At 38.7% G+C, this 118,897-nt stretch overlaps 2 protein-coding genes across 2 annotated transcripts; both read left to right on the top strand.

The window, feature by feature from the left end:
- Window positions 1–11,614: 11,614 nt before the first annotated feature.
- On the top strand, window positions 11,615–56,852 carry LOC311221617 (long-chain fatty acid transport protein 6-like; the record flags this gene model as incomplete). Its single annotated transcript, XM_084305706.1, has 10 exons — window positions 11,615–12,128; window positions 21,114–21,320; window positions 23,579–23,737; window positions 24,192–24,316; window positions 40,072–40,266; window positions 49,528–49,618; window positions 51,176–51,374; window positions 52,048–52,145; window positions 54,217–54,347; window positions 56,676–56,852. 10 exons carry the CDS (start codon window positions 11,615–11,617, stop codon window positions 56,850–56,852), a joined length of 1,896 nt encoding a protein of 631 aa, XP_084161832.1.
- Window positions 56,853–76,065: 19,213 nt separating this feature from the next.
- On the top strand, window positions 76,066–96,315 carry ISOC1 (isochorismatase domain containing 1). Its single transcript, XM_084305082.1, has 5 exons — window positions 76,066–76,417; window positions 90,490–90,609; window positions 90,778–90,981; window positions 91,368–91,484; window positions 94,820–96,315. Exons 1-5 carry the CDS (start codon window positions 76,121–76,123, stop codon window positions 94,964–94,966), a joined length of 885 nt encoding a protein of 294 aa, XP_084161208.1. The 5' UTR covers window positions 76,066–76,120; the 3' UTR covers window positions 94,967–96,315.
- Window positions 96,316–118,897: the final 22,582 nt, after the last annotated feature.

Below are 118,897 nucleotides of genomic sequence, written 5' to 3'. Positions count from 1 at the left end.
ATAGTTGTTATAGATTACAGACATAATGATGCTATAATTGCAAATACCCTTATGACAGGTTATACTTATCAAGACTGTACTTATGACAGATTTATGTAGTCGTATATTCATAAAATCACTGGAATTAAATGCATCAAACTGATGCCAGATCATGGTAGTACTGGCTTCAGAGGGTGTAATTAATAAAACTGATCTCAGACTCCCAAGAAGTGGGCCCAGAGAGGAAACAAAAATACTGAACTGAGTTTAAATTCTAAGCTGATCTGTATCACAAGGTTTGGAGTGTTGCAACGTTTTGGAGTTGCCAACCTGATGTGCCAGCAAAGCTTCAGCTGTTTGAAAATAGTAGAAAGAGAAGCATATACAGCACAGAAAGTTCCTCAGAGGGAAAGGCTCCATTTCATCTGGCCTTGTTCATGTTATAGAGATAAAAGAGACCATAGAACACCATCACTTCAAGTTACCAATAGATACTATTGATTTCTGTCTTCTTCATGAGACAGCCAATAGGTGGTAATCACCACCTATTTTCTTATTTCTCAGAAAAAAAAAAAATGTATGGTGGACCAAGGGAAACCAGCTGATGTGATTTTTTTGGACTTCAGCAAGGCTTTTGACACGGTTTCCCAGAGGATCCTACTGGACAAAATGTCCACCATACAGCTAAACAAAAACATCATACGATGGGTGAGCAATTGGCTAACAGGCAGGGCCCAAAGGGTTATGGCAAATGGGGCTGCGTCAGGCTGGCGGGCGGTCACCAGTGGGGTCCCTCAAGGCTCCATTTTAGGGCCGGTACTTTTCGATATTTTTATAAACGATCTGGATGTAGGAATAGAAGGTATTTTGAGCAAGTTTGCTGATGACACCGAACTTGGAGGAGTTGTGGACTCGAATGAGGGTGTAAAGGCCTTGCAGAGGGATCTGGATAGGTTGGAGAGCTGGGCGATCACCAACCGCATGAAGTTCAATAAGAGCAAGTGCCGGGTCCTGCACCTGGGACGGGGAAACCCTGGCTGCACGTACAGACTGGGCGATGAGACGCTGGAGAGCAGCCTAGAAGAGAGGGATCTGGGGGTCGTGGTAGACAGCAAGTTGAATATGAGCCAGCAGTGTGCCCTGGCAGCCAGGAGGGCCAACCGTGTCCTGGGGTGCATCAAGCACGGCATCGCTAGTAGGTCAAGGGAGGTGATTGTCCCGCTCTACTCTGCGCTGGTGCGGCATCAGGAGGGGGTTCTTCACAGAGAGGGTGGTTGCACACTGGAACAGGCTCCCCAGGGAAGTGGTCACTGCACCGAGCCTGTCTGAATTTAAGAAGAGATTGGACTGTGCAACATGGTCTGAACTTTGGGTAGACCTGTGTGGTGTCAAGAGTTGGACTTGATGATCCTTAAGGGTCCCTTCCAACTCAGGATATTCTATGATTCTATGATTAAGTGGTTATGGTACTAGTGTACAACACGGGTTACTAATATTCATTACAGTAGGTCTTTTAAAAAAATTGTCCACTGCATAGACATATCCTTGAAAATTTCTTTTTCAACACCCTGGCATGAAAGTTACATTTTGCAACAATATCATTGATATAGATATAAAAACTTAAATTACATCCAGCTGAAGGGTTTTGTTTTGTTTTGTTTTGGTTTGGTTTTTTTTTTTTTTTTTTTTTTTTTTTTTTTTTTTTTGGCAAGCAAAACACTTCCAGAAACAAAAGCATAGTTATTTGCTTACATAATGCTTTTTTTTTTTTTTTTTTTTGGTAAGTGTCTATACTTGCCTCATTGTTACCACTTTCTTTTTTGCTTTTACTGCCAAGTTAGCATTTGGACATACCTACATATTTACCTCCCTATTCCTGAGATAACCATTTAATAACACAGACACACCCCAATCAGTTAAAAACTGAGAAAATCACCAATTGGTCTGAAATGTTCACATCTTACAACTTAGAAACACCACAAAGAGACACATGCACATACAAAAATATTTTATGTCTATGTAGTAGTGATTATATCAAATAAATACAAAGACATTAATATATCTGATTAAGTCACTTTTTTTGTTTCTCGTTAACTTCACAAGGTGTATCAATCAAGGTGGTTTTATATGACAGATCTAATCTATACTTCTTATGAGAAATTACCTGGAATCATAGAATCAAAAGATCATAGAATGGTTTGGGTTGGAAGGGACCTTAATCACCTAGTTCCACCCAACCAGGCATGGTCAGGAATTAACATAAAGGATTTGTTTTTCTATAAACACTTTTCAGAAAACTGTTAAACACACGTAGCTCCAGGATGGAATCAGAATGGAATCAGAATGTCATGATGGGCAATTGTGTCACTAACTAGCTTTAACAACCCTGGCCAATGTCACCTGGGATCTCCCCTACCACTCAAAGAGCACAAGAGCTCCATTTAAGCTCTAGCCTGGGCAGCCACTCCCATCTGAGCTATGCTGTCTGGTCCTGTGGATGAATCTTGCTTTATCTTTGTTTCTAGTTCTGCTTCTGATCTTTTTCCTGTCTGGACACACTGTATGGATCCTGGAACTCATTCATCCTCATTCCTTATATGGGACTTCTAACAGGCCCTATGTTGAAGTACTTTAGACCATGGTGTGTTCAGGTGCTGCAAGACTGCCCTCTGGTAAGGAAGGGTACCACTGACTGTATTGTGGATGTCCTCTGGACCTGTCTTGTCACCTCCTGTTGAATAGCCTTGCTGTTGCTGCTTGAATGTGTGAAAGGCAATTACAGTAATATTCATCTCAGTCAGATCTTCAGTCATCTCTCAAAGTAGGCTGCCTTGTGAAGGGGGAAAAGTGAATACTAGGGGAAAATGGGGAGCACAAAGAGCATGTCAAACATTGCTTCAAGCAAGCTTGAAATTGTGGTGTGCCAGAAACTCTTATTAGCTGTAAAGAAAAAACACAAGCTCAATACAGACGACTTAATACAAGAACAATTTGCTTCACAATTATGTTTACCAGGATCTAGGTAGAAGATGCTTGAGGAGTGAGTCTTCCACACCACAAAATGATTGTGGTTTAAGGATTCAGAAGAAATGGCCCAAACATGTGTGGAGAAGTGTAAGTACCTGTAACTTTAAGTACCTAAAATTCTTTTCTCCCCTCCCCCACTGAAAGTCGGTTCTTCAGCTTTCAAGGGAGATGTTTCCCCTCTTTATTTCCATATGACAGGAAAAGAGGCTGTGAAAAGAAACCTGGGAGGAAAAAAAAAAAAAAAAAAGTGTATTTCTTTCTATTGAATTTACAGAAGTCAATATTTTAGCACATACTCCAGTTATACCAGATGACAAAGTACTTCTGAAAATGGTGTCACATATAGAAGACACTTTTTAAAAAATGTATGGACACATTCAGAAATGGCAGTACAATTACAGGAAAATACTATTAGCAAGAAGCAGTACTGACAAACACCAAGGAACATTTCCAGTGCAATCAGTAAAGTAAAAAATAATGAAAGCACAAATAAGTGACAGATGTTCTCTGGCATACTATTTAATATTTTGATGGAAACATTAAAGCTCAGAAAACAGAGGCAAGTTGAAAACTATCTTAGACATGCCCAAAGGCACAGAAAGCAAACACCCTGTTCTAATCCTTTGAAGGATGATTCTGACAACACTTTCACCTAGAAATTTCACAGGATAAGAAAAAGACTTAATACTTCCAACTGGTAGCTATTCAAAGCACCCTGATTAGAAATATATATATATATATATATATATACACACACGTAAAATAAACTTTGATCTTCCTAGAAAATACTCACAAAACAGAAGCAAACAGAAGGCAAATACTAGGCATCTGGTTCAGAGAGAACTTCTTAGAGATAGTTTGTCAATCCACATTGCTGCAGTTTTGCTCAAGGCCTTCATATCTCAGATGTGCTCCTTGGTGTTTTGAGACAGGTCAATATGCCAGAAAATTTCCCTGGTGATCACTAGAAACTTTCTGCTGGACTTCTATGTTATACTATTCCAACACAGATAAGATTACGTAGAAGTATGTTTTTATTATTCACCAACTCTTTAAAAAATTTATTGGGATGCTACATTCTGCGTTAGTAGTCTAGAACAGCAATTAGAGGGTAGCCACAAATGAAGGAATGGAATGCCCATAGGTTAGTAAGGTACTTTCAAATCATTCATAATTTCAACCAAGTTAAACTAACAGTCAATAAAGGATTTAAAACAGATGACACTTTATACTGAGATGAGCTCTTTCACTTCTCAGTTCACTTCTTTTCTGGCTTTCTCCTTTTTTTTTTTTTTTTAAGTTTTCTTGTATATCCTGCACCTGACTGTCCATATTCACCACCATAGTCTTCCTAAAGGATTTACATTCATATTCAAATCTTCATCTGCCTTTCATTTAAGATATGCTTTTGATCTTTTTTCTACAAATTATGAGCTATCCTCAACTTAGGTAAGTGACTCTTTGACAGGTCAGCTGCCATTTCCTGTACTTGACTAACAAAGCAGTAGTTTTGTAAGGAGTAAAATCAAAAATGTATTTGCCTGAGGCTATCACAGTAAAATATGAAACTCTTCCATATCAGTAATATATTTCATCTCAAATGCATACACTGGCAACTAAATAAAAATAAAAATAAATTTAAAAAAAAAGTGTGTTTTGCAGATTGCTACCCATTCTTAATGCAGATCACTTCTGGATGACAGTGAGACTGAATCACAGCTCTATCTTTGTAGATACAAAAATAAATAAATAAATAAATAAATTCATTTAAAAAAAAAAATCACTGTTGTGAGCTTATTCAACCAGCACACAATAAAATTATTTCAGGAGTGAGAAAATCTGAATATTTCCATTTGTTTCTATAGAAGACTATAGCTAAATTTTACTGGAACACTAAAAAATTGGCATAATATACAGGAAAATGGGTCCTAGTACAAACACAATTTAATAAATTCTGGCAAAGCTATAGATTTACCCATGGAACTTAATACAAATGTGCAGAAAGCAATAAAGTGCACTATTTTTTATGCTATAGTATACTGACAGTAAGGCTTTCTGTTAATATACTACACCTATCAGAGATGATATTTCATTATTATTCTTGAAAGGCTGACGCAAGTCTGTAGTGTTGAGATCCTATAATGCATGACTCGAGACAAAAAACTTCATGCAATGTAAGTACTTTAATGTTCTCACAGAAATACAATATAAGGAAGCTTCTAAAATATTATAAAAATGACTTATCACTTCCTGGATTTGAGTCCTAATGGACTTGATTTGAGTCCTAAATGCTTTGCAATGATTAAAACCTTCCATAATGTCCTGTCCCTGTCATCGCAACAGCCCTTGTCTTGACCTCCTGCACTACCTCTAGAGTGATTATACCACTCATTCCCAAGTTGCTCACATGACATTATTTGTCAAGAGTTAGTTCTGTGTGGCTGCTTCAGTCCTATGACTTGCTGACTCAGCCATCCATTCCAGATTTGCTTATTGCTGGTTTTGTTTTAGATTTTAGACTTTGCTAGAAATAATGTTCACAGACAGGTTGTGGAAGTAATATTTTCCATATTATATGTTTCTGTAATTTAAAACAGAAAGAGCTTCAATGGTTACTAAGTGGTGGACAATGTAAAAGACAATCTTCAGACTGTAAAGCTGTTTTCTTCTATCTCAATATTTTCTGAATTTTCAGCATTCTCTAAAAAGTTGGAAAGCTAGCTGTTTTTAAGTCATAGACGTTCTTTTCTTCTAGAAACTTCTACTGCTTTCTCTGCTGTAAAATTTGAAACTTTTATTCCACAAGAACTGTCAGAATTTTAAAATTACTTTAATAAAAATTTAAATACATAGCTGACTATTCAAATTTATGCTATTGTTATACTATTGGGGGAAGAATCATATGCATAAAAGAACTTATTTAAAACAATTTAATAAATTAATTAATATTTTTTTAATGAAGTATTTAATTTTCCTGACATTTATAATTCTACTAAGTATACTTATACTAAGACATAGCCCTTAGTAATATTAGCCAGGTTCAGAGTTAATGTGAATCTAGAAGCAGCGCTATATTGTATTACCTGGACGTTATAACGTGTCAAAATGATGACATTGAAACATTATGTTTTTTACATGTGGCAACTTGTGTATATTTTCTTACTGCCTAGAGATGTTACCAGGAATGTTTTAGTTTTATCTAATCACATTTTTCAAAAACGTTTTTTTTCCTGTGTTGCAGCAGAAGTCAATTAAAATCTTTCATTATTGGGTCATACCTAACTCTTGGTTAGGTATGTTTTCTGTTGAAGGGAAACTGAGTACAATAATTATAGTGTACTAAGTTGTTTAGGGCCCAATGGTTTGTCTGTAGTCTGAGATCTATATAACATCAATAGCAAAGAAGACTGCAGCTCATGAAATATAACAAAAGGCTGAATAACAGGTAATTTTCTTGATGGATATTGGGTATTCTTTATCAAAAACATATATCATTACATGTAAAATATAGGAGCATATAAGAGTTCTTTTTTTTTAAAACATAATCTTTTGAATAGTCTTAATTAAGGATTCTTCAAAATATTAATAAACCACTTGAAAGTATGTGCTAAGTTAGCAATTTTGATTTCATATTAATATACTTTTTTTTTTTTTTCTAAGAGCATTATACAGTGCAGAGACATTGTCTGAGTAGTCAGGGATCAGGTTAGAAAAGCCAAAGCTCTTTTAGAATTAAATTTGGCCAGGTACATAAAGGGACACAAGAAATGCTTCTATAGGTGAACTGATGATAAAAGAAAGACTAGGGAAATTGTGTACCCTCTCCAGAAGGAAATGGGAGACCAGGATACGGAGAAGGCTGAGGTATTAAATGAAATTTTTGCCCATGTCTTCACCAGCGAGAACTCTAGCCACACTGGCCAGGGCCCAGAAAGCAAAGGCAAGGACTAGGAGAAGGATGAACTGCCCAGTGTAGAAGATCAGGTTTGAGACCAGCTAAGGAACCTGAAGGTGCACAAGTCATAGATTCATAAAATGACTTGGTTTAGAAGAGACCTTAAAGATAATCTAGTTCCAATCTCCCTGCCACAGGCAGGGATACCACCCACTAAGTCAGGTTGGCCAAGGCCCCATCCAACCTGGCCTTGAATTCCTCCAGGGATGGGGCATTGACAACTTCTCTGGGCAACCTCTTCCAGTACCTCATGGCACCTGATGATATACATCCTCAAGACCTGAGGGACCCAGTGGATGAACTTGCTAAGCCATTGCCCATCATATGTAAGAAGTTGTGACAGTCTGATGAGGTTCTTGATGACTGGAAAAGGGGAAACATAACCACTATTTTTAAAAAGGAAAAAAAGGAAGAGACCTGGAGAATTACAGGCTAGTCCATCTCACCTCTTACCTGGCAAGATCATGGAGCAGATCCTCCTGGAAACTATGCTAAGACATAGAAAATAAAGAGGTGATTGGTGACAGCCAGCATGGCTTCACTGAGGGCAAATTGTGCCTGACAAATTTGGTGGCCACCTAGAATGGGGTTACAGCGTTGGTGGATAGGTGAAGAGCAACTGACATCATCTACCTGGAACGGTGCAAAGCATTTGACATTACCCCCAGGATATCCTTGTCTCTAAATTGGAGACACATGGATTTGACAGATGGACTACTCAGTGGGTAAGGAATTGCCTGGATGGTCGTACTAAAAGAGTTGCAGTCAATGGCTCAATGTCCAGGTGGAGATCAGTAACGAGTGGTGTTCTTCAGGTGTCAGTACTGGGGCCAGTGCTGTTTAACGTCTCTGTTGGTGACATGGGCAGTGGGATTGAGTGCACCCTCAGCAAGTTTGCTGATGACACCAACACTCTGAAGGGAAGGGATATCATCCAGATGGACCTGAACAGGCTTGAGAAGTAGGCCTTTGAGAACCTCATTGAGATTCAACAAGGCCAAGTGCAAAATCCTGCATCTGGGCTGGAGCAATCCCAAGCACAAATACAGCATGGTCAGAGAATGGATTGAGAGCAGCCCTGAGGAGAAAGACCTGGGGATGCTGATTGATGAAAAGCTCAACGTGAGCCAGCAATGTACACCTGAAGCCCAGAAAGCGACCCATATCCTGGTCTGCATGAAAAGCAGTGTGGCCAGCAGGGCAAATGAGGTGATTCTCTCCTCTACTCTTCTCTTGTGAGACCCCACCTGGGACACTGCTTACAGCTCCAAGGCACCCAGCACAATGACAATGAAGGATTAGAATGAGTCCAGATAAAGACCATGAAGATGATCAGAGGGCTAGAGCACCTCTCCTGTGAAGATGGGCTAAGGGAGTTGGGGCTGTTCTGCCTAGAGGAGAGAAAGCTGGGTAGGGTGGGGAAGGACCCTTTGTCAGGGAGTATTCTGATAGGACATGGATTAATGGATTTAAACAAAAATTGAGAGATTTATATTAGTTTTAAGGAAGAAATTCTTCACTCAGAGGGTGGTGAGGCACTGGAACAGGTTTACCAGAGAAGTTGTGAATGCCCCGCCCCTCAAAGTGTTTAAGGCCAAGATGGATGGGGCTTTGAACAACCTGGTCTAGTGGAAGGTGTCTATGCCTATGCCTGGCTAGTTGGGATTAGGTGATCTTTAAAGTCCCTTCCAAACCAAACCATTCTATGATTCTATGATCCCCATGTTTTAAAGCAAGTAATAAAATGTTTTTTTCAAACCACTTTAAGAAATGAGTATGAAGCTGAGCTTTGGGTTTGAATCAAACTGCCAAAATTAAATTTCCATTATTCCTTGTGTTCTTCAGTTTCAAAGACATGAAAAACAAATGAACTGTTAAGATTGGTGGCAGAATGGTACAAAAAATCTACCTTCAAAAGCTTTGATGGAATCAAGTCTTTCCCCTCAGCAAATAAAGTAGAAATCCTTAGATTGCATGATGTGGTACGTATGCCAGGAAGCCTCAAAAATAAATTGATGATCCACTATTTCAGTTATTATTCTTCTATAGCCATTTTTTTTCAAACATTGGGGAACGCAGTGTGCACTGTGATTTAGAGTGATTTATGAGTTTTTGAGTTTACGGAACAGAAATCTGTATCACATCTACTATGGAGGAGAAAATCTTCTTATAGTAACACAGTAATTTGAAGAATTGATTGAAGTATTAAAATATCTCAATGTCTCTTGGGTTATTAGTTCTGTGATTTTTTACTACTTAGTGAACTACCAGGAGAGCAATTGCAGTATGTGACATGCTTCAATGTTGTTGATATCTTCCTTTTGTGAGAGGGCAGGTTTGTCCCTTAATGAGACAATTGTGTTGTGGTTTAATCTGCGTGCAGGCCTACTGGCTTGCCAGAAACAGTGCAAATCAGCAATCTGATTGCCTGGCCACTGCATTCTTCATTATCAGCACAAATCCTGTTAACCCTTTTTCTGCTATTGCTTTCTCGCAAATAAACATTTCCATTCATACGAATGGAAATATGGTCATATATGAGGGGGAGCTGTGGGAACTGGAGAAAAGTTTAGCCTAGAGAAAAAAAGGCTCAGGGGAAACCTTATCATGCTCTACAGTTACCTTAAAGGAGGCTATAGAGGGGTGGGTTTCTTCTCCCAAGCAACAACTGATAGGGCAAGGGGAAATTGCCTCAAGTTGCACCAGGAGATGTTTAGGTTGGATATTAGGAAAAAAATCTTTACTGAAAGGGTTGTGAAGTATTAAAACAAGCTACTCAAAGAAGCAGTTGATTCACCATCCCTGGAGTTTTTCAAAAGATGTGTAGAGCAGTTGCTTAGGGACATGGTTTAGTAGTAAAGTTGGCAGTGCTAGGTTAAAGGTTTGACTTTAGAGGTCTTAGAGGTCTTTTCCAACCTAAATGATTATATAGTTCTTTGATCTGAGAAGCCCACAGAAGCTAGACAAAGCAAATTTTGCAGGAAAAGCTCCATAGTTCTGGGGCATCACTGCTTTATGTCAGTGTGTAGTCATTTTTGTTAGGTCATTGTATAGAATGAACTATGTTAAATAATGACCTTACTTTTTTTCAGCTCCACTGCACCCTCCAGTATCCTCTGACATATAAAAAGATCTTCTTTGTCAAGAGAAGGAAGACATTTCTCATAGACTCGAAAGTGATGTAGCTGGCTGGCTTGGTATCTGAAGAACACAATGGAAAAAAGGGCTACACTGTCTGCTTTTAGTTAAGACATACCATTTTGGGGAGTAACAAGATTTGAATATCAAGTGCTAGTGGGACAGATGTGAAGTACATTCTTGCAGATATCGCAGTAATACTCTGCAGCCCTAGTCAAGAACCAGGACAGTATCCTGGTACATGAGGTAAATAGGTTAGGGGTGTGGAAAACAGCAAGAGGCCAGTTTATTCTGGGATCACAATTGGATGTGGCGTGGGAAAGGAACTCATACTGCAGAAGAGTTCATATTGTGAACCAGTACTTTTGGTCTTATGACTTTAGCAAAGTCAGAATTACTCAAAAGTGCCTGTATACCCTGTAAAAAAAAATTATGTACTTAGTCTACAGTAAGTACTGCTGAATTGCTGTCAGGATGCACTACAGTTCTGTTCAAATTGTTTGTAGCAAGCACAGCTGCAGAAAATATGTTATTCAGAAAACAACGTCAGTTTTTCATGGTTTGTGTGACTACAGGCTCAGTTGCAATAAAACACATGAACATCACATTTTAGGCATTGGAATGGGTTGCTCAGGGAGATGGTGGAGTCATTGTCCTTCGGGGTGTTTAAGGAAAGGTTGGACATGGTGCTTAGGGAATATGGTTTTATGAGTGATATTGGTGGTAGGGGGATGTGTTGACCAGATGATCTTGGAGGTCTTAATGATTCTATGGTTATGTGTCTCAATCCAAGGGCAACCACAATGGAAGCCTGGCTCCATCAACATGTTGACATGCTTGGAATGACAGACTTCAACAGCAGCAGTATCAACATCATGACGAGGTGCCCACAGCTTTTTGCTAGTGTCATTCCTTCGGCACGAATTAAGACCTTTCTGTGGTACACTGACTCTGAACCAACCCTACATTTCCACGTGGACTAAACAGCCCTCGCCCGGCCGCCACCGCCTTGCGCAGGCACCGTCCCCCGGGGCTGCTGCCGCCGGGGGTGGAAAGAGGCGGTGGAGGCAGCAGCTCCCCGCCTTATGCAAGCGGCTCAGGGAGCGGCCGCCCCCGCCTCGCCGGCAGCGCAGCGCGGCCCTGGCAGCCCCGAGCTGGGGGCGGGAGGGCCGGAGGGGGCCGCTCTCTCCCCTGCCCAGCCCTGCCCGCCCTCGCCGCTCCCAGCGGGGCGTGCCGTTCCGCAGGTGCGGGGCTGGTCGCGGCGGGCGGGCGGCGGAGAGAGCGGCCGAGCCGGGGCTGAGGCGGGCGGCTTGTGGCAGCCGGCGGCTGGCCGGGTTCCCCCCGCGCTGCAGTTGCCCGACGGGGGTGTTGTTGCGGGCTGCAGGCGCTCCTGTCTGTAGGAGGAGAGGCAGGGGAAAGCCTCGACCTCTTTGGGGTCTCCTGTCAGGCTCCGCTCCCTGCCAGGCGGCTCCCCGGGTGCCGACTCCGTGCCTCGAGCCGTCTGGCTGTGGGGACATGCGTGTCTGGGACAGCCTTGCTCCATTCCTAATGCTGCCCTCCTGGGTTCCGGGCGTTGCCGCCGGGATTGCCTCCTTGCACCTCATCCAGAAACTCCTCTTCCCCTACTTCTGGGCTGACCTGAGATACTTGCTGAAAGTACTGATGTATGGGCTGAAAGTGGAGATCTACAGGCTGCGGGGGAAGATTGTCACCGTCCTGGACAAGTTTGTGAAGCTGGCTGAGGAGCAGCCCCACAAGCCGTTCCTCATCTACGAAGGGAAGGTGCACACCTACCGGGATGTGGACAGGCGGAGTAACAGGGTAGCCCAGGTCTTCCTTCACTATGGTGCTCTGAAAAAGGGTGACACAGTGGCCTTGCTGATGGGCAATGAGCCCGACTTCATCCATGTGTGGTTTGGACTCGCCAAGCTGGGCTGCGTGGTGGCTTTCCTCAACTTCAATGTCCGCTCCAGATCTCTCCTGCACTGTCTCAGTAGCTGTGAGCCCAAGATACTGATTGTGGGAGCAGGTAGAGTATACAGTTACTTTGCACATCCAAAGCTTTAAATGTCACATCTCCCCTGTATATGTGTCTTCAGCTCCTACACTGAAAACCAAATTTTCAGATGTTCACAGAAAGAAAGAGATCTAGGGCTAGAAGGGACTTCAAGAGAGTATAAAGCTTAAGCCACTTAGCCTGAGTCAAGTATATCCATGTTTGGGGACATTGTTTTAAACTGTTCTTAAAAGTATAGGTTGCTGGAAAGTTTGCAACATCTAAGTGTAGCCTGTCCCAAGCGTTTAATTACTTCAAGAGTTGCCAAATAGGTGTCAGAAAAGGTTAAAATGACCTTAATTAAGAATAATTTCCAATTCTTTTTAAATAGTCAATTTTTATCTTATCCAAGTCATGAACTTTCTTTTTCTGTTCCTTAGTTGTAGTGATCAATTCCTTTATGATCTAGAAGGCCAAAGCTACACATTATACATATTCTGCTGTACCACTATGCACAGAGGTATACTTGTTTTCCAAGAATTAAAATTGGGAGTTTTATAGATGTAGAAGATAGATTTGCAATAAGCAAATTAGTGTTGGCATCAGATTGTAGAAGAAACTGCCGTGTCTGAATAGGTGATAACAATGTTTTATGTAAGTTTCCAACGTACTACATTATTTATTACATGCTTCAAAAGAATTTAAAATCTTTATGTAGATATATTGTGCATTGTATGTTGTAATTGAGCTTCAGTTATATAGATCTATAAACCAGAGCCAGAGATATAAAACGTAAAGTTGTGCTGCTGAGCATCTCAGCTTTTATGATTAATTGCAAATAAAACTACAATTGCGAAAAAAATGACACAGAACCTTGACATTTTGGATGGAGAAAGATATTTCAAAATATGAGTGTTGAACTTCCTCTCTAAAATTATCATTTCAAGTGTAGTATGCCTTATTTCTAGTTCACAGCTTCATTTTCTGTTAAAAAGATTGTGGAGTTTTGTTTGCATCAGTGACACCTAACTGGTGGAATGTCCTTTTGTGTGCTCTGTGCAGCTGCTGCAAAAATATGCTTTAACAATTTTGTTTAATATTTTTCCCTTGCATATTTTTCAGTTCAAATTATGTAATTCCAATTGTTTATGCCATGGCGGTTTAAGAATAGAGTGCTTGTTAATTAAAATGAGCCAATTTAAATATAATCCCAAAGCAAATGATTAAAATGTTTCTGAACTGGCACTTTTTAATTTTGCCTTCTTACTTAATAAAAAAAAATAACTCATTTAACACACCCTCTTTTAATATGTGCTTTTGAATGTGACTGAGGAATCAAATTAAGGCAATTCTTGATCATTGACTGCAGTTGAAGAGAACTTTGGATCAAAATTTGTATCTAGAGGTCATCTTTATTAAAATGAGAGGTTAAATAATGAATGAGAAAAGTATATGCAAATCAGGAACAGGATCCATGTTGCTCCACTCTTAATCTGATATCAGCAGCTTCTAGTTGTAGTGACTATGTTGAACTACAAACTTGTCTTAAGAGTCTGGCCATCTCAGCTCACAGGGGAAAAGCTGTGTGTGAACATGTAGTATCAACAAGCTAGTCTCTGAGTTGGTCTTTTACATGTTGGTGAACCTTATTCACAGATTTCAGTGTGTGCATTAAGATAATCGGTCCCTCAAGTCTACAAGGCATCACAGTATTCTTCAGGATTTGGAGGCTCAATTTGTCCATCTCTGTGACAGAACTGGAAATTCTGTTTCGTCTTTGTTTGTTGGCCTTGTCATATAATAGAGGAGCCTCTCCAAAGGGGTCTGAGTTTTGCAGTTGAAGGCTCATGTGCTCTTTAGTGGCCATGAGGACTAACTCACATCACTTGCAACAAAAGCACAGTATTATACATCTTTATTACACATAACACTTGCCAACAATGTTTATGAAAATTGCAGGGCAGTATTTAACACTGAGGTTACACAGTCAATTAGATATATTACCAGAGGTGTATTAACATCTTTTCATCCAGTGTTTGTGTTTAAAGAGCCTTAACAGTAGGCGTGACCTGAGCTTTCCTTGTGTGCTTTGCACTTTTTGCACTAAATTGGACATTCTTTAGCAAAAAATATACACTAAAAGCATTCAACCAGTGGTCCAATATCTATCATTGTCATAGTTAGAATCATGTTTGGCAAATAAGGATTTATTTATTTATTTATTTAAATTTTATTTTTAGACGTCAATTTATAAAGGTATTCTTTCTGGATAGAGGAAATTCTGATTTTCAGCTGTATGCATGCTTTGCAGACCCCACAGACAAATCTAGGCTTGACTCAGCAACTCCATTAAAACAGTTACAAAGCTATGTTTTCAAGACTTCAGATGACCTTTTATCTAGTTTGTATACTGTAGCGCAGCATAAATCATCTCCTTACAATTTGGTCATTAACTGTCTGTGCTCAGCATGACCGAATTTGCTGTTGAAATTCTTGTCTGTAATGACACATTAAGTCTAGAACATGCATTTAAATCCACTTGAGATTTAATTTCTGTTGAAGGGGACTTCCCACCTTCTGATGATATCTGGAACAGTTCACACAGATCATTGTTTATTGCTAAATCTTCTCTGTTTGGAATATGTTGGTGTCTCTGTGTGCAACAATTGTATGTGAATTCTTTTGTTAGTGCATCCTGTAATTTTTTCAAAAATGTTTTAGGTTTTTTTGAATGTGATACCCCTATCCAAATAGTCCAGGTACTGTTTATGGTTGCATTTTCTTCCATACCTTCCATGCTTCCAAAATCTATCCCATTTTGTGGATTTTGTACTCTTCAGTTGTCTTTTTTGTCTGCATGTTTTTCAGAGGATGTGATTTGGTAGCACAGTTAAATTACTACAGTATTATCTTCCCTTGCAGTCAGGTCTTGTTCAGTTCTGACAATTCTCTGATATTTTGAATACTTTATCTAACTGCAGATTGGGGTATTTTAGTAATACTTAAATTTGGGGATTTGGTTTTGACTTAGGTATTCTACAGCCTCTCTGTAACTGAAACTTTGATTCTTCAGACTCTGATATGTTATTCAAGCTCCAGAATTTCTCCTTTTATTGGTTTCTTGTATGAAATGGTTATCTCTAAAAGGCTGAATTTTTAATAGGATAACATCTTGTAGTTCATTTAGCATAATCTAGTATCTTGGTTCCTTCCTTCTCATTCAAGCATTGGCTGTAAAAGAAAGAGATTTTCTGGTTTGCTAATATTTATACCCTGTTTTCCTTCATTTGCACATGTCTTTGTAGAAATTAATGAGTTTTTGCTTTAACTACTATCACTTTCCTGCTGTGCTCTCAGAGCATTTCAGCTGCTCTGGGATTTTTAGCTCTTACTTTAATTTATTGTGTAACATTCTCAGTATTCCATCCCCAGAAACTCTCTGTCACCACTCCCATTCTGGGGAATGTCTGTTGTAAGAGATTCAAAAGTTGGAGTTTGAAACCGCCTTTTTAATAAAACAGGTAACTAATGTGCAAGCAAATAAGGAATTTGTGAAGGAGAAGGAAGCTGTATGCCTTCTCTCTGTAAGACTGCTAGTATCAGTTTAGCAGGAATCTGACCTGTTTATAAGGTGCTTATCTGTACTACCTTTATTACCAGATTCTGCTGCCCGTATTCCTTAAAAAAAAAAAAAAAAGTGCGATAAACAGAGGAGTTCCAGCACTGATGCTGATCTGCAACTGAAATGAGATTTCTGTTATTATTGCTTAGTACTGTTCTGTGTTATCTTTTAAGGCCCTATGGCCTTTCTAGGGACTATTTCTATTCATTGGAGTCTTACCTGACCAAGAAACTACATTTTACCTTTAGGACAAAAGCTGTATAGAAGTAATACGTTCATAACCTAGTGACCCAGTATAAAGGTACAAATTGAATTTGTTGGTGTGTTTATAGTATGTTATAAACAGAAGAGTTCAGATCTTAGTAGGACATCCCTGATTGCCATCATGACTTCTGATTCAAGGATTCATCTGTGAAAGGATTGCATTACAAAGCTCCAGGAGATTGGTTTACAACAGTCCTGATAGCAAATGCTGTTCAGAGTACATTCAGAGTACATGCTGTATGGATACGCATGGACAGCCTGCTCTAGGTGACTGTGCTTAGGCAAAATTGTGACTGTTTCAGACCAAGATGACCTCCAGCAGTTGTTCCTTTCCAACCTCATCCATTCTGTGATTCTGCCATTCTCACAGCTGTGCAAGGTATAGCATTTTCTTGGCCAGGGTTCTGTACTCTTTAGGCATCATCAGTGCTTTCTGCTGCTGGTGAGCGTAATCTGAACTTTTTGTCATTTGAGCTGAGAACCAGGGTTTATTGCTGACAGGTGTAAAGTTAAGACAATTCCTGGAGAAAGGGATTTAGGAAAATATTCTTGGCGTTTGTGGATTATGATCAGGTGATATATACGAACAGCAGTGTCATCTCTCATATGTTAGTCATCTGGAAAAAAAAAAAAAAAAGGAATAGATTTTGTCAAAACCTTCATCTTTTCTTAAGTTTGGAAGAAATGATTAAAGGTATCTAGACCTAAACATCCACATAAAGGACATCACAGAAGACCTGCAGAACAGATTCTTGACACTGTATCTGTTTGATCACTTGTTTTCTTTCAGTCTGTGTCTCTAAGACAGTGCTTGATGAGAAAGCAGTGCCCACTATGATTCCCAAGCTGGTTTCTGCTGTACTGCCTTTATTGCCTTCAGTGACAGTTCAAGATTCCAGCACTGATGCTGATCTGCAACTGAAATGAGATTTCTGTTATTATTGCTTAGTGAGAATAGACCCTAGGTGTAAGGAGTCATTTAGGGATTGGTAACTAATCGGGTAACTGGTATCAGGTAATACAGGTAACTAATTTTTCTGATGCCAGGCAGAGTGGGAAACAGTTTGAACTTGCCATGGCCTATGGAGCATATCATTCAGGGTGCACATAAGATTTGTTAAGAACCATTTCATATAGCTTACTCTCTGAGTAACTTTTTGTTCAGTACAACTAGATCTCATAACCTCATTTATTCCTTTCATCAATGTAGGACTTGTCTGTTTGCCAATAGGCTGCATTGTTTCTTTGCTAGAAATTAATATAACAAACCCTTTGTGCAACTTGAAGCCTAGGACAGTAGGTTAAAACCAAAACATATTTTACTTGTTTTCTCAAAAGATGTAACTTACGTATTCATGTGAATTTAATGTAACACAGTTTCAAAAACTTTCTTTTAAACAATAAGTTTCTATAAAAGCAAGAGAAAAAAAATGTTTGAAGAAGCATATTAATTTCGACAAAATAATAGATTTTTTTCAGTGGAAGCCAAATAGTTAGCAAATGGGGAATATTCACATATAAAATATGTAAACAGTGCACACAGAACTTCTGACTACATTGCCAAACGTTAGATAAATGTTCATGTGCTCCAAAACAAATAAACCAAAACCTGAGTATAATTTCATAGTTTAAAGAGTCAACAAGTACTTGAGAGAAACCACAAGTTTAAATAGCTAAATTGATTTACTATTATTGCTTTACTATATGGTTGAGTACACATACAAGGTACTTCTAAAAATAATTGAACTGTAGATCCTCCAAGAGGGCTATTTATTCCTGACACATGGACAAGATTATTTGTAAAGACCAATGAGTTCTACACAACAACTGGCACAGAAGTTTTTTGTTCATGGTACAAAACATTAGTTGACTATAATCAGAATTATTCTTTGGGAATATATTAGTAAAACTAAGAGTTATCTTCAAACACCCTATGCTCATGCCTGTTCCAGAAGTAATTTTAAGTTTCTGGCACTTTGAAAACAGCTGTTTTAAATTACTCTTTCTTCTTTGGGAAATGACTTATTGTTCTCTGCTATCTAGCTAGAAACTTCTTTCAAGATAACATATCATTACGAACTGTTCACATATTGTTCTGAGTACTAGATTCCCTAGCACAAAAGAAAAAACTATTGTATAATTCACTCACAGAACAAGTGTTCAATAGCAATTAGAAAAAAAAAAAAAAAAAAAAAAAAAAAGTAAGGCTTTGTACAACAAAAAAAGCTTTAGGTTATATGTGTGTGTGTTTAGAGAAACAGTGAACAGTATGCATGCCTAATTTGAACAGTGATCAAATTTATTTAGCGCAAAAGTGTTTCAATCTACTAAAAGGGAGTTATGTCCTCCTGTCACTCTTGAATCTTAACTGATTATGCATGTACAGTTGAAATCAGTAGTTGCTATTTTCCTTCCTTAAAAGACACAAATGAAAAGAGAAAAAAATGAAACAGAAAAGAGAAATCTTTTTGATAAACTTGCAGTTCATGTTACTCAAACACTTAGAGAAGTGGGTGCACATCTTATCTAGCATTTCTGAATACTAAAGAAGTATGAAGGAATTCACAAATATTTCCGTTGTGCAGTTCTGAACAAAAATGTCTTCTGTAGAGAAAACAATAGCTGGCCAGTATTACACTGGCCATCTTTATCACTTTAAAAAACATGAAAGGCAAAACAATTAAAGGCAACGCAAGGAGTAAATAATCTAGCTCTGGAAAATAAAGAAATTCAGTAATGGCATATTTAGTATCTGCAGTACTTATAAGTTTTTTTTGTTTGTTTTTTTGTTTGTTTGTTTGTTTGTTTTTCAGGCCTTTTGCAAGAGGATAGTTTGTAATTCAACAATATGTAAACTTTCATTTACAAACACTTCAGTTACACAGGAAAATTTTGCTTGACAACTTTTATTGCACATTTTTTCTCAATATTTGTACATCATACTGATTATTTGGTAAGGTCTCTACACAGGACAGCCATCTGAGTCTGGCGGTCTGGCGTATATGATTGCTGTAAGTTGGAGAAACCACGAAATCCTTGGCATTAATAATTCAAAATCCTTAACATCTTTGCTGGCACTGTAGTTAGTGCCAATGCATCAACAAACAGTGGCAGAGGATGTTACATACTTTTACTATTTTTGAGAAGAGAAATTGAACTCCAGCAAATTCAAACACACGTTTCCCTTGCTAGATTCTCAGCCTAACTTGTACCTACACAAACTATATATTTATATTTATATTGTGTATTTACAAGACATTTAAGAGGAAGATAAAAATCACAATTGGAAGCTACTTAGTACATAGTTATTCTGTCACGTTTGGTCTATTAGCACCTGTTTTTCATGAGAAATATTACTGTTATATTTTAATACTTATGACTAGAAAAACATGCCCTAGTTGTACAATGTGACAGCAAAGCAGAATTACTGATGAGTGAACCTGGATTTTTAGTGCATCAGGTTTCCTGCAGTTGACATTACTGTCCCTAACATGACTTTGCATTCACTTTAATTATTCTATTGCTATGTGTAGTAAGTGAAAAGGGACTGTACTCTGGTGATTCAAACAAGAGGCTATCTTTTAGATTTTCTTAATTATTTAGGTAATTTCTTCCTGAAATCATTCTGCAGGGTAAGGAAGTTAGGACACCAAAATTTTTATGTCACACCCTATCAGAATGTTTTCTAAACATTCACAAAATATACAGAACTTGCCCTCTGGCTTCAGGTTTGTAAGACCTACATATAGTCAGGGACAGTAGGCTATTCTCTGTTACGGTAACAGATTAGTATGTCATTCACTAAAACATTTACAGCAGTCTGTCACTAGCAAAAATTTTTTTGAAGGATTAAAAATCTTGCACAGTATATGAGAGTGAGTTCTATTAATGATACCCATATTTAATATTTTCAAAATGAGCTTGGGGTTGACATTGGGAGTTGAAATGCTGGCTCTTTCAGAGCCTCATTATGAGGTTCTGGGTGAGTCATTTCAACTTTTTATGTTTATTCATTTATAAAAAATGAGATAATAACATACATTTATACCCACAGGGATATTTACAAGATTAATTGCTTAGGCTGAGATCCAGCAAAGCACTTAAGTGTAAATGTTTCTTTAAGTATATGAATGATTCTATTGAAAGCAATACGACTATTCTTGAGAATTTTGCTGGATTAGTACTTTAATGCCTGTCCAGTATTCTGTGAAAGTGACAGATTGTAAAAATGCTTAAAAAGATAAATACCAAATGTATTACTTAGGAACTGACCTCTACTTATATAAAAAAAAAATTTTTCCTTTTTGTTTAATCTAGGTCTCTCTGTTTCTTTTCTGTTTAAATGAACAAAATAGATCTTATTTACACTACTGTTGTTATAATTTTATAACCGTGAGTTTGTATTTATATTCAGGTAAAAGCTAATGGAATGAATTCCTTTTAGTGAGTGAATGTTTGGTCATAAGAAAATAAAGTTGTTTGAAAGAGCCACATGATTTTTCAGAAGTGTATGAATAATCCACAGGTCTGTATCACATTTCTATTCACTGAAATTCAGGTGTCCATACACATGATGCAGGTGTACGGACACCTGAATCATGCACAGGTACACATGATACATTTTACTTTTTTTCACATGATACTTTTTTTTTTTCCCCAAATCAGTCACTTCTGTGCTAATGAAAAAATACTGTTTGATGAACAATTGCTGTTGATGGCCTCCAACGAAACATATATGTTTGCCCTGCATCTTTAACAGATTTGTTCATCTTTAATTTGAAGCTTAACAACACTTCATTCTGATTTCAGCAATAACAAAGGGTTACCCAAAATGCAGTGGGAAGCAGGAACTAGTAATCAAGGATCAGTGTTTTGCCTTGAGGACAAGACGACAATTATACCTTGTGGAGTCAGAAAGTAATCAGTACTTTTACCACCTTATATCTAGTTTTCAATGAATATCCATTCCAGCTCATCATTATTTTACTTTATTATTTATTTACATTCATAGGAGTAAATACAATTCCTATTTCTATTATAGAAATAAGAACTTTTGGAGGAAACATACCTTACTTGCATTTAGTTTTGTGAGGATGTGATGTAAGTAACATTATTTTATGTTAATCTTTAAGATTTGCTTGGGACACTAGAAGAAATTATTCCTAATCTCCAGAAGGACATTAGTGTTTGGATAATGACCAAAGACTCGACTTTTCCAAGCGTGCATACACTTTTAGACAAAATGGAGGCTGTTTCTGAAGACCCTGTTCCGGTTAATCGACGCTCTGCCAATAACCTCAAGTCATCTGTTTTATATATATTTACTTCAGGAACAACAGGTACTGGTCTGCTAAAGAGGCAATATTTTCCTAAAGCATTCATCTAGAAACCTGATTTTCTGACACTCTAGTCTGTTTGTTAATCTTTTCATAATTGAATATCATTATTTCATATCCTTTTGGTAGGAAATAAGCACGCTTGTTATAGTTGACTGTTTATATTCAATATTTTATGCACCTTTTTTATTTGTCAGGTTGTACAAATACTGCTAAGGTGTTTATAAAATGTTTTGCTTATTCTATGGGTTTTCAGCAGTAGTAAGTGCTGTTTTGTGATCATATGCCACAGTACAGCTAACGTACCCAGAATTTTAAAAAACAATCTTAAAACTAGCAAATTTACATTTACTTTTTCTTCCTTGAGTTAAGTTCTATGCAGGTCACTGTAGTGACAGAAAATAGGATTAAGTTACTAGCCTTTAAGTTTAGAAGCAGATGGCTGAATTTATTACCAGTCCTCCAGCAGCTAAGAAGCTAAGGATTAAAAAAAAAAAAAAAAAAAAAAAAAAAAAGTGATCAGTGACATGAAAAGCAGTATGATGTTGTTAAGATAAGCAGATTGGCATTCTCCTTCAGCTGAACACTACAGTAGCCACAAGAAGGATTATAATGAAGATTCATGTTATGGTTTGTTTCCTCAATATAAATAATTATTTAATTTATTTGCTTGGGAATTAAAATTAAATTAAAAAAAATTAAATTCTTGGGAAAATTTAGAAACAGAAAGAGATGGTCTAGAATAGTGTGTGTATATATGTACATAAAATATATATTTTTAAAGCTGTTAATATCGTCCAGATGTCAGGTGTGTTGAAAAACTACTAATATAAATGAATGTTTACATATATTACATTTATTTACATTTATATATTTTTTTTTCATACTATGCAATTGGAAGAATAAGACTGACTCAGCTTGAGAAGTGTGGGATAACTAGTTCTAGTCTAAAGTAATTCAGCATTTTCACATTTTTGATAATACCAGAGCATAGTTTCTAGTATAAAATCAATGGTGTATAAACTTATTTGAAATAAAGTATTACCTTGCATGGTCTATAGTCAGCTCTTTGTGTTGAAACCCCCTAGGAAAATATAGGGCAGAAGAAAAAAAAACTCAGGACTCTCCAGCATCACAAAGTTATGGAATAGTTGAGGTTGGAAGTGATCTTTGGAGGTTTGAACCTCCTGCTCCCCCCTGGTCAAGCAGGAACACCCAGAGCAGGATGTCCAGGATCATGTCCAGACAGCTTCTGAAGATCTCCAAGGAGGGAGGCACCAGAGCCGCTCTGATCAATGTATTCCAGTGGAATTCCTTCTTGCTATATGTTCATTGATAACATAGGCTTAATGCATTTTCTCTTCAGTGTTTCTCTTCAGTGTGAGTTTTGGAATTGGTTTGAAGCATAGCTAGAATCTCCAGAGATTACACTTCCAGTTAACAGCTCAAAGTAACAGTGGCTATATTAGAATAGGTGATAAAACTTCCTGATCTTTTATAGCTTTTGAAATTTTAATAGTTCTCACTGTTCATCAGTAGGACTAAATCATTTTGAATGAATGTAAGAACACGTATCAAACAAGAACACATTAAAATACACACTCAAAATAGTAAGTACCAGAGTAGAAGTCCAATGAACTCCTGTGTGAGTCTTCGTGTTCCTGAACAGAAAGTCTCTGCTGAACCTGAAGAATCTCGTACGGAAGAATATAATTTGAATGGACTCTCAACATCTTTTGCTGGATTGTGTTAAATTCTACATAGTCTTCATAGTGTTCTGAAAGACTATCTAGACTTAGATGAACATGTTTTTAGATAAGCATCCACTACTTTGCCTGGTACAGCTCATGTACCTTAGCTCTTAACTACGTTGCAGTCACTTTGGCTTCTGCTTGAAAGATGTTGCTATATGTTAAAAGAAGTACATATGGATAATGAATGTTTTTAACCCTTTTTTGGTTCTGTGTAATTTGATAGTGTGTTAGGTGAGGAGTTTCTTCATGTTTCTTCCTATTTGAATAGATTTACATCAGAATAAATAACTAACACGTGAGATTACAAACTGGCTCTTGCATGTTTATGTGTACAGAAACACACAATACTGTATTAAACATCCAGTTGTCTATTTAACTAAATCATTGTCTGAAAATTTGTCTGTATGGTATTGATTCTGTTATGATTACAGAGACTTTGGAGAAAAAAAAAAAAAAAAGGCTTCTCATGAAGAGAGGCTTTATGCAAATTTTTTGTTTTCATTACAGGTCTTCCAAAGGCAGCAGTCATCAGTCACATGCAAGTTCTTAAAGGAGCTGCTGGACTGTGGGCTTTTGGTGCTACTGCAGAAGACATCATTTATATCACCCTGCCTCTTTATCACAGTGCAGCATCTCTCCTTGGCATCGGTGGATGCATCGAATTAGGCAGGACTCATTTCATTAAATTGTCTTTTTAACAGAGTATTAATTATTATAAAATTGTATTAAAACACATTTAGGCTCACTGCCATTAGGGAAACTGCAAATTAACAAATACGCTTTTCTGAATAGCTTTATGTTTTTGAATTTTGGGGGATGTGGAAGAGTGTTGTAATAGCAAAGGATCTCTTTTACTGACTATCTTTGTGGTATTGGAGAAGAATTATTACAGTTACTTGTGTAAAAGGTGTTCTTACTTTTTTATTTGTGTAAAATGGAACTTAGGGATGTATATTTTGACAATGTATATAGCACAGTGTGTGTACAGACTAAGTATTGTACTCTGGAATAGAATTAAATGTATTTTGGTGAACTTAAAAAGACTGCTAAATACAAATATGGCTAGCTAAGCTGCCACATAGAGAAATGCTTTGTTTCCCATTTTTCTGTTTTCCTAAAGGGGCAACCTGTGTCTTAAGAAAGAAGTTCTCAGCTAGTCAGTTCTGGAATGACTGCAAAAAGTACAATGTGACTGTCATCCAGTACATTGGAGAACTTTGCCGTTACCTTTGCAGCCAACCAGTGGTAAGTAGAACCAAGATGATTGCTATTTATCTGTAAGTTACTTGTATGTGTGTTGTTCTTACTGTGGTTATGTTAAGAGAGAAGTACCGTATTGTACTATACCAAGCCTGCTCCTCTGCCCTTCATCTTATGTGAGGTTTCTCAAGTATTTGGTGGTCTATAGACCCCAAAAAAAAAAGAAAAAAAAGTTTGAATTGTAAAAAACTAAATTGTAAAAAAAATAACTTGCAAAAAATAAAAGTATTAAGAGAAAAGATTCAGATATTAACAAGTGAATCAAAGTGATTTGGTGAAGAAATATTGTTAAAGTTTCACTATCTAATGTCAGAAAGCCTTTATTACTGTTAAATGCCCTTTTAGAATTTTCAAAACTTTGTTTCTTGGAATATAATTATATGAGAGGTCTAAAGCTTTGTAGGTCATGTTTTAACACTGCTTTGACTTGTGGAATTTCCTTATATTTAGACCATATGGAACATATTTTATAATTTTTAAGCAGTTTGGTATGATTAGCAGCTCAAAGGAAAGATACCTTTGTTCCAGTTAGAGAGCTATTCCAGACAACAAAGCAATGTTTGTTAAAATGACATTCCTCCCTGAAACTGTGTAAGCCCTAACTTGAGCATGCTTCTTTTCCCTTGGCAGTCAGTGGTGTGATGTTCTATCTGTTCTATCAAATACTAAGTGTGCTGAACCTGTTATAAAAACCACGTACAGCTGACTCAGATTAATTGAATTAACTCTTGGTCTGGCTTTTTTTTTGTGGTATGTTCCTAGAGCTACCCATTAGTTGAGAGAATCCAAGATATTCAGGTTAAATTAAATGCCTAAAATTTGTTGGAATTAATTCAAAATGTAATATGGAATATATGTAATAGACAGAATGGATCAAGCATATAACCTGTTGCATAGCAAGCCCAATTGACTTTCTGTCAAGTGCTAGTGCTCAGTGTGTCAAAATGAACATGAAACAAGCATTCATAGTCCCATATAAACTAAAATTCATCTTGCTAATGCTGGTAACTGTTGTTCCATTCATTTATATGCTGCAGGTTATCCTGTTGTGTTTTAATAATACACGTTAAATCTTTCATTGATTACCTTACTTGGTAAATCATTTTAATAAATTTTTTTTAAAAGTAAATTATGATCATAAACAGCTTTTATTTTGAATAATTCATAAAATTAATAACTGCTGGAGAGTAACTATATTGTATTAAGCATAAGGAGTAATATCTTTTAATTTAACAAAATGATTAGGAGAGTGCAAAAAAGACAGTGGATTATTTTTTTTTTCCTCCTGAAAATTTTCAGGAGCATATTTAACTAATGTAGAGGCTCATATGTCCTACATCCCTATCCATGAATGTCTCAGCAAAGAAAATATATTTGTATTAAAGAGGACATGGCTGATGTCCCAGTGATCACTAGTGGCTGTGGATGGAGAAAAGTTAAAGACTACAAAGAAAATCAGAACATTTGAAAGGCCCAGCTTTTTTAATAGGATTTTTTTCTTCGTTGTAGGCCAACATAATTTCCCCAAAGATATCCCCTTCTCTTTAACACTTTCCAACTTTTGCTGTGTTTCCAGACTCAGATATTAATTGTTCTTTTTTTCTGTCCTTTAGAAACTGTTCTCCGTAGAGTTGAGTATGGCATTTTGTGTTGTTCATTTTATCTGGTTCAGTGTCTTAGAGCAACAATGATGTACTTCATTTCTAAACAAAGTCTTTCTTTTTTAAATCCTTCCAAAACCATCATAAGGTTGAAGGAGTTCTGCAAATAAAGACAGTTATACCGAACCATCATTAAATAGGTATTCTATTTGTTATGTGAGTACTTTCCAAGAGCTGGCATATCTAAACTCTTTGCTCTGTGAGGCTACTGACTAAAGAGAAATCTAATAGTCCTTCTCAAGAAAAAAAAAAAAATATATATATATATATTATAAAATATAAAAAAATATTTTATATATTTTTATTTTTATATAAAAATATATTTATATTTATATTTTTATATTAAAATATATAAAATATTTTATATATATAAAATGAATGAATTTGATATGTAGCTAGATTGTACTTGAAAAGTAGTAACTATTCCTCAAGTTTGAACTGGAAGAGAAACATGTTCACACATGTAAGTGGAAGGATTCTAAGTAGGTTGTGCAATCCATCATTATTTTTCAAGCTAGTGAAATAATTTGCCAAGTTATCTCTTGTTAAGTTTAATCTGCTTAAAAGTGGTATGTATACTGGCAGCATGAAAAAGGTCTGGCTAATAGAAGTTCTAAACTTCTATGAAGATGCTATGTAGACAGTGTTCTCAAGGTTCAAATACTCTAAAGCCCTTATATTAAAACCATATATTAAAACCATATATTAAAGCATATATTAAAACCATAGCAATATAGCAAGCATATATTAAAACCATAGCAATTCTATTAACTGCTCATTTTTTTCTTTAATTCTAAATTTGAAATAAATGGTGTGTTTCTACAGTTGGAGGCCATAGTTCTCTGATGCTTCTTATTTCATAGATTTTGAAATGAACATTTGTCAAGTCTTTGTGGTAGCATCCAGACTTTTAGGTTAGCTTTCCTGTATGGGTTCTGTCTTGTTTGATCTTTCTGCCTCTCACTCACATCTGCAATTGCTCTTGAAAACTTCTTGCAGTGGAATTCTTCTGAAACCTGTTCTGCATCAAGTTTGTTTTAGTAACTTGTTGACTGGAAAGACCACTCATTAGAAAAAGAATCCTTTTTTTTCCTCTAAGTACAAGCACAAAGGTCATGCACTGTATGATCCTTTTAGCTTTTTCTGGGCTCCTAAAACAGTGAGTAATCCTCATGCCTGCCCACCTCTAAACGTCTGCTCTCTTTTGATTGTAGTGAAAGTACAACAGCCAGTACCAATGGTTACTAGCTATCAGTAGCTAGAAAATGGATCATGCTCTAAAATGGCTACTAAAGGTCTTCAGCAAATTAGTAACTTAGTCTTGCTGGTTGACATTGCTTAAAGTCTCAAGTTAGAGTGCTCTAAAAAATATGAGAAGAAAGGACAGCTCGATGTAGCTCCCTATTTCCTCTTTAGACAAAGGCCTTAGATCCTACTAATCTGTGTATGTATTTTCCCCAGGGGGTTTCAACAAAATTTTTTTCTAATTTGAAGTAAGGATTTACTTACATATAACAAGACATGAAGCTTTTGGAAAGATAGGAGTCGAAATGTACCATCTCTTTCATGCTTTTCAATAAAGGTGTCCTGAATCCTGAAATGGTTTACAAATACAGGTTAGAAATCAGTCACAACCTGTTAGATTTCTAAGAACCTGTTGGAAATCTGTCACAACCTGTCAGACATTATGACATTAATTATTTGATATACAATCCTTTGCATGAACTTGGTAAGCTCTCTATTAAAGCTGGAGTTCACCTCTACTGATATTCAAAGTCTGTTTCACAGTTCAAAAAATCATTGCTTCAAAATCTTCTTAAGTATCAATCCTGTTTTTATCTCCATTTGGTATTGAGCTGGTGTTATCCTTTGGCATCAGTAACATTTCCTTTTTCCTTGGGTTACCTCAAACATGTAAGATTTTGTATATCAGCTTTCAGACTTAATTTTGTTAAGCTGAAGCTAGCCAATCTCTTTACTAGAACCAGTTTGGCCAAGGTTTTCTTTGGATAGGATTAAGCTCTGAAGTGACTTTAGAAAAGATGCTTAAGGATTTATTTTATTAAAACTCTTCTGCATTAGAACAATAGTAATTGAAAAGAAGAAAACAAGGAAGTTCATACTGCTGGCATCAGCAAACAGAGTGAACACATTTCCCCGCTGTTGACTCAGGTGCTGTGGGAAGGGGTATAAGGGCAGGTATGTTGGATAATGTTGCAGGAGGCACGGCCGAAAGCACAACAGACGCCAGTAGATCATGCTCCATTTTATTGCCCGAATAGCCTAACTTTTACAGTGAACTTAACAGGGGCGGACAGTGTTTCACACAAGATTATTGGTCAAAAGCACTCAGACAAACAACTACAAGAAAACAACCCCACCTGCAAGAAAACAACCCCCTTGTGATTAGCAGTCACATAGACCTTGTCCTTGAAGCCAGCTACTGGTAACAATATTTTTCTGAATTCCTCAATTGGGCGATGTGGGAACACTGTCATGGGAACTTCTCATAGTTGCCCTGGTAGCTTGCTTTGCTCAGCTACAGCAAGCCATGGGATTTTTGCTGTTTCAAGAAATCCTTCAACAGGATAACAGTGTGTCCCACCTGGAAACAGGTTTCTTTGAAAGAAGAAAATCTGATTGAGTAAAGTAGAGAAGGAAAAATGAGTCAGCAGGCACAGTTTTGTTCAATTGACGTTCTGTACTATAAATTGTTCTTAGTCTTGTCATTAACACATGGAGTGGACACCCTCCTTCCTACAGCCTTTGCTCAGGTAGTGGTAGAGGGCAATAAGGTCTTCTTTCAGTCCCCTTTTCTACAGAGGAAACATCCCCAATAGGAGTTTCCACTGGAACAAGGGAGTTTACTTAGCTGTTCCTCATATGTCTTGTTTTCTAGTCCTTTAACCAGTTTCATTGCACTTTTCTAAATGCGTTCCAGCAACTCCCTATCCTCTTCTGGTGAGGGCCCCAAAACTGAAATAGTTTTGTTCAGTATGTGAAGTGTGGTCTTACCAGTGCAGTGTACAAGGAAGTAATGACTTCTCTAGTCCTGCTGGTCACACCATTTCTGATGTCCTGATAGTGGAGCCTTGAAATCACATTCATAGTTTTGCAAAGAGAAGCTCATATTCACGGAATACTTCAGAATGAAAAATAAAATAAAATAAAATAAAATAAAATAAAATAAAATAAAATAAAATAAAATAAAATAAAATAAAATAAAATAAAATAAAATAAAATAAAATAAAATAAAATAAAATAAAATAAAATAAAATAAAATAAAATAAAAATCTGTGCATGTTTTAATTCTCTAAACTGACCTTCGGAAAGTTTTGTGTAATTTGTTTTGACATTTGGGCTCCTAGGGCAATCAGTAAAAATACAATGATCTACTTTGTATTTCTGGTTGAAATAGTCACTGACAAAAGTGACTAGTCACTGACAAAAGTGACTTTTTTTTATTGGTATATATATTCTGAGGAAATAAAAGTACAGCTAAAGAAAACATTCCCCACTAGAATCAGTACCATTAGAATCTAATGCTATTAGATCATCAGGAGATTCATTAATGAAAGTGTGGTGAGAGTGAGCTGTACTGCAATAGTAAACAATTGATTCCTGAGCTGGAAAATGTACGCTGTTGCTAAATTTTCCTGTTTCCTTCATATGGTGCATCAGATGTAAAAAAGTAAAATTTTCCTTCACTTTTGTTTTTAAATTTGGCTATATATGTTACTCAAAAAATCTAGATGAAGTTTATAATAAAGTGTTTGTGCAAGGTGAATTGAATGAAGCATATTATCTTGAAAAAATTACTGCATTCATCAATTTAATGGCAATAAGATATTTCTCATTTCATAGTGTCCCTAATAACTACCTGATGCCCCCTTTTTTTTACAGGGCTAATGAGTCAACAGATAACCAGTGAATGTACTGTCATATGCATTCCTGTAAATACATGAATGTAAATCCTGTATGGTCTGTCCATATCTTATATTTAAGAGATTTTTGCAAGTCTCAGGCCCTGATACTGGTTTTAGGTTCATCAATGCCTCAATAAAGGAACACTTCATACCTTCTTTGCTTGAAGTTGCCTTTGCTTCTCTCCACTTAGCTTTTCCTGCTGTGTAAATGGTAAAAGTAAGACAATTAACCTTTTTTCTTGGATGCCTTTAATGAAACTGCTAAATACGTTTTTATACTGCTGCAGTCGCGAGTTCTTCCCACACCTGATTAATATCGTGTTGATGGCCCTTTAAAAGACTTTTTTTTATCAGTGACTTAATCATGCAAATAGTCCACATAGTTTACAAAGAACACTTAAGGAGGAAAGACTGGCAGATGAAGAATCCCAGCTATGTGGTATTTAGTATAATAAGGCAGATCTTGACTTGTCAATTAATTACTATACAAATGAAACAAGCTCACAGAATGGAGGAATAGTGTGTCAAAAACTGATTCATAATGTATGCAAATATTTTATATATGGTTCAAAGATTTTGGCTGAATGCACTGAATAAAAGTCCAGGTGTAAGGTATGAAGTGCTGTCTTATTAATGCTTCAGAAAGGCATTGAAAAAAAATTCACTTCTACCGTTACAAATAGGTAAGTAGAGATTGAATCCCCATTTTGTTTAAAAATCACTCAATAATGAAAGAAAATCACAGTGCAGGAAAATAAATAGTTTTAAAACCCTTGAAAAGGTGTTCTAACATTCTGTTATTCTAATATCATACTACAAATATTGTCTTTGGAATTATCCAGACAGAACTATTAATCACACTCAGAAACAAAAACATAAACAAATTATCAGAGGACACAAATTGTTTGAGCTATCTATGATTGCGAGTCTGGGCAAGGTGCTGAGCCCTTCCTAACTCAGGGATTGTAAGGAAATTTAGGTCTTAGTGGAGGAGGTGTTAACTAGGTACTCCACTTTTGCAGTGTACTAAGAATATGCTTGCAGACAACTACGTTGTACCAGCAGCTGCACAGTAGCAAGCTGACTTGCTGCAGCTTGTTCAGCTGCTAGGGAGAGCAGTTTATCTTCCAGCAAAGCTGTGTACTAAGTGACTCTTTGAAATCCCTCCTAGTCTTATACCTCTAGGTTCTGTAGTGATGGGAAACTAGTTGATGAAATGCTATGTGAATACAGCAGAAATTCAAAACATGACTGTTTGGTGCTGTTGGCTATTGGCATATGTTCCTGCATTTTTAGTTTATTTAGATATTCATATGTATAGAACACTCTGTGCATTGCTTAACTGTGTTTTTAGCACGTGTTGGAATTATCATTCCTTTTCCTTTCCTTCTCTTATTTATTGCATTTTATTTACTGCAGAGGTATTCTGCCATGGTGGCAGTGGATATCTCTGTTCCTGTCAGATTTGGAGCCTGGCAATGAGCTGGACAATAATACAGATGATAAATACTTACAGATCGAATCATGAAAATGGTGTCAATATAGCTAAATCCATTTTATTTACCGTGGCACACTTACCATTGAAAGTTAGTTATATGTAAAGCTAATTAATGTCATATAGTAGTTATACATAACATCTAGATAAAAATGTTAAAATTAGCTCTGTGAATGTATTTGCATTTAAAACTACAGCAAATTACAATGTTTAAAATTTCCCTCATTTATAATCTTCATACTCATTAAATATCTACTGGAAGATAAATTACATATGGTTTTCATTCTTGCAGTTGGAGGACTACCAAAAGGTATGCCAGTTTTAATGCTTTTTCCTCAGAAAGCCCTGCAATACCCTTCAAGTATCCTTGTATCAACAGATTGGTACAACTGTGATGGAGCTACCTCAGTCACAAACACTGCAGTTGCAGCAATGCAGTCTAATAGGAAATTTACCTTAGTTGTGAACGATAAGCAAATTATTATTTTGTCTTTTAAGAAAGCTTTTCTTCTGCAATCAGTTTTTGATGACTTCAGATATTTACTCTATATTTTTGTGAAAGGCCTCAGTGCCTTAAGAGAATACTTCCTAAAGTAAGGCAGTCATACGCTGTGTTGTTGCAAGCACAGTAGAATGCTGACCAGGGCTGGAGGGAACAGCACAAAGCTGAGGAGCACAAAGGAGGGAGGTTCAGCTTGGATACTGGGAAAAGATTCTTCACTGAGAAAAGGTGGTTGGGCACTTGAACAGGCTTTGTAGGTAGGTGGTCATGTCACCAAGTTTGCCAGAGTTCAAGAAGCATTTGGACAATGCTTTCAGATATATGGTCTGATTTTTAGGTAGTTCTTTGTGGTGCCAAGAGTTGGACTCAGTGACCCTTGTGGGTCTCTTCCAAGAACTTGGGGTATTCTATGATTCTATTTTGTGTCTTGCACTGGAGAAACAATGTTGTGCTGTAGTAACTTAAAACAGCCAAAACAACAAGAGGAGCCGAAAGATTTGAACTAACCAACCTTATATATTATGTTATATTTGCCCATTTGAAAAAAAAAAAAAAAAAAAAAAAGTAGTGTAGGTGATTGTTTTCTAGCTCATCCTAATCTGTGTCTTTTCAGCAAACTGTCATCAGTATTTTTATTAACCTGATGTACAAATAAAAGCAAACTCACCTGTTTATTAACTTGGACTCTAGAGAATTAGAATGTTCCCAGACTGATGAATGACCCACTTAATTAGTATGTATATATACACACATATTTGTCTCTTTTGTTCATTTTGGAACAAAGGATCTCTTGTGCTATATTTCATATCTTAGCAGAGGCAGAACATTTGAATAAATCAGTGGTGTCAGTGAGGGGTAACTGCAGTTCAGTTACTGGTACCTTAATTTCAGTTTATCAACGAAACTGTAGAGAAAATATCCCACTTTGAATAGTTTTAAGTTGAGCTGTGTAGAATATTCCAAAGATGGTAAACAATTTTCTGTAAGAAAAAGGCTTTCCTGCTGTAGTACTGAATCACTTTCTTATTAAAATAAATAAATATATATATATATTTATGGTTCCTTGACAGTGTAATGATCTTTGAATATGGAACAGACCTTATTATTTCAGATATGTGAAAATCTACAGAGTTGCTTTGTGATACTGTATCTGAAGTGGAAAAAAAAAAAAAAAAATAAAATCACTCCAAAAATTACATCTATGGGTCATTTTTAGACACTTTATTACAGGTCATGTCCATGGATAATTTCATTGTACTGTGTAACATGACACAATACAATTGTTAATAATGACTTAGAAAGTCAGTGAAGTTTGTGCTTATGTATTTAGAAATGACTTTTGCATCTACAGTAAAGTAGGAAAGGAGAAAGGAAAATAAAATAATTTAGTTGATGTGAAAAACAAATGGTTAGCAACTGAGGGAGGCTTGTGAGTGATGTAGTTTTGGGATGATATAGCAGGATAATGCTTCAGTTTGTAATTGCCAAGAGCTGTCTGCATCTAGTGAAATGTATGCATTCCTTGCTGAATCACTGAAGAAAGACTGAAACTGGATGAAAGATTTTGGCCTGTTCAGGACACTGGTTGGAGGAGTCCCTTGGGAGGCAGTCCTGAAGGGCAAAGGAGTCTAGGAAGGCTGGGCACTCTTCAAGAAGAAAATCTTAAAGGTGAAGGAGCAAGCCATCCCCACATGCTGAAAGATGATCTGGTCCAGAAGAAAACCTGCCTGCCTGAGCAGAGATTTGTGGCTAGGGCTCAGAAAGTAAAATAAATAAATAAATAAAATAAAGTGACCTTTGGAAGAAGGGGCAGGCCATTCAGGAGGACAAAGATGTTGTGAGGCTGTGGAGAGGGAAAATTAGAAGGGCCAAAGCCCAGATGGAGCTCAATCTGGCTACTGCTGTTAAAGACAATAAAACATGATTTTATAAATACATAAACAAGAAAAAGACTAAGGAGAATTTCCATCCTTTATTGGATGTGGGGGGAGACATAGTGACAATAGACACAGTGACAAAAGTTTGCAGACAACACCAAGTTAGGTATGATTGTTGATCTGCTTGAGGGCAGCAGGGCTCTGCAGAGGGATCTGGATAGGCTGGATTTATGGATTAAGGCCAACTGTATGAGATTCTACAAGGCTAGGTGCCAGGTCCTGCACTTGGGGCACAACAACCCCATGCGACACTACAGGCTGGGGAAGAGTGGATGGCAGAAAGGGACCTGGGTGTATTGGTTGACAGCCAGCTGAACATAAGCCAGCAGTTTGCTCAGGCGGCCAAGATGCCAACAGTATCCTGGCTTGTGTCAGAAACAGTGTGGCCAGCAGGACTGGGGAAGAGATTGCCACCCTGTATTTGGTTCTGGTGAGGCCACACCTTGAATGCTGTATTCAGTTTTGGGCATCCCACTACAAGGAGGACATTGAGGTGCTGGAGCATGTCCAAAGAAGGGTAACAAAGTTGGTGAAGGGTCTAGAGAACAAGTCTGATGAGAAGCAGCTGAGGGAAGTGTGTTTATTTAGCCTAGACAAAAGGAGGCTCAGGGGAGACCTTATTGCACTCTACAATTACCTTAAAGGAGGCTGTAGCGAGGTGGGCATTGGTCTGTTCTCCCAGGTGATAAGACTAGAGGAAATGGCCTCAAGTTGCACCAGGGGAGGTTTAGGTTGGATATTAGAAAAAAAAATTCTTCACTGAAATAATTGTGAAGTGTTGGAACAAGCTGCCCAAGGAAGTAGTTGAGTCAACTAGGAGGTATTCAACTAGGAGATATTCAAAAATGTGTAGATGTAGAGCTTGGTGACATAATTTAATGGTGAACTTGGCAGTGCTAGGTTAAAGGTTGAACTTCATGATCATAGAGGTCTTTTCCAACCTATATGATTCTGTGATTCTATGATTCTAATTTATACTGGACTAGAATTGAAAGAGAGAAAGTAGACTGAAAGGGATCAGAAAATAAGGACCTTCAGCTTTCTGTAGTATATGTATATGTGCATGTGTATGTATGTATAGGGAGATTTGCATACATATGCAAAAGTATAAAGATATACATGTAGAGACCTCAACTGCCTGCGTGAGGTGCGTGCAGGTGGATGACCTGGTCCGCATGGTGGCGGAGCTCAAGGAGGAGGTGGACAGGTTGAGGGCCATCAGGGAGTGTGAGCGAGAGATAGACTTGTGGAGTAACTCCCTGCAGGGCCTCAAGGAGAGGTACCGGGGAAGTGGTGGAGTCATCATCCCTGGAAGTCTTTAAAAGACGTTTAGATGTAGAGCTTAGGGATATGGTTTAGTGGGGACTGTTAGTGTTAGGTCAGAGGTTGGACTCGATGATCTTGAGGTCTCTTCCAACCTAGAAATTCTGTGATTCTGTGATTCTGTGACACCCCAAATGGGTGTGGACCCCCTGCCCAGTAGCCGTTGGGCAGAGAGAGGGAATCTGGGAGTTGAGGAGGACTGGAAACAGGTCCCTGCTCGACATCGCAGGTGATGCCCTCCCCCTCCGGTCCCATCTTCCCAGGTGACCTTACACAACAGGTTTGAGGCCCTGGAGCTCGACAGACCAGTAGCTGAGGAAGAGGTAGCAAGTGTTCCCAGGAGGATGCCTAGGGCGAGGAGGTCGACTCCACGCCTCAGGACTGCCTCCATCAAGAAAGACAGGAGGGTTATTGTTGTTGGAGACTCTATTCTTAGGGGAACAGAGGGCCCTATTTGTCGGCCTTACCCTACCCGTAGGGAAGTCTGCTGTCTCCCTGGGACCAGGGTCAGGGACGTTGCCAGGAAGCTTCCCAACCTGGTACGCCCCTCTGACTATTATCCTCTTTTGATAGTCCAGGCGGGCAGTGACAACATTGAAGAGAGAAGCCTCAAGGCTATCAAACGAGACTTTAGGGGGCTGGGTCGGTTAGTGGATGGAGCAGGAGTGCAGCTGGTGTTTTCATCCATCCCTACGGTGGCAGGGAGGGGTACAGAGAGGACACAGAAAGCCCACCTGTTAAACACGTGGCTCCAGGGCTGGTGCCAACGCAGAAATCTTGGGTTTTTCGATCATGGGGCACTTTACTCAGCACCTGGCCTGATGGCCGCAGACGGGTCCCTATCTTTTAGGGGAAAAAGGATCCTGGGCCAGGAGCTGGCAGGGCTCATTGAGAGGGCTTTAAACTAGGTAGGAAGGGGGATGGGGCTGAAGCAAGGATTGTTGGGGCTGTGCCAGGGGGAACAATGGCAAGGCCGGAGGATAAGGCAATGGCCCAGCTGAAGTGCATCTACACCAATGCATGCAGCATGGGTAACAAACAGGAGGAGCTGGAAGCCATCGTGCAGCAGGCAGGCTATGACTTGGTTGCCATCACGGAGACGTGGTGGGACCAGTCTCATGACTGGAGTGCTGCAATGCCTGGCTATAAGCTCTTCAGAAGGGACAGGCAGCACAGAAGGGGTGGTGGTGTGTCTCTCTATATTAGAGAGTCTTTTGAGGTTGTAGAACTCGAGGTTGGGAATGACAAGGTCGAGTCCCTTTGGGTTAGGATCGGCAGGGACAACAAGGCTAGTGTCCTGGTCGGGGTCTGCTATAGACCGCCGAACCAGGATGAGGAGACGGATGAGGAATTCTACAGGCAGCTGACAGAAGTTGCGAAATCGTCAGCTCTTGTACTCGTGGGGGACTTCAACTTCCCTGACATATCCTGGAAGCACAACACAGCCCAGAGAAAGCAGTCTAGGAGGTTTCTGGAGAGCGTGGAAGGTAGCTTCCTGACGCAGCTGGTTAGTGAACCTACCAGGGGTGGTGCCCCGCTAGACCTTCTCTTCACAAACAGAGAAGGACTGGTGGAGGATGTGATTGTCGGGAGCTGTCTTGGGTAGAGTGACCATGAAATGGTGGAGTTCACTATTCTTGGCAAGGCCAGGAAGGGGACCAGTAAAACCACTGTATTGGACTTTCGGAGGGCTGACTTTGAGCTGCTCAGGACACTGGTTGGTAGAGTCCCTTGGGAAGCAGTTCTGAAGGGCAGAGGGGTCCAGGAAGGCTGGGCGCTCTTCAAGAGGGAAATCTTAATGGTGCAGGAACTGTCTGTTCCCACGTGCCCAAAGACGAGCTGGTGGGGAAGAAGACCAGCCTGGCTCAACAGAGAATTGTGGCTTGATCTTAGGAGAAAAAAGAGGGATTATAATCTTTGGGAAAGTAGGCAGGCCACTAGGGAGGACTTTAAGGATGTAGCGAGGCTGTGCAGGGACAAAATTAGGAAGGCCAAAGCTCATCTGGAGCTCAATCTGGCTACTGCCGTTAAAGATAACAAAAAACGTTTCTATAAATACATCAACACAAAAAGGAGGACTAAGGAGAATCTCCATCCTTTACTGGATGAGGGGGGAAACAGTTACAAGAGATGAGGAAAAGGCGGAGGTGCTCAATGCCTTCTTTGCCTCAGTCTTTAGAGGCAATACCGGTTGTTCTCTGGATACTCAGTACCCTGAGCTGGTGGAAGGGGATGGGGAGCAGGATGTGGCCCTCACTATCCATGAAGAACTGGTTGGTGACCTGCTACGGCACTTGGATGTGCACAAGTCGATGGGGCCAGATGGGATCCACCCGAGGGTACTGAGAGAACTGGCAGAGGAGCTGGCCAAGCCACTGTCCATCATTTATCAACAGTCCTGGCTATGGGGGGAGGTCCCAGTTGACTGGCGGCTAGCAAATGTGACGCCCATCTACAAGAAGGGCCGGAGGGCAGACCGGGGAAACTACAGGCCTGTCAGTTTGACCTCAGTGCCAGGGAAGCTCATGGAGCAGATCCTCCTGAGAGTCATCACGCAGCACTTGCAGGGCAAGCAGGCGATCAGGCCCAGTCAGCATGGGTTTATGAAAGGCAGATCCTGCTTGACGAACCTGATCTCCTTCTATGACAAAGTGACGTGCTGGGTGGACGAGGGAAAGGCTGTGGATGTGGTCTACCTTGACTTCTGCAAGGCTTTTGACACCGTCTCCCACAGCATTCTCCTCAAGGAACTGGCTGCTCTTGGCTTGGACTGGCGCACGCTTCGTTGGGTTAGAAACTGGCTGGATAGCCGGGCCCAAAGAGTCGTGGTGAATGGAACCAAGTCCAGTTGGAGGCCAGTCACTAGTGGCGTCCCCCAGGGCTCAGTGCTGGGGCCGGTCCTCTTTAATATCTTCATCGATGATCTGGACGAGGGCATTGAGTGCACCCTCAGTAAGTTTGCAGATGACACCAAGTTAGGTGCGTGTGTCGACCTGCTTGAAGGTAGGAAGGCTCTGCAGGAGGATCTGGATAGGCTGCACCGATGGGCTGAAGTCAACTGCATGAAGTTCAACAAGGCCAAGTGCCGGGTCCTGCACCTGGGGCGCAATAACCCCAAGCAGAGCTACAGGCTGGGAGAGGAATGGTTGGAGAGCTGCCAGGCAGAGAAGGACCTGGGAGTGATGGTGGATAGTTGGCTGAACATGAGCCAGCAGTGTGCTCAGGTGGCCAAGAAGGCCAATGGCATCCTGGCCAGTGTGGCCAGCAGGGCGAGGGAGGTGATCGTCCCCCTGTACTCAGCTCTGGTGAGGCCGCACCTCGAGTACTGTGTTCAGTTTTGGGCCCCTCACTACAAGAAGGACATCGAGGTGCTTGAGCGAGTCCAGAGAAGGGCGACGAAGCTGGTGAGGGGCCTGGAGAACAAGTCCTACAAGGAGCGGCTGAGGGAGCTGGGTTTGTTCAGCCTGGAGAAAAGGAGGCTCAGGGGCGACCTTATTGCTCTTTACCTTAAAGGAGGCTGTAGTGAGGTGGGGGTTGGTCTGTTCTCCCACGTGCCTGGTGACAGGACGAGGGGGAATGGGCTTAAGTTGCGCCAGGGGAGTTTTAGGTTGGATCTTAGGAAGAACTTCTTTACTGAAAGGGTTGTGAGGCATTGGAACAGGCTGCCCAGGGAAGTGGTGGAGTCACCATCCCTGGAAGTCTTTAAAAGACGTTTAGATGTAGAGCTTAGGGATATGGTTTAGTGGGGACTGCTAGCGTTAGGTCAGAGGTTGGACTCGATGATCTTGAGGTCTCTTCCAACCTAGAAATTCTGTGATTCTGTGATTCTGTGAGATACATACACATAGTCTTGGAGTACCAGAGTGACATTCACTTCTAAAGGTATGCGGTAATAAATGATACCTTATTAATTTTGTGCTACATCATTTCTGTGGCATACTGTATTGCCATTTAATCATTTGCCATGATTAAAAACTGACTCTGGTTTTAAAATAATTGAAATAATATATCTATATATTAGGTCTTCTGCTTTCTGATACTTCAACTTAAATTTGATTTTATTTTTAAGGTGCTCCTTGCAATCACTGTGTTTGGGAAAATATTCATAGAATCCATCTCACTGAACTGTTTGAACACATAACATAGTATTTCTTGTAAGAAAACATGAGAGTTGACAACAGAAAAGATTCAAGTTCACCAGGGTATACTGAATTCTAAGTAACAATAAACAAAACCTTGCAAGACTTAATGTTGAAAAAAATACAGAATATGACTCGTGCAATGTGTGGGAAGGAACACAAATTACAAGCATGTGTAATCTGATTGTTTCTTTTAATCAATCTGAAGACATGGGGAAAGTAACTATTAATGTCTGATGACTTTAATCACTTATCAGAAACAATGCCTACCTTTCTGCATTTTTCTCAGTTTTCTAATTGCTCTGAGTGGAAGCAGACTGAGATGATACACCTTTTAAAATAAAGAAGTACTTGTATAAATTAGTGTAGCCATTATTCAGGCAATAATTTGTTTATTCAATGAGATAATAGCTTTTGGATTGCAGTGTGCTACCTTGTAGCTGTAGCTGTGCCAGCTTCCTTTAACTTCCTATTGTTTCCCCTTGCCCTTGCCATTTACATTTTTCTTGCCCTTTCCCTTTTTCTTCCCTATTTCTTTCCTCTTCCTTTTTTCCTTTCCTTATCCTTTTCCCTTCCCCTTCCCTTTCCCTTTTACTTTCCCTCCCCTATTTATACTTGATGTATATAAGAAATTGCATTTAACCCACCAAATAGGCAACATCAAATGCAGGTATCAAAATATTCTGTTTTCTTTTTTGTTGTTGTTGTTTTGTTTGTTTGTTTGTTTGTTTGGTTTGTTTGTTTGTTTGTTTAACAGAAGGATGGAGAAAAAAATCATAAAGTCCGACTGGCAGTTGGAAACGGAGTAAGAAATGATGTGTGGAGAGAATTTTTAGACAGATTTGGTGCCATTAAGATCTGTGAGTTTTATGGTGCTACTGAAGGAAACATTTGTTTCATGAACCACACAGGAAAAATTGGATCTGTTGGACGCACCAATTACTTTTATAAGGTGACTATTTATATTTTACTTTGTAAAAGGGTGTGCTGAAGGTCAATGTGTTTCTCAGTTTGACCATAAGGCATGGGGCTACAGTCGTAAGTATAAGGTAAATTTTCTAACTTAGTTGTTGCAAGTTTAATTGATTGCCTATAAAACATCAGCTGCCAAAGTCTCGTTTTGTATTTCAGCAACTTTGATGAAGTTATATGTTTTGGGGAAGAGCAGTACTTGTAACTTATATCATACATGCTCTCTTCTCCTTCACCTGTCCAGTTAAATGAAGACAAATTGTGTGATGGGTCAGCTTATCAAGTGGTATGTCCACATACATACCTAAAAGTATTTCACCAAAACTTCACAGATTTTGCCCTTAGAGTGCTATTAATACCACACTTAAACAACTAGAGAGAACAGTAAATAATACATGTCCCAGTCTCAAACTTTAGCTAATAACATGTAAAATTACTTTGCAATGGTTTCTAAAAAGGAGACTAGGTATGTTATGTTATGTTGCTATTTATGTCAATTTTTACTCAAAATAAAATAGGACTACACACGTTGCCTAGAATTTACAAAAGTAACTCAGATACCTATCTGTGTGTACAAATCCTCCTGACTGAAGTGGCATTTGTACTTCAAAGGAAAACTAACAGTAAAATATCCATACCAATCTATTTTCACTATGATGTAAAAATATTGTTTTGAAACACATCTGTGTGAGGTGACTTTGGATGAAGTGGAAATATGTTTGTAGACAGCTAATGTCCCAGGTTTCATGATCTCAATACATCATCATCACATAGACTACTTCACAACTCAGGGCCCAGAGAAATTCCCAGATCTTCTCTTCAGGGATTGGAACCAATCAGCCTATGTTTTGCCTTCAGACTCTGTAGCGGGCAACTTGGAAACATTCAGAAAGAGACCATAAGAGCTGCAGTGTTTTTCAGAAACCATTGAGAGCTCAGGAATTAAAGCAAATTTACTCTGCTGATTTTGTGTGTTGTATATCATTGATACTTTGTAATTTGCACGGTGGATATCTGGTGCTGATAGCTGTCTCTAGAAACATACAGATCCACCACAGGATATAAGGAATCTGGAACTTAGGGGAGTAGTAGCTGAATCGGGAGCCTCAGAGCTCATGTTACATTTTCTTTTAGAGGGCTAAATGATCTAATTACTTGTAAACTATTTTTTCCTTCTATCTCAGGAAATGTTACATTTGTTCAGAACTTGAATATGTTTTCAGAATTTTAGAACTGTTGACAGATTTTTGTCAGAAGTCACTAATCTTCTGGACTAAGTTACAGCAGAAAAAGGATTATACTTGAAATTACCTATTTATTGGCTTTTCTCTACTTTTAGACAAGTAGTAGTTTGTACTTTTTGCATGCATTAATATTGGCATGTCATATATCAATAAAATTTGTTTTATGCATTCCCAAAAGGCAGATTAGTATTTGGGGCTTTTATTTATTTATTTATTTATTTATTTATTTCACATGAAACATGATGCTTGTTCTTCTTCAATGACTGGATTTACTATTTAAGATAGTTGCTGCAGATTAGGAGAAAAAATAGCTCATGCAAACTGCAATTAAAAAAAAAAAAATGCAGTTGTAACTAACTACTTGATTTCACTAGACATCTTTTCTATAATTTATATGCTTTTTCAAGTTCAAACTGCTGCAGTCCGTGGAAACATCAGTATAGTCTGCTAAGATAATTATGGATTGTCCCCTTGCTTACTCAGTATGAATATGGAAAGACAATAAGGGATTTTATAAACCGGAAAAAGCCATTCATAGCATTTGTCTTGGCTTGAAATCAATTTATGTTCTGTCTTTTTTACTCTGTTTTCCTTAGAAATACATCTACAGTGAGTCTTCAGTTATTTCTTTAGTTTCTGTCATCAGGAACGTAGCTAAAGCACATTATTTGTGAGCAGGCTCAGTGTTTAGCTACTACCATTGTCCATGCAGGCCTAAGGTATACACCCCTTCCACCAACATACATGAATTTGGCCTTCTGTGTCTGTAGAGAGGAACAAAGTTTGTCACTGAAAATGAGTTTCAGTGTGGAGACAAATTACCTCACCTTGATTACATAGGCATGGTATCTTTAGCTAGGTTTGTGGGTGAATTATATGACCCTCATTATGTGGGAATAGATCTGGCAGAAATATCTTCCAAATTGAGGTGTTCTGAAAGACTTTTCCAAAGCCATATCAGGCACTTTTTCATAAGTACTCTGTTTTGATTGAGAACATATATGGTTGCATGATGTACCTGATCTTTCTCTCAAATAATTTATGTCAGCAGAACAAAATGACACATTAATATTTTTGTATTACACTACTTAGATGTGTCAAATTATTTTTTTTCCAGGCTGTTAACTGATGGGACTTTGCTCTTTTTGCCTGTGTAGTCACTCTGGAATGACAGCTCCTTCAGTCTGCTTTGTGACACTTTCTAGTTTGCAGGAGCAGCTAGCTCCCCCATATGCTGAAGCAAAGTAGTGTTGACATGAACAAACGTTTATGTATCTGTTTGGATTGTGTAAGGAGTTGCAGAAAAGAAAAATCAAAACGAGGTCAAGAGAGAGAATGAGTGGTGAAAACATGAGACATACTTTTTGTGGTTTTCATATATTAAAAAATAATAATAATAAAGTCTGGGGACCTACTTTTATATGTGTTTTTCATTATTCTGCAACTGAGTATTGTGACACAAACTCACACTGTGTTTTAATGCCATATCTAAGTTTTGACTTATTTAAGGCTTTTGCTGTTTTTAAATATGTTTTACAGGTTGTAGGTTATTAGACAATGCATTCTGCAGTGTAGCTGTTGTGTTTGTTTTACTTCAGTCTGCATGATATCCACTGGACATCTAGCGATATGTAAACAAGAGCAGCTCTATTTCTGATTCTCTGACCTTTGAATGATATGAAGTTCAAAAGTGAGACTGTCTTATGCTGGAAAGCAGAGAATGGCACAAAGAAGGCACATCTTTCTAGTTACTAAATTATTTTGTTTCTGCAAAGAAATCATGCTACGTTTGAAATCTTACCCTCTTGACATATAGGACGGTATGATGAGATATCCTTAGACATATATTCTGTGAATTTCCAACACACCTCTTTCTTAATCTGGGAACAGAAAGAAAGAAAATTGAAAAAGGGGAGAAGAGATTTGTGTGACTGTACATGTGATAACAGCAAAGGAATAAATATACTCTCTATTGGCATAGTTACACAGTCAGAATGAAGTGATACATACATACAAAAAGCAAAAGTATAGTTGGAATAACAGCAGGTAGGTTTGAAATGTTTGAAATATAATACTTTTAGTGGGGAAAAACTAATAGAAATACGATGTCATTTCTTTTGTGCCTAATGTCCATCATTTATCAACAGTCCTGGCTATGGGGGGAGGTCCCAGTTGACTGGCGGCTAGCAAATGTGACGCCCATCTACAAGAAGGGCCGGAGGGCAGACCGGGGAAACTACAGGCCTGTCAGTTTGACCTCAGTGCCAGGGAAGCTCATGGAGCAGATCCTCCTGAGAGTCATCACGCAGCACTTGCAGGGCAAGCAGGCGATCAGGCCCAGTCAGCATGGGTTTATGAAAGGCAGATCCTGCTTGACGAACCTGATCTCCTTCTATGACAAAGTGACGTGCTGGGTGGACGAGGGAAAGGCTGTGGATGTGGTCTACCTTGACTTCTGCAAGGCTTTTGACACCGTCTCCCACAGCATTCTCCTCAAGGAACTGGCTGCTCTTGGCTTGGACTGGCGCACGCTTCGTTGGGTTAGAAACTGGCTGGATAGCCGGGCCCAAAGAGTCGTGGTGAATGGAACCAAGTCCAGTTGGAGGCCAGTCACTAGTGGCGTCCCCCAGGGCTCAGTGCTGGGGCCGGTCCTCTTTAATATCTTCATCGATGATCTGGACGAGGGCATTGAGTGCACCCTCAGTAAGTTTGCAGATGACACCAAGTTAGGTGCGTGTGTCGATCTGCTTGAAGGTAGGAAGGCTCTGCAGGAGGATCTGGATAGGCTGCACCGATGGGCTGAGGTCAACTGCATGAAGTTCAACAAGGCCAAGTGCTGGGTCCTGCACCTGGGGTGCAATAACCCCAAGCAGAGCTACAGGCTGGGAGAGGAATGGTTGGAGAGCTGCCAGGCAGAGAAGGACCTGGGAGTGATGGTGGATAGTTGGCTGAATATGAGCCAGCAGTGTGCTCAGGTGGCCAAGAAGGCCAACAGCATCCTGGCTTGTATCAGGAACAGTGTGACCAGCAGGGCTAGGGAGGTGATCGTCCCCCTGTACTCAGCTCTGGTGAGGCCGCACCTCGAGTACTGTGTTCAGTTTTGGGCCCCTCACTACAAGAAGGACATCGAGGTGCTTGAGCGGGTGCAGAGAAAGGCGACGAAGCTGGTGAGGGGCCTGGAGAACAAGTCCTACGAGGAGCGGCTGAGGGAGCTGGGCTTGTTCAGCCTGGAGAAAAGGAGGCTCAGGGGCGACCTTATCGCTCTCTATAGGTACCTCAAGGGAGGCTGTAGCGAGGTGGGGGTTGGTCTGTTCTCCCACGTGCCTGGTGACAGGACGAGGGGGAATGGGCTTAAGTTGCGCCAGGGGAGTTTTAGGTTGGATCTTAGGAAGAACTTCTTTACTGAAAGGGTTGTGAGGCATTGGAACAGGCTGCCCAGGGAAGTGGTGGAGTCACCATCCCTGGAAGTCTTTAAAAGACGTTTAGATGTAGAGCTTAGGGATATGGTTTAGTGGGGACTGCTAGCGCTAGGTCAGAGGTTGGACTCGATGATCTTGAGGTCTCTTCCAACCTAGAAATTCTGTGATTCTGTGATTCTGTAATGGCAATAAAGGCACAGTTTCCAAAGGTGAAGTGCTGACAAAGGTTACATCTGTAAAAAAAAAAAAAAAAAAAAAAAAAAAAAAGCCCTCAGAATGAGAAAAAATTTTGTAATTTTTCATGAATGGTGGAGCAGTTGCCAGACATCCAAGAAGTGACTGTGTGTGAGATGTTAACTCAAGGCACTGCTCTTGTTTGCACCTGTTTGTCACATAGTACTCTTTATGTAAGAGGAATTGATTCATGTGCTTGAAAGCATCACTGTGGTATATCAATAAACCCTTAAATGTGGATATTCATAATGTTCATATAGACTTAGTGAAAAGAATAGTAGAATCATTTGACTAGCTTTTTAGATGATAGCTCTTGAAATATTTTACAAAGCAGATTATGTAGATTAGCATAGTAGTATAATAAATTGCTGTCTGAAGTTTATACCCGACATATATCTGTATGCTAACATTTATGATTAATTTTATTATGACATTATCATAATACATTAAATTTATTATGAAATCAATTATGTATATACATATAAATATTTATTTTTTTTTTGAAAAAGACTCTCAGTAACATCTATCAAATAAGTATGTAAATGTCTGTCTTCCACTGAAATATATTCTGTGTGACAGCAGAGAATATTCAATGGGGGAATAGAACTGATGAGATACAAGAAAGCTTATAATAAGGCCTAAAAATAATCCATGGCAAGAATACCTGAAAGAACAGCATACAAAATATGTATTCAAATTTTTATTTATATTTTTTCATTATTTTAAGCATAAGTATTGCAACAATTACAGGAATCTAAACCTTTCTTACTCAAAATTGTATGCATCAAAATCAGCTGTGAGCTGAAAAACATTTAAGTCATATTTGATGGAAAATGTAAATTGGTAACATTCATAGAATCATTGAATGGCTTGGATTTGAAAAGATCTTAAAGATCACCTATTTCCAGTCTCCCTGTCATGGGCAGGTACATTTCCCATGAGACCAGGTTGCCCGAAACCCCACCCAGCCTGGCCTTGAATACCTCCAGGGATGGGGCATCCACAGCTTCTCTGGGCAACCTGTGCCAGTGCCTCACCACCCTCGGAGTGAAGGATTTCTTCCTTATATTTCTTCCTCATCTAAATCTCTCTTTTTTTTGGTTTAAAGCCATTACCCCTTGTCCTATCACTCCATTCCCTGACAAAGACTCCCTCCCCAGCTCTCCTGTAGGCCCCTTCTAGGTACAGGAAGACTGCTATAAGGTCTTCCTGGAGCCCCCTATACTCCAGGCTGAACAAGCCCAATTCTCTCAGTCTGTCTTTGTGGGAGAGGTGCTCCAGCCCCTTGATCTTTGTGGCCCTCCTCTGAACTTGTTCTAATACATCCATATGTCATTTCAGCATATAAAACATCTTATGTAAAACAGCAACACAGAATTAGTACTATGCACTTTTTTTTTTTTTCCATAGAAGCCATAGAAGCAAATGGCAGAAGATATCATTTTTAGTTTAAAAGCTGTTTAACCAAGTCTTAAGACCCTGTGAAACTGTATTCATGGACAAGACATTGATATGTGTTTGTGCAAGCACTGGAAGCTCTTAAGTTCATTGGTCAATGGACAGGAATGTGTATCATATTAACTAAAAATTAGTGTTGGTTCTGCTCTTTTGACTAGTTTTGATCTAAGATAATCTAAGGTACTTTAAGTGTATTCCAAATTATCTTACTTGTGGTGGAATATATGATGATTCTGTTAATATCAAGCTTAGCTTTAATATTTTTTTTATTGTCATTCAGTATAAGTTGAAACTAGGAATATCAAAGCTAGTTTTGAAACATTTAACAACTTAAACTTTCTTTCTTTCTTTCTTTCTTTCTTTCTTTCTTTCTTTCTTTCTTTCTTTCTTTCTTTCTTTCTTTCTTTTTTTTTTATAATATATAGGGTTTTGCAATGCTGTTGTTAAATAACATCCAAATTGCACAGTAATAGACAGTAATGTTGCAGTTTAACTCACTTTAAGTTTCAACTAAGTAAATGGTGCTCTTTTTTCTTTTGATGCATTTACGTGGTGCTTTAGGGAACAAAATACACATTAAAATTATGAATGCTGCATGCACTACTGTGTGAAAATAATATGGTAATGCTTCAGCAGTTCAGACTCTCTTTTCCAATAAATTTTAAATGGGATAAAACAAATGTAGACCAGTACTAAATGCTTTGCTCTGGAGCTTTCATTTTCTATTATTTAATATGGAAAGAAAGCTGTTTGCATAAAGACAGCAGTTTGAACAGAAAGTATATTGGCATATGCTTTCATTGTGCATGTCTAATGCAATACATGTTGTTTTCTCCTTTTAATCAAGTATTTGCATGACTTATTTCAAAGACCTAACTAGGCATAGATAGGCATAGATAATATGTCAAAGCTTCAAGCAGTAAAAGATATATGGAGTGACATAAATAGTAAGAGTCACATCAGTCTTAGATGATCTCAAATACTGAATTAAAGCTATTGACTATTTCAAACAACTTAAAATAATACATCATTCAGACTAATATGTTGACAAAACATATCTACTGAGCTCTGAAGGAGTAAATGGATGAAAACGGAACTGAGCAGGGCAAAATGCTATTCTGATCAAATACAAAAATATCAGAATAACGTTTCATATTATAGAAGTAGTAAATATCATTGTTTAGAAAAAAAGGGGGGGAATAGGGGGGTGGGAGGTGTTAAATGTAGAAATCCAAAGCAAATTCTCCAAGGGAAAAAACAAAACAAAACAAACAAACAACAACAACAGCAAAAAACCCTTCTGTTTACTGTTCATTATGAATACCTCTCATGTGGCTTGTCAAGAGTAAAACAGTTATTTTCTAATTAAGGTAGACCCTTTAGCTCTCAAATTCTTGTCTTTGATAAACACTATAGAATGTTGTTATAAAGAAAAATTTCCTATGACTTTATTAAAAAAGTGTCCAACTCTTAGATCATGACTTGATTTTGCGCAGTACACTTCAACCTTGTTCATTTGGTCAACTGTTTAAAATATCTTTTGATTTAGATTTAGGTTACAATACAATGGTCAGTTTTGAAAAGTGAAACATTTTTTTTCTAAAGGAGGCTGAAACTGTGTGCTTAATGTTTGATTCAAGCCCCTATTTATTTGGACTTCTTGAAAACAAAATGATGTTATATAGGTACAAAGACATTTCAAGTTAGAATAAAATCATTGTACAACTTGTGTAAACTAGGTGCAGAAAAGCAAAGGGTTTTATGCTTTGGCACTTTATCCATTACTTCAGTCACTTTCATAACAACATCCTTCAATTACATTATATTTCTTTATAGTGAAAAGTGCAGGTTTTTTTAATTATTTTCTCTGCTTGTCAGGATTTTTGTGGGAAAAGATATTATATATCTTTGGTTTGACTAACATTAAATAGATTAAATACATTGTTAAATAAATTGCCTATATACTTCTTTATGAAAACAGAAATTAGAAGACTCCCAAGCTGGACAAATTAAAGCCTTAGGATAATAACCACAACAACAGTGGTCCATGTGGTATCAAGTCTATCGCTCTAGTCTAATTTAGATTTATATCACAGTAGAAAAAGAAGCTGCAGTAAGAGTCAGACCCTGCATATCTAGTATGAAAAATATCATGATTTGTAGTGTTGATAAGAATATCTTGCCTTCAGCTTACTCAGAGTCATATTCTCTGTGATACTTATGAGAGGAAGGTTGGTTGTAAAATAAAAGTAGATCAGTTAGATTACCAGTGTTAGGACGCATGGGTTTACAGTATTTCCAAGAAATGCAGAACTGATACTGACATAACTATGGCACATCTACAGCTACATAACTTTGTAAAACGACATAGGAGTACGTATCTTTCTGCTGATGCTTGTGGTAGGACTTTTCAGAGGGAAGAACTGAGGCTAGTTAGGCAATAAAGCCCAGTAGGAAGCAAGTTTCTGTTTGTAAGGATATGTAGTCCTGTGCTTTCCCATTTGTTTTAGGCACCAGAATATCCCTATATAAAAATATACTTTTCATATCAGCCACCATTAAATGTCAGTTCAAATCTCCGATATGCTTCTATTATCCTGAGTCAGTAAGCTGTTCCACTGATATGTGCACCCCACAACTACTTTATAAGAAAATGAACAAAATCAAAATTCTGTGTTCACGAAGTATTTTTGAAAGTTACAGATTATATAAACATTCTGATGTTACTTCCCTCCAGGAAATGGTGTAAGTTTACACACACAAGGTTTAAATGAAATGCACTCTTCTTTTAGATGTCCAAGACTAAAGGTTTTTTTTGCTTATATCTGCTGCCACCAGATGTCACTGTGTAGATGAATAACTGATGACACTTTTTCCCCTTTTTAGCTTTTTTTTCCATTTGATTTAATCAAGTATGACTTCCAAAAAGATGAACCAATTAGAAATAAGCATGGTTGGTGTGAGAAAGTTAATAAAGGTAAGCATGTTTTACAGTAGAATACAATGGTCTTTTGATTGCAATACAAATACTTCAAAGATTATTTTTTTAATTGCTATTGTATTACTGTAGTATGCCAACATAAACTATTATTGTTTGCTCTGAAAAAAGCAATATGATTTTTGATATAAGACAGAACATTATTAAGCACAGCAGTGCTGACACCAAAAGAATTTAGGAGATACTTGGATATGTTCACAGAGAGCAATGTATAAAAGTGACAATATGGTATTATCACTGAATATGTAAGTAATGTGATCTGTATTTTTTAAAGGAGGTTAACAAACTGAGATGATTGCCTAAGAGATCTACAAGAAAGTCTGTTGAATTAGAGCAAATGCTTTTTGGAGATTAACTGCTGTGGATAAAGTGTTCCTGTACTTTGTTTATCAAATATATACATATGTAAGAGGTTGCTTGATTATAACTGTCTTCAAAAGACTTATTAGATATCTAGTTTTTCTTTATTGTACCTATTTTCAAAGTGTTTATCAGATACTAAAGCATCCCTATTGTACTGTGGGAAGATAACAGCTGTAATTAATGCCTGGAAGCTGAAGTGAGAAAAACTCATATTTAAAGATCAGGCAAACTGCTTTAACAGGGAGCTGAGGCAGATTTTTCAAAGGAGTTTGGATTCTGTAGCACATCTTAATCAAACATGGGCAGTTCCAGGAAAATATGGTTCCCAAAAGGTGTAAGTGACGTAACTTCAGATATATTTTTATTTTACATATTTTTATCGTTGTAATTCTTTTATTTGATAAAGTAATGCAACACTTAAGTTTTGTTGTTCAGAACATGCTTCCAAAACTGTTAGGAGTTCATACTATTCCACTTTCAGGAAACTAATCCTGTGATATATGACATGCATAACAGGATCATCCTATTCCCATATCTCTGTTGTTTGTTTTTTTGTTTGTTTGTTTGTTTGTTTGCTTGTTTTAGTTTGTTCTGATTGTTTGTTTTTAGGAAAAAATATATTAAAACATTGATATTTTCCTCTGCAAAGAAAGCAACAATGTTTTATCACATTAATGAAAATTCGTCAGAAGTGTCCTCAGAATTTCTGAAGTTCTGAGATTAAATAAGGATTTACTCTCTTGGTTGAACACCTGCTTCTTTAGAAACCCTAGCTTTTTAATTCAGTAGGAAAGTGCTGAAGTTGAGACTCATCACTAAAAACTCGGTAAGGTGTGGGAGGTGGGACATAATATTCACTTGGAGTGAGTGCTTTCAGAAGATAAAGTTACTGTGACTAAACTCACAGTTGAGGGATGAGAACTGTTTAGTCATCAAGAAGAAATACAAAATACTGGGAATTTAAGTGGAGAATATTGTACTGTGTCTTTACGGTCACTTTGCTACATGAATTGCAAAGCAGGTAAGCTTTTATTATTTGGCCTTATGTACTGGACCTTGACAAATTTGGGTCCTGGTCTTGTAAATATCACATGTAGCAAACAAACACTAATGTGCAGTACAGGAATTGTGTATCATAGGTTCATTTCAATTCATTTCAATTTCTCTATATAGGTGAGGCTGGTCTTCTCATTTCCAAAGTGAATGCAAAGAACCCCTTCTTTGGTTATGCTGGCAATAAGAGACATACAGAAAAGAAATTACTCAGTGAAGTATTTAAGAAGGGAGATCTTTATTTTAATACTGGAGATCTAATGGTTCAAGACCATGAGAACTTCCTGTATTTTTGGGACAGAATTGGAGATACCTTCAGGTATAATCATTGTCTCTTTTTACATTTTTTTTATTCATTAAAAAACATACATGCAGGGTAGAATAATACTTGTTCTATTTGTTTTCAGCAGGAAGTGTTCAGTTTATAACTACTGTGATGTAGTATATAATGATTTTGAAGTGGATGATAGGAGCTTAATTTAGTAAAAAGTGCTCCTGCAGAGCTGGATAAATCATTTCCAGAAGGTTTTGTGGGAAGTCCAGGTCTTTGAACAATATTTCCACTGATCATACTGAACAATGATAGTTTTGGTTTGGGTAAGGAGAAGTGGATACTGAAATAGAGAAAATTATATCAATACTGAAGACTGGTCACATCTGATATATTTTGACATACATCAAAATTTTGCAAACCATTAAATCAGATTATGATAAATTTTAATTGTGCTTTATAGTGATAGATATATCCAGTAGCACTTTTAATTACAAGTGCTAGTTATGTTTACATAACTTTATGTAATAACTTTAGTTAAAGTAATAACTTTAGTTTACAAGTGCTGGTTATCAGACCAATATACCGAGATGACTAGCAGGAACACATTTGAGGTTTTTAATAGCCTAAATTGAATGGAAGTCTTACTAAAGGTAATGTTTTTTAAAGAGTAGATGACCATATGTTTTCATGGTATTAAATTATTTTTTTCATGTTTTAGATGGAAAGGGGAGAATGTTGCAACAACAGAAGTTTCTGATGTCATCGTAATGTTGGACTTCATACAAGAAGCAAATGTGTATGGTGTATCGGTGCCAGGTAAAGAAAGCTTCAGTTTTATGTTTTTCTTCCCGTAGGTTTATTTGTTAACTCTCATAACTTTTTTATTTCATGTTATAAGTCTATGAATCATTTCCCATTGAGTCATCTGCTTAATACCTAGTTAAAATCTGTACGTAGATGAAGAAAATACCAACTGTTCATGAATGAGCCAGTGAATCATGTATTTTTATCTGCATGCAATGTTGTGTACTATTGAAAAATTATCTATCTTTCATGAATCTGTGATAGCTACATAACCTAAATAAAAGTTTCAAGCTTTATTAAATATACAGCCATGGAAAATCCACACTTTAATGTGTCAGACAATAATCACATCAACAAGGTAAGAATTAAAGTTACTTGAAAGTATATGAATAAAGGCTACTATTTTATTTCACTTTTAACTTAGCCTAATAACCATCTAAAACAGGAATATTATAAAACTAAAGACAGGGCAAGAAACAAATGGATAGAAAAATAAATTATTAATACATAAAATAATGTATTTTTTTCAGTAATATTTTTAAGCTTAATTTCATGAGATTAGTTGGGCCTGATCCCCATTATTGCTAAAGGCTTTTAAAAATATGTTCTAGGTGAGGCCGGGAGGGAGATGACTTCCTTCATAGTAACCTTTAAGGTTCTGTGCTTTGCATTTGTGGATAATACACCAATGCTTGGCTATTGCTGAACAAAGCTTACACAGTGTCAAGATTTTCTCTCTACAGTGTGTATGCAGTGTTGGGCAGGAGGCTAGGAGGAAATGTAGATAGGGCAGCTGACCCAAACTAACCAAAAGGATATTCCACATCATATGATGCCATGCTCAGTAATAAAAGTTTAGGGAAATGAAGAAGAGGGGGGACATTTTTGTTTATGGCATTTGCCTTCCCAAGCAACCATTGCCCAGGCTGAGCCGTTGTTTTCCATTAAGTGCCTGGATATTTGCCTACCAGTGGAAAGTAGTGAATGAATTCTGCTTTTTGCTTTGCTAGTGTACACATTTTGCTTTCCCTTTTAAACTGCCATGAGTTTTCTCACCTTCTTTCTATTTTCCATATTCTGTGAGAGAAGGAAAATGAGTGAGAGGCTAGGTGGATGTTTAGCCCTTGGCCAAGGTGAACCCACTACATAATGTTTAAAATGTTTAAAATGTGGAAAAGTAATGTGGTAAGTGTTTAAAATGTGGAAAAAAATGTGGTGTTTAAAATGTGGAAAAGGTGTCACTTGCCACTACTTTAAAGCCACAAAACAAGAAAAATCAAAATGAAGAAGACTGATTGAAAATCAGGATTAAAAATATGAGAGCATACATTTGTTTGCTGATTCTTACCTGTATGAAGAAATAGCTGAATCAGTTCATAGAGCTGTCATGATGTACATGAGCTGTACTTAATACGTATGCAAATCAATTTCCTTATAGAAGCTATTGCATTAGAAAAAAAAAAGGGGGGGGGGAGGATAGAAAGGAGAAAAAAGGTTGGCTGTTATTAATATCAGATGGTTAAAATGTGAAATTGTTTTTGATTGCCGGTTTATTGTTTTTATTATCTACTTGTTTTGTTTGTTTGTTTGTTTTTGTTTTTTTGTTTTTCTTCCCCAACAGTGATGCCTGCATTTCCCACAAACCAGTTAGGACTTTTAATCTCTCTCTGTTGTCAACATTCATATCCACAGTTTTGAGGGAACATACTTGCAAGAGAGAAAGGCCAAAATTGAAGCGAACATATAATTGGTAATCCATGAAATCACCTCAGCACTCTTTTTGAGAGAGAGAGAGGTTTTTGTTATTTATCCTCAGATATTGATTAATATTGAGTATGGTACTCCATGACAGTACCCTATTTAGTCTTACTTGCCCAACTCATTTGCAGCATTATTGTTTAACTGATCACTCGAACAATCTCCAAAAGTATGTCATACTATATAAAATCTACATGCAATCTTTTTGTTTTACTGAAACTCAGAAGATGATATATTATTCGTGTAGTTCTTTTTTGTATCGCTCTTCACAAAAAATTAACTTTATTCATGTTTGAAAATTCTCATTTTACTTCCTTTTCCACAGATCATGAAGGAAAAGCAGGAATGGCCTCTCTCATTTTAAAGCAGAATAAATCATTGGACTTAGAGCAAATGTATAAGCAAGTGGTGACCTATCTACCTAGTTATGCCCGTCCTCTTTTTTTAAGAGTCCAGGTAAGCTGCATTACTGCACTGTGCATACAAACATCTATGTCATTTCAATACAGAGATAGTTGAATGAATAACAGAAATAAAGTGCTTGCAAATATATCACTTAATTTAATTTTAGAAATGGCACTATTTGTTGTCTCCATTTACGGTATTTTGGGTAGAGGAATTACACAAAAAGATAATAAAATTTGCAGATTATGTTAAAATGGGAGGAATTGTATAAACCAGTAAGAATGGATACCATACAAAAGGATTTAAGGAGATCAGAAGCAAGAACATGGAAGAACAAAAGGTTCAGATTAGTAAAATGTAAACCGTTGCATCTAAAATCTAAATCTATTTTATTTATCTATTTATTTATTTATTATATATCTATTTATTTCATAATCTAAAATCTATTTTATTTGATGGAAACAAGAGAATAGAAAAGTAAAGGTAGAGCAGGAGACATATTGATAGTGCAAATGAGACAAATGAGATGTTATTTGCTGTGTAATGTAGTGACAAAAAACACAAAAGAATTTGAAAAGGTGCCATATTTACTGGGCCTAAATTAAAAATGTTTATTATTACTGTCACCACCGTAACCATCAGAGTGCCTAGCATGCCTAATTGTATACTAGTGCTTTGCTGTGGTAACTTGTCCAGTTTGCAGAAAAAAAGTGTCCCTTTGCCAAAGAATTGAAAATTTAAATGTGATTACAATAGGCTATATATGGATAGGAAAAAAGATAGGGAGAGTATAGAAAACACACAGTATGGATCGCTGTGATAAGTGAAGCTTATGAGCATCTTCATTTGTGATAAGTGTTTTGGGAACACCATGACAAAGGCAAACAGCAAAAAGATGGTTATGAAGAAAGTCTTCTTTGTCCAAAGGGAAGCTGAAAAACAAAATCATTGAAAAAAGAACATAGGTTATGGGAGTTGGTTCTCTGGGTCAGTCAGAGATTGAATACTGATTAGAATAAAGGGGTAAAAAGGAAGAGACTGTGAAAAACCTTGAAAATGAGAAAAAAATAGTAAGTCTAGAAAGCATTCTGCTATCAATCAGATATTATTTGCACATATATAATATATAAATGTAAAAATAGAATAGAAGACACCAGTAAGTGGAGCTCAGAAGACAGAAGGAGGATAGACATAATGAAGAAACATACTCTCACAAGTCCATGGAGTATGAGAAAGTATGAATAGCAGAATTAATTAATTATGCATTAAGGGTTGATGACAGATCAAGGGAATAAACAGTAACTGTACTAAAATTTCATAAGTAAAATTTCATTAGGAACTTTGTCAAAATTATTTAATGAATTAAGTAGCACAACAGTCAGAGATTTAACTGGCATGATCTAGAGTGGTAGTGGAGGAGTTAAATCCAAGACTGGTGGTAAATCAGTTAAGGTTACTGAAGTTTGAGATGAGAATTAAGTAAATTAGTCACTGCAGAGGATAGTGGTGCCTGTGACACTGGGTTTTGATGGAAGACAGAAAATCCTACTTGTTTTGAATGTAGAAAGAAAATATCTAGTGCTGAACTAAGAACGGAAGAGTAGGAAGATGGAGTGTAGTTACTGGAGAAATTGATGTGCTTGTTTTTCAAGGCAGATGGAAATTTTCTTTTTGATGTGAGAGAAGAAAAAGGAGGTATATGAGGCATGCCTGGAAAAAAAAAAAAATCGGAAACGAGCAGAGTTCTATATTGTTCATAGGGACTGAAAAACAAGATGAAGTTTAGGAAAAAAATTAGAAATACAGAAAAAAAAAATCTCAGTAGAGATGTTTCCTACTACTTTTTCCAAGGGACACAGTGACTCTGAAGAGAAGCTTGAAAACATTATAAAATGTGTAGTAAAAATCCAGCTTTATTTGGACCACAATAATTTTGTGTGATTCTTTCAACCCATTCTTAATGCCAAAATAGTCAAAGACATAGAGAATTTCCTGATTTTTTTTCAGTAAGTAGTTCCTGTTAATAGCATATTTTATTTGTTGAGATTCTTTCTGATGTGTGGATTTATAATGTGTACAAATGAAGATGCTAAGTTGTCTGAGGCATGGTGGGGCTCCACCAAAGGGTTTGATAACATTTGATAACTACACAACAATTCAGAAAGCAAGAGGCTGCAGTGTTTATCCACATGTCAACAGGTGGTGGTCCAGCACAAAAATGCTGGGAAAAACATTGTTTTACAAAGTAATAAGGCCAAACAGATCTTATATTAAGTAAGACTTTTAAAAACAAAAACTTGTTTTCAAATCAAATGTTGTGAGCAAAAGAAAATCAGCTCTTCTACTGAATAATAAATATATTTTTTATCTCTTCTACAGGAAACAATGGAAATGACTGGAACTTTCAAACAACAAAAATTTCGATTAGTGGATGAAGGTTTTAATCCATCTACAGTTACTAATCCTCTTTATTTTTTAGATAATTCTAAGCAAGCATACGTCTTGTTAACCAAAGAAGTACATGAGAGGATCGTATCTGGGCAAATGAAACTTTAATTAACTGTATAGGCTTATAGGCTATTAGGAGACAGTCTGTGTCTTTACATGAGCTACTGTGTTAGGAGCAGTGAAAATAATTACCAATACTTATATGTTATTATCCAGAACAGTATTTTATATACTTTATATTTACTTTCAAGTATGTCTTGTATCTTTCCTCAGTTGATAATTGTTCATTAATCATTTCTACCTCTTGAGATCAATTACAAGTAAATGACCTGTAAAACAAGATTGAAATCTATTTTATCTTCATTTTGGAATATAGATGCAGAGTCTGATAGTTTTTTTTAGTACTAAATTAACATGAATGATATGGGGAATGCGAAATAGTAATAAAAACATCCAACATATAAAAATGTAGTGACAGAAACTGTTATTAGTTCTATATAGACAAAATAAGCCAGTAACATATTTTTAGTGTAATTTACATTTCATATGTACTTACAAATATATGTTTTAGGAAATAAGGCTTGAAAAGGGTTGGAAGAAAACTCTTATGTGGAGGACTTTTCTGATGGAACATAAGATGAAAGATAATGAAATAGAAGAAAGCCCTCCAAACAAAAACAAAACTAGAAAGTTAATACTAACATTATTGCTGGGATTTTTTGTCATAATGCATGCTCTTCCATTTGTTAAACTGGCTCTTTGGAGTATCAGGTTATGAAGACAGACCAAACTTTTGTGTAATGTTTAGCAGCATGTCAAAAGTAGGAAGAAAATCACTCATATAGCACAAAAATAATTCTTAAAGGGCTTTATGTCATACATACTGACTAATAAATAGCCTCCTTACTCTTACTAATGATTGCCAGAAATTGTTCTTTATGGGTATAAAAATAGCAGAAATTTAAAAATTCCTAATAATATATTCTGATGCACTGCTTTGCAAAAGTTTTAAAATAAAATATAAGATTATTTAAACAAATTTTGTACTGTCTCAGTTAAAGTCTGATTGCTTAAAGACTTTTTAAAAGCCTGTTTCAATACATTACTTACACAGTACAAATAATGGGACAATGTCCTCCTCTAATGGATCATGTTGCCAGCTTTGATCAGTGGCCTTAATGGCCAGAAGTATACCAATACTATGGAATACTGCAAGGGGGATTCTGTTCTGTCTTTCTTTGTTTCTTTCTACTTTGTTCATCAAACAATGCATTAGAAATTGTGTCTACTTCTGTTTCTTTGATTATCACTTTCATTGATTTTACTTAAAATCCCAAACCAATGTATGTGAGCCATTTTATAAGACACTGCAAGGAGTTAGGTGATTGGCTAGTGACTGTTCTTGCTTGTTGCTATCTCATGCATATTTCAAGTAGCCAGCTGTAACTTGCTTGGCTGAAGGTCAAGCCCACACAAATTCTATATTCTGTATAGGAGCTCACCCATCATGCTTCAAGCTTTCTCAGACATGGAACCTGACCATATGGGGTGGCTGCCATAAGGGTGACCACATTGGACCATCCACTGTGACCAGAACCCAATACACGAATGTGCATGAACCGGTATTAGAAAAGTGCTGACCACTTAAATAGGAGCAAGCCTCTACCATGTGCTGATGCTCCTCAGCACCTGGTGGTCTCCTTATCTTGGCAGGGCTCCTGTGGCTTCTCCTGCTGTCTGGAGAATTAATAAACTGAATTGCACCTATTGTCTACTGTTTGGATTCTTGCCAACTGTGAACTCCAGGCCTTTTATTCTGCACACAAGAATGCAATAGAAATTATACAAAGACTCTTAACTTGCTTGCTTCTGAATGCTATATTCTTCATGGGACTGCCGGTACAAATAAGCAAGTTTGCAGTTTTGTCATTCACAAGTAAGCAAAACCAAACAATATGTCACCAACATCATGCTTCATGTTAGATATTATTATATGTTAGATGTTATGTGTTAAGCACATAAAGAGGAAAGGAGACAACTGCTAGGTAAGAGTGAAAGGGGTTGCTATGGTCTAGCACTTCCTGAGCAGTTCCACTTTTTGTATCTGCTTCTTTTTGTAGTTCCCCAAATTGCTGTCAACACCAGGAAGATTTTTTTTTTGCTTCTTGTTTTGGTTCGATACAAATATTAATGTTTTGTTCTGAACACAGTTCCACTTTTCTAATCATGGACTGCAAATTTAAGAGTCAAGTATTTACAGTAGAGTTAAATCTAACTTTGCAAGATAGATTACAATTTTCAGCAACATTGTTGTTGAAATCAAAACTATTTTATCTTTCATGTCCATCTCACCATATATGTGTGTTGACTATACTTCAGGATCTCTTTTCTTTTATTGCAACACTAATGTGGCAAATAATACATTTTTCATAATTAAAAAAAAAAAGTACCCTGAGATCTACAGTAACTTCTTAAATCTTGTAATAGAATAAAACTTAGTATATTGAAATCAAATACTCAACTTTGTTGTTATATTTACCACTTTTTATTTGTTCTGCTTTAAAATGTTTGATACTGCTTATGACTAGTGAAAAGGTTCTACCATTAACATCAAAAGAAAGGAGAAAAAAAGAAACATGAAAAAAAAAATACAAGCAGACAAGTAAATACTTTTCCATTAAAAAAAAAAAAAAAAAAAAAAAAAAAAGAAAAAAGTTTGGGACTATCACTATTTGGTGGCTTAATTTGTAATGTACCTAAGATGGAGAAGACTATTTCTGCATGGGAAGGTTAGGACAGAAACAGCATTACAGATGGGAAAATTCAGGTGTCTAACTTGCATGTGGCAGTACTGCCAATGGTGTCTCTGAGCTCTGAGGTGTTTTACAGCAGTAGCAGTACTCTTCTAACTCAGCTGGTTTGAATAGTCTATGTGAATTGGTTTCCTAGCTGTGACCACTAGAGAATACAGAATTCCAGCAACTCCCCTGTATTTATGACATTCTGACATTATGTATTTATGACATTATCATGACAATCTCATTGTTTCCAAAGACTTGCAAAAGAGCCCTTCAAAAGAGCTCTTCTATCCCTGTGATGGTTATGAGATCAAGAATGAAAAACAGGAAAAACTACATAGCCATAGGCTTTGTATTTCCTAGGGGAAAAACAATATTTTTGCCATGCTGTTGTTTGCTTTTTTTTAGCTAGTAGGTTAGGTGTCAGCATGCACTGAAGCATGTTACTGCAAAATGTTATATTTCCCACAGTTAACGTAAGTTGTTGAATTGGTACTGATATTAGGCCGAATTATAATGGGGTTTATGTAAGACACTGCGAAGGCCCTCCTTTCAGAATGAGAAAGCTGAGGTATTTTGACCAACCTGTTCATTTCCTGCCCTCATGCTCAGATCAACATGTGGAATGGGCTGGGGGCTTAAGTGTTGCTGCAAAATTGTGCCTGGGAAGTTTTATTTTGTGCAGTGAGGGTACAGCAGCAACAGGGTGGCAGGGGTGTGGATGGAGAGCTGCACTGCTAAGGTCACTTATTAGAAAAAAGAAGGGAAAAAAAAAAAAAAAAGGATTAAAATAAATACAAGTAATTACTTTTGAGCTTTAAAGTATTATTTGCAAGTTGGGATGGTCAATGGTGAAAGAAGCATTTATTAAAAAAATTAAAGACCTGAATTTGGGATGCTTATTTAGGGAGTGTAAAATGCTAAGGGTCAACACTACCCACTCTCTTTGTCCTAGAGGACCTGGTATAGTTAATACAGCTGCAGTCTGGGTAAGTTTCACAAGTCTCTCTCAGAATCCTCAGGAAATGGCAAAAAATACAAAGTTATAAGTAGATCACAGCCTGATTTTTTTTCCCCTCCACTAACTCAGGTGGATATAGCTTTTCAAGAGATGAGGAGGAATCTAAACTGCCCCTGTTTATGATTCTTCAACCTCCTCCCCAAACCAAATGGTGCACTAGGATGGGGAATGGGAGTTGTGGTCAGTTCATAAGGATTTATCTCTGCTGCTCTTTCCTCCTCATGCTCTTCCCATGCTCCCCGTGGGGTCTCTCCCATGGATGCCGTCCTTCCCCAACTGAGCCCGCGGGGGCTGCCCACAGGCAGCAGCTCTCCAAGCACTGCTCCCACACAGCTCCGTCCCATGGGGTCCATCCATCCATCCCCCAGGAGCAAACTGCTCCAGCACGGGTCCCCCACGGGTGGGGGCAGCTCCCCCCAGACCCCCTGCTCCTGCGTGGGCTCTTCTCCACGGGCTGCAGCTCCGGCCCGGGGCCTGCTCCTGCGGGGGCTCTCCATGGGCCGCAGCCTCCTCCAGGCCACATCCACCTGCTCCACCGGGGGCTCCTCCACCCATGGGGGGGCTGCAGCGTGGAGATCTGCTCCACGTGGGACCCATGGGCTGCAGGGGGACAGCCTGCTCCACCATGGGCCTCTCCCTGCACAGCCCGCAGTGGAACTGCTGCTGCCAGCCTGCAGCACCTCGTGCCCTCCTGCTGCACTCACCTGGGGGCTGCGAGGCTGCTTCTCTCACACTACCTCGTTCCCCTCTCTCACCTGCTCTTGTGCAATGTTTTCCCCTCTTTCTTAAATCTTCTCTCTCAGAGTGCAACCAGCATTGCTGATGGGCCCAGCTTTGGCAAGCAGCAGGTCGCTTTTGGAGCCAGCTGCAACAAGCACATGACAGCCCTGGCCTCTCCCAACAGGAGATGGCCCTGCAGCTCCCTCTCGCTCTGACAAAATCTTGCCAGGTGAATCCAGTACACCCTCACATGCCCATCAGCATTCCTGTGTCCGTATCAGCCACCACAGAGAAATTATTTCAATTGTTCTACAAACTCCCTGTAGATGACAAAGTAAATGGTTTCGCTGGTTTTGATTTCTCATTTATTTTGTGTGTGTGTAAGACAAAAAGAGGTAGAGAGAAGCAGTCCTGCTTACATTTTTTTTTAATTGAAATTGCTAGACACATATGCAGGGAAAAACAAACAAACAAAAAAGACCCTTTGCTTCTAAATAATAAATAAATAAATATTCCTTTTCAGTTAACTATGAAACTGGTAACTTGAACTGCATTCTCACTCATTGCAGAAATTATGACACATACTAATTTCTATGGAAATTATTCATTAAGTCAAAACTGATTTTAAGTGAGTAATTTCCATCTGTTTAAAATTTGCCATCTTCAAAAAGTATTTAATGTAAAACTAGGTGCAAAGATTCAGCAGACAGCCAAAGAATGTTCTAAATGAACAGCAGTAAATTTAGGAATAAATTTAGTGAGATCTTATATAATTAGCAGTGCTGTCAATAACTGACAGCATAGTCTGGTAATTAACTGCACTACAAGGGTAACATCAGAAAATCATCACATTATGTCCTGGGGTTTGGGACATAACTCCTGACGCATCATATACACCCTTAATGATAGATTATATTATGTAGATGGCAATGGTAGTTTAAAATAAACTAGGTCATTACCAGAGGGGAATGAAATTCCTGTATCACAAACAAATCCACAACTTCTCCATGAAATAGTCTTCATTCAGAATCTCCTACTGAAATAGTCTTCATTCAGTATCTCCAAACACTGCATCAGATATGGTTCAAATCTGGCAGTCAAGAGTTGCTTTTACTGACATAGTTAAAGGAGAGAGGGATTTAGCAAATCAGTCTTCATTGCTGCCTTGCAGCAGGAGATACACTGACCTACTTCCATCTAGAATTGTTCCTGGCACTATGAGGTTTGCACAGTTCCCATTATTAAATATTCCCATATTGGAAATGTTTTCTCACATAAGATCTCCTGTCCCATATATATTTTTACTATTATTACTCCATAATTATTACTCATAAGAAGGACACTTATGCTGGCAAAAAATAAAATAAAAACAAAACCACATATATATATATATATATATATTTTTGTTGTGCCTCCTTTTCTTCAAGTAACTGGTACTGATATACTGAAGAAATTAATAGTTCTTTCAAGTATGCATTACTGGTAAGTAATAGGACTGGCCAAGCCTGATAAATTGTGGTGGCTCTGGGTTTAGAACTCAATTACATAGCTAATAAATAAATAAATAAAAGGAAAAAAGAACATCATAACAAATTGAGTTCTGAGCACCTTTAACTATCTGAAGTACATTTTTGCAAGAGAGGAGTGAATGCCTTGATTAGAATTCTAATATGAAGAATGCTGACTAATCATGCTCTTTCATTCAGTACAGCCTGTTGTGTGCAGATAAAGAGTCTTCATTCTTTTACAGCACTTAATGTGTGGAAGGACATACCTTTGCTTTTAAAATACCGTTGAAAAAAATAGGTTCAATCCAAAACCTGACATCTTTTTTTGTTATTCAGTCATTTGTCTAGTAATTGTCATCACTCATTTGCTTTTGACAGGTATTTGTTCATCTTTGTTAAGAGAATGTGGACAAAATATACTCACAGGTTTCAAAATCAGACAAGTTCACTTAATCTAACATGCATGGAAGGTATCTGTAATTGCCAAACTCTGGCATCAATACTATTTATGCTCAAAATAGTTAATTAGACAGTTAAATAGCTGCATATCTTTTCAATTTTAGAAACGAAACTTTTAATAGGCGTTGAGATAATATTTTCTGATTGAAGTCTCTCAACCTAAAAAAATACAAATGTAAAGAGGAAAAGGTCTCTGTACATTCTTGATTTGCATTCCAGCTGTGGAATGATGGATGGCAGAGAAACTAACTGGTGACTTCATCAGTAATGCCAACTAGAAATTTGCTTGTGATTCAAGAAAAACATGTTTTAGTTGTGAGCACAATTTCCATTCAGTTCTCTTTTTATGCTTCATTTCTCATTTATTCTTTTCTCCTCAGAAATATTAAAAAAAAAAAAAAAAAAAAAAAAGTAATCATAACAGAACATACTAATGCTGGAATTGTCACTTTAGATAGGAAGTCTGTTGGACCTCTGATATTTACCTCTGATTTTTACCTCTGATATTTACCTCTGATCTTTACTCTGATTTTACCTCTGATATTTATCTTAATATTTATTAAACCTCTGAGATTATTAAACATTTCCTTATCTACCTACATGTCTCCAAAGTGTTCTTTTGGAAGTCAATGTTACTAGGTTCTTTACAATACTTTTCTAACAACGTATTAGCATGCCTAACTTCTATTATATTCTAATAGTTTTCTCCATTGAGTGTAACACACTGTTAAAATTACAGGCAGGATATGACCCCTTCTCCCTCCCCCTCCTTCCCCTGGACACAGCTTGTCAAGCTCAGGCAGAAACGTGTATGGTATACCAGTCTTAGTTCATGAGCAAAACAGTAAAGAGGGATTAATTTGTGCCAAACTGTGCTTTCCATGTAACAGGAATCAGGCTGGTACATTCAGTTTTACTGATCTCTGGAGAGATAAGCCTGAGCATTAGTTCACTCTGCGTGCTTCTTGTCCTAAAAGTATGTAAGAACAGCATGCCCCACATGAATATTTACATTAGTAAGTAAGAGCCCTCTCTGATGTCTATTTTATTGACATTTGAATTATAAGACTTCTTAGTAAGTTCATAATAGTCACAGAAAGCAAAACTAACATGAAAGGTATGAACATTAAAATTGTATTCTGACATTTAACTTTTTTTTTGTCAAGGAAAACTACCAGCTATATTTAGTGGATGCATAAAAAGCTAATGAAGTCATTGATTCAAATGTCAGAGTTTTAAACTTAAAAGAAGTATTTATGTCTGTCAGTTTCTAAAAAACAGCACCCTCTTAGGTTTAGATGGAGTATCGGGAACTGTAGTTTGTTTTTCATGTCACTAACATTGCAGTGAAATTTAATACTTGTAGATTATAATTCTATTATCGTTCTCATGAAATTAACACAATTTATATATCTGAAAAACACACCTCTTAAATATCTCCATTAGCTGCATTTTATTATGCAAGTTTTTGATATCTTTTCTCACTTTTTAAAATAAAGTTGTCAAAGAAATTGTCAGTTGCCGGTAAGCATGGTACACCCCAAATTAACCACTGAAATGTAAAGAATGGGAGGTGATTAAGTCAGTCACAGAGAGTGATAGACAAGGAAGAAAGAGACATTTTTTCCACCACTTGCTATCTTCTCATAGAGACTAGCACTTACTCCTGGGTATGTAAGGCTTCAAAAGCAACAGGATGAAGTTCTCAGTCTATGAAAAAAATATTTTAAAAGCCCCAAATAAAAACAGCTCATTAGCTATATAAATTTGCACTGCACTAAGCATATCTATGTCCATCTATCTATCTATATATCTTTGTATGTATTTATATATATATTTTATCATATTGTATCATGTATATATATATATATCTTATGGATATATCTATAAGAGATCTAAGTTCTTGCTTCATTTGAAACCATTATGCTTGATTCAAATATTACTCATCCTTGAAGCTAAGTGGCTGAAAGAACCCAAGAACCTACAGGCATTGTTCCAGTGCTTGGATGTTCAACAGCTTGGATGCTTAGCAGAATTCATAGCTATTAAGCAGAGTAACAGCTCCTTATAAAAAGTAAAGGCAGAACTACATGTATATGCCTGAGAACAGGATACATAAAACTCAACTTGAAGAGCAAGAACTGCTTAAATTGAGTAGTGGGGAACAGTGAGAAGAGGATTATATAGTAAATCCTCCTGGCAGCCTTTAGGAATATAATTCTGATTTGCTGGGGGCACAGAGTACTCTCCTGGAATTACACAAAAACAAACAAACTTTTTTTTTTTTTTTTCAAATGCTTATAATTCTACAGATTGTCAGTAAGAGTTGGCCATGTGCATTCATCTCAGTCTCTATACAAGCATTTCACTAGAATTAAAAATTAAAGGTAGGAGAGGAAATTATTTATTGATGGTTATGTGAAAGCACTCTAATCAGTCATACATCGCTGCACTAACAAAGCCGTATTCTGTAATAAGATGAGGAAAACCTCTTTTGGAGTGTAAGCTATATGACTCCATTTCCATTTTGTTATCCAAATCCAATTTTTGTGAAGAGAAGCTTACATCTACCCAAATACCTGTAATCTGCCATTAACAAAGTGGTTTTATTGGAAAATTCATACTTTTGAACCAACAAGTATGACTCACCATTGTCTTAATACATTTTTTACTGGCGCATCTTTGTTTACAATAACAAGTCCCTGTGCTGTTTGCCAGGTACATTCTGAACTACCTCGAGGTTGTACATCTCCAGATGTACAGATTTTTTAAAACACCTTTTGGTTTCCTCTTGTGCTATATTAAAATTCTTTAGAGAAATGTGTCATATAAAAAAGCAAAATGCAGTCAAAACTGTAGCCTAAGATCTCTCAGTTTGTTCAGCTATCTTGTAACAGGAAATGAAAATAAATCCTCCCTAACCAAAATGTTGATCCTATGGTCTCTATTTTCCTTGAATTTCTCTACACAATGTTCAAGTGTTTTTCTTTAGAAACACGTGACCTAGTTAAGATAATCTCTGCTTTGCTTTGGTAGACAAAGACCATAAAAGGAGTTCTCTAGAAACAGTTTCCAGGATTTAATGAGGACTGTCAGTGAATTATTAGTAGCTTTGTCAGGTGAGTCTTTCTTTACACAGGCAGGCAGTGGGTGACAATTACACTTGTGTTAGCTGCCCTGTACACGTTCTGTTGGCAATTCCCACAGAAATTCAGTGGAAACCATTCTTTCCACATCTCATAAATCATAGTATCTCACCTTGTGTCACCATCACCCTGCCTCTGCTTAATAAAGCTGTTAAGCATTCTCAGTACAGAAGCCTACAGAACCTTGAAACTGTACAGAGTGAAATCAACGCACTAGGTAGCATAGGGTCTGCTGCATTTAAAAAAATAAAAAAAAAAAACTATGACTCATTTTGATGTCATTTTGTTGAAAAAATAGTACTATTTAAATGTTCCTTAAAAAAAAAAAAAAAAGAATTACATATTTACTGTGACATTAAGACTAGAGTCACCCAGAAGCAGTCATTTGAAAAAGTTATGGCTGGTTCTCAAGATTAGATTTAAAAAAAAAAAAAAAAAAAAGTTTCTTCCTGAACAGTGAAAATGTGTATGACAAGAGCTAATTTACACATCTGATAGCTGTGGTCATAGCTGAGCTACTCTCACTGTAAATTCTTAAAGAGAACAAGACATTGCACCTCGTAGTATGGATGGCTGAAAGTCATAATCCTATAGTCAGCACTGGAGTTCTGCTTTCCCTTTCCTTTCCTTTTCTAAAGCCTAAATATCGCATGTGATCATTCTGCTTTGAAGTAACACCCCCAAGGATTACTAGGAAAAAGAAAAAGGATTTCAGCTACTAGAATTCTTAGTAACACTGCCAATGCCAATCAGTTGAACTCACTGAAAAAACACAAGGAATAACTTTGGCCCTATATATTTCAGTGCATCATTCTTAATTTATAAAGCCCTGTTAATATTACTGATTTTTAAGCTCTAGTTGTGAAAAAATATTCATTTTACAGCCCACAGTCACACAATCTCTACTCCTAGCAGAAGAAACCCCCCAAAGAGAAAAAAAAAAAAATCAGAAAAAGGAAAAGCACTTGTATATTTGTCTCATATTTTATTTTATTTTATTTTATTTTATTTTATTTTATTTTATTTTATTTTATTTTATTTTATTTTATTTTATTTTATTTTATTTTATTTTTATGTTTTGCCTTTCTTTGGATGCTACAGCACTAACACACACCTCAAGAAAAAGTACATATTCTTACAAAATGCCTCAGACATATTTATATACGTTACCTGCAAAAATTGGTCAATTCCCACTCAGCCCTGCTGTTATGAATATGGTTAATTAATTGTGCAGGTGTTGCCAGACCTGGAGTGACTATGAGAGTTTTCATTCTGTTCTTTCAAAGATACTAACTACAGATTACAGCTAAAAAAGATCTCCGGATCTCTTTTTTTTCCCTATATTCTGTTTCTCCATGAAAAGGAAAGAAAATGAGAAGAAGAGACGAGAAGAGACGAGAAGAGACGAGAAGAGACGAGACGAGACGAGAAAAGAAAAGAAAAGAAAAGAAAAGAAAAGAAAAGAAAAGAAAAGAAAAGAAAAGAAAAGAAAAGAAAAGAAAAGAAAAGAAAAGAAAAGAAAAGAAAAGAAAAGAAAAGGTCAATTTTATGGAAAAAGGAAGCAAGGGATAATTCTTTCTTTAATGTAAAATCACTCATGGATTAAGGATTCCCGGAATTAAACTTATGAATCTCCTGAGGAATGAAAACCACATGTCATTCAATGGTTGCTAATGCAGAAGTTTATCAAGCAGATGTTCCAAATGTCAGTAATCAAGTTAGAAAGCTTTTGAAAGAGCTCTTGAGTTAGTAAATTACATCCTCAAAATAAAATATTTAGAACTGGGAAACTGAGGGCTAGAGTGACTGATTTAAAAATAAATGGAGATGAATGCTGACATTCGAAGAGCAGGAAGAAGATATTTCTCTTCTTAAAAATCTCTATCATTTTCCTTTGTGTTACAGATTGCTGATACAACTTTTAACAGTGGAACTATACCCACCATTATAGGACAGAATATATTCCGAAAAGAAAAGCATGTCTAGAGAAAATGCAAGAATAAAACGTGATAGAAGAATCTTCTTGGTTTGGGTAGCTATATACATGGAGAAGGGAGCACAGAGTGCAAAAACTTGGTTGTTTTTAAATGGACACTGCAGAGTTTAGCTCAGAATAATCTACTTGTATTTTCAAAGGATGAAGGCTAACCTGTACACTTTACCCTATCTGCCAAAGCTAGGATTCATACCTCATGTTACAAGACTACAGGCCTTGCATTGAGACCCTGCGTGCACCAACAGGTTCAGCCATCTTCTGCTCCTCGGGGTTCGGCAGGCCATGCTGGAGCAATCACCTGACCGTGGGCTGCTGGCAAAGTGCTTTGCATTTCTGGTCTGACCAGAGTGGGACCCTGTCCTTGCTGGTGCTGCCTTTTGCTTTCCCTAGTGGATCAGCCCTCCCCTATGGAAAACAAACAAACAAACAAACAAACAAACAAAAAACCTTTGCACACTTTCAGTTATTCCTAGGGTCCAGAGACAGACATCTCAGAGGGTTTTGCAGCCCATAAAGTCAGGTGCATTAGAGAATGATAATAGCTACTATTCCTTGAGGCCTCTTTTAATGTAAATATCACCACTGGCTGTATTTAATGTCTTCAGGTAGCTGACTAAGATGATTTATGTAAAACTGGAGAGAAAAATGACAGTTACTGCAAACTCAGTTCAGTAGACAGAATGTGACTGCAGGGATGGCTTCAACTTATCTTTGAGAGCTGAAGTTTTTAATTGTCCTGACTATTCAAATAGATCAAATGCTTTCTTTTTTCATCAGTAAATGCAATCTACTGCAGTAGGTACTACAAAAAGGTCATGCAGTTTATCAATGGAAGCAAAGTAGGCCTCAACATAATAAAATAATGATCAGTTGAGAAAATAAATAGCTTTTGTGACTTTGTGCACAGCAGCTACCAAGAACAAAACAGACTGTACAGTTCAAAAAAATGCACTGCTCCCATTTGTGGAAGAAGCATTATGCCCCACCAAAAGTTGTACAGCACAAAACACACCTTTCACTATACAGAGTATTAATGGAGGGACACCAGTAAAGCATCAAAGAACCAGGCACCTCACCCTACCTCTTATTTTCCACCCCTGAATATGACTTGTGATGTCTGTGATCCTTTCTCCTGCCTGAAGAACCACTGGCTCCAAGGTGATGCTTTAACATCCTGGCCATACAGCCCACAAGTATGACTTGTACAGGCCACAAAGCTGCTCAGAAAATCTTGCCTGCCCTACCACAGTTACAGTCAGCTGCCTCACATATAATGCTGCATCCAGGGGGTACTACCAGGCCTTGGTAATGTCAACATTTATTACAGCTTTTGTTCAAAAACCAAAAGCCACAATAGCTGGGGATAAAGACAAAGCAGAGAGTAAGAGTACAGATGACAAATTTGAAAAGCAAGCTGAACTGGTAGGCACTGGTTTGTGAATGAACAACTCATTTGGGAGCAAAACTACTCAAAGTTTGAAAATCCTGTTTAGCTGGGGAGTCTGATAGCTTCCCAGGTGTCTGTCCAACCAATTAGAAAAACTAGAACAATCTGTAAAGAAGATGAAGGAAGAGAAAAAGGTACCATTTTAGAGATGTGACTGGTGGCACTAGAAAATATTACCTCCTGGGTAGCATGCAAACTCCTTCAGGGATGAATGAAAGAGGCTTGTTGAAACTACGAAAACTCTGCAGAATCAACAGTCCCCCAGATATGACAGTTTATACATTTTTGCCTTATAAACAAAACAAACCCAGATTAATTGAATTGTGAACTTATGAGAGGATTACATGAACTAGAAGAGCTGTGCTGAACTGGAGAAAATTATACAACCCGGTGGAGGACTTGCACAGAGAATTTTTTCAAGAGTAGCTTGTGACTAATGCTCATTCGATCCAATAACATGCACGTCATCAAAGAAATGAAAATAAACTGTGGGTCAGGCAAAAGACAGTACAGACAACACTCAAAACAGTGGCTAAAGATCTTTAATTCCAAGTAAAAAAATAAGTAGAAACTCAAAAAAATCCCAAACCAAAACAAAACAAACCTAACAACACAAAAACTAATACATGTAAACATAATGGAGGAGTGACTGCAAGACATGTAGATCAATTATATCATAAAGGAAATGTTACATGTGTTCAAATTCATCAACCTACAGTCAAAAAAATGGATTCCATCAAGTATGAGTTTACATATCTGCCTTTGGCATTAGCCAGCTTGAAACCAGGAAGAAAGAAAGCCCTCTTCCATTTGATGGCATTTAGTGTGACCAGCAAAGTATATAATTTTTGTACACTTACATTAGCTCATTAGCTTTTTTTTTTTTTTTTTTTTAAATAATTAACCTGTCTCAGAAGAAAATGGATGAAATTTTGGAACAGCAGCTGGTGTGATGCTTTGTACCAAGTAATTCTCTGACCTCAAAAGAAGTGGCAGAAATGCTTGATCTTGAAGAAATAAATACTGACAACTATGTCTGTTGTAGTTTCTTGTTCAGAGCTAGATAAATGATAATCACAACACTAGGAATGTGCTTTAATAGATTGACTCTAGCACATTTAATGTCAATAATGAAGAAAGATGTAGTTATTCATAGAAATTGAAATGTGAGGGTTACCATTACCGTATTTGAAAAAGCTGTAGCATTTTTTTACGTAGCACAGAGAAAATAATCATATAATTATTTTGTGAGTAAATGCTTTAAAAATTATAATTAAATGTTTTATCAATATGGTCACTACTGCCACATTTACTATGCTGTTCCAACTGCCATTATACATGAACACAATTTGGAATATGAAAATATAGACTAAATGACATGGTATTGAATTGGTTATTAAATATGGAGCTTTAAAACACCTATGAAGCTACAAAACAGGTGAACAGTGCTTTATTCTTCCAGGAAAATACAGAATCTTTTTAACAATCACACCTCCTTCCATCTACACTGCTGCAAAAACATGTCTGCCATTTGAACAGCATCAACACAGTTGCAGGACGTGTTTAGCTCACTTATAGGCAATCAAAGCTTACCTCTACACTACACCTGAACTATTCGATATTTTGGTTGATTTGACATGCAGGATGCCCAAAGACACAACCATTCCATACAAAAATTACCATTACAGGCAATTGCAGCCACAATATAGACATCTCTTAGCAAGGATCTTGCACGATGTTAATACAATATTCCTGCAGATGAGGTAAATGGAAGTGGCTATGCCAGGAATAGGCTGCTGAGGCAAGTCCATGTCACAGTTTGCACGACTTTGAAGTACAGAGTACACACCTACAATGTCCTCTCTCCAGCAGTATCAGCAGAATTGCCCCACAGCCAGTGCAAGGGACACTATCTCAGGTATGTAGCACAGATAGCAACTAAATTTGGATGTAAGCCCAGTTTCAAGGGTACTTCAAAATGCAATGCAGATCTAGCCAGATATATTGAAGTCAGCAGAGAGGTTCAGTTGGGACTGCAAAGCCAGAACAGCAAAGCCAGGACTGCAAAATTTAAGCTCTGTCTGTTGAGCAGTATGCTAATGTGGTTACATTGATGCAACAAGATAACTTAACACAGGTTTGCAGCACAAGGTTTGAGATCTAACAAAGGTCTTTGTGGTAACGCTACTGCTGTAACAACATAATCTGTGACATGCCCTCATGCAGACTAAAACAATTAATGTGGACTTGTGAAAAAAAAAAATAAAATCTTAAACATCACCGGGGAACTGAGTAACACCAAAATAATAGAAAATCAATGAAACTGCGCAGAAAGGCAGTTTATTTATGCATGCCAGTTTATAAAGTATAGTAGTACGCCTGTTCCCTTTTCCTTGACTTCCTTCCTATTGTATCTGCTGTGTAAATTTCAAGTAGTTGCTATGTCAAAGAAAATTTTAACTGTAGGAAATTTGTCAGCTCTCTTTGATTTTAAAACCACCTGCTCACTTTGGTGTTTAAAAGCACGAAAGTGCTATCTGCATGACACACCATTCACATTTTTCTCAGTGATAGAGGGCATCATAAGAGCAGTAAACAATTTTCTCTAGGACTTATTCTGTTACATGATTTTGCTGTAGTTTGCAACAGAATGTTTTGGGGAGCGTACAATTTTAGTAGATTCACTTTGACATTTGTTCGTTCTACACAAAATGACTGTAAAATAGGCTTTCAGGCAGAGTGAAATAAACAAATAAATCAAGCAGAAAATATATTTCTGAAACTTTGGATTGTGAAACAGACAAACCCACATCCAACAATCAGAACTCTGTATTGCTTCTTTCTTATAAAAATGTAGATATGTAGCTTTTTTTTTACTTACTAAGAAGCTTACATTTTAATACCCTGAACTCTAACCTTCAATTTGAAATCCAGTGCATGGCTGTATTTTGAAAGTGGACTGCCACGAGCTGCCATCTTTCTCACCCACCCTTGCTCTTGATGGAAGTTCTCTTTAACTGCTGAAAATGGGACATACAAAAAAAGGCTTTCCAGAGACTTCAAATCAGATGACCTTGTATAGTTCTGCTGGAGGAAAAGGAGGTCCCATGTGGTGGGCAGAGCCTTGCATCTGAGCAGAATACCAATGGTATTGTTAGTAGGAAGATTTGATATAAATATTTCAGAATTAGACTAAGAAAATTTGGCCTTCAATTAAAATCTTTAATGCTTCATCTTCAATTTCTTCACAATTTTTCATAGCGTGTAGACACAACCCAAGATGTGTATTTTCTGTGATTATACCCCTTCTTATGACTTTGCATATGCTGAACTTCTAAGAGTAAGGTTGGCAGTGTCTTAAAAAATGGGGTACATAGATCAGTACAAGTGACTTTCTACTTTAATATATTTTTCTCTTAAATGTGTACAAGGATTTATCACACATAACTTGCAATGTGAAATGCCAGAAGGGCATTTTACAAATTCTATTAACACTTCTGTTGTTCAACCTGAGTAAAAGTTACATGGTTGCTTTGGTCATGTTTGGTCAGTTCAATGGTCAAAACAAGGTTGGCCACTGGACATTTTCCATATGTAGTCCATTTTAGTCTTATTTTCTTTCTGTGAAGCAAAAGATGCTATGCTGGATTTTCCAGGTGGGGTAGAATATCCAGCATCATGAATCCATATTCATGATGGTGCCATACCTCTGCAACTTATAGGCAACCCGATTTGCCAGTGCCAGAAGAACTGTGTGATTAAAAGACATAGGAAAGGTCAGTAAAACCAGGTGTTCATGCTTGGAAAGCATACCTTCCTGAGTTGCACTGTCTCAGGGTGATCCTTTGAAACCTGAAGATGAACACAGCCTGAGAGGAAAAGTCCACAGTTTGAGATCAGCCTCCATCAGAAGTGTCTTCTTCTGTGGGTCTGTGTGGTCCAAGCACAGAAGACTACTAAAAAGCATGTAAGGTCTTTTCAGAAGAAAAACTGCATTAGTGGAAAGACTGATGGTGGCACTGCTGGGGGAAGAGAGGATTTGAAATGTAAAAAGATCCAGGGCAATCCAGTAAGACATGAGAGAAATTAAGAGGAAGATAAAGGCCAAGGTTTGGTGTCCTCTGGTAGAGACATGTGGGTCGTGTTGTGAGGAAGGCAGCTGCCAGCTTTTACCTCCACGTGTGCAGGGATCTGGCCATTGTGCCCCTTCGCCTATAAAACCTTGGACAGCCCCTGCTGGCTCTGGGCCCAGCTGCCTGGTTGCTTCTGGGCCTGGGAGAGGGGAGGGACCAACAGCAGCTGCAGAGCAGTCTCTCCCCATGCAGTTTCTAGATGAATCCGAGTACTGTGCCCTTGCACAATCCCAGCCTTGATAACAAGAAGTTTTTTGCTATTTAAATAAGCTCAAATCTTGCCAACATACCGAGATATTGGTTATGTATTCTGCATAAAAACTGAGTAATTTCTATTCAAATATATTCATTGTAGACTGTAATTATAGAAAGGTAAGAACTTGCTATGGCATATTTTCTTAATACAGATAGCCCTGTGTTGCTATAATGGAAAAAAGAAGCAGATTTAAGACATCATTAATCAACAAAACCACTACCCATGTGATGTTGCAAAAATATATTGAACTTTAGAAATGTACTCAATTAAAACAAAGTACAAATTAAAAACTAGAAACCAATTTAAGTCACATAAAATAAATAAGATTCCATGAGTTTTCAATTTGTCACCTTTTCATTTAGAAAACTGGAACTTATTCAAGCCAGCTGGGCCATAAATGACTGGGCCATAAAGTTGTTTACCTTCTATGGCTCCACTGTAATAGCATTAAGCGACTGGTTGTATTCATAAATTAAATCAGCAGAATGGTACACATGGACAAATAATTAAAATAAGTCATGAACTCAGGCTACTGGATATTTTTATGGCCAGCAGACTAGGTGTAACATAATTAGCCATATGTACAGACTAGCTATAGTACAGACTGCATGGAAGGCTCCAACGTATGTATTTCTGGAGGTGAAAACTGCTCTTTTTTCAGCTAAATATTATCACACACAGAACTGTATCAGATGTTTAAACAGAACCCAGATGGACTGGATCTCTTATGTTTTCACCATTTTAAAATATTTTTTATCAAAGGGATGGATCCAGTTAGACTGAATACTCTTTGACTGACACTATCTGCTTTGGCAAGAAGATTGAAACTGTGTATAAATCCTCTGATTTTACTGACAGTAAAAGACGATATCAATGCATATTTTAGATTTGCAAATGAATTCTCTTAAATTTTTACTTTGTACAATTTATGCCTAGGAAAAATACAGTTTGCATGTTTTTCCTGTAACGTGCAAAAGTCATTGCACATTTGCCTTTTGGATGAAGTGTAAAATCCTCTCTTCAAGCTGCTCCAGTGCAGTCAGCTTATCAGCGTGTAAATATATAATTCTGAAAGGTTCCTTATGCTTGCAGTTTTTAAATCAATTCATATAAGTGATGTATTTTGTAACAAACAAACAAACAAACAAAAAAACTGCAAGCTTCATATTGCCAGGCAGACTGGCATTAACCTTGATGGTGGTGCGACTACATTGGGCAATGCATAAGAACATTCGTGTGGTATTAACTGAGAGCATTTTCTTTCCACAGGCTGCTTGGAGCCTGTTCCCCAAGCACAATGAGGAGGAACAGAAGACCTGGCAGTTACAGGAAAGATTTGGGCAACATTTCTAGTGGCTGATCAGTTCCTGATGAGAACGAGAACGGAGAGAAGGTTAATTAATCTGGGACTTTATTGTAGAGAAGCTGCAAATGACAAAAACGTGCGGCTGCACTGCATCCTCCTCACACCTCCGTGGATCTGAGGAGCCCAGCATGGAGCAGGCGGGACGCTCCGCAGCCACCTGCCTGCCAGCACCACGCCGTGCCGCACCCAGCCACCGCTTGCCACGGGTGGGCGAGGGCAGCCCGAGGGAGCCGACCCGTCCCCGGCCCGCAGCAACAGGTCCCTGCCCGCTGCGAGGCGGAGGCGAAGGGCGGCCCCACAGAGCCGCCCCACAGCCCCTTCCCGCCCTGCCCCGGCACCCCGGCGGTGTGCCCTGCCCCGAGGGCCGGCGGGGCCGGGCCGGGCCCCACGGCGGGGAGGAGGAGCCGCAGCCGGGATTGGGGGCCGCCGGCGCCGCCCGCCTGGCCAAGGGGAGGAGGCGGCAGCAGCAGCAGGAGGAGGAGGAGGAGGAGCGGGCCGCAGCGAGCTGGCTCGGCTGCCCCTGAAGATGGCGGCGGCGGAGGCAGCCGCTCCTCCGGGCGGGGGCTGCCCGGCGGCGGGCGGCGGCTCCGTGCCCGTCCTCTTCTGCTTCTCCGTCTTCGCGCGGCCCTCCACCGTGCCGCACGGCGCCGGCTACGAGCTGCTGATCCAGAAGTTCCTCAGCCTCTACGGGGACCAGATCGACATGCACCGCAAGTTCGTGGTGCAGCTCTTCGCCGAGGAGTGGAGCCAGTACATAGACCTGCCCAAGGGCTTCCTGGTCAGCGAGCGCTGCAAGGTGCGCCTGGTGCCGCTGCAGATCCAGGTGAGACCCGCCACAGGTGTGGGGCGGACCGGGACCGGGACCGGGACCGGGACCGGGGGGCGGCCGCGACGGCGCCGGAGGGGACGCGGAGGAGCGGCGGGGAGCTGCGGGAGCGCTGCCGGGGGCACGGCACGGCACAGCCCGGCACAGCACAGCCCGGCAGAGCCGTCCGGGTGCCCCAGCCCTCGGTGCGGCGGCTGTTCGGCGCCCGGGGAGCACGGCGCCGGGGACAGCCCCGAGGGAGCGGCCCGTCCCCGCGGCGTTTCCGCGTGGAAACTTTAATTTCGCTCGGCTGGGGAGGCGTCTGAGCTCCAGCCACGTGTGTGCGGCGAGTGAGAACTTGTTTCTCCCGTCGGGAGGGAAGCGGAGCGGTGGCTGGGATAATAAACGCTTCTTCTTTAAAAGAGGCAGCTGGAGTTAGCCGGCTTTGGGTAGCGATAATGTTACTAGGTGGAAACTCAAAGGTTGCTCTTTCCAGAGCTTGGTTTCGCAGCTCTAGGATTTCTGTATCCATTCTTGCCTAAAGAGCTCTTTACAATTTACAGTTTCATAACTCACTAGTTTTGTGGCCATAAACCAGGAGAGCAGACTGCCAGACAGATACAGTACGTGTGTTTCATACTAAGATGTCTTTATGCATACTGGAGATTCGTGCCAGTCATGCTGTAGTAGTTGCACTCGAAGCAAAATTGCTTTTTTTTTCTTTTTCCAATGTTAAAGAATTCAACCTTTTTAAAATGGTTTTTATTTAGAGCATTCTTCTTAATTTGTAACTAAGAAGTATTAGTTTGGTGAGCCAAAATTACAAGTAAGTTGAAAAAACAATGTCACAAACACTGAAGCATTGGTAGTCTTTGCTCTGTTTCCAGAAACAGTCTAATTCACAGTGTTTGTAAACTCTGCTTAATAATAGTGTCTTGAACTCGTAAACTCTCAAGGTGGCCTGTTTGCTTAGCCTGTATATCAAGGATGCCTTTGAAGTCCTTTTCCTTTCCTTAACCCTCTGTATGGAAATAAAAATAAGGACTTAACTCATTGAAAAACTTATTTGGTCATTCATTATTCATTTTACCATTTGTCACTCATCATATTTAGCTTAAAGCCTTCCTTCTTTCTGTGTTGGAGGCGGAATGGATGGGAGTCCAGCAATAGAAACTGCAAAGGACAGTCTCCCCAACTTGCAAAGAGTCGGTACGAGTGATGTTAAGTCAAGTAAGGATTTCAAAAACACCTTGCGTAATCTGAGGCTATGACAGCAGCAATGCAGGTCAGAATTTTGTTTCTTCTGTGTGCAGGTCTCTGCAGAGACCCTTTTGCAGATGGCTGTCTGTACTGAAACTATAAATGCAACACAAGCATTTGTAGCAGTACACACACCATGGTGTAAAAGGTCAGTATTGGGACATGGAAGAATACATCATTCCCGGAGTGCATACAACAACGCAGCTTTAACTTGCCTGCAAGGATTCAGGATGAGCCACAGTGTAAATACAATGTCTAACTGATTATCTGCTTTCACTGGTACTGTTACAACTCTGACAATACCAACTGTTGATATGAAAAGGATAGTACTTTAATATTATTTTAGTTACCTCTGTGATGTGTTTCAGCAGCTGAGAATGAGACGGAGACATCAGTGATGTCAGTCAGCTCTCCTTAAGCCACCGGCAGGTGCTCACAGATCACTTGTTTTGGGAACACTTGGTCTGATGCAGACACAGCTGTGCTTTTTAAGACCTTAGATTCTGCAGGATGCATGAGATTTAGAGATGGGAAGATTATACTTTCTTTCCCTGTGTTGATTCATACAGTGCCAGTATTGCTTGCCTTCATTTTTATGGTGTTTTTCGGCAGCTATATGTAACACAGATTTGGCAACTCTACAATTAGCATAGTCAATAAAAATACCATTTTGAACATGTCTTTCAAAGGAGATACCCTTTACTCAATGATATGAGTTGACTTGCTTTTTCAGAAAGACATTTGCTTTAAAATTGAGACTCATAGATAATAGAATCCATAATTCTAGATATTAATTTCAGTATTTTTGTAGGGGTGTTTTTTAACTAAATGCACACATATATTTTGTAATCTTTTTTTAACCCCTGGTGTAGTTGTGTCCTCATTTGTAATGATTCCTCTTCTATGCAGACCTGTTGTGAAAAGATGTGTTTCGTTGCAGTATCTCAAGAAATACCAGCACTGAGTGATATTTGACTGGACTATTTCAATTTCCTGTCTCTGCAGTTGAGGAAGGTAGTAATCTCGCTGAGGAATCACCATATGCTCCCCTCTGAAAGCCACTCCACACAGTTCAGTATAAGACTTGATCTGTACAGGGATGTTTTTACTGTATGTTTCGTCTCCAGTCATATTTGTGCCTTTTTACTGTGCTCTTGTAGCTACATTTGTTCTCTTTAGCTGTACTGCTACAAAACTCTCACTTGAACTTCTAATTTCCATCTAGTGTTGTGGAGAGGTTATAATAGAGCCAGCTGTTCAGCTTGGCTACTGGTCTTGAAACTTCTCAGCCATAGACTTGCAACAAAAAGGAACTTCTCTGACCTCTGTGAGGAGGGTATTCGCTTACACCTTGAGGGACTAACAGAAGGGAAATGGTTACTTTTCATGGAATTTACATGTTTTAAAACATTTAGCAGAATAATAGTTTTTGGGGAAAGGTGCAGGACTGCATTAACCTTTTCTAACTGTAAATATATCTGAATAGTACTGCTAGAACTATTGTTTTTGCTGTAAATGTAACCTTTGGAGAGAGAAGAGGAGCAGTAAGGAAAAACACTGGAAATATCAGAAGAGAAAACAGCTATGCTTATTATAGCTATGTAATAGAGGAGTTCACTGTTGCTGTCATAACTTCAAGGTGACTTCTCATTGGTAATACTTGTTCTACATCTATAAACTTGTAACCTTAAGATTCTGTAGGTAAGAGGGTAAGATTATTATTGAAATAAGAGGGTAAAAGGCCTCTGCTTTAAGCTCTTTTCGAAAGACATGTTGACATCTCATGCATATCTTTTCTTGCGTGGAAAAGCTTGGAGAATGATGCTTAATTGTTGTTGAGACGCAAACTAAATAAAAATAAAACAATTTATACACAAATGTATTTATATGTATTGAGTACATCTATCTAGCATTCAGATGCTTTGGAAATAGAAGGAATCCTAACACAGGAGCCTGAGTATTTCTGAAGACCAGGAAAATCCTGGCCAAACTACAGATTACAATATGTGAGTTAGGTGAGAGGAATTATTTTTACTTTAAACTTTTAATGGTGCAGTTTTAAATTCTGTTACTACTGCAATTAAGAAACAGTATTTCAAGATGGAAGAAAGGAACATTTGGAAACGAGGAGCTAAAAAAAATGAAAGGTTTCTTCTAATTGAGACACTTTTTTGTTTGTGTATCATTAATCCACAGCAGGCATTTTGATCACTTCAGGTTGTTATCAAGAATTTCATATTGTCTTAATTATATGAACATGATATGCTTATCTTGATAAATCTTTACTTTTAAGTATTGAATTGCATGTAAAAGAATGCACTTCAGCTTAACATGAAATAAATATAATCATAAACTGAGATACTTACAACTAATTTTTCCATTGGACTATATGCAGATGAATTTCTTCAGTTTTTCTCTTTGAAAGATAAACAACAATCTTACAGATTTCCTTTTAAAAACAAAGGATCAGAAAATATGATACTCAACTTCTTTTCATTGTCTTTATATGCAGTTTTTGAAATACCATATCTGCAAGGTCCTCTCTTCTGCCCTACTAGCGCATAACCTTGGCAAGACATCTGTAAGTGATGTCACATGGGACACTCTCTGCTTCAGTTCTCATCCACTACAAATACTGGGGGAAAATTGCATTTTTTGTGTAATGGTTCCCTGAAGTTTGATAGGGAAAGTACAGATAAAGGGCTAGTATACATGAATACTTTTGTCAATTTGATTCTGTAATTACAGTCCTTCATCACAGTCACACTTTGTATGATTAATAATGATCAGCAGAGATGAAATAGATGTGAAAAAAACACCTGTCCTTTCTCACCTGGGCCTTTTCTAGAGTAGGATTTAAAGCTGTGTGTAACTCCTGGTAACATACCTTTAAATCCTGGTCTGGATAAGGTCCTAGAGATGACTTCTCTAGCTGGGTAAAAGAACTGCATCAGGTTACGTTGCCATCTGACATACCTATTCTTGTTTTGCTGTGGTAACTTCCAGCTGGAAGGAAGAAAGCCCTGATAACTTAACTAGGAGGACTGAAACAAAACAAATGCAAAAGTTTGCATACAGTTTAGGGGAACTTCAGCTGATAAAAATAAAATAAATAAAAATGCTGTTTAATGGTATTGTAACTGAGCAGATTTCTGCTTGGGCTGGATTTTGACAGAGAATGTGTGGCTGCAGTGGAGTACCATTTTTGGTTTGTCCAACCTGCCTTTCTACTTCTTGATGCTCTTTGTTTTTTTCAAATGTCCTCTTCTGAGGAAAACAAGCAAGTATGGGTTTTGATCTCACCATCAACTTCTTCCTATTTCTTGTCCTGCCACATGTTGCATAGTTTGTTGCAGATTGCAAGTTAATAGAAAACAGAAATCAGTAGAAAATAAATGGGAGAATGAATTTAAGAATTGTGTTAGATTTTGTAAGAGTTGTTATATAGCAAATATATTCTGTCAACACAACTTTGTTTTAATGTTCCTGATATTAAACTGAAGTACAGAAATCAAATCATATTAAACCAACGTGATAATAAAGAAAAGCAAAAGGCTTTTGCTTCTGCTACATGTAATGCTTGTCATAAACACATGGGATTTAGTGGAAGTCTGGGACAAGGATTAATGTCAAATGGAACAGAATAAAATCTGTTCTGAGTCTGCTGCTTGGAAATAGTCATGCAAGTCACTACTGTAACTCTGGATGAATACTGTTTTTGCAATAGGGTCTAAGCTGTGAGGAAATGCAAACATCTGAAAGAAATAGAACGGAAATCTGCATTTTTCTGAAAAGCTGCAGAAACAAGGTGAAATACAATGCAGTTCAAACGGGAAAGAAGCAAGTAAGGTAGAAATAATCAACTATGCAAATAAAAGATGAGGGAGGGTTCAGGTAATGATTTAGAGGTTAAAATGGACCTCAGGAGTCAAAGTATCATGGATCACTCACACAGATACACACAAAAGAGGCAAATAGAATAATGGAAAATAAAAGCTGAATGGAGTCTACAAGGCCTGTGAATTGATCCATTTTATCAGAGGCTTTACTGGTATTGAAAAGTCGTGTGGGCTGAGAAGTACTACTGCTACAGTAGTTGGTGGCCTTACTGTAGACTGTAGCTGGAAAAGGCTCTCAAGGAGAGCAATGAAAATTATTACAGTAGCAGGAGGAAAGACCGAAAACATTAGATACATTTTAGAGTATGGGCAAAAAAAAAAAAAAATAAACTAAACTGAGACCTGATCTGAGTCTTGAGATGTGGTAATAGATGTTTGTACATGTTTGTATATAACTGTACATGTGGAAGAGGAAGGTAATGCTGTTATTTTTTCAAATCCACCATGGACAGAACTGGAAATAATGGTCTTGGGTTGCAACAAGTGCTGTGGGTGAGGAAAGAGATGAAAGGTAAAGATACAGCTTTGGAATGGATTGTGTAGGAGTTATATAAATTGTGTATCACTGGTTTTTTGTTTGTTTGTTTACACATGTCAGACCAGGTAGGTCTTTGCAGAGAAAATCTTGGTGCAGTTGATCCTTCTGTAAGGATAGACTCTTAAACTTCTTTCTGACTTGTCTTTTTCTTTTATACTCATTTTTGTTCCTCTGCTGAGGAAGCTAGTGCCATCTGTTGCCCTGGCGTAGGAAGGTGTTCCATAAGGCAGCAGATTAACTCCATGTAGATCAATCTAAAATCCCATGATGATTTGCCTAGTTGAAAGTGATCCTAAAATTTTTAAAGTGGTGAATAGATTTATAGGAGAAAATAATGATCTTTGCTTGTCATATAAATGCTGAGACAAAATGACAGATTTTTGGAGTAGGAGACACACTGCTGAGCATTTTCAATTCCAGTTGCTCTGCTGAGCAGTAGGGAAGCTAAATGTCATGGCTGAATAGTGTGATGCTGGTAAGGGCCAGAGTTAGAATGGGTTACAGGAGGCGCTCACTGTGTTCAGTTGTACTTTACTACTTGCTGGCAAGTGACTTCTGTATTGTGCAAGTATGTAGAGGGACAGTGTTCAAGAACGAGACAGTTGCTCAATATTTACTTATATTTTCAAACATTCCTGGTCCCAGGCCTCGTTTACTACATGGTGTACAATTGCAGAAGAATTTTGGAGATTTCTGGAGGCTGTTTTCCCTAACTCATGTGCAAAGCCAGCACTTGACCAAAGCGGCTATTATTTTGCCTTACTGACTGATGAAAACATCCACGATCCTACCACCTGCAGTAACCTGTTTATGTGCTGCTGTGCCCTCTTGGTGAAAAAAGATTTCCCTGATGTCTTTTGTGATGCGTTTTCATCTTCCCATGGCATCTGTGGGTCTGGTGTTAGAGCATCTGCTCTGCAGTTATTACTGAATTTGTGTTCATAACTGCTTGTGGTTATAGTGTTGCCATTTCATGGATAAGAATTAGAGGAATGACAGTTACAGACATTTGACATTTTGAGAGTAGTGGCATACTGAATCTGATAGGTGTGGGAATTTGCTGTTTACAGTACAACACACATGTACTTTTCACAGTAACTTGAACAAGCCATTTCATATATGTGAGCATAGCTACTGCTATACTTTTTTTCTTTTGTAGAATTGGAATTGAGATTAAAAGTGACTTACTTAAGAGACATGAGATAAATCAGTGAAAAATTTGGGACTAATATGTAAGTTTTCCTGATTCCCTGTTCTTCCAAAATGAAATATTTTACTGACACTTTTAATTTTAGTTTGGTTTAAAATACCTCAACCTCTATTTGCAGAAAATGAAGTGTAGAAAATTAATGGGTGCTTGCCAGGAGGAGTTTATTCAATTTGATTTATCAGTCTGCTGAAAAGCTTTAGAATGGAAGTAATTTCTCTTTAGTTGCCTTATAACTAAGAATAGTATGTAGTTCCTTTTTTTTCCTGTAGTCTATAGCTGGAGCCTTATCTTTTGCTTCTGCAGGTAATGCAAACAATTTCATACAAATAAAAAGCACTCTTTCAAACTGTGTGAAAATGCTATCTTTGATTTTTTGTCTTTTTTTTTTTTTTTTTTTTTCTTAGCCCCCTTTCACTACACTCTGACATCCTCAAGGGAAACTCTGGGAGATTATTTTCATCATTAATATGCATTCAGTTCAGTTTCTGGTAGTAATGCGGACAAGCTTCTCTGCTTTTGTTTTAGCCTTTGGACTTCATCAGCGTTGTGCTACAAGATCTCATAGACAAAAGAAACTGACTACACAATGAAGCTGTGTGTATGTGCACTATTTATAAATAAAGTGAAGGTATTTTAAAATCTTTATAATTAATTTAAGTATAAAGTGAAGGTCTTTTTAATCTTTAATTCATTCCAATTTTGTGCTAGTTTTAAGAGATGGAGATACAAATATAAATTTTAAGAATGTAATTTTGTTGATATGTATTTTTTAACAGGGCTATAAGCAGTGTGCTCCTTTGTCCCATTTCAGAGCTCAGAAGTTTCCGTGTACATCTAAAGTGACTTAGGTGTCCCACCTAATAAAATCTTGATTCCCTATTTGTGGCTATACTGTACTGCTCAGTATCACTGCCATTCATTTTGTTTCAGAAACATAAAAAAATCAGACTTATGAAACCTTTATATTTTGGCTCAAAGTACCATGAATCTAACTTGAAAACTTGAAGTATCATAAGTCTTACCCTTGAAAAGTGCAGGGCCAAGACAAAGGATGCTCAAATCAAAGTAGAGAGGCTGTGCAAGAGCAGAAGGCCAGGCCCCATCCCATGGCTGCTGATCTGGCAGGGAGAAGAAGGAGGTCCTCTGAGAGCAGAGTGCAAGGACTCCCCTTTGCTTTGAGCAGGACTTACAGACCCTGTGTGTTATTGCCCATGAGCATGCATGGCAATTGACTCAGGGAGGGAAAAGAGTACCCACAAGCGCAAGTGGCCAGTCTCACTGACACTAAAAGCAGCATAAAGATGCCCTTTACAAGTCCATTAGGCCAAAACCTATGGACCTCAAATGAAGGGAAGGAAGCCCTACATCTGCAGTTGGCCAGGCCCTGTTGTGCATCACCTGCTCAGGGCACCATGGATTTTTAGCACAAGCAAACACGAGGAGACCTTCAGGACTTTAGCTCTCTTCTCTCTTTTTTTTTTTTTTTTTTTTTTTTTTTTTGGACAGCTTTTCTGCCCAGCAGAGGTCATTAAGGAAGGTTTCTTTCTGGGAGAGTGCAGACAACAGGACATGCCTCCCTCCTCTAGCTCATTTACTGGGCAACAGCAGCTACCAGGAGCCATGAGCTGCTTCCTCCCCCAGATGCAGAGAGACAGTTCCCTCAGCCTGTCTTTGTGTGCTGGGTGCCCCTTGTGCCACCAGTTTTGCGAATGCCAGTAGCAAGCAGCATCCAAAAGACGTGGAGGAGGACCTGGTCTTCCTATGGGAATGCACCTGGAGAGACTTTCACTTGATAGAAACTGAACTCTTGAGGCTCTTGGAGACCTGCAGCCAAGCTGACCATTCTTTTCTTAGCACCAGCCTGCCTGCCCTGTTCCCCAGTGCTCTGCCTTGGGGCAGTCATGGATGGAGATCATGTTTGTCTGGGAGGGTGGGGGAAAGGGACAGCCTCGCAAGATGTCACCTGCATCACAGAATCACAGAATGGCTGAAAGGGGCAGGGACCTCTGGAGGTAGTCTGGTCCAATCCTTCTTGTCACTCAGGGCCACAGTCCTCTGCAACCAGGACCATGTCCAGACAGCTTTTGAATATCTCCAAGGAGGGAGACAGCACCACCTGTCAGGGCAACATCACAGTAAAAAAGTTTGTTGATGTTCAGAGGGAACCTCATGTGTTTCAGTTTGTGCCCATTGTTTCTTGACCTGTTACTGAGCACCGCTGAAGAGAGCCTGGTTCCATTCACTTTGTACCCCCTTCAGGTGTTTATAGACATTGACAAGGTCTTCATAAAAGTTTCCTCTTCTCTAGGCTGAGCAGTGACAGCTGTCTTAGCCTTTTCTCAGAAGAGAGACTCTTCAGTTCCTTCTTCTTTGTGGCCATGCACTAGACTCTATTCAGTGTGCCTGCATGCCTCTTGGCAGGGGAGCCCCAAACTGGACACACTGGTGAGGTGTAGCCAGCAGTGCTGATGACAGGGGAGGGATCTTTTCTGTCGTCCTCCTGGCAACATTCCTAATGCTGCCCAGGGTACAATTGGACACCTTTGTCACAAGGGCTTATTACTGACTTACATATAATTTGGTGTACACCAGGACTCCCAAGTCCTTGGCAAAGCTGTTTTTGAGCTGGGCAGCCCCCAGCATGTGCCTGGCTTTGCTCTTCCCCTTGTTGAACTGCTTGGGGTTCCTGTCTTGGCAGGGCACGAGCCCAGCTTGCTACAGAGAGCAGCAGCACCAAGGCGCACTGTGCAGGAGGAGCTATCTCGACAGCATCATCGCCAGGCCACGGGCAGCAGGGCAGGCTGGCGGGAGGGCAGAGCCTCAAGCCCCGGGGGCAGAGGGGGCAGTGAGCTGGAGGCCAGGCCTGGGGCGATGGAGATGGGCACGCGCTGGCCCCGGGCACCCCAGGCTGGAAGCCTCTCCCTGGGAGCAGCTCTGCGGAGCTGCAGGCCTGCAGCTGGGCAGCACGCGCTGTCAGGGGGAGCACAGCAGTGGGGCCGGGCACCTGCGGAAGGAAGCGCTGAGACGAACACCCCAGCCCTGCTGGGAAGGGGTGGCATCGCCGCGCCCCAATCCCAGCAGACCGACCCCATCGGCCTTCGGGCCCCACAGCCCTGGGAGGAAGCGGTGGGCACAGCAGTAGGAAGAGGGGCAGATGGCAGCAGGGGTGGGGACAGCAGTGCCAGCCGTGTTGTTAGCAATACAGAGACTTTTTCGATAGCTTTCATAGTTTTATTTCTTTTGTCCAATAGCTTCAGATTGCTGTGAGCCTTCTGGTCCCCCCCGAATGCCGGCACGTGCCCCAGTTGCTGGCCCAGCCCCAGCTACGCCAGCTCCTGGGGCACTGTCCTAGTGTCGTCGGCGGGGTGGCCTCTTTGCAGGTGGGGCAGAGTCCTGGGAAGTGGGGGCCCTCCTCTTCGCAGCTCGCCAGGGTCCCCTGCGTGGCTGGTTCCTGCCCTGGCCGGCAGTGGAGGGACCAGCCTCAGCCTCCTGTGGTTCCTGCTGGGGCACTTCCTGATCACCAGGGTTGGGAACTGGGATGGATGGGGGGTGACTGGGCCCCTCCCGGAGGGCAGCAGTTGAGGTTCCAGGGAGCTCTTCTGTGTTGGTTCCCTCGGAGTGCTCTGCTCCAGGAGCTGGTGTCCCCACTGAGGTGGCAGCGTGGCTGGGGACTGCTGCACGGCTGCCCTCTTGTCTTCCGGCAGCACGGGAGGCCCCCCGACCCAGCAGGTTTTGGGCCTCCTCGCTGCAGCGCTGCACAGCAGTGGCAATGAGTCGCTGCACGAAGCCAGCCGTGTGTCTTCCCAGGGACGTCCGTAGCAGCACTGTCAGAGCTGCCTCATTCAGGCCGAAGAAGCGCAGCCTAGAGATGACATGGTGTTGCGCTGCAGAGGCTGCCCTTCTGTCATTCCGAAAGAGCTGCCTCAGCTCCTGGCGCAGCCATGGCAGCAGGGGCTGGAGCATAGCTGGATGTCGTCGGAAGAGGGATGCCCAGATATGGGGTTGGAGGCTGCCCACAGGATCCCTTTGCACTGGTCCAGCTGCCTGTGGTCGGAAGACATGGTGTCCAGGTGCTGTCCCTGGCTGCTGGGCGATGGCTGATGTCCCTGCAGGTGGTGCAAGGACAAGCTCCTCAAAGCTGTTGTCTGCCTTCATTGAATGTAGAATGGAGCGCATCCTCCTCTTGCAGAGGGGGCACTCGGGCTTGGTCTCAGCCCACTGCTGGATGCAGACAAAGCAGAAACGGTGGAGGCATGGCACCACATAGCTGGCATTGACCCAGCTGTCTAGACAGATGGGACAGCGGGTGTCCAGCTCCGTGGCCATGCTCTCCACGTGCTGAGGTGAGCCGGGGAGAACTGATGACGACGAGCCGCTCCCTCTCACCGGCGCTGCAGCAGCAGGAGTCACGCTGCAAAAGGCAGAGAAGAGGCCATGGTCATGGGCTGAGCCGGGGGCGGCTGCAAGAGTTGTGCAGCTCCCTCCAGGAGGAAACCCTTCCAGCTGCCCAGGGCCCAGGGCGGGGAAGGTGTCCCCACCGCACTCACCTCTGCTGCTCTGAGCGCTCGTCCTGGGTCTCCCGACGGCCCGAACGACGCAGGGCCGCAGAAGAAGCTCCGATGGCTCTGGGAAGGGCACTGAGAGCTACTGCAGCAACTCCCAGGTCACGACACCAGCACCAAGGCCAACCTCGCTCCTCACTCCAGACCTCACGGAACCGCTCAGCCGGAGTGCGGGCACTAGCCGGCGCGGTGGGACTCTGCGCCCGCATATGAGCAGCGAGGGCCACGCAGTCACAATGCATCGCTCACGGCTCTCACAGGGCATTGCTCGGAGCCATCACAATGGGCCGTTCTGCCCCGCAGCGCTCGCTCTGGCAGAGCTCTGGCCCCACACATGCGTCTGTGCCTAGCACAATGTCACTTACCACTCTGTCCCACAAACTGTTTGTCTTCTCGGCGTCGGTGTCATGCACCAGTCACTGCAACCTTGGCCAGATCTTTCCAGAGCACCATCAGCTCACCCTGGCCACAGCAGACATCTCCAAGTCCATTCAGCAAGGGTATTTGTTCAATAATACCTCGCACCTGCCTTTGAGGCAGCACGACAGTCCCACAAGCTCTCCTCACCCTCCAGCTCTGTTGGCCAGTTATCTGGGTTCATAGAACCATAGAATTGTAGAATGGCTTGGGTTGTAACGGACCTTAAAGAACTCAGAATCACAGAGTTGTAGGGAATGGAAAGCACCTCAAGAGATCATCAAGTCCAACCCCCCTGCCAAAGCAGGTCCCCTAGAGCAGGCTGCCCTGGTAGACATCCAGATGGACCTTGAATATCTCCAGAGAAAGAGACTCCACAACCTCCCTGTTCAGCCTGTTCCAGTGCTCTGGCACCCTCACCATGAAGAAGTTCTTTCGCATGTTGGTGCAGAACTTTCTGTGCTCAATTTTTTGACCATTGCCCCTTGTCCTATCCCCATAAACAACTGAAAAGAGTTTGGCCAAATCCCACTGTCTCCCACACTTAAGGTATTTGTAAACATTGATAAGATCCCCTCCCAGTTTTCTCAAGGCTGAACAGACCCATGTCTCTCAGTCTTTCCTCATAGGGAAGATGCTCCAGGTCCTGTATCATCTTCGTTGCCCTCCGCTGGACTGTTTCCAGAAAATCCCTGTCTTTCTTGTACTGGGGAACCCAGAACAGGACACAGTACCCCAGATGAGGCCTGACCAGGGCAGAGTAGAAGGGGAGGATCATCTCCCTTGACCTGCTGGTCATGATTCTTTTTATGCACACCAGGATCCCATTGGCCTTCTTGGCCACCAGGGCACGCTGCTGGCTCATGGTCATCCACGAGGACCCCCAGATCCTTCTCCACAGAGCTCCTCTCCAGCAGGTCATGCCCCAGTCTGTACTGATACGTGCGGTTGTTCCTTCCCAGGTGCAGGATTCTACACTTGCTCATGTTAAACCTCATTTGGTTACTTCCCACCCATCTCTCCAGCCTGTCCAGGTCTCGCTGAATGGCATCACAGCCTTCTGGCTTGTTGGCCATTCCTCCCAGCTTTGTGTCATCAGCATACTTGCTGAGGGCAGACACTGTTCCCTCATGAAGGTCGTCAATGAAGATGTTGAACAAGACTGGACCCAGCACCAACCCCTGGGGAACACCACTAGTCACAGGTCTCCAGCCGGACTCTGCGCTGCCAATCCCTAGCCTCTGGGCTCAGCCAGTCAGCCAGTTCTCAACCCACCTTACTGTCCACTCCTCTATCCCACACTTTCTCAGCTTTGCTACCAGGATGTCATAGGAGACAGTATCAAAAGCCTTGCTAAAGATCATCTAGTTTCAACCCCCCTGCCATAGATCAACCCCCCACCCACTAGATCATGTTTGCCAGGGCCCTGTCCAGCCTGGCTTTGAATACCATGCAGAGGTGGGGTATCCAAAACCTTTCTGGGTTGCCATGGTTTTCAGACTAGGTTGCAGAGCCTTGCACCTGCTGCTGAGGGACAGGCCCCGTAGCCCTTAGCAGGGGAAAGAGTTCTGTAGGGCCAGTCCCCATGGTCCTCCAGTGAAGCAAAGGAAGCCCTCAAAGACCAGGGACAAAGGCCCATGGGGTTTGTATTTTAAGGATAGAGGGCTAAGTGCCGTGGTACCTAAGACAGACAAAGGAAGCCCTGTGAAGCCATAGTGCCAGGAATCCTGGGGCTTGAGAGATGGGAAAGTCCCCTGCAGGACCGGAGGCTCAGGCAGCATGGGACTGTGCGCTGGGAAAGATGCCCTGTATGAGCAGAAGACTAAATGCCATAATACTTGAATGAGGGGAACGAGGTTCAGCAAGGCCAGTCAGCTGGTCTCAACAGTGATCAAATCAACACAGGGAGGCTGACAGGAGCACAGGGCCAGATCCCATGGCTCCCTGCTCATAGCAATGGGATTTTGCAAGGCCATAATGCTCCAGCTACAGCAAAGAAGCATTACATGAGAAATAGGGAAGGCCTCAAGGTGCTTCCAGGCCCTTTGGTGTTCCAAGTTCCCACAGTGTTCCAAGGTCCCTTGATGCTCAAATGCCCTGTACTCTTGCAGGTGCCATGATGGAAGTTTTCCAGACTCTTTCTTGTTCCACTGCTCTTTGGGAAAGGTCCTCACTGACATTAAAAATACAATTTTGTTTTTCAGATGACTACTTTGGGCAACCTGACACCCTCAAGCACTGTGTTTTTTTGTTGTGATATGCAGGAGAGATTCCGGCCTGCCATCAAATACTTTGGTGATATCATCAGTGTAGGTCAACGTCTGGTATGTTCATTCATTGCTTTTTCCTTGTAGTACATTTTGATAACAAACGTAAATTATTATATATAGCTAGCTTACTGATTATTCAGTTTCAGATAATAAGAGTATCTTTGCTATTACCATTCTCTAATAATTTATTTTTGTACACTTTCCTCCGCATTCCTCTTGCAGCTCCAAGGTGCACGGCTCTTAGGAATTCCAGTCATTGTAACTGAACAGTATCCCAAAGGTCTTGGCAGCACTGTACAAGAAATTGATTTAACAGGAGCAAAACTTGTGCTTCCTAAAACAAAATTTTCAATGGTATTGCCAGAAGTTGAAGCAGCATTAGCAGAGATTCCTGGAGTCCGCAGTGTTGTCCTGTTTGGAGTAGAAGTATGTGCCTTGCCGTTCTTGCAGTTTTATTGATATTATCTGTTGGCCAACAAATTATCATTGCTTTCTATAATTAAAAAAGGTCAGTTTATATTTCTTAGAACTTAAAGTTCAGATATCTTCTACAGATTGAATTATTCGCATGCTCTTTTTCTTTGATACTTTCTCATAAAATTTGAAATTAGATATTTTTAAGCTACAGTCTCTTGTCTCAAACGTAGTTGGCATTTTAAAATCCACATTGAGTTCCCTATTATTGTAATGCTTAGAAAAGTACATGTTTGAACCCTGATTAATTATGTACTTTAACTTCGCATTGTGCTACTCATGTTTTGCAGTAATGATTTATTACATTTTTTTGGGGGCCTTCATTTTCTCCCCTGTAGACTCATGTCTGCATCCAGCAAACAGCACTGGAATTAATTGGCAGAGGTCTGGAAGTTCATATTGTAGCTGATGCCACCTCATCAAGAAGTATGATGGACAGAATGTTTGCTCTTGAGGTAATGTTTCCTAATTAAGGTTTTCTACCCCTTGGGTCTGTATGCTAATTTCTGCATTTGCTAACAAGTACAGTAACCAGTGGACAAATGCAGACTTAAGGAGAGGAGAATGCTGTGATTCTCACAATAGCTTCCACAGTACAGAAGGAATAGCTTTTTATTTTTTGCTCCCTAAGTCATGATTTAATATGTAGAACGCAGTTCAGGACATTAGGATTAAAAAAGTAATTGGTTTGTGCAGGCTAAGTTACCCTTACTAACCATTAGCATTTTCTGATATTTTGTTAAGGAGTGTTATGTCTACAGCAGAGTAAAAGTACTACAGAGCTTTTGTTTTCGTTTTTCCAAACAGTATTTATTCTGATGTTGAAATTCCCTGAAATGAAATGTGATACAGCAAGTCGAAAAGTCATTCTTGTCTGTCCCTCCCTCTGGTCTTCCTCATCAGTGCAAATTAAAGCTTAATCTCAAGACTCTGTGATTATAGTAGACTTTGTTTTTCTTTTTTTTTTTCTTTTTTTTTTAAAAGAGCTTAGTCAGACATTTATGTTAACATTTAGTACCTTAACATTTATGTTGAGAAAGTGGAGATAAATGTAACACAAAAATTTCAAAGCAGGTACAAGTATGTGGTAGCAAGTTCATGCAAATGATACTTCTATGCTGTACTCTAACTTGCCTACAGGCATCGTTGTTGTGAGTCAAAAACTGATATATGCATTAAGCATTGCAATTTTTGCCCTGGGCCCTTATAGTTATTTGGAAATTGAAGCTGGTAATAACTGTAGCATTTTATACTTTTTTCACGGATGTGAAGAAGTTTTAATTTCTCCTTTTTCATGAATGGGAAAATTAGGGGCTAAAGACAAATCACTAGCCTATAGCAGTTGATGAAATCCATGAAGTGGAAGCTTGATGTCTGTGAGGTACTGCATTGTGACACGCACAGTGTGAGATCTACTGAAATCATGGACTTCTTAAGTCAGTGTGGTGTTGTAGTAGTGGCCATAGACAAAATAAACAAAACCCAAACTGTAACCTATTTGCCTTATTTTGTATGTCTTTGTACATTTGATTATCACTTAAACTGTGTCTGCAAGCATAGAAATTAGTTCAGTGCAACAGAGGTTAAAGTAATGAATAGCTAGCTTTGTTTTTCTTGCTGTGGTGAGCCATCAAGCTGCATAGTGATAACTCCTCCTCCTTCTCTATGGCTGCCCCTGCCAACTCTGTCTTCTTTCTGTGCCATAGAACCTCTGTTAAAAATGACAGTGAGGGCTGTGGACTAGAAAAGGCATGAGCTGGGCACATCAGGGTATGGGAGACCAGGAGAAACAGTCACATGGTGGGAGTGTCAATGATCCTGATTAACCATGGCGATGTGTTTCTTAAGAAAGTTGGTAAAATATCAAAGCACTGGATAATTCTGCCTTAGTCTCAACGTACAGCTGACAGCTCCTGGTCACAGTCTTTTAGTTGGTGAGCCTTATGTTGTCTTTCATGAGAACTTGCTCTATACCTGATTGGCCGAGCTAAGGTTCATTGATCCAAGTTCATTGGATCCTTCTTCCTTTCTGTGAAGATGAAGGTAACATTTGCCTTTTCCCTGAAGAGAGCCCTCTTCTGTTCACAGTGACCTTTCACAGACGGTAAAGAATGATCTTGCCATGATTCCAACTAAATTCCTCAGCAGCCTCAAATAAATCCTGTTTGGTCTCACATATCCCTTTACTTTTTCACATTTCCCCTCCCGTATATGTTTTGATGGTGCTGGTGAAGAATATATGAATATTTGAACAGATGTATTATGAAATGCAGTTGGAATTAACTGATAGCCAAAGCTTCATGTCTGCCTGAACACCACTAAATAGTTTTTCTATCTGCTTCTGTTGTGTGCTTAAGAATGTGAGCAGGCAAAACCTTGCAATCAAGAAGTTCAAATTTTCCATTACTAAAATAATCCAGCCCAGCTGTTCTTGAGGTTGTGGCTGTTCTTGATCTCTGCCCTATCTGCAGAAGAGGCCTTGTGTCACTTTTAATCTTAGATTGAGTCAGCTGAATCTGTTCCTGCTGAGTTTTACTCTTCTTCATCTATTCTAATGGCTTCGTGTGATGTAGACACAGTGCATGCTTGTTTCTTTCCTTTGTCTGCAGGGCAGTCTTCTAAGAAAACATTTCCTTTCCTTGAAGAAATATATGTACACTTTACTGGTCCCCTAAATTAATAATTTTTCCTTATCAAGTGCTGTGTAATTGAAGAACTAAACAGCAGTGACCTTTGTGTGCCCTAGAAAGTCTGGAGCATCTCTTTCCTTTAGTAATTACAGTAGAAACCAGACTGAAAATGTACTTATTTGCGTATTTCCCGCCTCTTTCCTTCCCGTGGTAAATTCAGAACCTTGTAGATGCACTAGATTTGGTGGATCATACAGCTAGGCAGAGGATGATGGAAGGAAAGACAGATCCATTAAGAGTTTTACTGCCAAAACATCTGTTCAATTGCTGTGAAGCTTGGGGGTAGAGGAGTGGGGTGGGCAGAAGAAGCCCATACTTAAGGATAATTCTGCTGTATAGATAGGCAGCAACCACAGTCTTAAGAAGTGTAAAAACTGCAGTATGTCACATGGTTTGGACTACTCAAAGAATTGCTTTGTTTATTAGCACACTTAAAACATCTAGCAGACCTCTCTCAGTTTTGCTTTTTATACAGCTGTTCTTTCAGAGCTAGCCTGTGGGTTACTTAGGCTATAATGAGAAGTCAGTTAAAAGCAACCACTGTTTTACTAGTGTGATATATACATTCTGTAGAAGAGCTTCTCTCTCTGTCTCCTGGGGTTTTTAGTATGACTGTGCAGTGTAGTCCAAAGACTAAAATGCTAGTAGATAACAAGCCCTGAAAGAGAAAGTGTTACAATTATGTTTCTTGCTTAACACCTTTTGCTCCAATTTAGCTATATTCTTTTTTCCTAAGGCCTTTCAAATCTGCATGAAAATTAAGAAAGCTATCCTCATCAGTATATAGGGGAAAAGGGGTGTTAATAGAAGAGGGCATGGGTCTTCTTTTTAATTAATCTGACTTGGAGAAAAAAATCTAGTCCAACTATAAAGCCTTATTTGTAACCCAGGGCAGCCTTTTTCCTAAATAAAGTCTAACAAGTCACTTTCCATCGTAGTTTTAGAAATGGCACCATTAAGAAGTTCTGTAATTGAATTGGCAATACCTTGCTAATAGGAGCTGTTTTTAAAAAACACCATCCATCTTTTTTACAAAGTGTATGCTCATTCACACTTCAAAACATCTCACATTTGTCTCTTTCTGCTCTTCTCTATTTCAGCGTCTTGCTCGTACTGGAATTATAGTTACTACTAGTGAAGCTATTTTGCTGCAGCTGGTAGCTGATAAAGAACATCCAAAATTCAAAGAAATCCAAAATCTCATTAAGGCGAGTGCCCCTGAGTCAGGGCTCCTTTCCAAAGTTTAAAGAGGATGTGGAGGAAGCAAATGTCATTGTCATCTTTAAATATTATGGAAAGCTGTAAGTGCACATGTCAACCTTCTTTCACACTAAGTTTGGCAGCAGTGTAAAATTAAAAATTGACATCCTTGTGCTTGCCTTAGCAAAAATTGTCTGGTTATATTTCTGGGTGCCAGTATGTTCTGTTTAGTCACAGCTGTCAGAGGCTTTGGGTACCATAGGACCCTTTTGTTGTCAGATTTCAATATTTATTAAAAACAAATAAGCAAACACAAATCAACAGAGGTGCCTGCTAATCTATCCTATACACTGATTGTAACAGCTAAAAAAAGTGCATATTTATGTGAAACTTCTTGATCGTGCACTTTGTAGAAATATTCTGTGATATTCTGTTTTACTTTTGTATTAATAGAAGATAAATACATGCTGGATAAATGTGATGCGATATGCTTTAATGTTCTACCTAAATCAAATATTTTAATAGGACTTAAATTAAAAAGGACTAAGTTATCTGGAATACCTGTGTGCATTTGTTCTTTAGGATACAATTTAAGTGCTTTACTTAATAGACAAGATGCATAGATCAAGCAGCTGCTGATGTTTGATTGCTTTCAATAGCTGAAGCTTGTGTCATAATTTTCAATTATTCTGAAACTGACTGCCCAAACCTGTATTTCATTTAAGTAGATACATACAGAAAATTGTCATTTAATGAGATCTTTATAAACAACTGGTTTAAATCATTCAGAACTAACAGATTACCAAAACGTTAAATAATTTGGTAATGTTAAGAATTTAAAGAACAAAAACTTTTCAGCTCTGACTGCTGATTCTACTACTGTGTTTAGAGTTATTTTGTTATTATTTTTTTTTTATCCCATTTTGGTTACATTTAGTAATTCCATTGGATTTACTCATTTGGCCAAGCAAGCTTTGAAACAAACCTCAGCTTCTCTAGGTTTGTGCTTATTTTTGTAGGCTGCAGTTGGGTGGAGTTTGAATGAAACCTGGCCTAAAAGCATAATTCAGAAAAATGCATCTGTAACTTATTGATATATATATTTTCTATCTTAAACCAAACTTTTAACACACAATTGTTCATAAAGGCACTTCCTTCATGTTCCAATAGTTTAAACAATGTTATATAAAGTTTACAGTGTGAGTGAGACATTTATTTTTTTAAAAGAATACTAGAAGATATCATACTGAACATTTATCTTTTTGGTAGAAAAGTAATTACACTACGTGTATGTTTTTAAATTGCTTATTTTCCCCACAAGATGGCTCTAAAAGAATTGTTTCAGAGTTACAACCTTTATATGTTCAAAACAAATAAAATGTTAACATTTGCTGTCTCTCTTATGCTTGTGATATTTATTGAAGAGCAAATCCTGAAAGCTTTTTTTGCCATAGACGTTATTCTATTTTGTGCAGCTGTGGAATTTCTATAGATGTCATGGGAATTTTGTGTAAAGATCAAGGATGGATAATGTCTAATAATTCATGCTTTCTGTGTCATGTTGCAGTGTTATTCAGAGCTCCAAAATTTGAGGAATGAACATTATGCTTCAAGTCAGAGGCAGGGGAGGGGAGTTAAGTTGAAGAACCATTGTCCTATATCACTGACCTACTTTTTACCTTCTTTTCTGCTATATTAATGACGTTGCCTAGCAGTGTAAAGTCCACTTACATAAATCAGCATCTGTGCACAAAAATACTATAAATTTCTTATGAAATATGGTTTTATTGCTTTTTTACTATGTGTTGATCATACATAGTTAGTAATAGAAGGAATAGTGACCAAAAAAAGTGTTTCTTTTTAAAACAGTATTAGTTTCATCAATGGCAGATACTTATTTTCAAGAGGTAACTATATTTGTTTCTAAAAAATTACCAGTTTTAATGCAAACATAAATTGGAGGCCAAATGTCACAAGTTCCTTTGCACACTGTCCTTTCTTTGTATTGGCTTTTACCACAGGAAGAATTAGTTTGTAACAAGATGACATTAGAAAAGAATCTTTAAAATAAATTTATATTCTCTGTGATGATTTTGCTATTACTTTTTTTTTTTTTTTTGGGGGGGGGGGGTATTTGCATGGTCTTCTGTGGCAAACTATATTTTTTTTCAATGTTCTCTATTTGTGTTTTTTCCATAAACTTAAAAAAGCATCACAGGAATAGCTAGTGTTTTGACATAAAACTAAATTCTTCAATAGAATTTAAGGTGCAGAATAAATTAATTCTGTTCCATTCAGTGGTTTAATCAGCATCATGTGGATCATCAAATAAGATTTTAAGATCATTTATTTAAAAAGAAGAAGAGAAAAGTGTTGCCATATTTCTTTATCTACACTAAGTTTGTTCAACAGAGGATATTTACTTCTTCATATTCTTACTCAACTGTATTTTTTGTTCTCTGACAAGTGCAAAATCTCATGCCATAAAACACCAAAACTGAGTTGTGTAAGAAGGCCTGTCTTTAACAGTGCTTCTGGTGTACATCATCTCTGAAGATTAACAGTGACCTTTTGCTGTGAATTCTGGAAGCAAATGGCATTTGATTTATGTTGACATGAAAACCTAGAAAATGAATGTTAAGCTGATTATATTTTCTACCTTTCTTAACACAATACCTTCATGATTTCTTCTTGTTATGTATAAAAGGGTGAATTGGTTTGTTCATTGTCATAAAATTCTTAAATGAGCTGTACTGTTCACAAAGTGATAGTTGTGTTACCTAGTGTAAGTACTGTTTTATCCTGGAAGAATGAACTAAGTTAATAAAAGAACCAGGAGAATTGCTTAGGGGGTACTCTGATGTGATTTTGAAGAAGTGATTCCTCATTATCTAAGTGCCTAGCTATCCTTTATTTGAAGCCTTCACCACTCTTACAAGTAAGCAACGCACGTTACCCGCTGTAGTTGGCTTCACCATAATTTCTCTTTCCCTGGGGAAGCAGAAAGATAATCCTCGATGGAGAAGACTGTTTTATTTTCCTCGTTAAGTGGTCTGCATCAGTGTGAAACTCCTGATATGTTGTTACCCTCACTTGAATAAGTGGTGTATAAGTTCTATACAAAATATAAGAAGAGCTTGTGTGATAGTTTTTGTCTACTTAATCCTTATAAAGATGAGAGGTAGGTTTTTTGTTTGTTTGTTTGTTTGTTTGTTTGTTTTGTGTGTGTGTTTTCTTTTGGGGACAGGTATGGTTTTGACTTTAAAAACATGATAAAACTATGATCCTATTTATTCACAGAACTGTGTTCCTTATTTTTTTTTCCACCTCTGAAATAACTGCATGAATAAACAAGTAAGGTCAGCAGTACCATTTGTAAAACCCTAAAATGGAGAATGAATAAATAATTAGCAGTCACTAACCAATCTTTGTTATTGTGATCATCACAAATGGCTGGAGAAATGATGTGATAGGACTGCTCCACCCTCATTTCTGCACTTGCCTGACAATAGCTTTCAGGTAAATCTGCACTTAAATAAATCATGCTGCTTATTGATTATGTTTCCTGTCAGACATTAGGGTTCCTTCCCCCACCCCAATATTTACTACATTACCTAAACAATAGCATTAATCTTTCAGGAGGCAAGAATTAAGATCATTTCTTTTTTTGAAACGAGCACTTTAGAAGCCTTATAGATTTTTTTTTAAGATCTTTATCAAACAATAACACATCTACTGCTACAAATTTGTTCTCTTGTGTAGGAGATGAATGTTCAGTACTTTCTTGCTTTAAAAGCCTTGTTTCAATTAAAGAATGGCAAATGCTACTAGGGAGGATAAAAGCTTTTACTTGGATGGTGCTGACTGTTATATATTTCACTTATGAATATCACTCTTCAGAGTATCTTCTACCATATTAAGTGCTATTGCAATGACAGCAGATGTCACTGATTTGTAGAATCTGTTTCTTCCCTTTGGATAAACTGGAGATAAACTATACTAGATGGGTATAACAGATGTTCTTTAGATAGGTTCGGAACATCTGTTCGGCAAAAGGGTTATAGCAGGAAATCCTTACAAAAAAATAAAAAAATAAAAAAAAGGTTGTTTTTGATTGTCCAGTTCTCCTTCCTTCCTTCCTTCCTTCCTTCCTTCCTTCCTTCCTTCCTTCCTTCCTTCCTTCCTTCCTTCCTTCCTTCCTTCCTTCCTTCCTTCCTTCCTTCCTTCCTTCCTTCCTTCCTCTCTTTCTCTCTTCTCTCTTTCTCTCTTTCTCTCTTTCTCTCTTTCTCTCTTCTCTCTTCCTCTTTCTCTCTTTCTTTCTCTCTTTCTCTCTTTCTCTCTTCCTCCCTTCCTCCCTTCCTCCCTTCCTCCCTTCCTCCCTTCCTCCCTTCCTCCCTTCCTCCCTTCCTTCCTTCCTTCCTTTCATTTTATTTCTCTCTTTCTCTCTTTCTTTCTCACTTTTTCTAATAGTGTCTGAAATTGAGTACTGTCATGAAACTGATGTTAGATCTTTCTGTAATCTCAAGAAGTGCTTCTGGTACAAGTGATAATATGCTGTTGCTGCTGCTTTTAGGACAGAACTATATGTAAAGCAGGAGGGGTGTGCTTTTTTATTACTCATTAGAATTGCATAACTTAGTTTCTTGTAGATGTATGAAATATGCAAATGATGCTTGCAAAGTAGTGCTCTGAATAGAGGCAATTTAGAAAATATTAGCATGCTTAGGTCAGCTTAATAGACTTGCCAAAACTGCCAGGGTTGTCAGCTCTCCTGCCACTGACAGCATTAGACTTTGCTTTAATGAATCCTTTTTATCTGCTCAAGAGAGAAGACTGAGCAAACAAATTAAGAGAACAGTTAATAGAGAATAGATGGTAAAGTGCAATGGCAAAATGTGAAAAAAAAAAAAAAAAAAAGCTTTTTTGTTGTATTTGTAACTGGGTTTTATTATTATTATTATTATTATTTTATGGTGTTATTGGGAAACTGGAACGGTTAAGAACATGGAATTATACAACTGAAGTTCCCAAAACCAATAGGTCACAGCACCCTATTTTCATTACCTTGTAGCTGTCTGTAAAAGAGACTGTCCTGACCTTTCTGCCTCTGAGTATCATAAAATTTGCTGGCTACAACTAGAAAGGTAGTTATTTTGCCATCAAATGCAAAAGGAAAGTGCAGATATTGGAGCGAAGACTGCAGAACATCACATACTCAGCACTGACATCCCTAAGGCAAGTGTAAACTGTTACCTGCTGTGGATTCAAAAGCAGGGATATATACAAATGAGACTTAGAGAAAATACAGCATTCTGTGGGAAAAAAAAAAAAAAAAAAAAAGTAATCAAAATTGGAATTATTTTACCTGTCTAGGACATGGATTTTTACAACTAAAAGGTCTTTGTGCACTTTAAAAGAAGTGAGTTAGATCTCAATGTCCATATATCCTGCACACTAAAAAGTGGGCTGGATTGTTAGTTGGATCAAAATTGTTAGTTGGGCCTCTCACCATGCTGCCCTAGGGAAGCAGACATTTGGAGTTAATCCTACTGAGGATATTTGGAATATTTATTTGAGAAAATTTACAGGATCAGTTTCACAAACCTTTTCATGAAACCTTAGCTCAATTGAAGTCTTGAAGCTGGATTTAAAAAAAATAAAAAAATAAAAATGTTCAAGCATCAAGAAAGGCAGACAACTGGCTAGCAGATTGTTTCCACGTTTTTTAAAAGCTTATTAAAATTAAGTGTACTGCTACAATAATTTTGATGTTCTATTGTCTACCTGCATGTCTTAGTAGTGTCCCTGCAAAGCACAGTAGACCATCTGATTGTCAGAGGGCTGGAACACCTCTACTACGAAGAAAGGCTGAGAGAGCTGGTGATGTTCAGCCTGGAGAAGAGAAGTCTCCAGGGAGACCTCATTGTGATCTTTTAGTACTTAAAAGTGTCTTATAAAAAAGATGGAGAAGGACTCCTTACTTGGGTAGATAATGATAGGACAAGGGGTAATGGTCCTAAACTAAAAAAGGATAGATTTAGACTAGACATTAGGAGGAAATTCTTCACTGTAAGGGTAGTGAGGCACTGGAACAGGTTGCCAAGTGAAGTTGTGGATGTCCCATCTCTGAAGGTGTTCAAGGACAGGTTGAGTGGAGCCTTGGCCAACCTGATGTAGTGGGTGGCATCCCTTTAAGGTCCCTTCCAACCTGAACTATTCTAAGATTTAATGATTGTGTGACTCTATTATTCGATAGGCTTTTGACACAGTTCCTCACAACATTCTCCTCAAGAAACTGGCTGCTCATGGCTTGGGCTGGCATACGCTTTGTTGGGTTAAAAACTGGCTGGGTAGCTGGGCCCAAAGAGGTGTGGTGAATGGAGTCAAATCCAGTTGGAGGCCAGTCACTAGTGGCATCCCCCAGGGCTCAGTACTGGGGCCACTTCTCTTTAATAACTTTATCGATAATCTGGATGAGGGGATCGAGTGCACTCTCAGTAAATTTGCAGACAACACCAAGCTAGGTGCATGTGTTGATCTGCTCAAGGGTAGGAAGGCTCTGCAGGAGGATCTGGATAGGCTGGACCAATGGGCTGAGGTCAACTGCATGAAGTTCAACAAGGCCAAGTGCCGGGTCCTGCACCTGGGGCGCAATAACCCCAAGCAGAGCTACAGGCTGGGAGATGAGTGGTTGGAGAGCTGCCAGGCAGAGAAGGACCTGGGAGCATTGGTTGATAGTCGGCTGAATATGAGCCAGCAGTGTGCTCAGGTGGCCAAGAAGGCCAACAGCATCCTGGTGTGTATAAAAAGCAGTGTGACCAGCAGGGCTAGAGAAGTGATTGTTCCCCTGTACTTGGCTCTGGTGAGGCCGCACCTCGAGTACTGTGTTCAGTTTTGGGCTCCTCACTACAAGAAGGACATCGAGGTGCTCAAGTGAGTCGAAGAGGAGAGCAATGAAGCTGCTGGAGGGTCTGGAGAACAATTCTTACGAGGAGTGGCTGTGGGAGCTGGGCTTGTTCAGCCTGGAGAAGAGGAGGCTCAGGGGTGACCTTATCGCTCTCTACAGGAACCTTAAAGGAGGCTGTAGTTAGGTGGGGATTGGTCCCATGTGCCTGGTGACAGGATGAGGGGGAATGAGCTAAAGTTGCACCAGGGAAGGTTTAGGTTGGATATTAGGCAAAACAACTTTACTGAAAGGGTTGTTAGGCATTGGAACGGGCTGCCCAGGGAAGTAGTTGAGTCACCATCCCTGAAGGTCTTTAAAAGACGTTTACATCTAGAGCTTAGTGATATGGTTTAGTGGAGGACTTGCTAGTGTTATGTCAGAGGTTGAACTCGGTGATCTTGGAGGTCTCTTCCAACCTAGATGATTCTGTGATTCTGTGATGATCTGGTCTTTAGATTTTGATCCAGAGCCTAAAAATTCCATTGGGTATCTTAGTGATGTCTGTGGAGTTTGAATCAAAGTGTTTCACACAGAGAAAACTCAATCTGGATTTCTTTCCAGGTCATAAAGTCACATTGCTGATTGGACATATCAGGGAATAAGTTGTCAGACTGTTCACCAGTGTGCTTAGCCAACTTACAGTATCAGTATTTCCAATTCACGTCTCTGGCTAACCTAAAAACCCCAGACCTAATTTCAGTAGTTTCAGACATCTTAAGTGAGGTGTGGCAGGGAGGGATGTTGGAGGAGGAGGTGTTACCTGCTACCAACTTTCAGGCTACTTCAAGACCCTTACTGGGAAAAGAAAAATAGTCTAAAATTGGGTGAACAGAAGTACTTGCAGAGTTCTATTACTGCTTAGTAGCCATATTTGACTAATAAATATGATTAAAAATAGCAGTTTCACTAAAATTGCTAAAATCACTAGAAATGACACATAACAGGAGATGTGTTACTCATAATCTTGTAAAACCCTACTAATCAGGATTAGTAGCCTACTAGATTGTTATGTTGCCGTGTAGTTTCCATATACTAAAAAGAACACATGGTTGTCAAGATTGCAAACCTTATTTCTGCAATTTTTTTGTGCAAGGATTAATATATTAAAATTCCCAAGGTGCAGAAGTAGTTGTATGGGCAAAATCTCACTCCAGTGAATTACATGGGAGTTTTACTGTTGAACTTGGTGTGCCAGGCTATCAGTCCCTGTTACAGACTGAAAGAGAGTAGCTGACTGAGCTCTGACTTAGCTGCGTGGAGCCAAAGCCCAGCACATGGTTGTGCACTTGCTGGGACCAATGCATTCGGTTCTGATGGTGCTGCTACTTCATCCCTAGTCTGTTTCCTCTGGCAAATTCTGACTTACAGCCAAGCCCCTAGGTAAGCTGCTGTCTAGAGAGCCCATTAGCTGTGGTCCTGCAACAGGCTGGGTTCCGAGTGGCCTGCAATGAATGGATATTACATGGAATAAGTTTTAAGCTTTCAAGCAGTTAAAAGGAATTCAGTGTCCTGCCATGTCTGAGAGGTAGCATTTTTATTGCTAAAATAAGTAGGATATACTTCTGGGTATATCTTTAAAGTTAAGAATCATCCTTTACATCTTTTTTTTTTTTTTTTTTTTTTAATCCCTTCTCTCTCAGAGAATCTCTCTCCCTCTCCTGAATTAAGAAGTAGATGAGTTTTACTTAATGCATGTCAGGAATGTAAGGACAATCTGATCTAATCTACGTCACGGTCAGATTCAGGGCATGAATCCAGTACACTGCTGTTACCACTGGTCTATCTACAGTGTAAATCCACTCCACCATAGTGAGTTACTCAGTGCCATTCCTGGATGGCCATGACAGGAGGTGACAAGAAATAGTAGTGCCAGGACCATCTGAAAGCCTGGAGCAGGCTTTGCTAGCTCCAGAAGACAATGCAGAGTGTCAGTCATTTTGCAATGCACAGCATCAGTCACTCTAGGGAGTGCAAGCAGCCTCTGAGAGTGAAATAGCAGATTTCCTCCTAGGAGTCAGAAGTAGTTGAATGTTTAGATGCATCTCTCTCTACTGGGGTGACATTAAAGGGGAAAGCCTAAAGTCTGCCAAGGAACCACTATTCCCTGCTCTGTGGTAAACATCTCTCACAATTATGTGGAGGTCAAGCAAAGGGCTGAAGCTGAAAAGCTAAAGAAGACCAGTTGTATTGTTTCAGACAGTTATTTTATTTTAATGAGTACCCAGGAGGATAGTCAGCCAGTCTACAGAATGGACTGAGACCAGCAATGCGTGACAATTCAGTCCTACACTAGAGAAATTCTGAAGATTTACCAAGATGCATTCTGTAAAATAAGATAGGGTTATACAATTTTCCTGAAAAGTCATGACTTACAGGAATCCAGATGTATTCTAATAAATGATTGTCCTTAACTGTATATCCAGGAAACATGACTTCTCCTATGAATTCAGTGTCATTTCTTTCAGAATGACTTTTTTTTTTTTTTTTTTTAAATTTAATTTCTGAAAATGATGTTCCTATTACTATTAATTAAAAAAAAAAAAAAAAAAAAAAAAAAGAATGGTTAATATATAGCAGGTTTACATAGTGGATTTTCTGGTCAGGATAGCTAATGTGTTTAGAAAACCTACATTTTATATTTTGCATGTGGCTTCTGTCTTTGAAAGAAGAGTGGCAGTAGCTGTGTTCCACATTACTCACAAAGAAAAGCCATACATTCCCAGAGGAAAACTTACTAAAAGAAATTGAAGTGATGTGCTAAAGTAATTTCCTCTGAAAAACCTTTATGCAAAGAGTAATGTCAGAAGACATTTCTTGAAATGCATTGTATTAGAAGCAGTGCAGGGTGTGTAAAAACAACTGCACAGATTTGTATCTGCAATAAATCAATTGAAAGATGATTTAAATTACCCTTTTATGTGACTGTTTTATCTCTAAGCCAGGCAAGCTCAAGAAGACAATCTATGCCTCCATTGCCAATCATCAATAATTTCCACCATTTAGGAAATAATTCCTGCATTGTGTATAGTGTATGCTCAAACAAGAACTTAAATTGTATTATTTAACATCACCAATCTTAAAGGGAAAATTTGGATTTTCTCAGAATGTGCCTAGAGCACACTTTTATGCTAGCCTAGTGACTAGAGCCACAAAGGTCACCAGGGACTTAAGACAGAAAGATGGCCCAATCCCTTCTTGCTTGAGCCTGGGCTTTAGTTCTTACCTTCTCTATACCAGAGGGAGGTAGATGCAGGCTCTCGCAGTACATGTGATGTACTTCTTGACTGCGCTTCAGGCGGGCCCACGTGGACACTGCACATTTGCACCAGGGAGCTCTGAGGCAGCTCTAGATGAGCTGATGGCACAGAAGCATGCCTGTAACAGGCCACAGAAAGCAGACTAAGCTACATGGTCTGAGCAGCTTCTGAAATGACACTGCTCCTACCCTGCTCCTATAGATCACACTGCAGGACCCAACTGAATTACATGCATATAGAAAAAGACAGTTAGGAGTTGATTTTTTTTCCTCTTCTTGTTCTAGAAGTTCTTGTGTTGTCTGTTTTCCCTAGCTAATATCCAGGGGATGCCTACTAAATGCATTGATTACATTTTGACATTATACATTTGAAACAGTATGTTCGGTTCCCAAATAAGATCTGATGGTAAACGGAATTTTGTAGGCCAAGAGGGTGTAGAACTGGATTTTTTTGTGTTGTGCTGATCTAAGGTGCTCCTTCAAAACTTCCGTGATATACCTCAAGGAATTCTTTGTCATTTGTGATCACACGGAACAAGTACTCACAGTAAAGCTGTTGTAGCCAAAACATATATATGTATATTGGCATAGAAACAGTAAGTGTTTCTGGTATTATATACTTCTTTATTTCACATTTTAAATCTTAACTGGAATTTTGACATTGAATCTATGAAATCCAGAATATGCAAGTATGCCTCAAATGTCATAGAATATGGCAATGTAGGATTTAAATTCAAGTACAGGTAGTTCTTACAGGCATTAGCAATATAAAGCGCTGTATACTTATTTGACCAGCTTGCCCAGAGAAAGGGATGGATGTGGAGCCTAAGTGAGGAAAAAGGGTGAATTAAGGGTGACTTTACAGTGACATTAACATAAAATAAAGGTTGCTAGTGAAACTTCACTCTAATATTGTTTGGTATGTGATGTAGGTCCCAGACCCCATAAATACTTTCAGTGCATACGTTCTCTCTTCTGTATGTGTAAAGACAGCAATATGAGATGATTCTTTTCTGGAATGAAATCACAGAAAACAAATATAAAAGGTCATGCAAAAGTAGTTTGGAAACAAAATGTGAATGTCCATAGAAACTAATTCTTCCCATCACAGTTTTTACTTTTAGGTAAAGTATTATCACTGTATTGCTTTACCACAAACCACAAGTTATTTCTGAAAACCAGTGGAATACATACAGTGACAGACAATTAGTGTAGTATTTTCAAATGCAACTGGAGCCCAAGTACATATTGGAACTTATTGAAAACCTCCAGCTTACAGATGAGAAAAGTCACTTCACATTAAGATTATTTAAAAAATTCAGTCATAGGGGGGATTTCAAACTGTTCAGTTTTCAACTGAATCTGTCTAAGTCATCAATATTATAAGTATTACCAGCACATGCACACAGGTGATTTTTTTTTTTTTTTCATACACAATCTTTGGCCTTTCACAACTGTATGCCTGTGTTGTTAAAGTAGCCTTATTTTCATGTCATGTTTTGTTCTACAATTATCAGACAATTAAGATGTCTGCATGTTGGCCACTTACCTCCTGTTGAAGCTACCAGGTGGGCTGGTTTCTCTGCAGGTTATGATCCCTGTTTATTTAGGTTAATGATCTGATAAACTCATGAGTAATTCTGTTGTTACAAAGAGAATAACAATTTCATGGGGTGTAATAGCTTCACCATATGTTCCAAAGAGCAAACCAAGACACACTGTATTACTGCTGCAGCTACACCTCTCTTATTATCACAGATTCATGAGATCTTCCACTGTTTTCCACTGTTTTCCACAGCTTTTAGCTTTTTTTTTTTTTTTCTTTCTTTTATTTATTTTTACTAGGGAGAGTAAATACTTTTATGTGCCTGAAAATATGTAGGATAAAGAGAAGTAAGCACATTCTCACCAATATATAAAATAACAATTAATGCTTAACTATTATTATTAGCACAAGAAGCATTTTTTCCTTAACATGTCAGTTGTACTCTTTTAATTGATGCATGCAGCCCTGCAAAGAATTGATTATACTTTGTCTTTTCAATACTTAATGGAGTAAACTCTTCTGTACAGAATACTACCTGTGGTATAAGACAGAAAGGTCATGTCTGCATTTGGTCCCATCCTTAAAAAAACCTGAAGGCATCCAAGGACCAGAGTGATGAGTACACAGGAAGTTGGTTACCAGGCATTATCTATGTCTTGTCAGCAGCAGTGTAAAGAAGTCTGGCTAGGTTTAACTGCATAAAGATGGAGAGCTCAGGCAGGCAGCCACAGCTAACAGGCAGCTTAGAAAGCTGTTTCTTACTGCTTCTCAGTTGTTAGCTGTTGTTTTCAAACTGAGAGACTGGTGCCTCACTGTGCGTTATTGCAATAAAAGTTTAGGAGTCTCAGACATAGCCCAAATATGCAATGTGAACATAATTTTCAAATGGTTAGCTTAAACTACTGGAATGGTGCTCTATATTAGCACTGGCAGATAAATACTAGGCAAGGAGAATAAATAAATAAATAAATAAATAAACAAACAAACAAACAAATAAATAATCCACAATTACCAGAGTTTAAGAGTTGTAATCACAATATCAAAGTAGATCAGTCAGGAGTGGCTTCAGGGTTAAAATTAAAGACAATTGCAAAGCATTATATGAATGTGTTTCTGAAGTATTGCTGAAGTGGAAATCATGGCAGAAAACACAAATAAGTTTCACAGGGAATCTGCATGCAAAACCTGCACATCAATTCCTGCTAATAAACAGGATTATAAGTTATAGTTGTTTCCAACAGCAGGGAGTTGGTGAAAATGTAAATGGTGAGCCAAACTGAGTATTTGTCACTTCATGTTGACAAGCACTTTGTGCAAGAACAGAGCAGCAGCCGGTGGCCCTCCCCACACTTGCACTGAGATCATTGGTGGGTCAAGACCTAAGCAGAGCCGTTTCAAATAAAACTGCCTACACAGTAAGAAAGAAAGAAAAAAAGTCAGTTCGGGAGCTACATGTCCCCATATAGCAGATGCTGCCAGCCGCTGTGCTCTCTGCTCCTTGTCATGCAGGCCTTAGGCAGGCCACTGGGCCCTGGGCTGGCCTGGGGGCAGCTGGGGCAGGGTGTGTGGTGAGCTCCCCTCCAGCCACAGGCTCTGCAAGCTGCCCTGTGGCTCTCGAGGCCCACTTTGCCACAGGACATAATGAAATCAGTTATGTAACTAGGCTTTTACAACATGCCATGGAAAAAAAAAGAAGCAAGTAACAAGCAGGGAATTTGGTGAGAAATTGTCTTTCTCGTACCAACCAACTCACATGGGCATGGCTACCAGTAAGGTAGTGCTGGCGAATGACAGCTTGCCTTGTGACCTCTCACGTTTGCTGGAGAGCAAGTGGTCATGGTGAAAGCAGAAGGCAACACTTTCATTTCCCCAGTGTGGTTAACTTCAGGGAATCTACTGTAGTTCCCCCTTTACTGATTAGTAATGACCAAGGCTCTTGCCATCACTTACTATTATCTGAGAAGAAGAACGTGGAAGTTAATTACTATACAACCTGGGGAAACGTATCTGCATAACAACAAATTTTAAACTGGAAAAACTTGATTAAGCAGGGAAGTTTAACAAAAACTGAAGTATATTTTTAAAATACAAAGGCATTTGACAAATTCATCATATTTCTACCTGTATGCCTATACAAACAGGTACCAGTTCTGTTCCATCCAATTTTTTCCTTAATTTTATAAGCAGTTGATGTAAAAAGCAAAAGAAACAAATTGCTTACAGCTTGACTGCTTTGTAATGAAGACTTTTAATTAAGGTTTAAATTATAACCTTTAAATAATGTTAAACAGTGTTATCTTTGAAAGTGAAGGTGTAGTTAAACAAAAATAATAACGAGCTATATTGAAATATTATTTGCCACAAATTACAGTGATGGTGTCTCTGAAGTTTATTTTTTATTTTTTGTAGAGTTATGTATCTGTGATTTATTCATATGTAAATAGAAATGTCTTAGGTGTAAACATAAAATCAAGGTATCATATATCAAGACTTCAGCTAAAATGTTTTTTGTGAATGTGATTTGCAGCACAGTATGTCTTCAGACATATTAAAGCAAGTCAATCAAACCTCTTTTTTTTTTTTTTTTTTTTTTTTTTTTGCTTTTTAGTCTTTTTTTCTTGTTCCAAATGTATGTGTCCTCTTGAACACTTCCACTAAGTACTAGAGTTTCTTCAGGAAGTGTCATGAAAAGTGTGGTTTATCACACAGGAAAGTGTAAATTCAAAGGGCCTAATTCAGTTCTCAAACTATTTGCTACAGAAGTCCTGAATCAAATACTATTTAAGATTAAAAATAAAATTTATCTATTTTTAACTACCCCCCTGCCACACATGCACACACTCAGGCACACACGCACACACGCTGTAACTGTAGGCTTCTGCTCACATTTCTTAACATTATATTAACTCTAGAATATGTCAGCAACAGAAACTGGTGTTTCTCCACAGTATGCTGGTGGTATATAGATTAGTCATTCAATTTAGTAGCTCTTTGCACAAAGAACTTGATGTTGCTAATCCCTGGTGTAATTGCTCTTAACTTGCATGATTGATGGTCTCATTAGCATTGCTTAGCTTTCAATTACAGTATCTCAAGAGTGGTAACAATTATTTCTTAGCAACTTAAACGTATTGCCTTTGGTACCTTTTAAAAGTAGACTCAATGTATATTATCATAGAATCACTGAACATTTTGGGTTGGAAGGGACCTTAAACACCACCTCATGCCAACTCCCCCTGCCATGGGCAGGGACACCTCCCACCAGACCAGGTTAATCAAAGCCCCATCCAACCTGGCCTTGAACACTTCTAGGTATGGGGCATCCACAGCTTCTCTGGGAAGCCTGCTCCAGTGCCTCACCACCCTCTGAGTTAAGAATTTCATCCTTATAGCTAATCTAAACTCTTTTATTTCAAAGCCATTACTCTTTGTCCCATCACTGCAATCCCTGGCAGTCCCTTTGCAGCTTTCCTGTAGGCCCCCATTAGGTACTGGAAGGCTCTACATGGTCTCCCTGAAGCCTCCTTTTCTCCAGGCTGAAAAACCCCAACTTCCTCAGTTTGTCTTTATAGGGGTGTTGCTCTAACCCTCTGATAATCTTTGTGGCTCTCCTCTGGACTTGCTGTAATATATCCATGCCTTTCTTGTGCTTGGGGACCCCAGAGCTGAATGCAAGGCTCCAGGTAAGGTCACACAAGAGCAAAGCAAATGGGGAAAATCACCTCCCTCACCCCGCTGGCCACGCTGCTTTTGATTATAACCATTTGTGTTTAAATACACACACATTCTGTTTCTTCCATCCTGTTCAAGTTCACAATGTCTTTGTTCTGCTTTAACATGGCATTACACTGCATTTGTCACTACCACCACAAACAATCTAGGGAAAATTTACAGCTTGGCGATTCACAGTGCTTCACGTACTGTGCAGACTTGTAGCCTGCAGCCTCCACACTAATATATCTTTTGTGGTCTTGCAAAAGATGACAGTATTTTCCACTGGCTTTGCAGAGGCACAACTGATTGGAAAATGTGACAGCAAGGAAAATGTAAGTCCGCATAGCCTCATTTTAACAATAGTTCATTCTGACTCTCTTCACGAGGGAAAATCATAAGGGAGATACTGGTGACTCAGTTGTGTACCAGCTGGAAGACATAGATATGCACCAGGCTACATGAGGTCTGCTTTGGGATTGACTCTGAAGAAAACATGATCTTTTAAGGGCATTGGATAGCAAAAGCAAGAAAAGGAATGCACAGTTGCCCCAGTTGCCAGTTTCCAGAGCACACTGCCCTGGCAACTCAGCAGCTAGCTAGAGAGAGTGTGTAAGGAGTTAATACTGAAGAGGCAGCAGTTGTGTTTAATTCACATTTTAGCAGACTAGTAGCCATGGAGTTACCACTTCATGAAAAATAAAGTATAGGGGACTGTCATGATCACAGTTTTGTTCTTGTGCTCATTACTTCATAAACACAGTTGCTTGTATTTGCTGTTGAAAGACTATGTTAATTCTCTAGTTAGTCATCACAACTCACCTATCATGACATTTTTAATTTAATTTATTTTATTTTTTAATCAATATATTTGGCAGTGCTCTTAGGGATTTCAAAAACACTGATTAATAGACGTTCAACAACCTGTGAAGTAATATTATGCATCCAAATTCAAACAGTGGTCGTAAACAACAATTTAAGAAACATTCTTTACTTGTAGTATTGTGTGTGCTGAGTCTGTAACGCATGGGGTTTGACGTTAAGATTTAGTGAGCACCTGATGTTCCCTTCATCAAGAAAATCTAGGCTGCCCACATGTCTAAAAAGCAGGTGTTATATGCTTTAAAATAATATAGCAGAAGTTACTTCAACAAATTTTTGCTGTGATACAGTGAAATCGATATATATAGCGGACAATCAGAAAGCAATTCCTCACACATTTACTGAAGTAAAAACAAATACTCAAAACTTCATAATTAACTTGGACTTGTCAAAGGAAGAATGCAGGTGCTTAAAAAAAAAGAACAACACAAGTGCTTTGAAAGTTCTCTTGTGTCGGGATAATCCATTATCTCCATGTAGAGGTTAATCAGTAACCATGTAAATGCTAGTGCAATCATTGTGGAAACAGATACATGCAGTACTTTACAGCATGCTGAAAAGATGAGGAGATGGAGCAAAGTGCAAGACAGTTAAATTGGTCAATGTCTCAGAGTTACAATTTGATTCAGAGGACAAGGCTTTAATAGGATATATTTAACTCTCAAAGGTAGCACTGGCTTAGACTTAAAAAGCATACGCTTTGCATATGAAAAATGTGTGATTTCTGGATATTCTCATTATGAGCCTAGCTGAAGTCTCTTTATAGCTGACCTTTCCAAAAATGCCACATTTGAAGCTCTGACATGTAACTAATGTAAGCTACAATAATCAAAAAAAATAATGGTTTTGATGTAATAGTATGATTTCTGATATTCTGTGATTAAGGAACTCTGAATTCATAATCACACAGTGACTACAAATGAAGAAGGCAAGTCCTTAAATTATGTCCTGTAATATTAGATTATTTTTTTTCCCCCTGAAACTAGTTGAAGAACTTAGTCTTGCTTAGATTTATAGATACAGGACTTGTATTATCTTTGGAGAACTTGATAATTTAATTTATTTTTTATTTTTTTAAAGTGCTCTAAGTATCTACTACCTTGAGCTGGTTAGGTTTTATGTGACCTTTTCCCCTTCCCCTTCCCCTTCCCCTTTCCCTTCCCTTTCTCCTTTCCCTTCCCTTCCCCTTCCCCTCTCTCTTCTTCTGCTTCTTCTTTAATTAAACAAACAAATGTACAGTCTTTTTGTATAATGAAAATAAACCCAGAATTACTTTTTTTTTTTTTTTTTTTTTTTCCCTACAATGCTAGACCTTCACTAGAAAATTGCTGAGGTTCTCTATGGGAAAATTTTAAAAAGGAAATATAGTCAAGAGAAATTTAACTTTTAACCTAGGGAAGAAATGCTGGTAGAAAACAATACATTCATTGCTAAGATGAAGTCATTCTATATTGTGTTGGTAAACACTGTGGGTTGGTAAACTGCTGCAAAAATGTAAAGCACCTTGATTTCTCTCTGTATTGCAGAAACCATAAAAGCATAATAACAATTTAAAATAAATGTTATGCTTGTATACCATGGATTAGTATCCCTATAGAGACATCCCCTAAAGACAAAGCTAGTATATAAAAACAAGTGAGTCTTATAAGACTATCCTGATGATTACTTCCTCTGTGATCTCAAAGTAAGTTTCAAAGGTCTTAAGTAAAAAAGTTTTTCCATTTGGGTAGTGGCTGAGTTTATACACTGGTGCCAACTATGCTTATGTATTCATGAAAATAATAAAGGTATGCAGGAAACAATCAGGTATTATGAATCCTTTCAGGTATTACATTTTTAATGTATGCTCTGCAATTACTGTTTATGTATCTAGTCTCTGTTGAATGGAAGACCTGACTAGGAGTGTACTTTGTCCTGCCATCCACACATCTTCCAAGGTGCTGACTTCTGGGAATTAGATCCCAGCTACTTCCTTTGGAATCACTGCCAAGGGTCAGGTCATCTGCATGGCTATTGCAATTACTCTTCAGATGCTGTCTAGGGAAAAAAAAAATAAAATAAAAGACTTAGGCACACTTTTATGGTGACACAGATAAGTTAGACATAAGCCTAAGAAGGTTTTCTAACAGAGGAAGAGGGAAGGGAAATGGTACAAGGAGGTGTCTGGGTGATGTTGCAGAATCATAGAATCACATAATATTCCAATTTGGAAGGGACCCACAAGGATCATTGAGTCCAACTCCTGGTTCCACACAGCACCACCTAAATCAGACCACACGTCTTAGAACATTGTCCAAACTCTTCTTGAACTCCATCAGGCTCGGTGCTGTGACCACTGCCCTGGGGGGCTTTTTTCAGTACCTGACCACCCTCTGGGTGCAGAACCTTTCCCTAACCCCCAGCCTGACCCTCCCCTGTCCCAGCTCTATGCCGTTTCCTCTGGTCCTGTTGCTGTCCCCAGAGAGCAGGTCTCGTCGCCTGCCTCTCCACTCCCCTTGTGAGGGAGATGCAGGGCGCCATGAGGTTGCTCCCCAGAATCCTTCTCTGTAGGCTGAAGGGTCTCTGAGAATGTCTCCAAGAGCTGATCAAAAGGAATGGCTCGAACCTTTACCCATTTTGGTAAAAGTGCAGTTTGAGGCAAAATTTTGTCTGCAAACCTTACTAGAAAAAAATAAAATCACTTTTACATTTAAAGAGGTTTTATTTTAAATATATAGTGTATATATATTTAAATACTGAAATGCATTTATTATCCCCCCAAATTAACAGTCAAAGGATATTAAGTGTACTTAATGTGCAATTTCAAAGAATACTGCATTGTTTGCTTTTCTGAATCAGCGCTTGCACTCTTGGCTGGAGTGGCTTCATCCATAAAGAAGCTTAAATGAGACTTCAGGAAACAACCCTCCAAACACTGTCAATTGTATTTCTAGCTGCCAGCACAACTGTGTTGTGTAACAAAACTCCACAAACAAAACTTCTTAATATTCAACTTTTTGTTTTGGCAACCAAAAACTTACCCCTAATATCATGTCTTTCAGAATTTTCTTAGCAACTGGAATGAGATCTTCCTGGGCAATTCCACCTGTAATTCTTTAGGGGATGGTCCTTTGCTTCTGGCTATCAGAGTCACTCAGATACATCTCACTGCATCATTAAGTAAGTGCTTTGTCTTCTCCCTTCTCTGGTATGACTTCTTGATACAGGTTAAGTAAAATATCTGAAAGTTTTGAGCATGAGAGACCTGGAGATCTGTGTAAACCAAAGGCACGTGTGACAAAGTGGTGGTGCTATGAGGGACTGATACATATCACATGTTCTTCAATGACTAAACCATGGAATATATCAATTATATATATATTTCTACTAATACAAGATAACAGAACATTGAAATATTTGTGCACCAATCAGTGCTGCTTTGTATTATTGATGTTTTTTAACAGTAACTAGTAAAGACTAATTTAAACAAAGTTATCTAAATATTACATGGGTTTGTTTTTTGAATCATTTCTAATAAACTTGATGCATAATTTTCCAGTAATATTCTGATACTTTTGTTTCAGGAGAAATATATATATATGAAATATATATATATTATTATATATATATAGGTATTCACAGACTGTCTAATTATAGTATAGTAACTACTAATTGTAATAATTGGCTCTAATTTTCACTGAAATAAGGACATTTTTCAGGGGAGTTTCAAGGCATGTTAGGGAAAGCACTAAAAATAAAGGTTTTAGGGGCTTATTTCAAATTCCGCACTTTTCAGTTTCTTTCTATCTTCTTTAGAGAACTGTTTTTTCTTCATTTGTAAGCCAAGATCCAATTTTAATACCTCCATTATTGTAACCTGTCAAAAAAGGAGATGATCCAGTAGAGAATCTGATAATAAACTTCCTTTAAATGGAAAACTGGAAGATGTGTGCTGCTCTTCAGAAAAAGTAGGCCAGAGGAGGTTTCTGGCAAAACTGTGTACTTGCAAGAATATAAGAATAAAATAATTTCAAGTTGCACAATGCACAATACTAGTATGAAGAATATAATTCTACTATCTAAAGAAGTATCTATCTAAATAAATATCTTTGCTATTAAGCTTGAGCTTATTGTAAGGTGAACTGTCTGTATTAAGAGAGTTAACTGCAACCTCAACCAAAGTACTGAGAGGGAGAGTGAGTATACCAGAGTGCTGACTCCTTACCAGATTCCTCCACTCCACTGAAAAATAAACAAAAAACAAACAAACAAAATTTAATTGTTGTTTACTGCATGCATCATTTTTTTATTCTCTTGGACTGCATATGAGCAGAGTGCTGATTTAAATTCTCAGTCTTTGCTAAGATTTTTCACTGTTGCTGGTTTATCAGCAAGAGTGAATCACCAGAAGAGACTCGAAAGGCTGTTTAGTCCACATGCTGTTTAGTTCACATGCTGTATCAAAGCTTTGGTGATTTAGTATCCTAAGGACAAATTTAATCTCTCTTTTTCTTATGAAAAGACTCTTTCTGTGTATTTTAAATATATTAAATTTTGAAAAATGCAGAAAATGTAAGCAGACCCATCTATTTGATAAGAGTATAAAATAAGCCGCTTTCCTACTTTTTCTAATCTTAAAACATGCCTCATTATGATATACTTCTGCTTAGTTTAAGAAATTTCATAATTATGTACTCCCTGAACTGCATGATGAAATTTATTTTTCATCTTCTAAAACATTATTTTAATCTTGAATTCAAAAGTGAGGTGAGAAAATGTTTAGATATGAAAGTATCTCCTCGTTTATGAGAGGAGGGAAGCATTTGGCTTGAACTGTCTTTGATGTGTATGTTCTGAAGGCAAGGGGGGGGGAGGCAATAAAGTTTTGATAGTAGCATCCAATGTTCCATGGACAGAATATAAGAGTATTCTGCATAAAGCTGTACCATTGGCCTATGTTATTAGGTATCCAATCTCCAAAAATGGCCATAAGCAGATTCGTAAGAGTCCAAATAAAGAGTTAAAAAAAGGCAAGTGATTGTCATGCTTTCACAAAATATTTTCCCAATTTTAGCTGTCCTCAGCCTAACAGACTTCATGAGGTGAATATGATTATGTGTCTTTACTGAAGTTTCAGTAGATTTTCTTCTCAGCATGGATAAATTTTTTATTTTAATTAAAGGTCTCTTCCTTTTTCCTTCTGTATCAGGAAGAACCACCTCCTTGCATGGTTTTGAACTGTCCTAACTTTTTATTTTCTGCCTGCCACTTCTTGTATCAAAGTGATAAAGAGCTGGTCCCCAGCTACCTTGATTTTTATAGACATCCATGATATTCTCTCATCCCCAACTGTCTGTTTTTCTTTCTGAAGTGTAGCATAGGAACTCCAGAGTTCCTTATACAGAAGCTGCTCCATATCTTTCATCATTATTACTGCTTCTTGAATTTTCTTCATTGTTAATATGTTCTGGTTGGAATAAGAGGATCAGAACTGCATACAGAATTCAAAGAGGGCGTGAACTGTGGATTCATATAGTGGCATGGTAATGTTTTCCTGTTTTATTTTCTTGTTTTGACCCCTGCTGAGCAGATGGTAGTGCATTCACTGAACAATCCATTGTTACCCCAAGGTCCTGTTTCAGGCTCACACTTTTGAGCTTTCTTTATTTTGTGTCAGATAGAATTGGCTTCACTAGTATGGATCACCTGCTCACCTGTGTTTACTGACACTGACTCACCTCATGGATCATTGCGCACACTATAGATGTAGTCAGGTGTTACTGCAGTTCTTCAGTTGCTCTTTGGCCTAATTAAGCCCATTCAGCAAACTTTCACCCTTATGCACTTCATGTCATTTTACTTATACAGTATAGTTTACTTGCTTTTTCTCATAACTTTGCTGTAGAGCTGTATAAGGACTCTTTCTTTCTTTCTTTCTTTCTTTCTTTCTTTCTTTCTTTCTTTCTTTCTTTCTTTCTTTCTTTCTTTCTTTCTTTCTTTCTTTCTTTCTTTCTTTCTTTCTTTCTCTCTCTCTCTCTCTCTCTCTCTCTTCCTTCCTTCCTCCCTCCCTCCCTCCCTCCCTCCCTCCCTCCCTCCCTCCCTTCCTTCCTTCCTTCCTTCCTTCCTTCCTTCCTTCCTTCCTTCCTTCCTTCCTTCCTTCCTTCCTTCCTTCCTTCCTTCCTTCCTTCCTTCCTTCCTTCCTTCCTTCCTTCCTTCCTTTTTTTTTTTCTCTTTTTTTCTCTTTTTTTTTTTCTCTTTTTTTTCTTTTTTTCTTTTTTTCTTTTTTTCTTTTTTCCCAAAAGTGTGTGGAGAAACACATTTTGGTGTCCATCCTTATTGACTTGCTCTCCTTATTATTGAAAGCACAAAAGTGAACACGTTTTAAAACTTGGAGGAATATATAATTCCTGAACTAGTAGTTTATATTTCAGATGTTGAAAAACCCCAACAAAAATTTAAAAAGACAATATTAAGAAGCAAATGTTTTTTGGAAGATGGCTCATTGAAATAAAGCGCTTTATTCAACAACTTACACAATGGGTCTTCCTTCAGTTACACACTCTGCAGTAAGGGTTTGAAAAGACATCTCTGTGGTGCACCATTAGACACAATATACACCTAGGATTAAAGAAGAAACAAACAAACAAACAAACAAACAAACAAAAAGCTACAGCCTGGAAGGTGTTGATGGAGTAATGATAGGAGTAAGACAAACATACATTTAGACTTAGATTTCTGGACAGAAGTACAGAAGTTGTGGCAGAAAGCTAAAGAAAAGATTGAGAGATCAATTGGCTTGAGAGAAAAATGACTTAAAGATAAGGGTTAGGAAAAACAGAATGGGAGATGATTTGCTATTAAAGATGAGAAGTGATGAAGAAATTAACATTAGAGCAGTCCAGTTCTGGCGAGGTAAAGCAGTTTCTTCGTATGAAGAAATATATTCTTATGAACTGTATATATGTATATATATACATATATATATATAACCATCACTTTTTTCTTTTTTCTGTTTACTTTTTAAATTATATATATATATATATATATACATGTATAAATGTGTTTCCCTGAAGATGTGCAGTTATTGAGCTGGATTAATACAAGCTGCTTTCCCATTCATTGCACTGAGAAGGAACCACTTATCACTGGCAACCAGCTTGCCCAGCAGCATCTAAGAAGTTCATATTTTAATTTTATACTGATTCTTGAGAAAGGTTAAAAATTCTTTCCAATAAAAATTGTGCTGTCAGTGGATTAAAAATTTCACATAGTCAGAAAGCCCATGAAACATCAAATACCTTCTCTAGAGAAAGAAATGGGCAGGAATTGCCCCAAAGGTTTGTATTGCTTTTTCTTCTTCCTCATTGTGTCAATCTCCTCAGAGTTCTGTGACTGGTGAGATTTACTTTCTAGAGAAAAGCAGAAATATCTTGACAGATGTGTGCTTGTGTACATAACTTATTCTCCAAGAAGAAGAGAATTGCAGTCAGCTAGATACAGCTCCCTAAAATGGAGAAGATGGCAGAGCCTTTTACAGAATCCCACTCTGTTTCTCACAATTCCCATTTCCACGCTGTGGGTCCTGAATCTGTGTTTTGAATGGTGCAAGACAGATACTCATCTGTAATTCTAGAAGGTTTAGGGTATGTTAATCTTAT

This window comes from Netta rufina, assembly GCF_964035555.1.
Source record: "Netta rufina genome assembly, chromosome: Z".
In the NCBI taxonomy this organism is placed as follows: domain Eukaryota; kingdom Metazoa; phylum Chordata; class Aves; order Anseriformes; family Anatidae; genus Netta; species Netta rufina.
Note: the sequence above shows the minus strand (reverse complement) of the source record. Positions and strands in the feature narration are given on the sequence as shown.

What these genes read in the sequence shown, in the direction of transcription:
- ISOC1 (XM_084305082.1), top strand. Translation starts at nt 76,121, where the DNA reads ATGGCGGCGGCGGAGGCAGCCGCTCCTCCGGGCGGGGGCTGCCCGGCG. An exon ending in TCAGTGTAGGTCAACGTCTG is followed by an intron (nt 90,610 to 90,777) that starts GTATGTTCATTC and finishes TTCCTCTTGCAG; the next exon opens with CTCCAAGGTGCACGGCTCTT. An exon ending in TTGTCCTGTTTGGAGTAGAA is followed by an intron (nt 90,982 to 91,367) that starts GTATGTGCCTTG and finishes TCTCCCCTGTAG; the next exon opens with ACTCATGTCTGCATCCAGCA.